Source organism: Periplaneta americana, chromosome 4 (genome assembly GCF_040183065.1).
Source record: "Periplaneta americana isolate PAMFEO1 chromosome 4, P.americana_PAMFEO1_priV1, whole genome shotgun sequence".
NCBI lineage: Eukaryota > Metazoa > Arthropoda > Insecta > Blattodea > Blattidae > Periplaneta > Periplaneta americana.
Genome location: NC_091120.1, coordinates 118468482 through 118579854, shown reverse-complemented (window position 1 = coordinate 118579854; position 111373 = coordinate 118468482). Strand labels below are relative to the sequence as shown.

At 35.7% G+C, this 111373-nt stretch overlaps 3 protein-coding genes and 1 long non-coding RNA gene across 6 annotated transcripts; 1 reads left to right on the top strand and 3 right to left on the bottom strand.

Moving 5' to 3' along the window:
- Positions 1–6603: 6603 nt before the first annotated feature.
- On the bottom strand, positions 6604–86002 carry RpS15 (ribosomal protein S15). Its single transcript, XM_069823876.1, has 4 exons — positions 85852–86002; positions 85520–85605; positions 12608–12842; positions 6604–6756 (listed from the first exon to the last, which is right to left on the bottom strand). Exons 1-4 carry the CDS (start codon positions 85858–85860, stop codon positions 6643–6645), a joined length of 444 nt encoding a protein of 147 aa, XP_069679977.1. The 5' UTR covers positions 85861–86002; the 3' UTR covers positions 6604–6642.
- LOC138698141 (uncharacterized) lies at positions 12769–25041 on the bottom strand. Its single transcript, XM_069823874.1, has 2 exons — positions 17454–25041; positions 12769–15900 (listed from the first exon to the last, which is right to left on the bottom strand). The coding sequence occupies exon 1, from the start codon at positions 23688–23690 to the stop codon at positions 22506–22508; it is 1185 nt and encodes a 394-aa protein (XP_069679975.1). The 5' UTR covers positions 23691–25041; the 3' UTR covers positions 12769–15900; positions 17454–22505.
- LOC138698142 (uncharacterized) lies at positions 55748–64438 on the bottom strand. The gene is made up of 3 exons (XM_069823875.1): positions 58967–64438; positions 58591–58753; positions 55748–56223 (listed from the first exon to the last, which is right to left on the bottom strand). Exons 1-3 carry the CDS (start codon positions 59013–59015, stop codon positions 55863–55865), a joined length of 573 nt encoding a protein of 190 aa, XP_069679976.1. The 5' UTR covers positions 59016–64438; the 3' UTR covers positions 55748–55862.
- Positions 86003–98341: 12339 nt separating the features above from the next.
- On the top strand, positions 98342–103256 carry LOC138698138 (uncharacterized). 3 transcript variants are annotated; one of them, XR_011331723.1, is made up of 4 exons: positions 98342–98603; positions 99044–99161; positions 99617–99746; positions 100835–103256. It is a non-coding gene; the product is annotated as an uncharacterized lncRNA (long non-coding RNA). The 3 variants fall into 3 exon arrangements; XR_011331724.1 differs by lacking the exon at positions 98342–98603 and adding an exon at positions 98622–98764; XR_011331722.1 differs by lacking the exon at positions 98342–98603 and having other exon boundaries at positions 98827–99161.
- The last annotated feature ends 8117 nt before the right edge of the window (positions 103257–111373 follow it).

Genomic DNA, 111373 nt, shown 5'->3' with positions numbered 1-111373 from the left:
TTAAAAATAAAATAATTAATAATTAAACATGTACATTCAATGAAGTAGAAGCTAGGTGCTTGGGTTCAATTAGTGGTTCACAATTAGCACTTTCATATAGCACATTTTTTAATCGGCACAGAGATTGAAAAATGTTCAGATGTAGAAAGTCTATGGTGATCATCACAAGATAATCATTTTATAATTCCGAAATGTCGCTGTAGAGGATCCAGGTTAAATTTTTTCTATCAGAATATATTTAAATCTGCTATCCCACAAGTAAGATTTAGTGGTTTGATTAGTAGCACTCAACACAATAAAGTGTTTTTACTTTTTTGGGGGTAAATAGGTCTACATTTTCTTCATTCCTGTCTGTTTTTATTGTCACTTTGTTCGTCACAATAACACTTGTATAGTATTTAATATGTGAATATCAGGTGGATTGTTAGTTTCGACAAAAATAATATAATTATAAAGTATATATTGTAGGCACTTTATTTCTTCAACTGCAGCAGGCAGGCCTTCGTATGAAACTTCATTGACGCAATGCAGTCTAGTTGTATTGGTTTTATAAATCGTATTGTGTAATCATTATTTTATTAGTAAGGATAAACAATAATTTCACAGTTTGTTATATTTTTATGTATTATTAAGAATCTGGATACTTATCAACATTCCCAATGCGCAAGAAACGACTGCAGAAGCATGTGATGTGGGATTGAGAATCGTGCAAAGAATATTGTTAGTGAAGGAAAGAGGGTTTGTTTGGTGTTATGATTACAGTAATCAACGGCTAAGGTCATTATTGTCTTTTGATAATTTAAATTCTCTCCTGCGCTATTTGTATTGCAGTATGATGCGGCAATGTTGTACGCTGCCTTGCTCTATCTTTCTCTCTCGACGCAAACGCTAGCAGACTACCACCTTCCGAATTGCCATAGACTCTAGTTGCTAGTTACTAGTGTATAGTATGGACTTGACCTTTAAGACATAGCTTTAGTCTTCTTTTTTATCTGAAGAATCCAAAACTAATTAATCATGATTTAGTTTACTATTATTGACTATAAACAAACTAACCTCACTAATAATCTGTAGTAATGGGTGAATGCAAACTTGTAGAACAAATATTAGTAAACACTAATAATTAGACTTCGTTGAATTGCCACATGCAGCATGCAATCAGGTTGCCGATGTACGGTAGCATAGAGGAGGTGAGCGACCGCCCGGTCTCGTAGTATAAGCAGTTCATGTTAAGAGATGTGACCGGTCCAAATAGATAGAGCAGCTACAGCTAATGTATACCTATGTAAGCACTTGTTTTTGCATTACTGTGGTTGGAATAGTCAAAGCTTAACATTGGTTCAGTCCAGACAAGAATTCAATCAAACATACTACAATGAGAATTCCAAATAATTGTCCCTGGAATATCCTTACCCCCACAGGCAGTCTTGACTTGTTGGGGAACGTGATTGGATGCTGTTAATTATTATGCAGAACATTACGGCAAAATAATGGAGGTAATTGATGCATTGGATAGCACAGACAGTTCCGCTGTTGCAGCTGTAAAATCATTGCCTTCTGAACAGCTATTGGAAGATATTCTATTCATTGATTCTAATTTTAAAATCGAGTCCAAAAGCATCATCCTGTTAGAATCGTCTAAACTACAACTCTCAGAAGCCCTTAATATAGTGGATAAAGTATCACAAACCGTTATCCAAAATAACAATTCACTAATTTCAGAAAAAGTGAAATGTAAGTTGCGAAACATTATTGCTAAAAATTCTGCCTATTCACAACTTCGTATTATAAATGATGTACTATCAGGTCACGACAAGACATCTGAAGTTGGTGTACTAAAAAGTAGTGACTTTCCGTTCTTCAAATATGTACGTATTACGACAAGACATCTGAAGTTGGTGTACTAAAAAGTAGTGACTTTCCGTTCTTCAAATATGTATGTATTACATAGTGTGATTGTTGAACGTACATTTTCCCAATATAAAAACTGTTTAAGTGACCATCAGAGGAGGTTACTTTGCAGTCGCTCAAAATGTATGTAACTCTTCACTGCAATGCACATATTCAAGAATGATGTATCTTACATTAAATTTTAAGAGTTAATATATCTCACTACAAAATAATTGTGTATTTACATGTTTAGACATTTCCTACTTCAATGATCATTCATTATATTTCTTGAATGCAGGATACAGGTTTTATTGTAACCGCAGTATACTGCTCAGTGTTTACATCAGAGGCATACTCCATCCTTTGCATGCTCCCTTGTCATACAGTCTATACCGCGTGCGTAGTAAACCTTGCGATTCTCGTGGCAATTCCACGAAGTCTACTAATAACTAATAATATTAGTTTCAATTATGCAACAAGAATTTTTAAAACTCACTAATAATATTGGTATTTTTATTAGTAAATTGTAAGTTTTTTCCTTGACATTTTGCAACAGAAATAGGTATTCTACAAATTACAAGCAAATTTATTAATATTATTAGTTTGCAAGTTATTATGCAATAGGGCCCATTTCTTTTGAGGAACAAGAGGGTTTGTTTTCTGTAAATATTCGCACAACACTGCTCCTACTGAAGGGGCAGAAGATTCATTTCTTTTGCGCTTGGTTGGGACTTCTGTTGTGGTTGCAATTAACACAGACTGTTTTTTTTTTTTTAATTTTTAGTAGGTTATTTTTCGACGCTTTATCAACAGCTTAGGTTATTTGCATCTGAATGAGATGGTGATAATGCCGATGAAATGAGTCTGGGGTCCAACACCGAAAGTGACATTTGCTCATATTGGGTTGAGGGAAAACCCCGGAAAAAACCTCACTCCTGGTTGAGTGTTAGAGAAGGCCGTATGGCCTTAACTCTGCCAGGTTAAATAAATCATTATTATTATTATTATTATAATTAGATAACTTGCCCCGACTGGGAATCGAACCCGGGCCACCTGGTTTCACGGCCAGACTCGCTAACCATTACTCCACAGGTGTGGACCAGACTCTGTTCCATTTCTGACGTGGTACCAGGTTCGAGCATTTGGCTGCAGATATGGAATCAGTGGATGCTGAAGGTGATGATGCCAGTAAGATTTCACTGGGTAGTCTCTCTTCCATAATGCTAGAAAAAGTGCCAGTCTTCTGCTGGAAGGTTGGATGACTGAAGGTTTTCCACTTTTCCTTACATCCAATAAATATTTGTTAGTTTATGCAGTGTTCTTTAAAAATATTGTGACCTATGCTCTAAAAAACAGTTTTCTGTTTCACATTTCTTGCCACTGGTGACAGTTTCAAAACAGTATCATTGAACTATAGGCTCTGACATTCTACTGTTGTCCGTATTGTTAATGAAACTTGCAGTGTGCTATGGACAATACTTCAGCCTTTATCAGTGCCTAAACCGACAGCTGAAAAATGGAATATAATTGAAAAGGGTTTTCAAAAACAAGGGCAATTTCCTAACTATATAGACTGTTTAAATGGAAAACATGTTGTCATAGAAGAGCCTGGAAGAGCAGTTCATTGTTCTACAATTACGGTATAAGGGGATATTCTCAATGATAATTGCTTTGGTAGATTAAAACTACAGATTTTTAGTTGTGAATGTAGGTAGGTGCCATTGGTTCCAATAGTGGTGGGGGAATTCTTCGTAACTATTTTGCGAAATAGAAAGAAACTACTTAAGACATCCCCCAAAATAAAACTTTACTTGGTACTGTTACTCCTTTGCCTCATGTTATAATAGAGGGCTAAGCTTTCCCGTTAAAAACATATTTAATGTGCCCTTATGAAAAAAATAAATTGGAAGATGAGAAAAAGTCTTTTTAACTATAGATAGAGCAGAGCTCGTAATGTTGAAAACTTTCGGAATATCACACAAAATTTTTATACAAGATTACATCAAACTCCAGAACATGTGAAAAGCATTGTTCTGGCAACATCCGTTCTTCACAATTTTCCGAAAGATGAGAATGTCACATTCGCCAATGAACCACCAGTTTTTCCTCAACATTCAACCTTTCAACAGCTGTATAATATTGGAGGCAATCAATATCTCTTCTGGTACACTGAATATTAGAGACAAATTTAAATATTTTAATTCAGTACATGCAGTCCAGTCCGTTGGCAGGCAGCAATCAATACATAGGGAACAACTAGCAGTTGGAAATTCATGTTTTGCAAATATAATCCTGTGCCACAGATCTATTACCATACTCATTAATTGAATAATTTCAAGGGAAAAATTGTTCTGGTGCCGGATATTGATCCCAGAACCTTTGGCTGAAAGCACCAATGCTCTTACCAACCAACCTACCCAGGAACTTCACCCAACACAGTTTTACTTTTTCCCTTTATGTCCACATAACTCGAGTGGGCTGACAAGATGCCAGAAACCCATATCAAGTGCACACAAAAACTGTGTGATTTGATATTGTGGCTTTCTGCTAATGTACCTACAGTAATGTAAATATTATGCAAATCTAGCTTTCAGGTAAACGTTGGTGCATTCAGCCAAAGGTCCCGTGATCGATACCCAGCCCTGGAACAATTTTTCCTTTGAAATTATTCAAGTCTGCTTCACAGGGACTTTACCTGAAAGCTAGATTTGCATAATATTTACGTTACTGTAGGTAGGTTAACAGAAAGCCACAATATCAAGTCACACAGAGTTTAGTGGACATAAAAGGAAAAATTGAGTGTGTGTTGGATGAAGTTCCCGGGTAGCTCAGTTGGTAAGAGCATTGGTACGTTCAGCCAAAGGTCCCGGGATCGATACCCCGCTGGAACAATTTTTCCCTTGAAATTATTCAAGTCTGCTTCATAGGGAGTTTTACCTGAAAGCTAGATTTGCATACTCGTTTGTTTTCATCAATTTGATTGTATTAATCAAAACTTTTCGAATAGCATATTGCAAAATAAAATTAAAACTATTTTCTCACCTATAGTGTTCCCCAAAGTGTTACTTATCTCCCTCCAGGTATTATCATGTATGCTATTACCGCAACAATATCTGTGGCTTTTGTCATCAAGACATGGATATTTCTCCACCAAATAAATTAGTTATTAGCAATCCATTTTAATTCGTAGCCTGTAAAACAATATCGTCTGTAAAAAAATATCATCTGTAATGATATGCACCAAATTACACGAATTCCGAAAGATAAAGTTCAGACCTACGCTATATAAAAAGACTATTGTACCAAGAATTCAGCTCCAAATGGATAATCCAAGTGTCTACCCAACAGCTTCAGATTCACCATTAAAAATTATTCTTCCTGTAGAATACTGGTCATGCTACACTGCATCGCTCTTCAGTCTCTCATTTAAATACATTAATATGTCGTAGCGTAAGCGGGCCATAATAGTAGCCAGATTTCAGGAGTCACCTTCATCAGAATTTTAAAAATATATAATTAATTCTATTTTCTTTTTTAAATAATCGTTCAAATAGGGTTCTTGAATCAATGACATCAATTAATTAGACACACATTGTTTTTTCTCCACTATAAGACTAACTTACTAAATTCCAAAGAATTTTCAACTATTTGAGTATAAATATAGCATTCATACACTATCTTTCAGGTTGAAATTCTTGGAATTTTTTTTATTGGGTTATTTTACGACGCTGTATCAACATCTAGGTTATTTAGCGTCTGAATGAAATGAAGGTGATAATGCCGGTGAAATGAGTCCGGGGTCCAGCACCGAAAGTTACCCAGCATTTGCTCGTATTGGGTTGAGGGAAAACCCTGGAAAAAACCTCAACCAGGTAACTTGCCCCAACCGGGATTCGAACCCGGGCCACCTGAATTCTTGGAATTCATCATACAATAATTCAATATCATTTTCCATGTTATAATTCTACCAGTTCATTTACGAACTACAGAATGATCCAAAGCTATGTCAATGGGGAAATGCAATCTGCTATTTGTAACAATTTTTCTTCTTCCCGTAGGTGAACCATGTTAACCTATGATGAGAGTGTGGAACCCATTCTTCTCTGTGGACACGAAGGCTACACCCAGAGACATTTACATACAAATTTGCTTCATAGGAGAGCATGACTATCAACAAGACTTTCTGATCATTCATCAGATGGTGCAGATTTGCATTCTATGGTCAGGATTGTCCTCCATCATGTAGTGCAACACTTGTATCTCATATGGATGAAATTTATGCTTCTCAAAGATGCACTGAATAGTTGTTCAAGAATGTTTAGTTTCAAGCTTGTTTGGTGTACGTATTTCGTAGAATTCATACACACTTTCGAACTGGATGTACTGGGCTGTCCTGATTGGGTCGCATCTGCTACCTTCCTTGTGGTCTTGAATTTTTGGAGAAACTGCTCACCGTGCTTTGTGCTACTGGATCTAGCTCCAGGTATCCTTGATTAAATTCTGCTGCAACACCTGTGGGTGTAGCCTTCACATCCACACAGAAGAATGAGTTCCATACACTTGTAACTGGTAAACATGGTTCACGAGAAAAAAAAATCTTTTTCAAATTGCAGGCTGCATTTCCCCATTTATACAGAACTTTTGGGCCACCCTATATACCTCATAATTATACATATTTCATTGTGCTTATAGAAGGTAAATGAAAATGACAAATTCTTATTATTATATTTTATTTTCTGAAATGATACATTTTTATTTCAAAGGTATGAATCTTGAGCTGTGTGTAGCACCAATACCGGGTCTACCGTGTTTCACAGGTTTGTAGGTAACACTAAATTCGCCCAAGTAGTGTCCAATCATCTCCGGCTGAAACAAATATTAAATGAACAATAAGAAACATGTTTGCACAAATCAAAGTGACTGAGCAAGATACCAGCTACCCATTATAAAGTACTGAAGATAAATATTTCTGTAGAACAATCACAGAATATTTCGTGGGTGCTCGTGTAAGGGGGTTAAGTCAAATTGTAAGGTATGTAAACTTCTCTCCTTTGGTACTAAACAAAACCGCTTTGTCACAAAATACGGAGCACTGTAGCTGCATCATGGATGGAAGAATGATTTGACACCTTTAACACAAGAAAAAAGTAATTGTGGAGAGTTGAAATCTGTACTTATCCCAGTTTAGCGAAATCATACTTAACCCCCTTTACACGAGCACCCGCGATTTGTCTACATAACAATGAACAGCAGCAGAAATACAAGATTTTGTATTTGATCAGTTTACTGTAAACTTTAATTACAAGATATTGTTAATGTCTGACATCCTGAAAAATAGCATCTAATAATCACCTTGTCAACAATCAACAACAGAGTTTCATGAACAGTACGACTTTTTCTACTATGAAAAAATATGCAGCAAAGGTACTGCTTAAAACAAAGGAAGAATACAGGACAAGGAACACAAACTAAGAGAGAAATCACTTTCCTATTGGGAATCAAATCCCAAATTCACTAGCTTTGTAGTCCAAAAACTAATCCAGTATTTTTTTTACTTGGTTATTTAACGACACTGTGTCAAATAAAAGGTTATTTAGTGTCAATGAATGTGGTGATAGCAAGATGGTATTTGGCGAGCTGGGGTCCAGGATTCAACATAGATTACCTGACATTCGCCTTACAGCTGGGGAACACATCGAAAAAAAAAACCCAACCAGGTAATCAGCCCAAGCGAGAATCAAACCCATGCCTCAGCACAACTCTAGATCGGCAGGCAAGCAATATTTTTTAATTAAGGGGAAAAGAAGAGGGGAGATGTATGTGATAAAAATACGTATGTTATATGATAAAAAGATAATGGAAATACTGTTCCTTAAAAATTACTTCATCAGGGTTTGACTCTTTGCTCTTTCAGACCATTTCAAATCTTGCATAACAGATATGACTCAATTCCCATGACACTGTATCAGCTGGTCAGCTTCTACATAAGATCATACAAGTCATCCCAACGACAAGTGATAAACATTTACACATTAAGTAGAATTCAAACTCACGATAGTTACTTCCACACATTGTTTTTCTATTAAAAATGGGTTGAGTGGAAAAAATGTTTGAATCACATTCTAATTAAAATCTACATCAAATGCTGTAAGTGACTCAACATTTCATTAGTAACATCACATCACACATCAATGTCGTTTTGCACAGGATTGTATTAATACATACAGATTTATATCGCCATGCTGTACCAATTATTAGTTTCATAGAAATTTACGAGTTAATATCAACTGCTCAAATTCTGACATTTGCTCATCAGCAAACTGCTAGCTGCCCAACGTGATAACTGTTGCATTACTGTGCAAATGTCAATTCCATTCTAATTTTAGATTATATTAATAACATATTTCAAAGGGCCTTCACCAGGATGTACTGAAGCATTTTCTTCCTAATAAACTAAAATTAATCCTTGTACAAACACTCGTGATGCCACATTTTGACTACTGCGGTGTTATATTAAGCAACCTAAATGCAAATTTGAGCAGCAGGTTACATGTGCATAATGCGTCCGTCCATTACATTGGCAATATTCTTAAGTATGATCACGTTTCCCCATCTTTCCAAGCCCTGTCTTGGTTAAGAATAAGCAATTGACGAGTCCTGCATTCTCTTATTTCAAATTCTGCGCACCGCTACCCCGATCTACTTGGCTTCTCGTTTTCAAAATTTATCAGCATATCATCAGCTAAGTACCAGGCCTCATCGCAACAATTTGCTGATTATACCTTATCACAAGACATCTTTATATCTTCATTCTATACAGTTTCAGTTGCTAGAAATTGGAACTCGCTTCTGAGTGATGTAAGGGGTTGTTGGACAGTAACTTCATTTAGGTCAAAATTACATAAATTCTTGCTTAACAAATTAATTTCTGATTAATACTATTTTGTTACTTATAATGAAACTAACATCTGTCCATTCCTATTATTACCATTAATTTCTTTAAATAGAATATAAAACCACTAATGGCAAAATCTCATTACATTAATATTATTCTCATTATATCACTATATTTTACATTTATATTTTTGCTCCCTATAACATAGTTCTATTAAACTACTATTAAATTAATTCTCATCATTTATCCAACTAGCTATTTCAACTTAATTATAATTCTTTACGTCTTGCATATAGACTGAATTGAATTACATTAGCTCATCAATTAAGTTATTACTTTTTCCTATAGGCTTTATCTCAAATTAAATAAATATGTACTAGTCCTTAAAATTTAACTGAAGAATACTGGTGGAGAATTTCCAGTGTATTGTAAATATTCATATGTACACTTAATGGCAAAAAGAATGAGCCGGCGACAATTTCAGATACATAACATTGCACATGCTCGTCTCATCAGAGCCGTAGTTCACCACGTAACACATAATTAAACCATTTAAATTTGCTGCATTTGTTTAAGAGTATAAAATATGTTATAATATGGAATGTAGGGTTGATTCTACATACTTCAGGGCCTCTGAAGATTGAAATAATAATAAAATTGATAAATACAAAATCAACCGAAGAAAATATTAAAAGGAAAACCACGTATTATGCCAAAATGATATTAACAGTCATAGTAGCATAAGCCGTTACGGCACTGGTGTTTTGAGTGAGACGATAGTAGTAGCTCAAGGTTCGAATCTCTTACAATCTTCTTTTTTTTTTTTTTTTAATTACAAATTTGCCATTATATATGTCTTGCAAAGCTATAATTATGTGACGATATTTTTTAGAATATACCCAAACTCTAATAAATAATAAACCTCCCTCTCTCTTCTAAGCAACACTTCTGTCTGTTAATAAAACATTCTGTCTCGTCATTACGCTTGAAGATGGCAGAGAGACAACTCATTGCCCTGATTTGCATAGGTTATTCTGTAGCCAGAGAGATTGGAGTCCCATTGTCAATTGCTAAGCGGTGGGCTAAATTGTTTATCGAGAATGGTGAAGTTGTGAATCGTCCCAATCCTGGTCGGTCGTGGATTTCTACAAGGGAAGAGGTCGCCATGTTATTGAGTGAAGATGAAGTTTAAAATTGCCTCTCAACTCAAGATGGCGTCCAACTTTCCTGGTTTCCCACACACCGTAAGGAGACGTTTTAGAGAGCATGGCATATGGTGTCATCGAGCTGTGAGGAGAGAACATTTGACGATGGAGAATGCCGTGGACCGTGTAGCGTATGCTACTCTCCGAAAGGACTTCGATTGGAGAAATTTCATTTTCTTCAATGAGGTAATTGTCTCCAGTAGCAACGATGGTCCTGAATGACCGATACGATATGATGAACGCTTCGTGAGACGATTTAACAGGTCGGGTCGCATGAGCGTCGCGTGTTGAGGGTGGATGTCATACGATGAGGCAGGACTTCTGGAACGCATCCACTGTCGGTTTATGGCAGAAGTCTACAAACACATTTTGGCAAATGTAATGATCCCTTCCGCCCGAAAATGATATCCAGAAGGAACACTTTTCTTCCAGCAGGATAATCACCCGGTACACGCCGCCAACCGGATTCAAAGATGGTTTATGAGGAGTGATGTCGACCCGGTCGACTGGCCTCCAAAATCACCAGATATGAATCCAACTGAAAATTTGTGGGCTAGAGTCAAACGGATCCTACGCTCTAATTGGGCAGAACAACCACCCGTTCGGACAGCTGATGAATTGTGGGACTGAGTTCTAGATGCGTGGTAGGAGGTGGCCATGAATTTAGACCTGTTCCATAATCTTGTGGACTCCATCCCGTGCAGAATGAAGGCAGATGTTGACGCAGGTGGTTTACGGAAGAGATACTAGTCCCCACCACAGGCCTTTTTTATTAATATATTAACAAATTGTTTGTTTTTGTTTATTTAACTATTTATTTATGTTTGATATGCATCTGGTTTTCTAGGATATGAAACAAGTATTTTTGTTTATACAGGCCAGGTCTCGCCTATTAATAGCCCACAAGTGATGGACAATAATATTTTTACAAGGCAGGCATAACGAAGTTTCTTAACAAATACCATTTCACATTTAAACTAATAAATTAATTAAAAACTAAAATTAAAAAAAAAAAAAATTACCGTAACGGGAGGCGAACTCACAACCTCTGCAACAAATGTCAGATATCTTACCACTGGGCCACACACAGCTCATAAGGTTGATTACATTGTAGACGGATGACTTTCAATGAAGAGACACCACAGCAATGCCTTGATGCGCAGTATGTTTACACGAGAGAACCACGCGATAAAACTTAGCATTTCTATTGACCAAGATTCGGCCCATTCTTTTTGCCAGTAAGTGTATGTCACTATTGTATTAAGGTTGGTTGAGTGGAAATAAAACATTCTATTCTAAACATCTGTCAAGTAAATTAGGAAACCTTAACACAAAACCACTAGAAAAATCACGTATACCATCTAGTACTGGTATTTAATTTCATAAATGAATATTAATCAATTTCCTTTATTCTCGACAAAATATCAACAAAGACTGATATTTGGATAAATTAATTCGTTATACTGAACATTTCTCAGAATTAAATTTACCCGATGTGGCGAGCTTACTAGGAGCCTTGCTTTATTCACACTTTAATGCTAAATTTAGATACGAGTACATTGGCTACTTTTTTTTTTTTAGTAAGAAGAATTCTCAAATTCTAGTACACTCAGCTTTATGTACACATGTAAATATAAACACAAAAATTAAAAAGTGTGGTACACATATTGAAGAATAACTTTAATAAATCGCAAAAAAGAAAACAGAAGTGATAACATTCTACTGTAAATATTCTATATGAAGGAACACCATATACTTTGCATACTTCCACTCGGTAATGAGTTTTGGAATAATATTCTGGGGAAATTTCACAGATAGTAACAGTATATTCCTATTACAAAAAAAGAGTACTGTATTTAGAATAATACTAGATGCCAAATCTAGGGAACTGTGTAGGACTATTTAAAAAAAACTACAAATAATGCCCATGGCTTGTCAGTATATCTTTTCATTAATAATTTTCCTCTTATGTAATTGTGAAAACTTAGTAATAAATTCAACAGTTCATAGCATAAATACACGTAAAAAAAATTGACTTTCATACTCCATCGGCAAGTCTATCATGCTATCAAAAAGGAGTGCGTTATATGGCAGTAAAAAATTTTTAATAGCCTCCCTATGGATATAAAAAATGAAACTCAAAACATAAGATTTAGGGCCAAATTAAAAAAAATACCTAATTTCTCACGCCTTCTATTCTGTAGGTGAATTCATTACATTCAGTAACGCTTCATGAAATTGATACTAAAACTATGTGTTGTATTAGTAGACTATATTGTAAATCTTGTTTGTATATATTTAATCTAGACTGTGACTATAAATTAAGACTTCATAATAGTATGAAGTTTTTTGACTTGTTCCATATTCTAGCTGTAAAGCAATGTATGAATACCATTGAATGTTAATAAATATAATACAATATCATCTTCCAACATTTCTGAAATGATAACCACATTTTAACTGTCTTGAATGCAATGTGATGTGAAACATTAAGATCAACCAAAAGGTAGTCTATTCTGTGATTGTGTGTGCACATAGGTGATGTTTCTCTTCTGGAATTTCAATTATATCTGCATGCATCACACTAATATTGTAACATAACTTGTTTTCCTTATACCTTGACTTCGACCTGATTGAAGGTTTTGCCATTGTAAACACCAACAATGCTTCCAACCATCTCAGGAACAATAATCATATTGCGTAGATGGGTTTTCACAATTTCTGGCTTCTCATTAGGAGGTGCTTCTTTCTTGGCTTTTCTCAGTTTTTTAACTAGAGCCATTGGCTTCCGTTTAAGTCCTCTACGAAAACGACGTCGAGCTCGAGAATGCATCAACTCCATCAATTGTTCCCTAAAACAAAAATGATAAAATGCTAATAAGATGTTATATCGATAAACTAAGTACTTTTGAAGATCATATTGAGGTTTGATGAAATAAAACATTCTATTCTAAACATCTGTCAAGTAAATTAGGAAACCTTAACACAAAACCATTTTATATTAAAATATTGTATTATATAATTTCAATCTACAACTTCTCATACTTTATACAAATACAGAATTAATTTTCTGCCATTTCATATTACAATATTATTACCACTGGTAATAAAATGAAATTATATAACACAATATTTTAATATTTACGTACTTTGATCAATATTAGATAATTTAAGTTGTTTAATGTTTTTAAACAGATTCACAAGTTAATGTTCGATCTAATATATGCAACAAGAATTAAATTAACATAAAAATTCGATGAAGTATGTCAATACACTTAAAATAATCGCCTGTATCAATTCCTTTCTTTACACCATTAAATGTGTTCATAGTAAAATAATGTTATCTTTCTCCTTACATATTCTACATTTTAAAATCTACTCTAAGGCAGCTCTCTCACCAGAGAAATATGCTGCAACTAGCAATATTTCTCTGACCTTTCACACTGAAGCAACATGTGATTAGCAATCTAGTCAATCGAGTTTGCTGTTCTGTAATAAAAGTTAAGAATGTCACCATCTCATCATCGTCAGATGATGAGGTTCTCATGCTCTCGTGACTATTTAAAATGAGAAGGAAAAGGCAAAGGTTCTGGGTAGAGAATTCGTAAATTGCTGTGCAAGAGTATTACAAAGTTAGTTGGTTCTTCATCTTCCTCTTTCTCACCTTCTTCGATAGTCCCGACCTTAGTTTCAAGATATGTATCACAAATACCAACATAATACTCGTACATGGGTATTTTCCTACCAATTCCACAAATTTGAAATTTTGATATTGTTGGCAGAACCATGAGATGTCTCGATTGTTGTAGCAATGTTTTCAGAATCTGAAGCTCAACGTTTCATAGGCCAATGTAACTAGAACAAATGTTGCTCTAACTGAGCAATACATAGGCGTATCACTTTTCAACAAGCAGGCTGTAATGTCGGCAACACGTATCGCTCAAAGACAGTAACCTTTCTGCAAAGCCGATATCACATTGTTCCAGTGTGAGACTCTACACCTATGAGGGTCATATCATAAGCCATGGCAACTAATAAATAATTTCCGGTATTACAGAGAAATGCAGCAATCATGTGGAATTATTTGTAGTGCTATTTATTTTTAATGTTAAGATACAGTTCCACACATTATTGGAAATTTGGAAAATACTGTATATACAGATAAAAATATTGAATCATTTATATTATTAACATTGTACTTAATACTACAGGTATACAACTAAATGAAACTTCAGAGGCTTCAGTTTCAGTGAACGTGATCTAGGAATTTTTATCTATACTTACTACTTACTTACTGGCTTTTAAGGAACCCAGAGGTTCATTGCCACTCTCACATAACCCCACCATTGGTCTCTATCCTGAGCAAGATTAATCCAGTGTCTCCATCATATCCCACCTCCCTCAAATCCATTTTAATATTATCTTCTCATCTACGTCTCGGCCTCCCCAAAGGTCTTTTCCTCTGGAATTTTTATCTATAGCTACAGTATCTCCTAACTCTACGTCAACAATGTCTCATTCTTCATCTGTATATAAGGACTCTTCAACTAGTTTCACGCGAGTAACAATAAGAATGTTTATGGATCAGAGAAATAATGATGGTAAGATTCATTTACTTGACCATTTGAACTCTTGATTTAAGGAGGAAATAGACTAATATAAATATAAAGAAAACAGAGTGGTATAAATATAATTAGTTTTCATTGTCATTAAAATAGGTAATACCAGTGCTTCATTATCAATTATTATTTTTTAATTTCAAGTTCAAGTTTATTATTCCTGGTTTCCTTTCTAGTTGGAGGAAGCAGAGAAACCTCAATTACTCAGGTCTTAATATATATGATCTGCAGAGACAATTTGCCATTGAGCTATAGCCTACTGAAAAGGAAGGCATGCAGAAATTTCTAAAGACTACTATTTCACTATAGAGTCATTCCACGTCAAATCCCACAAAATTGTACAAATTTTGACCTTCATATTTTTGATTGCGTTTATATTTTTTTTACCAACTCTATGGGTCTAATAAACTAACAAACGTATTTTTATTTCCATCGAAGTCCACGTTTTTAAAATATTGCATATTAAAATTCGTTAAAAATGTCGCACAATGCAACATTTCAAGCGTCATATTTCTGAGGATATTGATATTAAAATTTTACTGAAAAATGCATTTAAAAGCTTGAAATACTGTCTTTTATTAAGATAATACTAAAAATCCGCCTGTCATAACAGGTGATCATATAGGTCCGGAAAACAATTAAAAAAATGCATACATGGAATAAGAGAAAAATCAATACAGTAGATAGCAATCATAGTACAATATGCAATTTAGAAAGTTTAAAAGATTAAACGGTAATTTGCTAGGAGACGTCGTTGCATATAGACCACTTTTACACTAAACCTAATTTCAATTAAGAGACACGCCAAACGAATTATCTTTACACCAAAAACGGATGCTCCCTGGACCAAATTATCGTATTTTATAATTGTTTAGTATACGTTGTATACACTAAGGTTAGGTTTAGTGTAAAAGTGGTCTATATGCAATGACGTCTCCTAGCAAATTACCGATTAAACATTATATAAATATAAATAAATTTAATAATATTAATAAATTATATATGCATTTTTACTAACTGATTTTAAAATAATTATTACATATATTTTTTTTTGTGATTCAATTTTTAAACGTTAGATATCAAAGTGAAATAGCCGTATTAAAAAAAATCCTACTAAGTGCACTGAAGTATTCCCAATAATTCTAGAAAAAAATCACAATGGGATCTCTAATAGTTTAATGGAAATTTAATTATTTACAAAGCAATGTATAATAGACTGGTGCAGCAGCAGTGGACCAGAAGCGTTGACCTTGCGCTGGGAGATTTATCGGTACTGGATGATCCAGTGAAACTGCAACATTACACCCAATACGGATCAAGTCACTTGAGGAAACACTGCTACCTTAAACTTGTATTCATTTATTATGAAATCGTCATATATTTGTACATTTTGCATTTTAAACGTCTGTTTTCATTCACTACACTTTAAATTTTCACTCGCCTTCAGTTTTTGACAATGGAATGAAAGACTGTAATTTTAATGTAGGCGTACCAGTTACTGGTTTTAGATTGTGATATCTGGTCTGCAAATTTTCAGTGTGGTTTTTGTGCTTATTCAGGGGACAAAATATAAATGACAAGTTAGAAATGGTTTTTTTTTGGTGCCCAATCAAACAGTTTTTTGGTGTTGTTTATATAGGACCTTGTCTGGGTTGTAGGCTGACTCTCATAGCAAGTCTTTTAACAGTTTGGCTGTTATTACACTATCAAAGTTCTTTGACAAAGATCTTTTATAAAATATATATTATAAAACATATGACAGTGTAATATGGCGGAACACAAATATAACTGGACTGTTGCTACCGCAAGGAAATTAAATGTTGTAAATAAATAATTTGTATAATATAGAATTAATATTATATAATAATTTGTATGACTTTTCAAGTCCTCGCATTGTAGCTCTTCCAATAAGTTCTGATGGATACCTCTCTTATCACGTTTTGCAATCCACGGTTTAACCCACAGACGTTTCTTTTTTTTCTTTTTTTTTTTTTTCGGTAAAATGCTTCTGTAATAACTGAACTAATTGTAGCTAAACAATCATAATACTGTTCTTCATTCATGGTGTTATAAACTCAATGTGTAAATATTAGTATCAACAAATCATAAACGTAAGGTGTAAATATTAGTATCAACAAATCCTCCCAACACGTGTTAACTGTTGTGGAATAAATGTTAGGTGAGTTTTGTTCATAATTTTGGGTTATCTTTGATAAAATATTTTATAAAAGTTTTTATGTAGTGTAATATACCCCAAATCCTATCTTTTATCAAAGATCTTTGATAGTGTAATAGCAGCCTTCCATCAATGTCATCACATGGACATTTACCATGTGACGTAGTTTAAAGAAGTGCCAATCGGCGCTAATTCCATAATCGTCTTCATGTAAGCAGATATTTTTAATAGTACATTATGCAACGAGCCTATAATGATGGTAATTAAGACGCGAGTATGTTTGTTTATGAAACGAGCGCAAGCGAGTTTCATAATTTTCATACGAGTGTCTTAATTACCATTATAGGCAAGTTTCATACGACTTTTTATGCTCGACCATATTTCTAACTTGAAATTATTCAGAAGTATTCATTTTATTCGTATCTGACTGAAGAGCGGAAGTGACCTTGTGCATAGCTCGTAAATTGTGAGATGTGCGCAGACGCGAAAGTATTGATTTTTTCAGAGGAACAATAATGTCATTGACCTTGATATAATCTACAGAATAACATGGACTAATTTTGATATAACCTGGAAATTGATTTAGAATTGAAAAACGAGATGACAAATTGAATTTATTTGAATATTATTTGCAATTAACGCTAATTATTATAGTAACAGAACATAACCTTCTGCGACAGTATTGGATTTCCAGCCTCTGTGACGTTTCCCTCATTGTCTTTCGATTGCATATCCGAAAATAATCGAAAACCTGAACTTTAATGACATGCATTAAAGGACTGCTACCAGGTGTATAATTACTACATTTCAGCATGGTCGAGCATAAAATTATTTTTGTTTTTGTATAGTGAATTGTGATCCATCGGAAAAGTAGATAATTTTTTTTATTATCGTTGAATCCTTATTTAAGAAACTGATTGCTTCGGATTGAAAAAAGTGAAAGGAATCGATGTCATTTTTCATGCTTTCTGAGTTGACAATACCTTTGTGACGAATTTCTGTACCTTCTTTAAAATATACTACAAAAGGATGTATTGTGGCTTGGCAGTTGTTCCAATGCACACCTTGTATTGAATCTTGTATTACTAAAGAATAACTTTCAGAAAAGTGTGCAATAACTATGTAATTTTCAGGTTGTACATTTTCTTTGCATTCCGTAAAACTTTCCGTGCACAGCCTTCTAACACCATGTATGTGTAGGCCGGCCATGGCCGCAAATGGTTCATTAGCTGGGGATCATGAGTGCTTGCATGCTTCCGGAAAATAAATTGTTGTAAATGTATGTATGCAGATCACACATTTTTAAATGCATTAGTTTACAGATAATACATCAGGGAACAAGTCTATATTTTTTTCAGATTTTTAACTTGGCTATTTAATGTAGTAATTTTGCTTTGAAAAAGAAATGATAAAAAAATTAGACCAAATTTTAAATTTATTTGTGATAGGGCTAAAGTAATAAAAAGTGTTGTATTTAGTCTTTCAAATGCGCCAAACCCCAAATCTCAACTATATTCAGACACAGAGTTCCAAGTGAGCTTATGTAACAGTGCACACATAATTTGCGTAATTTCAAATAGTCATAACTACACAAATAATTAATAATTGTAGAAATAAAACAATATGTGTCTCCTTATTTGATGTCTGGAACTCATGAAAAAAAAATTCGACCATTTACGAGAATGGTCGTGTTTTGTTGTGCGATTTGACGTGGAATGACTCTATAATCAGTACCAAGTAGGAAAACGGTAAATTACATAAACTTTAAGCATTTACAAAAATATAACTAAGCTAATAAGCTTAATGCAATTATTAATATGTAGGCCTACTTTGTTTATTTCAGATTATAAATCTTATAGAGCAGAAATATACCTCCATGCAGACCCTCGTCTCCAATATACTATCCAATCTTAGCAGAAATGCCATTACTACTGACATTGTAACTGTGATGAATGCAACGAGGAGTTTCATCGTTCTGACTGTTCACTATTGGTAAGTTAACAAGTCATAAGATAAGTTCATATGTTATGGAGAAGAAGTCATTCGTTTGTATTGTTTTCTCTGCACAGTCTGATCAATTGTGCATGATCAAGTCTATATTCGTATTCTCTAGTCGTTCCAAATTTTTCTGTAAATACTTTCTGAATTTACCCAGAGTAGGTCTCATACTTTTCCAGAATGAATTCCAAGTCCCTTGGAGTAAAAAATCTTACGCCACACCACAATTAAAACACATTTGTGATGATCTGAATGAAATAACTACATGGAAGGTCTCAAAGAAAAGTATGTCAGTTACAACTGATAATGGAGTTAATATTGTTGCTGCAGTTAAAATACTGTTAGATCTATTGGAAGAAAATTCAGAAAATAATTTTCATGTCTGTTATTTTGCACATAATATTAATTTGATAGTATCAAAAGCACTTGGTAATGTTAAGAATAGTCACTATCTTGGAAGGGTGAAAAATATTGTTTCTTATTTTAAGCATAGCAATGTGGCTCAAGATGATTTGAGGGAAGAGCAAAGAAAAGAAGATTATAGTAATGGTTAGGGACCGGATTTTTATGTAATATCAAGGTGTTAAATATGTACATATTTATGTAAGAAAAATAAGCTGAATATGTGCCAAAATATGTAAAATCATGAAAAAATTTAATATCAATATCTGGCAGGTATAGGATAGGTACATAAGACTCTCCAGTTGTGATTTCATAAGCACCCGACTATTTTACTGCACACTTGACACATTACTATTTTTCCATCTGTAGTGAAAGCTTCGTCCATTGCAACCCATGATTTTATTTTTATCGTTAGGGTTGAAGATACAGGGGCCATTTTAGTTATTTAAAAGCAGTAGATAAACCCACTTGCACTTTATAGGTATTGTAAGTAGGCCTACTAAAACTAGAGAACTGAGTGAAATGAATGACACAACAGTACTGCAAGCACTGTTTCGCTTTACTGGTTTAGGAGATGTGGGACACATGCATTTTAGCTGATACCTGTAAGAAACAAGTACCTATTAACACCTCAAACTACAGGCACTTACAAACTGTTGTTTGAAAAGTGATATTCCTATCTCAATCAGAAGGGTAGGATTATTCCAGCCGAGAACCATAGTTTCTAATTGCTCGGAAAATCTCATTTCCGTATAGGTCTACTACATTTAAAATAAAGAGGTCAAGCAATAACCTGAAAGTCTGTCAGACTTAATACAGGTTTTCCCTGGAAGAATTAGGAAGAAGGTGGGTAAGGTTGCAAATTGCATGGGAACGACTTGTTAAGATGTGTGCAGAACAATAGTTATAGTTCAAGCAGAGCGGGTAGAAGAGAAAGTGACGATACTTCCACTAGTACAGTGGTTCGTCGCAGAGCAGCGCTCGCTCTGTTTTCTGTTCTCAGTTTCAGGAGCGCTATTCGAGTCAATACAGATGTTTTTAAAATACCCACTAGATAAAAGTATATTATAGTTTATCACAATATTTTACGTATTTAAAAAAATGTAATACTACTACTCTTGAGTTATACCATACACTCCTGAATCGTAAATAAGAGTATAATAATCAACAGTACACTGGGACATTCTGCCAGCTTCAGAGAGAAGAACGCAAAAAAAGTACAGCTTCGCAAAACTGAACATTTTTGTGTTGTTGTAAGTACATTTTGACACAAAATTATAGTTTTCGATGTACAAGAAAGTATAATATAATATATCAAATGGGACATTATATTTTCACCAATACTTTTTTACTACTGCTTACCTATTAGTTTCAGTTGTATCTGGTTTATTCGCAACCCAAGGGGAAAAATAAATATTACGTGAAACTCATACTTACAAATCAAGCTTCGATATTACATCCTTGCAAATGCAAGTTTTGAACTTTTGAGATACCGTATCTAAGTTCTTTTTTTAAATAAAAGTAATTTAATAGCATTACGTTAACTATGTAGTTTTATGCTACTTATTAGAGAATATTAAATTAACTATGTTTGCGTTATTACATCCTCATATGTTTGATTAGAAACATCTTGTATTGTGGAAGTGTAATAAACAAACTTAATATAATTACAAACCAAATTCAACTGTAGGACTACACATAAAGCAGAATTATACTTGTTCGGTTACTAAAATAAGTTCTACGTTAATTACAACTAAAGTGTTATTAAAAATAAAATACTAATTTTATTAAACATGTATCTTTAATGAATAGAAACTAGATGCTTGCGACTTTTGAGAGCTCGAGGGATGATTTCGCCATTGTTGATGCCTGAAGTTCCTTCTGAATTTCCTTGGCCCGGAAAAAGAAGTGACACTTCAAATAATGGAAAATAAGTTTAGGAACTATTTCCATGGCATGTTCTTCATTGCATCCTAACGTTGGCACATGAAGTTTGTACTCGATAAGGCTGTCCAGCGTATCATAAAAAATATCACCCCACAAACTATTATTTGACGCTATCTTGACACCAACTATTGTCTCAGTTTGCATTAAAACATTCATAACACCTTCAGAAGGATGCGTTAGAAAAGAGTTCGAGCTCCCATAATCTTTAATTTTAGTGAAAGCGGAGACATTGTTCTCTTAGTGATGCACTGCGAAGCTTATTTATGCAGAACACACAGTCAGTAAATCTGGTTGCTTTTTTGACGATATAATAATACACAAGGCACTCTTTTGCTAACTTGTCACTCTGTGTAAGAGAAGGCAGATTACTTTCCCAATCGTACATTTCAATTGGATTATCATCAACCACCAACTGATCACTGATTTTCTTCAAGGCGGCGGCTTTATGCTCCTTATTTGTTTCTTCTGTAGCTCTCGCAAGGGTGCACATTTGACTCATAAAGGAAGTAAGGGGAGGTTCAATTAGGGGTTCACAATTTGCACTTGAAGAGAGCACATTTTTAACTGGAACATACACAGATTGAAGCATGTGCAGATGTAGAATGTCTATGGTAGACGGATGATCATCACAAGATAATGATCTCATAATTCCGAAATGTCGCTCTAGAGAGTCTTGGTTAAATTTTTCTGTCAGAATGTATTTAAATCCGCAATTCCATAAGAAGTCGGATATTTCGAGAGTGCTCTGAATTGTTACTCTGATTCAAGGGTTCTTTCTGAGGCGAACGTGTTCTTTTTACTGTCAATTATGTGTAATATATTTCCTAAAATTTTATGATGGAATGATCCTTAGTACAGGGCAGAGGAGGGAGTCTTTGAGTTTAGTGCATCTGCGAGGTCATTCATTTGCCTTGTGAATTCTTCTGTACTTTCACTTTCCTCAAACCCATCACAATTTATGGCCCTAAAACATTGTATGGACTTTGCTATGCTCGCACTAAACAGCTGGAATGCTAGTCTTGCGTTCATTCGCTGGAAGGAAGTAGGGTCAATGTGACTAGATGTAATTTTGGGGCATGACCTAAGCCCTGAAAATTCAGGAGATGTGTCTTTAAAATATACCCGTCTATAAACATCAAAGTTTATGTCCTGGTTACTAAATATTGTACTACACCCTTATCATGAAAGTTATTTCTGATACATTTTAAAATATGTACCGCATCAGAAAATGCCCATAATTTCCTTTTCTGGTCTACGGGGTTAGGGAGAGAACAATTAACTTTTCCATTTTTTCCAGATATGCCAAGACATTTCCAAGCGGCTTTGTTTGTCTGGCTCCCATCAGATGTGAATCCAATCACCTTGACACCAGCTCATTCTAGCTGAATAATTACTTGCAAAATTATTTTTGACAATGTGTCTCCAAGTGTAGCATTTCTACTTGCGTATACTGCAACAGGTTGTACCCAGCTGTGGAGTAATGGCACATACATGCATACAAGCGGATGATTAGCTAAGGTGTTCTTCTGATTTTTGGGTGTCACGTCTCCCAAGTTAACAAACCCTTCCACCTTAAGTGAAATACTATTAAACGCTACCTTCTCGCGTAGCTTCACCGCATCAAAAATTAGGATTCCCATTTTTTTGTTTTCGTCAGTTTCATCAGCGAAATGCTTTTGTAATGCGATAACTGCCTGCCTATTTACACCATATGAGCATTTCATGCCTTTTAAGAGGCGCCTTAAATAATCTTCTGAAGGAAGTGGTAGGAGTTCGTGGTTCAAACAATGCCTATAACCTTTTGGGGACTTTGTTTTGAACAATAAACTTCCTAGAAGAAATTTACCGTCATAACACATGCCTCTTGCATCCTTGACCTGGCACTTCTTTACCATGGTATCAATTATTAATTTTTGTTTCTTGCTCAGGAACTTGCAATTGCATTTGCATTCTGCTTTACTTTTCTTAATTTCATTAACTTCCTTCTCCAAGAGAGATATTTTAGCCTTGGCTCCACTAAATTGATTTTTAATTCTAGTTAAATATCTATTGGCTGTTTTCAATTTTTTACTTAATACAATAATTTTCTGTTTTAAATGTTCGCAATTATTGTCGGAAACATGAATGTTTATAAGTTCATCAGGACTTGTCATTGTTGAAGTATGGGCATTATTGTTACTTACAGGTAAGGGCACATTTCTATGAGAAGGGATTGATGTCCTTTTGGTTGGGGTTTTCCTCTTCTTTTCGTTTTTTGTAAGATATTGAGGCAAGTTAGGGAAAATATGTGGTATTGCATCGGGTGTTAGTCGCCAGTTTTTCCGTGGAAGTTCTACTGCCTTGCCATCAATAATAAACTTGTCGGCTTTTACGATCAAATCCTCAAAAAAATGTATATCACAAACATAGGAACGAGCATGCAGTTTTCTGTCTTTTCGTGGAATTGCTTTACACCACTTCTGAAAAACAGCCTTGTCTTTGGGTGGAAAAAAGAAACGTCTTACCTCCTTACAGCTTCTATAACTGGATTTACACCCGGGAACAAAACAACAAGGCATATTTCTACTCCTTTACTCACTCACTCACTAATCACTCACATAAACGGCACAATAAAGATCACTTGAATACAAGAAATGTCTCTTTAACTTCGCAGCACAACGGGTTCTATCAGCTCTGTCCACAGTACGAAGAGAAAAACTGAGATCTTAAGCAGATCGTCACACCTAAGTTTCGCTCAGTTGCCGCGGCGACAGCAGAGGGTTTAAAAGTCCCATTAGACTCTAGCAGAGTTACCACACTTTCTCTTCTACCAGCTCTGGTTCAAGATAAATCATGTCAGCTTCGTCCCATCCACCACATGAAGGCAACAATACTTTCTGAGTGATTTTTACAATACAAGGTAGTTGTATAAGGTAGTTGTATGAGAAAGGTTGCCTTTTGTTCACTCATATTCGAATTTTTGATGGTCTTGATGTTTTTTGCATTTCAGCTGGCGACTGTGCCGAATCAGTGTTCCCACATTTCTGCTGCGAAAGTTAATGATTCCACAAGTTCGTAACTTCTTAGAGTTTCTGCTTTCCTTCGTTTTGTCTTCACACTATTCTCTTCAAAATCTGTGTCTGGTTTTCACTTCTTTGTAATTGAAGGAAAATTAACATCAATGTCAGAAATTAATTCACTGCTAAGCCAAGTTTGGATCTTGAAGAAATCTATCTCCTTTTGTACCAGCTCTGTCTTATTGGCCAAATAACTCGCTAGAAAATCGGGAAACAGTCCGTTTTAATATTTTCCATTTTTCGTTAAAGCTTTCTCTTCCCGCTTCTACTATTATATGATTCAACAAAATGTCTGTTCCTTTCTGGCAGCAGATTTTTGTTGCAATATCGGATGTTTCTTGTCTCCGTCTAAATGCCATCTTGCACCCTATCATTAAACAAAGAAATCCTAAATAAGATGGCTTTTTAAAGAATACAGTACTAATTTGTAGTGATATTTCATAATCGTAGATTGAAGTAATCATTATTTTTAGTATAAAACCACAGTTCGATTTTTCATTTAGCATAAACTTATAATTATAATTATCAAATTATCAGTATTTTTACATTCTAACACATTCCCTCAGTAGCAAGCATTTCTTGGTATATTATCAAAAGGCGCAAGAAGACGCGATTTTTTCTTTTAGAATCTAAAAATAGAAATATCAGACAATATCTTACAACATAAATCAGAATCGGGAATCTTCGGGAAACTTTTGCAGGTCTGCGTGAACATTTTTTCAATTAATGGCGGCAGAACATATTTACTACGATATTAACTACTTTAAAATATAACGACTAATGACATATGATTAAAACATCACTGTCAGAATAATATAGACATAAAGAAAGTAAGAAAATACATTACTCGCCATATAACAAAAGATTAAGTTGCCAGAAATGTGTCTTGAAATGCGCATCAGAAATAAGCTTAGCGGCAAGAGACCAAGCACACAAACTAACTCTCACTTTCAGCTCTCACCACTAACTGAGGAGTGTGGAAGTGCAGTCATCGTCTGCAGTTTTATGACCCACAGACATGATAGAATAATGATAGGCGGGTATATCCTGATATTCGCATTTTGAAAAATCGATTTTTGGCCGGGTTTTGAGGTGATCAGTACCACTGTGCAGTGGGCACATTCATTGCCGTGTTTCACATATATCTAAAATATTATTATTATTATTATTATTATTATTATTATCTTTACTGTTTCATATGCCAGTGTAAATATGCACAAGATTTTGTGTATATTCTAGAAGAGAAGGGTTACAGTAACTTGAGAAAATATTTCCATTATACGTATTTCCTCCTACTGATGATACTGGCCATGACTCATTGAAGACGGAATAAGTACTCTGATCATTTATGCCATAACTAACTAAATACAGTCAACTTCGGTTATAGTGAACCTCTGCGGACCAGCATATTTCGTTCACTATATCCGAGGTTCACTAAAACCGAAGTGTGTGTTTTTATACTATTGACGTTGCTATACATACAATATTAATGTCCACTTGGGACAGACCATGTTCAATATCAGTAATAATGTTCGCTTTATCTTCCAACTTAAACTCTTTACGCTTCGACATTTTGAAGGTTCACAGTTCGAAACTTGAATCTAATGTGACCATGTAGGTAGTAGACACTGACCGATTTCGCACCTCTTCCCACTAGAGATATGTCTACTGTGTACTTGACCTTGGAATTTCTCCGGATTCACTTTTACAAAGATGCGGGAAGGAGGGTTGATGACCATTATATTGTAATCCTCCTTGTATTTACCCTTTGGTCATCACTCTACTCCCTTTTACAAAAGAAAACACTTCCTCTTCCTGTTCTTCGAATAACTTCTTTTAAAGAAGTCAGAACTAATCCTACCTTTCTCCCTCACTGCATACACTATTCTCTTTAACATGTTTCAAGCTGTCCAGGCAGCTGAACAAATCCTTTGTCTTTCAATGCACATGACGTGTAGAAGGTTTGAGATTTTGTTCTGAACATATTCTTGGAAGTTCATAGGCGAAAGGGTTTCCTAAATTACCATTTTGGCTATTTTAAAATTACATTTTCTTGTGGAAGTTCTAGTTTTAGGTTCACTATAACCGAAGTGAGGGTTCGCTATAAACGGAAATATTAAAGTACTTTATAATGTATGCGGGTCGGAACCAACGATTTAGGTTCATTATAGCCAAATGTTCACTATATACAGAGTTTACTGTACAAGTGCTGAGCTTGGCATCCAGGATAACGAAGATGGGAAATCTATTCGTTTGGCTATAAAATTTGGGTTATGGCTCAACAACTAGGGTACTGTATATCTTTTGGTATTCATCAAGACCATACTGAAAATGCTAATAGTAATAAGCTTGAGCTCGGAGAATCTATCACTTATTACTTTGTGAGTCAACAAACAGAAATTCCCCAAATCAACTCTTCTCTTTGTATCGGGACTTTGACAATTTTTTTTACGTCTGATAAATTCGTCTCTGCCCTTGGGAATGACTTCAGTGCTATCGGCACTATAATGGAAAATAAGAGTGATAATTTCTAATCGACGATGTTTGCAATGGAGGGGGAAAGGAAATAGCCACCCTACCCCATTATTTAATCGCCAAGTTGCCTTGTAAGTGGTGCCTTGTTGGTATCACTTGTAAGGTTCAGATCTGTCTTCAGACAGTTGACTAAACAACAACAATTTCCCATTGACGGCATCCAACAGATGAAGAATATGGTTCGCAGAGTTTATGAATGTGTCGTATGCAAAGAGAATAACATTGCTGCAGTCAAATGGAAAGACAATGCTATGGTCACAGTGTTATTCAATCAAAGTGCAGTTGTACCTATTCGGAAGGCAAATATTTCCTTCAAAGAGAAAAAAAAGGATACAAACACCTCAGCCTAAAATTATTTGCAACTACAAACGAAATATTGGGGGAGCAGACATAACGAACAACATTTCAAATGAATTATAGAATTGAAATCCAGGGCAACAAATGGTACTGTACTTTCCAATATTTTGGAGAAGCTGTGTTCCAGCACCACAACACAAGTACGACAAAGCGCCCCTGCAAATAGGACCAATAGTACACAGACGAAATGAAATAACATGGTATTTCTCCATCTGTGAGAGGTAATTGTAGAGGATACATGAATGACTTGACAACTTTGTCACCAATGTACAGGATGTCGCAATAAAACAACCAAGGTATGCACTTGACGTGAAATACTCCTACATGAAATTGTTTTTCTGAACTCTACAGTTCGATTCCCGGTTGGGCTGATTACCTGGTTGGGTTTTTCCGAGGTTTTCCCAACCGTAAGGCAAATGTCATGTAATCTATGGCGAATCCTCGGCCTCATCTCGCCAAATATCATCTCACTATCTCCAATCTAATCCACGCTAAATAACTTCGTAGTTGATACAGCGTCGTTAAATAACCAAGTAAAAAAGTGAACTCCACGTGGTTAAGAAATAAGTTACACGCTCTTTTTCTTTTTATAGCATAAATGAAATATTGCATTACTCATTATATTGCATGAATTATACTGACTGCTTGAGGTTCTGAAAATAAATAAATAAATTTAGTATTACATGGCATTACTGTTACCTGATCTGCCCACTGGGTCGTTTTCGACCCACCCTGTATCTAAGTGCCCAGGCATTGAAAAAGTCTATAAACAGCATTTGGCATTAATTTTGGTATAAGAGCTTACAAATATTAGGTTTTCGTCAATTTTGTATAAAAAAAAAGTTTTGGGCATAAATGGGTTAAAACCATTTCCTTTACATGTGTATATGACTCACTGCCAGCTTTCTGAAATGAGGGCACTCAGAAAATCTGATGACTGTGAAATTATAGTGTATGAAGATTTTGCAGAAAACTACCAGTTGAAGTATCAGTCGGATGTAATGTCTGTTCATTGGAATTACACGCAAGTTACTATATTCACCCTACATTAAACAGAGTGATTCACGAGGAAAGGTAAAAAATTTAGGATGTGAATTCTGAAGGCATTCTGAGTCGGAAAGTTCTTATGAATATGGGTCCATTTTCGAACAGTTACGGAGATATGGCTCTTTGATTTCACAAAAAGTTCTGAGATTCCATTGTACTAACTCGCATTTAAAGACAGATAACAGACAAATTTAAAGTTTACATTCACGTATGCATACATACCTAATATTGTAGACATCGGGATCAATGTTTTCGTACATTTTCAAAGATACCTCCTCCTGCTTCAACGCACTGTTGCGCTCGGGCGTGAATCGCGCTCGTCGCTCGGCACAGTTGTTTGTGTCTGTTTTTTATGCGGGATGCAGCATCCAAAATACGGTCGATTAGCACCTCTCTCGTTTCCGCCTTTCTTTGTTATACCAAGTCTTTCATTCAACCCCATACATACTCTTCGATACCCTTCTGTTCGGAAAGCGTCGTTCATATTCAGCGACAGCATGCAAGGAACTTCCATTGCACAAACCATAAACATACACAATATCGGTGTATTCTGTAGTCGAAAATTTATAAGGCATCTTGAAAAACACAACTTAACACTTCCGATAACTGTATCTGTATAACTACTGTACTGTAGGTAGCTTACTGAACTGCTGCGAACTGATAAGTGATAGTGTATTTGTATTATGTGCGGGTTCTATGTCATTACATCAGACAAGGGAAGGCGACTGAACATTTGTAATGCCCCACCACCCAGTTTGTGAGGTGAATGAACTTCTCTTATCCACATCGCTCACAATGCAGATTCTCGGTGACCTTGTCTCATGTCTCACATCAGCAGCATATGGTAACGTCTGATTAACATTGGTGTGAGACTTTTACAAAAAAAATTCATCTAGATCCGCCATCGTTTGAAAAGGGACATATGTTTATATGAACTTTTTGACTCAGAATGACTTCAGAATTCACATCCTAAATTTTTTATCCTTCCTTGTGAATCACCCTATATATTATAGGAATGCAGAAAACAAGCCAAAGCCCATTAATAATCTTATTGTGTCTGATTCACTTGCACACTCAGAAGAAACTGTGTTTGTTTTTAATGTTATATTGAAACATGCTTGTAATGTATTGTCACCTGTAGGTATAAGGCTGACTGGAATTTTTTCGAAATTGCCCATGGTAAAGAGGCTAATGATGGACTGGGCGCCACTGTCAAGAGAAGTATGTATGTGCTTAATACTGCTCAGAAATTTTCAGAAGCTGTTGCAAAGGAAGTAGAAGGAGCGACTGTAGTTCAGATGAGATAGGAAGAACTATTGAAACAAAAAATTTTAAGAATGTTGGGGAAAAGCTTCTCTGATTCAAAACATCCATAAAATCTCATTTACTTTGCACCACTGTCCAATGGAAACCTTGGTACTGGTATGTGGTTACATTCATGCTTAAAAATTTCAGTAAAATGTAATTATGAGGTGTAGATGTCAACTAAAGATGTTATTACTTCACCTGTGAGGACCACGTTCTTCTTGTAAAAACCTAAACATTGGGAAATGAGTTGCTGTCCTGTATGGAAATGAATGGTGATCAGGTGTAACAGAAACTATTAATAACAATGTAACTATTTCGTTCATAAAACCTGTGAGTTTTAACAAGTTTGTGTGTTCTACAAAGTTAGAGAAAAATACCAGTACAATAAATGAAGTTGGAATTTTATTAAAACTTTAAGGTCCTGTAAATAGTCGTGGACAATTTGCACTTCCAGCTGATGAAATTAAGATGAATGAATCCAAAATTCAAAATCTGGGCATGTAAAGCCTCGTCTCCACTGATAAACATTTAACAACATCATGTTGAAGTTAATACTTTCAACATACTGACGTGTTTTCCAGCAGCAATGGAAAACGTCAAGTCAATTCATTTGATCGTGTGGCATCAGTACAGTTTGGCAAAGTTTGTACAATTTCCATAGCAACAACTAACTTCCGATTTTTTGGCATATAACTAGGAGCACCTCTTGATCATTTTTATAGGATCTTGGTGTCGGCTGTAAGTTGTTCAAAGTAATGGAGTTGACAGAATTGAACTGATTAATGCACTGATGGAAAGGCCTTGTCTGTGTGATGTGTCTGCAAAAGAACAGAGAAAAACAAAGAAGGCCGACTGTTTTAGAGAACTATAACTATTATTTGATTGTTCTCGAGAACACAATAGTGTTTTCGCACCCTCATTGTATGCTTAAAACTTTGGAAAGAACCATTATACGAAATTTCCTGCTCCTTTAACATTTATCATGTCGTAGATCCTAAGATAGTCAATCAATTGCACTCTAATTTTGTTAATTGATAGTCCAATATCTAAGAAAAGCACAAAAAAAAAAAAAAATATTAACTTGAATGTGATGTGTTCAGATTAGACATTTACACCTTCAAAAGTTGATATGCAGTAAACCTTTTGTTTTTCACGTTAGATGGGGAGTCAAAGCGAGAAAATGTTAAGAAAGAATGGAATTTACTTTTAAAAGTGGTCACTACTTTTTACTGGTTTCCGAGTTATGGTAAGTTAAACAAAGCAGTGTCTTCATTTGGCGGAGTACTTACGACTCAACCTTTCATCGGTTGGAATCTCAACAAAAAATACTTTCCTGGGCCTTCTTGTACTTCAGCAGGAATAATATATCCCTCCTGAGCTGTTCTAAGTAGATGAATATCATCCACAGTGGTAAATCTCAAACGCGATGCCATGTTTTAACACCAAATTAGGCCTATGGTAAATGTCCACATTATTCGCTTAGAGATAGCAGGTACCGCTATTTAAATAACGTGAGATGAATGGCTCTGATTGGCTCTTTCATCATAATGTCAACATAGGGTTAACATTTAGCGTAAGGCAAGGGTGCAGAAACTCTCTATTGAAAAAAAAAATCTCATCCCTATGTTCGCAGCACAGCCAGGATCTAAAAAAAATTTAAAAAGCTGAAAGTAGCATGGAGACATATAGACCCTAAACATTGAAATGATTTGCGATGAGGTGAACAGTTTCATAAAGAGAGAAAATTTTCCAAATAAAACAAGGACTAATCTTTCTTCATAAGTGATAAGTTTAATCATATTATGTCATACATAATCTAGAAATATTTTGTAGTTAATTACAGAAGTCAAGAAATGCAGAGTTATTAAAAGGTACAAGTCAGGTGAAATGGCTGCTCTTAATTGTGTACCATTTTTTATATATACATTATAATATTATATAACAGGAAGTATTTTTTGCAGCACTATATTAAAATCGTGTTCTGACATTCTCAGTAAGTTTTTGAATCCAAATCGATCTTCAACTTTAAGCTCGTTTAGAATGTCTTCTGCACTGCATCTTTTACTAAGATATTTCTGCACCCACATTCTCATTTTTTTTTCCCTTTGAAAGGCCTTGTAATAAGCACTAGAGGCAATTGCAAAACCCAAATCATCTTCATCGAGTCCATTGTCCAAAGTTTGAAAATTAATACCTATATTAAAATCTCGCACTACTACGCAAAGAAAGTCAAGTCTGACATGTTTAACAGTGTGGACAAAGTGTTAAATGAAATTAGCATTAACATGTTCAATCAACATGTTGGGATGTGTACAGTTAACAGTAAACAGTTTAACATGTTGTTGATGTATATCAGTGGAGAGGAGGATTAAGGCACACTTCAAAACAATCTTTTAATTATTATTAAGTTGAATAGAATGATTTAATAACAGTGTGTCCCATATGTGACCAAGCACTTGTCCCATACGGGCTGTTCCATGTGAAATCAGACAAAATTTCACAAAATCTGACCTCGCATAAAAAAAAAATGGTGCTTCTGTCATTGAAAGACCTTCACTGGACAAGCCTAATAGTGAATTAAAATATCCCCAACTAGTATTACTTTCCATTTTATAGAGCGTCAAATTTATCGTACTTTCATAAAATTCTTAGATTTGGAAGAGCATTGCTCAGAGACATTTAGTGGTAGAATTTTCAACGACATCTCTTTTTAAAGCAGACTCAGAGAGTAATATAATGACTTTGGAGGGATTTTTTTTTTAAAATTCTTATTCACTTGACTAGGCAGATTTATTTATTTTACTTTTTTTCTTTAAAAAATAGCTCAAACATAAAAATACGACAATATGGGCGACTTAATATAGAATGAAACACAGTTCACAGATCCAAAAATTTTCTATGGGTAAGGGTGGAAAAAAAAAAATAAAGAAAAGAATTCTCATCGTAGATTTCTTCGCCGTGCGGCTCCATCCCACAGCAAGCTGAGCGTGCGCGTAGTTGGCCAACGCTAGCAGCTCGTAAGTTTCGTCATGCGAGTAGTTCACGCATTTGAAAACAACTCGAAATGAAAGATGTATTTCTCTGAATACTAAAATAATTACATAATCCTACACTAACATGTTACTGTTTACTGATGGTTACTTCATCACTATCGGCAGCATGAGAGAAAAGTTTCATTTCCAGCTTCGATGTGGAGACAGGCAATGTTCTTGTTCCAGACACTGTTCGGGCGAGTTCGAATCTCTGTTCTAACTCTTTTAGTTCACTGGCACACTCTTCATTTGTGCAGTAAGAAATTGTAACTGCTTGCAAATTCGTGGAGTTGTCATTTGTTTATCGGCAGGCCTTTGCAGGCTAGCTCTTACAGCTAATCTCTTAACGGTACCTCCGACACCGTCACACGGTTCTTTGCAGTGTGAAGTTGCGAAAAAGTGCCACTGCGCCTCTACACCGAATTCTTCCTCATGATGGCATAAATTAATGAACTGTTTTCTGTTTTTGTATTGGGAGGCCGCACCGTCACTGAAATAATAAAGTTTTTTCACATTTGCAAATTTGTGTTTTAAAAAATTTACCAAACGTTTCTGAAAGAGGTGAACTGCGACAGAGTCGTGTTTTAGGCATTCAGATATTACAACAAAAGATACACACTGGAGACCATCGTAGTTTCTATGGTAAATGACGAAAGGGTATAATGTGGCCTGAAGGTTGTTCCAGTGAAATCCGTGCACCTCGTCCTGTACAATGAAAGCATAGTTTTCTGAAAAATCTAAAACTACTGCGTATTCCCCTGGATTTAACTTGGTTTTCACATCAGAGTAATAGTCATTCTGTTGTGCAGCTATGAATGAATGCGTTTTAAGCATGTTCAGTTTTTCGAGAAGCACGAGCATAAATTCATCGGTGTCCTTTTCCATTTGTTCGAGACTAGTTTTATCAACACAAATCCACAGCTTGTAGGCTACTTTGTCAATCAGAAACTTCTCAAAAATAATTCCCAACTGTTGTTTTAAATTTTCTGTTCCGGGACACTCTGTGCATTTGTTAAAATAACATGAGGGACGTGCAGGATTGCATATGATTCTAGCAACACAATCTTTATTGGATTTTATGGGCAAATTCTCTTCCTTTGTCAGTGCTGCCAAATTTGCTCCGTCGATCATCAGTTTAACATTTTGGTGGATTAGGCAGACACAAACCGTGTGTGTGTGCGCCAGAGGAACCCGCTAACACACAATTCTGAGGCCTCAACTGTGCAAGTTTGGAGAAGCCTACCTTAACAGAAGGATATTTATCTTTAAATTGCTGATACAATTCCATCAGATTGCACAGAACCAACTTCTTCTGAATATCTTCTTTTTTGCCGTCTTCTGTCCTCACTGTCACAAAATCCTTTTTTCCTGGCATTGTCCGACTTACTTCTTCTGAGTGGTAAAATTCATGAACCAAAGTTATTGTTTCTTCTGTCAGAGAATGTCCCTCCTTCTTGTCTGGGCTATACATTAAAATCCCCTCTTTGCTAAATTTTTAGCTACTCGAATCATGTTTTGTTGCTGCAGAATGTTGTTTAATCTTTGGAATGGGCATGACAAAGGGAGCAAAGTTAAAATTTCAATTTTTTTATTCCTACTGTCAGCAGATGTGAATGCTCTTTTAAGATTTTCTAATATTTCGTCTTCAGGTTCTTGCTGAGTGTCACTGCTTTCTGATTGCTGAAAAATGTTTGTATTTAAAGCTGTTGCAATTTTCTTGGCTTTAGTTTTCGCGTACTTCTTTTGTGTCATCCTTTTTTTTTAGTGGACTTTCCCCAATAGAAGCGAGCGATTGATTTAATTTTGGAATAGCAATTTCTTTCTGAAAGTCATTAGAAGTAGTAGTAGTTGTTGTTGTTGTACTAGTAGTAATAGTACCGTCACTTGTATTATCAGCACTATCCACTTCAATAATTTTCTCTCCTCTTCTTTCCCCTGTAACACTTGGGTTACCTGCGATTCCTCCTACATCAGTTTTATCACTGTGATTGGTATCAGAATTGGGATTTGTAATTTGTTCCACACAATATTTAGAAGTATCGGTAATATCCATAGGGGATGGTCTAGTCTTGTATAATTGCACGGAACAAGTTTTACACATTCTCACAGAGTTTTTTAAGTTAATGGGACTGTTAAACTTTTCCAATATGGCATTACCTTCAACTTTCCTGTAGTCCTTTTTCTATGAAATCGTTGGAAGGGGTTGAAGCAGTGATCTGTCCTAAAACGATTTTCCATTTTGGGCACCCTATAAAAAAGGATTTGACTTTTCAGTACCGATAATGTGCACATGTATTTTTGTAACGCGATTCTGTAATAGCATGATTGATAGCTATAATTCTTGCTTTTAAGGCAATACGTAACCATTATCTTAACTTAATAGAGTAGGTTTTGTTGAATTTTCTGCAACACAATAAAAGAAAACTTCCAAACACTGGAACTGAATATCCACTGTCACCCTGTAATAATTATACGCAGAAAATTGGCTGGTGGGTCACGTATTCGTCTCATTCCTTGTGTTGTGACAACACACCAGCTGTTTCAAGGCCAGCTGATAAGAATATTCTGGCTCCTCTCACATCGCCGCATGACGCTGCAGGGAGCGCGTATTTTTATAGCGAGATTTGAAATATTTATTTTAAGGCTTTCCATTTAAAATAGCTTTTTAAAAAAATTGTATGATTTTTGTCTCAACCATAACTAATATTATAGTATTTTATATCCATACTTTTTTGGTGGTAACAAGTTATAAATCACAAAAAATAGTACATCCATGATTTCCACAAACAATAAAATATATGTGTTACACCCCATTAATACACTTAAATGTGCACTACAAAATTAGCTATAGCTTAATTTTTTATGTTGAAGCCACGCATAGTAGTATGTGTTTAAAGTAAGAAGAAAATACAAAATACGCTAAATTTTAAGGAATTTTATCTGAACTACTGGGCTAAGGAAAGCCAAAATTTGTACATTTACTAGTTCCCATATACTAAACGTCTGTACGAATTTTCAGACAATTCTGACATGTCATGGTATTTCGTTGTCCGATTTTATATGGAATAGCCCATACGTAACTTACACTTCTCACAAATTATATTTTTGTGATTGGAACTTGTAAAGGAAAACCTCTGATCTGTTAGCACATGTTAAGTACCATATTGTTAAGTAATGCTGAGCACCAAAAGCATTTTTAACTATCAGTAGCTGACCAGCCTCATGGTCTAGTGACCAGAACATCTGGCTATAGTTCATGAGGTCCGGGGTTCGATTCCCAGTTAGAGCACAGGAATTTTTCCTTGAGGGGGATTATTCCTGTATTCGTCCATGGTCTGGAATTTAGGTTAAGTTTAGATTTAAGAACCTCTCCTGGTACCACATAATCATCCTATCATATTATAGGGGCAATGTAACTCCGCCTTGACACGGTTATTATCGTGTAGGTGTAGGTATTTTTTTATAGGATTGATTATTGTTTCTTATATGTATTGCGTTCAATACAGATATCGCGCATATAGATAGATCACAAGTATTATTTGATAGCATAGGTTTTTCCTTTACATGTTATGTAGATTATGTTTGTAGAGTGTTAGAAAGAGGACGCGGTAAGCCTTTTGTAAAGTAGACGTGGCAAGCGATTATAGAAACTATAGTTAACGGCATGTTGAGTGACTGTCAATTGTTTGTGTTATGATCACTGGTGCTACGCAACCATGCGTGTTAATTGGGTATAGCGGACAGTGAACTTAGGTGTACGTGTAGACGAAAAAGTTCGTAGCATCCATCCTTTGTAGTGTTTGGGGAATTTTGTGATTCTTAGAACAATTAGTAGGCTATTTGAAGGTATAGGGAAGTTCGATTAGCGACTATAAGTTGTGCAACGCGTCTGTTATGACGTAGGATTGTTTTAGCCAATCGGAGTTTGTGACCAGATCACACGAGGTAGAATTTAGAGGGGGTTAGTTTTCAGAGAGAGGTGTCGTCAGTTGATTGAGGTAGACATTCTGGTGTAATAGTTCGGGCGGAGAAGTCTAGTGTAATAGCTTGGGCGTAGACATTCTGGGGTGAGAACTCTGGCAAAGAGGTGTGAACGCAGGGGAGATAGATCCCAAAGAACGAGCAAGCCAGACACCTTCGTATTTTCGGACTTAGTCAATTTCAGTAACAGCAGACGAAACATTATTGGAATCGTGGAACTTACAGAATTTTTCAGTGACATCAGACGAGACGATATTAAGATTTTGTGGACTTAGTTAATTCTAGCAACGGCCGCCGCTAGTGAGATACCGCCGATAATTGTTTATAATTTTCAAGTCTATTCGTCGATATTATTATCAATATTTGGAAATAACACACGAGCCTGGATCAGCGTTCAACAAGCAGCAATCTACATACCAGAAATAAATCACAAGTTGAAGTTCATTTATTGAAAAACTCAAAACGTGTTGTTCTGTACATAATTACGCATATAAGTTCCATCTCCTAAACTCCACGTCCCGACCGACTTCAGCTTCCCTGGGATCTCAGCTCAATCGCAGTTAGGTAGAGGTGGCTGGCGTCCAATATCAACTTATTTACGGATCAACGACATCATTTTGCCACCTCAAACCACCTGTCCGATGTACCCGGAACTGACAGCCGGAGCTACGTAGAAGCGGAAATCAACTAGAGCTGGAAGGCGACCGCTAAAGTTGCATACCCTAGGGCTAAGCAGCTATAAACAACGACGACCCGCCTCAGCCTTCCAGGCACCCCAACCTCAGAAGTGGATTACAACTAAGCCACTGCCAGGAGAGACCAGAAATGTCGAAAAGACAATCTGGTGATAAAAAAATAACCATCAGTAGCTTGAGAAAAAATGAAGTAGAAATAAACCAATTAATAAATGCTGATTTTCTACTGTCCCATATGTAACATGTGTTTTTTTATCTTGCATTTAAATGAGATTTTCGATTCCTGACTTTGATATAATGTAAGGAGGAGCATTCTGCTGAGTTATATCTAAGTCTGTATCTTTAAAAACTGTAAATTATAATTCAATTCAATAAAAAGTATTTCAAAATGTCCTGTAACACACAAATACTGTGGCTTTACCCAAATGCGTTCTTCACCATTACATCTTTCGAACATAATTTACTACATTTTGGAACCCTTTTCGGCTCAATTGTAGACATATTAAGAAGTGCCAACATCCTTCTTGCGCTACAAACCTAAATTCCTATGCTCCTACCTTTCTCACAGTAGCCTCCATCGTGACGAAAGTTGTTACGTATGTCAATCTTCATCTAGTTCAGGTCACGCGAAGACTATAGGGACCGTTGTGTTTCATAGTAGCAACGGTTTCAACTACGGAATCATGAACATAGGAACCCATTAAAATCATTTCCCAGAGTTCGAGTCTGTAAATTTATAATTCTTTATTGCAGGTATAAAGGAAATGCTGGAAAAAATCTAAAAACTGTATACACAATGAATCTCTTCCATTAAAAATCACACTGTAATTTGTACTCAGTGTTGACATTAATTCCTGAGTTCCTAGACTTCATAAATGAAATCGTAAGCGCTACAACATAATTGCTGTCATTTATTATGTTTCGCTATTGTGAAAGTTACCTGCTAAAACGGTTTAGTACATGTTACTGTTGCTCACTAGCTTTATCTATGTCATGCTAGCTCCCTTGTCTGTGCCTTGCGCATACACAGTTCACATTGTTTAGACTTGGAAAGTTTTATGTGGGACACAAAGTGCAGTTTCTCCTTTCTTTAAATATATCCCTACCACTATTTTTGAGTGTTTAATCCATTAATACGGGAATATCTGAAAGAACAGAATAGAGAAGCTCCACCCACTATCCCTTCCACTAGAAATTAGAGGTTTATGGCGAGGTGACACCTAGCAGAAAAAAGTGGAACTGAAAACGCCATCTAGGAAGTAAAAATAGAATTACGTTGTCTCTCCCTTCTTCTCTCCCCCCCCTCTCTCTCTCTACCCCACTCCATCTCTCTCTTTATTTTTCCTCTTATTTCTTTGCTTAAGATAGGATTCGATCTGTCAAAGTTGCCTACCAAACACATGCTATGGGTAACAAGCAATGCCTTCTCGATCTAGACGAGGCCATAATGTAAGTTGTGTGACGTCACTCTAAGAGTCAGGCTTTTCTATTTGAGTGTATGAAGCTCAGTGAAATATATTACTTTATTATCAGTGCTAAGTTTTATTTAGTGTACAGTAATTGTGTCCATAAATTCCGTTTACTTCTTGTTGCATAATATGTTGCAGAAATAATTACAAAGCTGTGTTATTTTAATGTGAAGAGAGTTTTACAAGTTAGCATAACCTGTTTGCATCAACATTTTAAGTTTAGAATGGAAGCTACTTTGAGGTTTAATAAACAAGAATTTATATTGTGACTTCAATTTAGCACATATACTTTCCTTAATAAAGAAAATTTACCATCCATTCCTATGAAATTAGTGTATGTGCAATTGTGTTACTTCGTCTGGTAGGTAGTAGATAAATACCATTACAATTCAATACAACCCAGGGCTCAACTGTAGTATTAAAATAAGACAAATTGAACGTGGGGGTATCATATAAGACATTATGCTTAATTATAATGTATAATTGCGAATCTATACTAATAATAAATCTGTAATCGACATTTTTCTGGTAATTTTTGATTTACCAAAAATAATTGGTGTCAACATGTATAATTAATCATCCTGAAACCAAAAATCGCTTTTTTTTTTTTAATTTTTGTTTGTATGTCTGGATGTTTGTTACCTTTTCACGCGATAATGGCAGAACCGATTTATATGAAAATTGGAATATAAATTAAGTTAGTTGTAACTTAGATTATAGGCTATATGGCATTCAAAATATTTTGTTTAAAAGGGTTATAAGGGAGCCTTAATAAATCGAAATATCTCGCTTATTGATTTTTGTGAAAAATATTACATAATATTACAATTAAAAACGATTTCTGATAAGTTTTATTCTATGCAAAATTTTGATAGGACTAATATTACTATGATGTACCAAAGTACATATTTCTGTGTAGGAATTCTGCATTACCATATGGCGAGATACATCTGTTTTAAAATAACAATGCTTATAATAATAATAATAATAATATTAAACTGCTCCCCATTGAGGGTAGCCTTACGGACTCAGTATATCCTAAAAAAAAAATATTATACATATGTACACATAGATATTAAATTTTAAAGAAGGGAAACAAAGAAAAGGGCGTGAAAAATTACAATTGCTATTAATGTGGCACCATGTGATTAATTAGGATTTGGCAGGATTTTTTTAACACAATTATCACAATGTCATCCCTCAGAGATCGCAATTCTTCTCGAAAATTTCGAATTGTAGCTTTAGTAAAGTTTTCGGGAAAAGAAAGGCATAGGGAATCACACGACGATTTGAGTTCGACATCTGTTACAATGTTGAAGAAAAGCTTCCCACGAAGCACATATTAACTGAAGTCCTTTTAACTTTTTACTAGCGTACAGCATGCTATTTGGAATATCAGCCGGGAAGAAGGATCTTATCAACGTCTTCGAAAAAACTTCGAGATAATTTATGTAAGGGAGCCATTTGCAGGGGATATATGAGCTTGGGCCAGATATATTGATTAACAATATTAAGTTTTTGATCAGGCCGCAAGTTTTTATTAATTCGCAAAGGCGAGTAGGTAAAGCCTGCGTGTTAAGTGTTTGTTCTAGAGGTTCAAAACCCACGTTGTCAAAAGCCCGAGTCATATCCAACATGACGATATTAAGATCTTTATCTTGCTTAGCGTGTCGTAAACAACCGTCAACTAACGAAATATTGATGTATGTACCTGGTTGACTGACGAAACCCCTTTGGTTTTCATTCAAAAGGGCGAATTGTCTCATTTTTACATCAATAACTCTCTCAATTAATCGTCTAACAACAGAACATATAGAAATTGATCTCCAGTTGGAAGGATAGCATCGTTCTCCTTTCCCCTTATAGATTAAAATAGTTCTAGCATCTCTCATTCCATCAGGCACGACATTCCAGTCCATCATGATTTCCAAAATTTTATTAATTACTGAATCACAATCTATTAACTTCAAAGTCTGAATTAACACTCGATCTGGCCCAGCTGCGGAATCTGCTTTCATTCCATTTAATGCCCGTTGAATATCTTGAACTGAAATTTGAAACATCTGGTCAAGATCAGCTTGCTGCGTATTAGCATAGGTCATATTATAATTACCTAGTATAGTATTATTCGAAGTACCCCATTTTTTTTTTTCCATAGCTTCCTTTAAAGTTCCTATCGGTATTTTACAAGGATCATCACTCTCATTATTATTCAAAATTGACCGAACACATTTCTTCCGTTCATTATAATACTGATACTGCAAAAGATCATAATTATACTTTTCATATCTCTACTTTCTATCCCTTTTTGATAGTTTTTCCGGATTAGAGGTTTTAGCATATGTACAATCATTAGATTGAAAAATGCTTTTATGTTGTCGCACCTCAAAACACGGCGCGCAGGATGTTTAGGGCCTGGAAGTTTATTTCCGATTTCTTGCAGCACCATTATAAACTCATTATATAATAAATTAAAATCTTCTAGACAGGGCTGTTTACCCAATAGTTCGGCAAATTTTGACTCGAAAGGCCGAACCAGACTGCGCAATTTTTGTAAGTGCACTGAATTATCATCTGGAGAAGATTGCTGTTTTCATTGCCGATTTCATTAATAATCTGAGACTTACTAACATGGCGCTGAACAACTCTTTCTCTATGTTTATCAGGATGATATTTAGTGATATGCGTACTCACCCGAACATACAATTTCCCGCAATACGGGCAAGGTATTGAAGTAATTTCTGCAGCATCCCCAGATCTATTACGTAAACTACTAAATTCAGTGTCTTGATCAATTCCATCCTCTGGTGAATCCATTGTGAATTGTTCACTTAATAAGTAATTTGTTTAACAATTTCTTCTTAAGTATAATTCACTATAAAGTTTGTAGGAAGAATAAAATATGTCACAAAATTACACGTAGCAACCACAGTAAACAACTAAGCCAGGTCAGATTAAAATACGAGTAATAAAGATAAAACAAATCACTCTTGCATTTATTTAAGGCGGCCTTGGAGTCCTTGGACAACAATTGGGTTAATATAAGGATGATATGATGTGTTTATAATATACTAAATATTATTATATTATAAAGAGAGAGTATTTGTGTGTTCGCATGAGGCAATCTCAAGGAACTATTTAATAGATTTAAATAATTCTTTCATCATTGGAAAGTGTGGTTCCTTTAGATGTAAGTAGGCTTTATGTCATTACAGAAGCTCATGAGTGAATCGAGGACTGGGCACAAATGCATATAAGATAGGATTAAACAGAACCTTATGCACAGAAAACTTCAAATATATTGTCGAAACTAATAATTACCTATATAACCTGCAGTTAAATTTAATGCTATTTGGAGGTATTGTACTGAAATTTGATGTCTGATTTACGTTGCGTTTTTTATGAAAGAATGAAAGTCAGAGATGGAATAATTATACAAAATCACGCGGCACATATTATTCAGTAACATAACAGTACATATTATTTATTTATATTATTTGGGTGAGCTACGGTACTGTATACTTAATAGGTAACAGTTCTATGTAGTGCACAATACTCCAAATTGAATAATTAACAAACTAACATCTTTAGCATGACTTGTGGTTTGTAGGCCATCTCAAACCCCGAACTCTACCCCTCTGAGTGCGAGTCTTATATACTTACTCAGTCAGTTATGGCTGAATGTTACAATAAACACAATTAACAACATAGGTATTTCAGTCATAACGTCATACAGTACCAGATGAAACTATGAAGTAATTACATAATTGAAATACGACTATTTGGTCTAGGGAGCATCCATTTTCGTTGCAAGAATAATTTGCTTAACATGTTTATAAATTAGTCTTGAATACATTGCACTGCTGGAAAAGTTTTTCTTTCTGAGATTCAAGAGCCCTCACAACCAATTAAAAACTTAGGTAGGTACTTATAGTAGTACATCCGTTATCAATACATTTTAAAGAATATAGGGGTAGTTTCCTAGTACCCGGTACTCATTACGTAAGTCGTTTTTGTGTTTACACAGTGGTTCCTTTCTGAAAATAATTTTAATAGTTTGTTATTAGATGCGATTTTAGTCAGTTTTTAATATATTTTTGGTCCAGGGAAAATATATGTATTTTATGAATATACAATGGCTGACTTAACTGCTTATGTAACGAGTACTAGGAAACTTCCAATATAGGGCAGTACAACACCTTATATCAAATGGTATCGTTTGGTCACAAAGTCTTCTTCCAGCTGAGAGTAACAACCTTCAGTTCTTACAAATATATTCGATCAGACGCTGTTAGGTCTAACATAATACCAAGCTTAAAAGTAGAATTAATCGAACAACTCCATAACCTATTGCATGGTAATAACAGTTACGTTCATAGTTCTAAATACAACTTTGAAAGTAATTCAGGAGCAAACGATTTATAATTGGTAATAAATTAATTATTAACTAACAACAAAGTTGTATTTGGAAGTATAACAGATTTAAGTCAATGATATTTATTTATAACAAGTGCAGAGAAGCGCATGGGTATGGCTAGTATAGGAATATAAGGTAAATGCAGTAAACGTAACCTATAATTTCTATATGACATAGAGTAATGGCAGGACATTGGAGATCACTAAAATTAGACAGAAAGGGTTATATTATATAACTCCTCCTTAATTTAAACTGGGACCATGAAGCATTCTTGATCTTTAGCCGGAAATTTTATCAATGTCTATAACTAGTTTGTGTGAAGATTTCTCAATACAAATGCTTGCTTTCACTCTGAAATAATTATTCAGCAATATATTTAAACATTATATTAACGCAGTGGTCTGCAATTTGAATAATTGTGCTACCACATTCACATTCGACATAATAACATAAGCTTGTAAATCTAGTTGCTCTAGTAACAGCGCTGTGGAGTTATCGTATTTCAATACAGTGCAGTACAGCTGTTGTTCAGTAAAGTGTCTGAAAGTCAATAAGGCATCACTCATAAAGCAACTAAGCCAAGAGAAAATGGTGTAGGGTGGCCAGTTCCTTTCCCCCCTCCATTGCATACATTGCTGACTAGTTACAGGTGAACTAGCGCTGAGGTAGTTCCTGTGATTTCCAAAATCATTGAATTTATAAGAGATTTCTTGTGGAGCTGCAGTTGATCTTCTAAGTAAGGCATAATAAAAGGCCAAACTGACCAAACCTAACCTGTCACAGATCCGTATATGCAAAGTGTAATGAGTACAAAGGGAACTATCTCAGTGCTAGTTTAGACCTAGTAACATATCAAATTAATCAGACTTCAGATTGGAGTACCGTAAGAAACGAATAAATACAACTGAAATATAGACAAATTGCATTTACAAGTTATCATACGTAACTTTATCCAGTGAATATGACTCATGTCCCAGCGACTATAGGAACTTGATAAATTACCTTAAAAATGCCTTGGATTTATAGTATTGATTAGTAGAAATTGATGTGATCACTAGGAGAGCTGTAAGCCCACCCAACCCGCCCTAAATGCGTACCTTACTTATATACGAAAATCGTCGTGAGTAAATGAAGAATTCTTTAATATAACATCGGATTTCAGTGTCGCCAATGTAGTAGTACTACCACCTAATCTAACTTAACCTCTCATAATAATACACACCTAATCTAACCTAACCTGTCACACAATACACACCTAATCTAACCTAACCTGTCAAATAATACTACACACCTGTAGTAACATTCCTCACATTTAGTATAATTTCATTTGTATGTGTTGCCGGCCCTGCTTCTCGTGTCGGATCATAACTCGAGAAAGAAAATATAGTGATTTTCATAATAATTACATTTAGTTCATCCAGTGATAGGAATTTCAGAACACAGATTCCTTCCTTTCCCTCTTCCTCCAAAATTCCAACCTTGTGCACACAAAATAAATTATTGGCACTGAAAAGTGCCTTTTCGTAAGCATGATGGTGCACATTCGACAAACGCAGACAAATCTGCTCTTTTTAGTATTTTAAGATATAAATTGTCAGTGAGGAATCCATATACTGAAATTTTCCCCAGTGATATATTAAATGTGTTAATGTAGTAATAATTCTATATAACAATTCTATAAAACAAACACGGTAAACAATAATGGTCTGATTACACAACAGTAACATCAGTAATGCTACACTTAGGCCTAATCACAATTTACATGCCAATCAATGTATCCACTTTCACATGTATATTATTAGACATATTTACTGTTTATAACACCAAAAATACCTCTAAACAACATAAAAGGACGCAATATTTAATCTAAATAAATACAAATACGAACTTTACCTGCATCAACGTAATTTTCACACCAAAAGGATTATTACACCTTAATTCGCAAATGAAGTATGTTTGAAGTGTCTCATAACCAGTTTTAGATTTTATTAATGCAATTACACTACATTTTAGAGAAATATATGCTACATGCACATGCTGAAAAATCAATCTACTTATGTTCAGTGAGGAATAACATCTGCCAATGAGAGCATGAGAGGCCAGTTTGGGGCTCCAACAATGTTACTTTCACAGGTGAGTACTGTGTTATGCTAAATAGTCATGTTAAGTTCCCGAGGGTTGTCGAATGGGGAAAATTTCAGTATACGGATACCTCACTGACAATTAGCCTATGTCTTAAAATACTAAATACTCCAGTCTTGATGCTGAATTGCTAGCTATTGATGCTGCTCTTCAGTGTGTTACTCAAATTTCTGAAAAATCTATTTGCATACTTACCGACTCCAAGGGGGCTATATTTAATATAATTAAATATGTATCAAACCTATACGCACATAGAATTATTCCAATTCAGGAACAGCTAAGTAAATTAAAAAAACTCCAAAAGGAAATAACATTTCAATGAATACCTAATCATTGTGGTATACATGGAAATGAGAAAGTCGATAATATTGCAGAACAGGCAACATATTTGCAACCAAGACCTCTTCAAGTGATCTCTCTATCCAGTGCTTTTGCTTCAGTAAAGTCTCATTTTATAAACCTATGGATCAACATTTGGCTCTCTTCTGACAAAGGAAAAATTTTACAGTCTGTACAAAAGAAATCAAATGACCTGGAAATGTACAAAAACTTGCCCAGACATGTTCAAACATTCTTAACAAGAGCCAGAACAGGTCATATTGTCACACAATTGTACCTACACCGATTTCACATTTCTGATAATCCTATTTGTCTGTGGTGCAATAATCATGATGAAGATCTGGAACACATTCTTCTATACTGTCCATCCATAAACCACAAAAGAAGTAAATGAAAGTCATCAGTACCAGTTGCAAAGACACAGCCCTGCAGTATATATTGACTACACCCCAACTCTGGCTACTAGCAACAGGCACCTATAATGAACCCATCAAAATACCTCTCATTTCTCGTGAAAAACAACTGAATAGACTACAGTGGGACTATAGTGGATTTTATGTTCTCAGCAAACAGCTGGATACATTAAGAAGATTGATTGATTAAAATACTAAAAAGAGTAAATTTGTCTGCGTTTGTCAAATGCACATCATCATGCTTACGAAAAGGCATTTTTCAATGTCAATAATTTATTTTGTGTGCACAAGGTTGGAATTTTGAAGTAAGAGGGAAAGGAAGGATTCCGTGTTCTGAAATTTATCCCAAATGAGAACAAGTTCTAAAAACCTTAACAAACCAAACCTAACATTCGTTATATTAACCAATGTTTCCTATCGAATTTAGTATTTAGAGCAGCGTTTCTCAAACTATGGTCTGCGGACCACCTGTGGTCCTTGAGGTTTGCCCTTGTGGTCCTTCAAAAAAGACAGAAGAAAAAATAAAATTCAAACAAATTGCATATCTCACTATAGCTGAATATCTCAGAGTTTCGAAATGATACATGACCACCCGAATTCATAACAGAGGACCAAAGTACCGAACCTTTTCATGTATTTATTACTTTTTTAATAGTTTTGCCGACAGTCTGCACAATGAAATGGTCATGTACTTTACATCGTACACCAATAATACAACTCTGAGGTCACAATTTGAAAGTTATTTTCCAAGTAAATATGACGAATTTTCATGGATTCGTGATCCCTTTCATTGCGATACTGAAATAATAAACTTTCATAGAGTCAAAGAGAACAGTTAATTGAAGTCTGGAATGACACTGGACTTAAAATGAAATTCGAAGCGGAAGGTGTGGTTAATTTCTGGACCTCATCACAAGTGAAAAGAGAATATAGTTAACTGTACAATTGTGCTTTAGAAATTATAATTCAGTTTGCTGCTACGTATCTGTGTGAGAAAGGGATTTAATCAGTAACTCTAATAAAAACAACAAAATACCGAAATCGACTCGATGTATGTGACGATCTCAGACTTAAGCTTGTCAGCATACATCCAAGTATAGAACAACTGTGCAAGAATCTCATTAATGTACCAACATTTATTTATTTTTTTTAGTTAATTAGTTAAAGATTATCTAAACTCTAATACTTTGAATTATTAAAAAAAAACGAAAATGAATTTCCTTCTATTAACATTAACTTAATTAGTTAATACTAATATAAAATTAATTATATTCTATTTTAAAATATGAGTATACTGGTATTAAAATCGGACTGGAAGGTCCGGGGTTCGATCCCAAGTGGTGACAGGATTTTTTCTCTTTGCCAAACTTTCAGAACGGCCCCGAGGTTCACTCAGCCTCCTATAAAATTGAGTACTGGGTCTTTCCCGGGGGTAAAAGGCAGTCAGAGCGTGGTGCCGACCACACCACCTCAGAAGTGCTGAGGTCATGGAAAGCATGGGGCTCTACCTCCATGCCCCAAGTGCCTTCATGGCATGTTAAGGGGATACCTTTACTGGTATTAAAATATGCTACAAAAATGATAAATTTGCTTTCGAAGGGAGCAAGAGTAAGGTGGTCCACGGAACTGTTCTGACTTAAAAAAGTGGTCCCCACTTCAAAAAAGCTTGAGAAACGCTGATTTAGAGGATTATTACATATTAGCATTACTTTTGATGAGTTGTTTCTTATGTTGGCGACATTATGTTCAATTGTGTGCAAAAGCGACATAACATCAGTAGTGGGAAATGGTCTAAAGAATACCCATGAGTTCCCCTACTCCTGTTCTGTTCTTTCAGAACCAGCCAAATTGAGATCAAAATTTCATATGAATGCAAAAGTTTCCAGGGGCCCATTTCACAATGTTATTAAATTACAAATTAACAATTTACAAATGACACGTAAAAGATTACAAATGTTTGTAAACTGTGTTTCACAATGCTATCTTATCAATTTGTAAAGTTTGACGAACTTTACAAAATCAGCTAAAAAAATTTACAAATAAGCATTATTGGTTATACAATATCGCCAACGACAGTTTACAAAAATTGCTAAGGAGGAGAGCTAAAGTCGCTATATTTTGACCACTATCGATACATATGTTTATATTTTGTTTGCTCATTCATATTTAACCAACAGAAAATATAAAGTATTGTTAAAAAATTAAAAGTAGCCTATTTAGATTTTTATATATTGGCGACAATGGAGTTTCGTGTGATGTGATTGGTCCAATATACCAATATGTTAATTGGTTGGTCTATTACTTAAATGACCAAAGTTAGCACCAAATTCAGTCAAATAAGTAAATAACAGATTGGGTCCACATACAAATATGCAACTGATAAAATAATTACAATGTCCAACTACAAAATCAGGTTCATTTTTTGTGTTGATTCATCAGTATATATTAATGTTGCATCCATAACCTCACAAACATTAGCGAACCCAGCAGCAGCATAAAAATCCTGTGCTACAGTAAATAACATGTTGTGATCAAAAACCTGCCTCGAATTTAACTCTTTTAACAACATCAACTACCCTGTGGCAACTTTTGCACACTGATATCTTAGAAATTCCGCACTTATCTGCTAACGCATGGAACTGACAGTTAGTATGCATTTACTTACTTACTTACAAATGGCTTTTAAGGAACCCGAAGGTTCATTGCCGCCCTCACATAAGCCCACCATCGGTCCCTATCCTGTGCAAGATTAATCCAGTCTCTATCATCATACCCCACCTCCCTCAAATCCATTTTAATATTATCCTCCCATCTATGTCTCGGCCTCCCCAAAGGTCTTTTTCCCTCCAGTCTCCCAACTAACACTCTATATGCATTTCTGGATTCGCCCATACGTGCTACATGCCCTGCCCATCTCAAACGTCTGGATTTAATGTTCCTAATTATGTCAGGTGAAGAATACAATGCGTGCAGTTCTGCGTTGTGTAACTTTCTCCATTCTCCTGTAACTTCATCCCGCTTAGCCCCAAATATTTTCCTAAGCACCTTATTCTCAAACATCCTTAACCTATGTTCCTCTCTCAGAGTGCTAGTATGCAACCAATGCAAAACAATAGTTCTGGCTTTGAGGTTAGGGCACCACTTTTCCCTTTTTGATGTTGGATGTTATGTCCTGTATCTTGTAGGAGAGATTCCAGCGAAACTGGACTCGAAATGACCTCAGAATATCGCGTAAGTAATGTTATTGCATTATTTATTTTTGGTGCAGGGAACTTCTTTTTTTAAGTCAGCAAGTATTTATTAAATACTGTCTTTGTATATAAATACTTGCGGTATTCTGAAGTATAGCGTGGGACTCATTCGAAACCTTTCATTAAATTCATACAATGATACAAACGTTATTAATTCTTGGCCAGGGTAAAGGTTACTTATGTCCCGACCACTATAGGAAACATAGGCCAGTTTTACACTAATGCCAAACATCTTTAGTATAACCTGTTGCTTATGGACCGTCCTGAACCCCAACCACCATCCTTAAGAGCGCGTCCTTATATAGTCGTCAGTCAAGGCCTACTGACATAAATAAAAGCAATTAACAATAGATATCTCAGTCATGACCTCATAAAATATCCTATCAATTGAATAATCGATCTTGCTAGGTACAACATAATTATATTACAACTGATTTTCTTTGTGTTTTTTTAACTCATACTAAACAGAGAAATGGAATAAATTCAGAAAAGTACACATGGCACAAATTAATAAATATATGACACCTAATAAATTTAATTTACACAATTTTACTCAGTAAACAATTCGGATACAAAAAAAGTCTGTGGTTCCAAAGCAAAAAAATGAATGTCAGTTTTTGGAGACAATGAGATATTGCGATGTGTGTTTAGGGTTGCCAACTCTGGTAAATAAAATTATCGGCGATTTTACACTTGCAGCAAATTTGCATGAATAAAAATAAATAACTGAAAGTGCCTTTGAATTATACTATGGAGTAGTAGAAATTAGATGTGATCACTGGGAGAGCTGTAACCCTATCCAACCCGCCCAACACATGTACCTTATTTATATACCAAAATCCTAGTCCGTAAATAAAGAAGGCAGCCATATTTCATTACTGTGACATACATGAGGAAGAGAGTCAATTGTTTCAGTGTGCCAAGAGACGCGCGCAGTTTGTGATTGGAAACTGTAAAGGCGGATTCACAATTGACCGGGAACCAGTGGCGTATACTGGTTAAAGGGTTTGGGCTACCACTGTCCCTATTATTACACAAAATATATTTTAAAATCCCTATAATAAAATTCCTTAAATATTTATGTGAATTCCAGACATCTTGATTGGGACGAAAATACGTTGATGACTTCGTCCTTGAAATTACAGTTGGGCCACTTGCAAAGTTTCTGTAGAAATGACTTTTCAATGGATATTAGTGCCAAGCCGGATAAATGTTCTTGTGTATGAGTTGATCTACAGTAGGATTTTATTCTCTTCAACGCAGAAAATGTTCTTTCTACCGATGCTGACGTAGCTGGTATTGTCACAATTAATGTTGCCAATTTAAGGACTTCAGGAATAACTTGGTTCAGCTGGTTTTCATATATGGCAGATAATATTTCATGGATAGGTTTGTTCGAAAAATCAAAGACTTCTGCTGAATATATTACACTTAATTCATTTTTCAAAAGTACTTGATCAAAGTGACTGTTATAAGACTGAAGTTTTCTCTATAAGCAGAAAATTTTTGAGATTCTAGAAGATGTGTGAACTGAAGCTTTCCATAATCAGAAAATCTGTCAGTAATTTCCATGTGCATACGATCTAGTATGCTGTAGTACAGCTGCCTGTATTTCAATTCATCATCTCCTTTTCTTCGCTTTAATGGTGGTTCCATTGTATTGGCTGAAGAACTTTCATTTTCCATATTACTCCATATGGACGGAAACCCACTACGTCTGAACTCGGATATAGTAATTTTTTTTAACGTTGATACCTCTTGCAAGTAGTATGCTATGTCTAGACTTTTTGTCTGAAGAATATTGTAGAGCACATCTGTATGTGCGAACACTCTAGCATAGACTTCAAGAAGAAATATATTCTGAAACTGTGTGAAAAAATTCAAATATCCTTGAGCCTGCACATTTACAGCATCATCCCAGTTTTCTTCAGAGTCATTACAAATGATATTTTTAAAGAAAGCAGTCCGTTTTTCTCTGTATTCCTTTACTGTATTTACAAGCCGAGATGTAAAATTCAATCTAGTTGGTGCTATTTTGGGAGTTTCTTGTTCATAAATTCCTCGAGTTTTCTGATCTTTTAGGAGATGATGAGAAAAATGCAGCTAAACCTGACAGTGTTTTGAAAAAAATGCGGCATTCTGGAATGGATGAAGTAGTTTGTTGCAAAACTAAATTGAGAACATGGCTGTAACAATGGACAAATAGTGCTTGAGGATACTTTTCTTGAACTTTTGTTTTTAAGCTATTAATATTTCCCGCCATAACTGAAGCACCATCGTATGTCTGTGCAATTAACTTATTGCCGACATTGTATTCTGCTATAACACCTTCCACATGCTGAAACAAAGCAGCAGCAGTTTTGTCCGAACTGACATTTGTGAATCCTATAAACCGTTCTTGAACATTGGCAGTACTGTCGACATATCTTAAAACAGTGGACAATTGACTCTGATTAGAGCAGTAACTTGTTTCATCAACAACAATGGCCACAAAAGGTTTTATGTTCTTTATCATAACCCCACTTATAGCAAATATTAAGTCATTCTGAATTGCGAGAGAAGTACCACGAAATACTGTTGAACTCTCAAGATGATTGGCCAGTAAATGGTCAAATTCACTTAAGGAACTTAAATATTGAATATAATTTCCTATATTGTCTGATTCCACACTCTCGTTATGACCCCGAAAAGCCAATTCTTGTTTTCCTAGAAAGCAGACTGCATTAATAAGATGCAGTAAAATCTCCCGATTTTTTTTTTTCACAAGAGCATTGTGTTGGTTGATGTGTAGAGCTTTTCGCTTATCTAGCTGTAAATCAATTCTTGTCTTCCCAAAGTTTGCAAAGTTCATGCTACTACAAATATGAGCTTTTGATTTGTTGTATTCTAGGACTGCCGTTCGAAGGGAGTTCATATTAGAAAACCCCTCTTTTGACCACATATTAGTTTTGCGGCTAAATAACAAACATGGCCAGCAAAATAGTTTAGACAGTTTAGAACTACCACACAACCAATTCCACTTACCATATGATGTTGAAGTGAAATGGCGTGTGTACTCTCGCTGTTTTTCTTTTACGTCCATGGACAAATGTAACTCAGGAGTTGGTCTTTCCATTTTCACAATTTCAACTTCCTCGTTGTTATGTACGACGGTTAAAAGGCACTTTTAATAAACCTTCTATTACACAGTCATTTTCAACACAAACCTCTCCAGAAACTTGTTCTGCCATATTTTTCACAATATCACTTAATTGGGAAATTAAAAACTTAATAATTCACAATTAATATAACTCTTAGACACTCGAACAAATCACAGATTTAAAATAATGCACTGCAAGAACACAATCACATTCAATTGCTAGCGTACTAAGCGTATTGCTGCTTCGCGCCTGCGAAGAAACCGATCATGAGAGCGGCAACTCGCCCGCCTACAGTGCACGATGGAAACAGGAGGGAGCGGGGGGGGGACGGGCAGTTGTGCGAAGGACAGCGTGAGAGAAACGGTCACAGGCTACCTCACGTAGCAAGCAGTTTCTCCAGCGATGCCGCCTTGACAACTTGTTTCTTTTCGAGAGCAGAGAGCGCATATAAATCTAACAATTACTTTAATTTTAATTACTATGGTAAAACTAATAATACAAAATTATTACATTATGTTATATTATAAACTTTTTCTCTTGTAATTTCCTTGGGCTACCGCCGGTAGCCCTGCTAGTCCGCAAAATACGCCCATGCCGGGAATGGCAACTAGAACGAGAAGGAAAAGCCGAGAAACGAGAACAGGAATACTAATATTCACAACTGAACGGAAAGCTGAAGCATCTGTGTTATTGTATTGTTTCAAGATGGACGACGACGAATTAGTCACATATTTTGTACTTATTTTTATGTGTGTTTTAGTCTCTCAGAGCACTAAAAGAAGGGAAATATTACTCCCTATAATAAATGTCTTACACAAATTTAATACGTATAAAAGTGGACAATGAGAACTTCATTGTACTTCATTTCTTAATAAGGTTACTAGGCCTGTCTAAAATGTATCCGACCTTAAATTTTCCCGCGCAAAGTAGTGATTCTAAGGCGGCACCACTGTGCACGGTGGAAGGAGGAACCATAATGCGCATGCTTGAATTTTTTCACCGCATTCGCTTGTGCCAGTCACTGGCTGATGGTCGCCAAGTAAGGTGCTGTTCTAAGTGTTTGTCGGATTTAGTTTTCTCGCAAGATGACTGAACGAATTGAGCAAAGATACTGCATCAAATTTTGTCAAAAGCTTGGTGATTTTCAAAGTCAAACAATTAGTAAGATTCAGCAGGTGTTTGGGGAAGATACGATGGGTGTAACACAAATTAAGGAGTGGTTCAACCGATTCAAAGATGGCCGCACATCAGCGGAGAGTGAGCAGCATTGTGGCAGGCCCCAAACTGCTCGGAGTGCAGCTGTTGTTGAGAGGGTGCGAAATTTGGTGATGGCAGATCGTCGTTTGACTGTGCGGGAGATTGCCGAAGAGGTTGGAGTGAGTGAAGAGTCTGCACATGCAATTTTGCGTGATGATTTGAACATGAACCGAGTGGCTGCGAAATTCGTGCCCAAGTTGTTGTCCCCGGAACAAAAAGACCTCCATCGTGACGTTGCACAGGACCTTCTGGACACCGCCAACACTGATCCTGGGTTTCTGTACACCGTGATAACTGGAGATGAGTCATGGGTGTACGGGTACGACCCAGAAACAAAAAGACAGTCGTCGCAATGGAAGCATCCCAAGTCTCCAAGGCCGAAGAAAGTGCGGCAGGTGCAAAGCAAAATCAAGGTGATGCTGACTGTTTTCTTTGATGTCCGTGGAATTGTGCATCACGAATACGCACCGGAAGGACAAACGGTGACAAAGGAGTACTATCACTATGTTCTCCGGCGACTCCGTGATGCAGTTCGGCGCAAAAGACCAGACATGTGGACGGCGAACAATTGGCACTTGCATCACAACAACGCCCCCGCACATTCATCCCAATTGATCCACACTTTCTTGGCCAAACATGGAATTACAACCGTTCGCCAACCTCCCTACTCTCCAGACCTGGCTCCTTGCGACTTTGGTTGTTTCCAAAATTGAAGACACCACTGAAAGGATCCCGTTTTGAGAGTAGAGAAGAGATAATGCGGAACGCGACGACGGAACTGAACACCATTCCAAAAGAAGACTTCCAGAGGTGTTTCCGGCAGTGGAAGGATCGGTGGGCTAAGTGTGTGCAAGCACAAGGGGCCTACTTTGAAGGGGATTAGGGTCCCAACCCCGTCAGGTATTTGAAATATTTTTTCTGGCTAAAGGTCGGATACTTTTTAGACGAGCCTCGTATGTGCTACTATCTAGTCGACATCATGATTTTCGTTACATTGTATTCCTTATTTTCAGATGGTGGGTTCGACCAATGAACCAACAAAGAAATGAGCGTGGAGCATTTGTGAACATGTTCAAATATATAAAGGTTTTATAAATATACAAGAAGGGAACCCCAGCATTTCGAAAAAATATTATCATTAGTGAAACACAAGCTACTCAAAGGGAGTAGGCGAGAATGTTTGAGCCCAGAATTTCGATTGGCGATGACTCTGAAGTATGTGGCTCATAGTGGTTCATTTTTAAATCTGAATTGGGAATTCAGGGTTGGGCATTCTACCATTTCGAAAGTGATCGCTGAAACCTGTGATGTGTTATGGGATGTACTTTATGCTTTATATTTTTCATTTCCCACCAAAGAAGAGTGGTATAATATAAGCGAACATTTCCTAGAGAGGTGGGACTTTCCCAATACTCTAGGTGCCATTGATGGAAAACCTGTCCAAATCCAGTGCCCTTTAAGATCCGGTAGTATATATTACAATTATTAGCACACTTTCAGTTTAATATTAATGGCATGTTGCGATGCAGACCATAAGTTTATCTGGGCTGACATTGGAGCATTGGCTGAAAGCGATGGTGGTGTATTTAGAAGAAGTAAAATTGGAAAAAAATTGGAGAATGGATCTGCAGAACTACCCGAACCTCACACTCTACCAGGCAGTAATATTTGAATGCCATATTTCTTTGTAGCAGATGAGGCTTTTCCTCTAAAGCAATATATTATGCGACCTTATCCTGGTAAATATTTAGGAGAGAAAAAAAAAATTTAATTTTAGACTGTATAGGCCTAGGAGAAATATCGAAAACAGTTTCGGTATACTCGCAAGCAGATGGAGAGTTTACAGACAACCATTGTTATGTTCAGTGAAGACTGCAGAATTAATAATTAAAGCCACATTATGTTTACATAACTATTTGAGAACAGAAGCTTGCAGCCAGCACCCATCTCAAAATTTGGGAGACTGGAGAGAAATCACAAGAAATGACACAAATTTCAGATCAGTTGGTCGAATGGGATCTAATATTGCTATTCAGGCAATTTATAAATTACGGGATAATTTAGCGGATTATTTGGTTTCAGATGCTGAAGCAATATCCTACCAACATAGATATGTAAACAATGGGAGATAGAAGTATGTCAATGTTACTTTATATCAATTGCATTATGGAAAGTATTTAATGAACACAGAATATTTATTTATAAGTATCCAATAAAATATTACAGAAAACTGTTATTTTTTAAAATTTGTGAATACTTTCATACCAACATCTAATATAACTTGTCTCAGTTTATGGAACATATTTTTCTAACAGGTCCAACACCTCCTTCTTAAATTTAAATTTATCTTTGTGTTGGATCATTTTCATGTCTTCAAGTACAGATTTCATGAAATTGAGGTCACTTGGTACTGAAGATTCCCTCGTTGCCACAAAAGACGTAAAGGAATCAACAACTGTAGAGAGGGTACTGTGCAGGTTGGCTCTCTTAGGGCGAAATTCCTCTTGCAAACTTCCACGTAAGAAACTATCCTGCATGGGAGCTGGTGATTCTGTACTCGTACTGGCATCATCGGAAAGGTGTATTACTTCTGATGTAGCCTCAACACTTGTACTCAGGGTGGCATCTACTGAGCTTACAGTTGAAGTCATTCTAAGCAAACAACAATGTCATAAGTTACAGACACATTATCAGTAAAATATACATAAGATTATAAAAATTTCAGTGAATTTCTTGAGCACAAAAATAATGTAATCCAACTTGTGTTGGGCAAATTTTAATAGAATTATCAGTTAACAATGAAAATTAATTAATTGTAATTTGAGTGGCATTTAATAATTTAGATTTTCAATTGTAATAAATTGTAAACTGTTTAACAGACACTTAAAACAGATTGTTAATTGTTCATTGTAATTTATAATGAATTCAGCAATTAATAATAAATAGAAACCAGATTGTATATTAGGAAAACATTTTAAAACTAAAATCAGAATCAACACATGTTTAAGCCAACTTATCTTTTCAGATAGTAATAAAAGTATTATCTGCTTCAAATTAGAATTTCCCTATAGATCGTAAAGATACTGTCAATAATATTTCCAACATTGTTTAGATCATATAGGCTTCAATGCAGCTCAGAAGTCAGAAATCTAAAAATGTGGAGAAATAGCATTCTTTTTTATTTCTTTTGTGCATTGAACATTTTTTTCTCCTTTATTGTGATTATCTTTTAAGTATCTTGATATTTTTAAATTACAGTCCTTCCTTGTTGTTGTTGTGAATTTGGTTACATCCTCTCTGATCTATCAAATCTGTCTGGAAATGAACAAATGCCAGAATCGGAAATACCTCCTAAAGTGAAAGATGTAGATTATAGATGTTACTACAGGCTATGTCCGTACACTCAAAATCAAATCAATAACTAACACTTGAAATTAATGACATTACTTACTGACGGTTCACTCTGTATGTATGAGTGTACATTTATAGACACACACACACACAATCTATTACAAACTATAGTTATATACAGAATGAACCGTAAGTAATGTCATTAATTTCAAGGGGTTATTTTTTTTTAGATATTTCAAAGTTTAATACATTTTTGCTCCATTTTTAGCTTCCTTTTGGAGAAAAAAATTATTTTATATGAATCATTTCATAGCATATTTTGTAAAAGCTACTGAATTAATTCCCAATATGCTCAGCCAATTTAAGAGAGCAGTGTATTATGGTCATAAATGACTGAAATAATTTTGCCTTTGTCCTCTGAATGTGCAGAAATTTGATCCGAACAAATGTATGTTTTCATTCTGCAAAGTAATTTTAATACGCAGTGCAGTGTGAGAACGTTGTTAAGGTTATTACTGCCTGCAGAGAGGCAAATATATGTTGTTGTAGGCCAGGTACCCTGAACAGCTGGCGTGTTCGAGACGACAGTTGAGAAAACGAAAAATGTAAACATATCACATACGATTGATTTTAAAGACGTCTCGGGAAATTTGATTTGTTGTATAAGTTCACCGGTTAGCACTTTAAAATGAAAGTGGGAGGGAACTATAATTTCTAATTGCCGGAAGAAAATGTTTGCATAGAACAAATGGAGTATTTTTTTAAGTAAGTTGATTTGTGTAACGTAAAAATAAGCTTTTTGTATTGCCTGTGTTCACTGATAGTATAATTAAAATTAAATTGAAAGAGTTTACAAATTATTATTATTTTTACTTTATTTTCGTTTAACATAAAATAGCATAATATCGTATTTTTATCTTTGCCAGTAGAGTTTTAAATGTTTTAAAATCTAGTTTTTATAATGAGAACTAAGCATCATTATTGTTTTAGTTCTTTAGCTTATTCAATTGAAATGGGAGTGTAGAAATATTTCTTATAACGTTTTAAATTTATTTTGAAATAAGTGTATCTTATTGACTATGTTCTCTGAATATTTCGTTAAAATTAGGTTGTAGAATTTATTATCAATTTTCAAGATTTTGTTTAACATGATGTGAGCAGTGTTCATTCTCCGTTCTCTAATACAGTAGGTATATCGTCATCTGTATTTTTTATGAGTTAAAAACAAGGTACGTGATAGTGATCTTCAACTTCAGAACAAGCCAGGTGAAGGGGTTGTTCAGAGCAACAGAGACTTATGTGCACTCCCCACTGATTACACAGCGTTGCACAATCTCGTAAAATCATGAACCATGTATTTTGAAATGCACATTTTCTGGAAAACTATTCAAAACACAGCAAAATGGTATTTGACTTTTTTGTTGCTCTTTACTAAAGAAATCATCCACTAGAATTAATGACATTACTTACGGTCCACAAACTATAGTACATAGGAAATTAACAATGCCATAAGAAATGCATGTATAAAAAATTTTAAGTGGAATTTAATGTAGCTGGCCATGTGTAATAAATTAGGCCTTGTAGAAAAGAAGATTATCTACATGATCCTTTGATAACATAAGTTTTAGGTTAGGTTTTATTGATCGTGCAAAAAATATTCATACTTACTTCCTCTTCCTAATGTAAGGTGCCAACCACAACATAGAATTATAAAGGGAGAAATTATTTTTTTTCTGTTGAGCCCCAGAACTAGAAGGGGGGATAGCTGTAGAATCCCTCAAGGCTCTCACAAATCTGTCCCTGAGGTTGTCCCACTTCTTAACAGTTTCGGCTAAAAATAATGCAATATATTAATATTTTTTCGCCTTTCTGAAAGTAAAATACATAACTAGAATTAATTTATCATCAAATTAACATTAAACGTTGAGTGTATGCATTTTATATGAACATAGATAATAAATAATATAAACATATAAAATGAAATGAAAGGAAATGTACAGTTACACAAAATCAGAAGAAAAATGTTGCTATATTGCCAACTTACCATCACTATTCAGGATCTCTGCGATTGTTGACCAAGCGTTTTCTTTCATTCTTACATTTTTGTATTAAACATTTGTCTTGTCGTACAAGAATTCTTTGTCTTGCAATTAGCAATTCTTCAAACTCCGTAGCTGCCATGATAATTTCGACCAACAATCGACAACCGAAATTGAATAAATGACTGATTTGACATGCGCAGAAGAATCCCGGGAATGGAAATGTTAAAACTTAGTGAAGTTTTGTTTCTCATTCCAGGGCCTACCATTCCCAGAAATCAATTGTGTATCCATACATTAAAAAATAAAGCTTCCAAGATTTTTCTCAATTCCGTTCTCGTTCTAGTTGTCATTCCCGGGCAATTGTCAAGCCACCTTAAGGCCAGGAATACACGGACTCACTGCTGCAGTAATGCGGCATTACATGCAATGCGCGGAGTAAATTGTGCACTCTCGAACAACAGGTGCGCACGATACGAACCATCTGAGCAGTGCGCAAGACTCGAACACCTTTCTAGTTCCGTTCTATCTCGCACAATGCACGAACATGGAAAACGAGGAAGCTTTGGTAACTGCTATTTGCGCTTTGGTAGTAATAGGATACATTCTCAACAGAAAGAAATGTAGGCCTATGGAGCTGTACAAGCGACTAGGGAGTAATCTGTTAAGTGCTAAGTGCTACAAACTTTCAAGACATCAGCGGCCAGGACTACTTGGATGATATCCACCAATTCTGAAAAATTATTGATGAAAACTGGATCAAACTTTAAAAAAATCAGCCACCAACATGCAAGAACCAATCTCAAGTCAAGATAGGACAGTATTTATTGTACTAAACTCAATTTATCCTTTGAAGAATGTTATTCTGTAATTAACAAAGCATGTAAAACACTATTTTTGGTTGATTGTATATGTCAATATTCCAGGTTCGCACTGACTTTACGATTCTTGGTTACAGGAGATTCGTTTACAAGCCTTCAATACCTTTTGCGAATTTCAAAACAGGCTATCGGAGAAATAATCCCAGAAGTTCACCCAGAAATTGTCAGTGCATTAAAGGAAAATATCTAGATTAATTAAATCATAGTACTAACATAATGTGTTTCTTTAATGGGGATATTTTAATTGCAATACAAACAATGAAACATTGAGAGAATTGCTGTTAAAACATTCGAAATATCACACGGAGAAAAATCAATAATATTTCGAAGTCGCATTGTGATAAAGAAACACGTATAATAAAACTACAAACATTTTCTTTTTCGAGTAATCAAAATTTGATTGCCAAGTGTACAGTCAAAACGAGAATTTTAAATCAGCAAAAGAAAATTATTTTAAAATAAAATATAGGAATGCAAAATATATACAACAAATACTACAAAATTTGTTATTCAGATCATTAAAAATAATCATAAGAAAAAGACAGACGATATTAAACGTACTGGTTTTGATTATCGGAGTAGCCTATGTGATGAACATTCTGGGGACGGAGTTTTGGCTGGAAAATGTTCAAGAGAGCCAAGAGAGTTTGATTCAAATCAGGAAGTGACAGGGTGTAGTGTAGTAAGAATGGGATTGAAGATTTTGTCATTGAAAGGTCAGCTTGAGAAGACTCTTGAGTCGGAGGACGTTGTGGTGGTTCGGGAGCTGAACCATAGGAAGTTGAGGGAGTAATTGGTTGAGTAGGTTGTCTAGGATAACCCATTTGGGAAGAAGAAATCAAATGTAGATGCAGATGAATGAAAATGTTCTTATCCATAGTAAGTTGGCATTTCAAAGAAGTTTCGTTTTGTTTTCACCTGAATGTCATAAATAGCTTGCTGAATCCCTTTCCTATTAGTCGCACGATAAGCTATCATTTTCGATGAAAGGAAAACACAAAATGATTTGACTTCACATTGTTCAATAGTGATCTTCAACCTCCCAAAAGCCATCGGCGTGGTTCAGGCTGTAGCGCGTTTGCCTGATGATCCGGAATTGCGCTCAAGCATGGGTTCGAGTCTCACTTGGGCTGTTTACCTGATTGTGTTTTCCGATTTTTCCTCAATGGTAAGACGAATGTCAGGTAATCTATGGCGAATCCTCGGCCTCATCTCGTCAATTGCCAACTCGCTATCACAAATTCCATCCACGATAAATAACCTAGTAGTTGATAGGGAGTCGTAAAAATAACCAATTAAAAAAATTAATGTCCCAGCAGCGGCTTGCATAATTCCAACGGCGGTTGGCAGTAGTTCTGTACTATCATCCTGCTTTTCGCTTGCTTTGGAGCCCTGTCTCATCTTGCATGTTAACTGGCAGGTTCCGTTATTATAATAGTCAATATCACCAGGATTCCACAAGACTGGACATAATTTCTGAGGTCCAGTCTACTTCAGACCACTCCATGTTTGAGGTGTGCGTGCTTCAGGAGACAAACGGCAACGAACCCGTCCACACTGCGGCAATGAATCCCTTTGTGTTCACGAGAAAAACCGACAGGGAACAGATCGCTGCGCGGCATTTAGGGTGTGCGCGTTCTTGCAGCAGCGTGTGCTTGAAATCGCGTACAAACGAGCGAACGAAGCCTCGAATTCTGTTCGACCCTTGTTGCATTACTGCCGCAGCGCGCCTGTGTATTCCCGGCCTAATGGCATGCCCAGGATGTGATATGAAATTAATGGATTTCGCAGCTGTACTGCAAAATACAGTAGAATAGAAAGATTATCTGGTTTCACACGGTATTTTCCGGCAATCAGTAGCGTGTCCAACATGTGGCGACATCAAACATTTGATAATAGCCAGAAACAGATGTTATTACAGGTGCAACAAACACCATGGAAACGTACCGAGATGTAATTTTGAACGTAGTGCTAGACAAGGTTCTTTTGTGGGTGGAAGCAAGTTATCCGTTGAGCAAATTCTGAAGTTCTGCGCTCTATAGTGCCTGCTACCTAATCCTAGGTACAGAGTATTGACCAAGGAAACCAGTATTTCGAAGAAAACGGCTACAGACTGGTCTAGCTTCTGTTGGGAGGTGTGCCTGGACTGGGTTTACAATAAGCGACAGACAGGAGGCCCCGGAAGTGTAGTCGAAATTGATGAGAGTAAATTTGGACGCCGAAAATACAACAGGGGCAGACACGTTGAGGGCCAATGGGTTTTTGGGGGAATAGAATGCGGAAATGCAGGTAACTTCTTCCTGGTTCCTGTACAGAACCCCAACGCTGAAACTTTGGTAGATATAATCAGGCAGTGAATTCTTCCTGGAACGACTGTAGTATCTGACTGCTGGAAGGCTTGCAAAAGTAAGGCTTCGTGCATCTTCGTGTTACCCATTCCATAGAGTTACTTAACACGGCCGCCAGTGGCGAGATTCACATCGAGACCTTAATGCTCCTAGTGGGACAAACCTTGCCCGTTCACACCCAGAACATCGAAAGGAAGTGGCTCTCCGTCAAGTACTCGATGCCTGTGTTCAGCCGAAGGAAGGAGCATTTCGAGGGATACTTTGCCGAGCACATATTCCCGTCTATTGTACGAGTTTTAAAAAAGGGCGGCACTCGTCTATCCACAACCATAAAACGTAAGTAGGCCTAATACTGTAAACCTAACCCAACTTAACCTCTCAAATAACACTGCACACCTAATCTAACCTAACCTTTGATAATACTACACACATAATCTAACCTAACATAACCTAACATTTGAGAATACTACACACATAATCTACCTAACATAACCTCATATAATACTATACACCTAATCTAATATAATGCTACATAGCTAATCTAACCTCTGAGAATAGTACACACCTAACCTAACCTGACCTGTCACAATACTACACAGGATAAACACAGGAACGCCATAGCGTAGCACTTTGTCAAATTACTCGGATAACGGAGAAAATTAAATGGAGCATCTCCAATGAAATCGATGGTAAAATGCTAATTTTCACACCAATTTTTATTTAACTTTTTGGTCCAGGGAAAATACTGGTAAAAAAGTGTTTTTGTGAAAGACTAGTATTTTCCCTGGACCAAAAATGCAGTATAAATGGAGCAAAATTAGTATTCTACGTGGACTATATTAAATTTGTGATAAAACGGAGATTTCATTTTCTACATTATCAGAGTGATTTTGCACAGTACACACGTAATGCAACTTACTATAACCTGCTACAATATACTACACACCTGTTGTAACATTCCTCACATTTAGCACAGCTGTTGTAACATTCCTCACATTTAGTTTCATTTCGTTTGCTGATATTGGCATCCCTGCTACACACATCGGGATTCATCTAGTGCAAGTGGAGAGTTACCTATTGAAAGTCAAGTAATGGAGATACTTGGGTGAATGACGCAAGTCAAGTGCAAGCCATTAGTTAAAATATTATTATTATTATTATTATTATTATTATTATTATTACTATTATTATTATTATTATTATTATTGCAGTACAGAGAATTGTGATTTTCCCTACTTTGGCAATATGTTGTTGTTGTTTTCTAATGTCAGGCGTTTGACAATAAAGTCATTTGACCTCTTGCACTCCAATATTTTTCAAAGACATTATCATGGCCAGCCACTGAAGCACAGATTTTGAGGTGTTCCGAATCCATTTCTTGGTTTGAGTTGCACAATGGGCAGTTAGGGGACTGATATATTCCAATTCTATGCAGGTGTTTGGCCAAACAATCATGGCCTGTTGCCAATCTAAATGCAGCTACAGACGATTTTCGTGGTAAATCGGGAATTAACTGTGGATTTTGATGCAGAGAGTTCCATTTTTTCCCTTGAGATTGTGTTATCAAATTTTGTTTGTTGAAGTCTAAGTATGTAGATTTAATAAATCTTTTCACAGAGTAATACGTAGATTTAGTAACAGGTCTGTAAGTAGCAGTGCTGCCCTTCTTTGCTAAAGCATCCGCATTCTCGTTTCACAGGATTCCACAATGGGATGGTATCCATTGGAATACAATTCTTTTATTGAGTGATATTAATTGAGAGAGCATTTTAGTTATTTCTGCTGTTTGAGATGAAAGTGTGTGTTTAGAGACTATTGGGTCATTCCATATCAAATCAACAAGGCACTCAACCTGACCGACTCAGATGTCTTTCAAATTTTGAGGGTTTGTTTTACCTGCCGCGCTAACTAAAACTGCCGAGTTTCATATGTCCTGTGCTTTTCGTTTTCTGCCAGTGGCGTTTCAAACATGAAGAAAAATCATATTTTTGTAAGCACGCCGCTTCAATTAAAATTATATATCTCAACGTCTCCAGATAAATTTACAAAAATTGGGTGATACATTCTTAATATGTGACAGTTTTTATTGCTTATATTGTTTTCTGCATGTATTCAATTACACTAAAAAAACATGGTGAAACAATTTTCATATATTCATATTTAAAAATGCAGGGGTTCTATTTTAATGAAAAAAATATATAGTACACCTCAATTAGTGATATAATGAACTGATAAGTTTCAACTTGGAATCATCATGGGTTACAAAGATAAAAATTATTATGTCACAGCAAGCGTAAGCTAACCGTATAAGTCGCGATAATTATGTCCCACACATTCGTTGTATTTAATTATATTTGATCATATTCTTGAATGGCACTATGTAATTTAACATGTAGTACATAATTCGAATTTTTTAAATTATTACCTGAAATAAATTATTGTCACATGGATTTTGTTAAACCTGAAGTTCTGTAAGAAATGCTTACCTTTCATTGCTGAGATGAAATAGCCTGATCATCTTTCCAGACAGGATGCTGCGTTGTTTCAGCTGCATTTTAAAACTGCTTAGCAAGTATAATACCCATCCTAAACAGCAGGACTGTATGAAACTTGTGTTCCAGGCACTGCGGTGGATTTTGCAAATCGAAGAGCAAGCATTTTTTCCTCTTCAGTATATCCTTTTTTAGTCGCATAAACGGTATTAATGTTTGGGAGATGATCCCTTGTCCAGTCGTACAATTCCCTAGGTGTAGTTATTTGTTTATCGGATGGTCTCTGCAAACTAGCACAAGCCGCAAACCTTTTAAGTGTCCCGCCTACAACGTCGTAGGTCTTTTGCCATGCGATATGCAAAAATAATGCAATTCTGTTGGAAATCCAAAATCTTCTCCATGTAATGTGAGGTTCAGGAAATTTTTTCCTATTTTTATACTGTGCAGAGAATCCATCGGAGAAATATATAATTTTTGTGGTGAATTACAGATGTTTGTTTTAATGACTCCATTAGATATTTTTGAAACAGATGTACAGCTGTAGTGTCATATTTCAGGCAGTGTGAAATTATTACCAGATTTTTAATAGAGACTGTATCGGATGACGATTCGTTATAATATATTACGAAAGTATGAATGGTTGTCTGCACATTAGTCCTGTGATACGACTGAATTTCATCTTGGATTACGAAATAATAGTTTTCAGCGAAGTCGCATAACACAATATGCAGGCATGGCTGTAGAAATGATTTCATATCACGTAGAAACTTACTTTGTCCAGATGATATAAATGAGTGAGTCAGTAAATCACCAAGTTTCCCCAAGAGACAGTCGAAAAATTTGTCTGTGGGTTTTATTATAGTCTCAAGCGTTGATCGGTCAGTCGCCATCCACTGCTTGTAGGTCACTGATTCACTGAAGTTTTATACGAAACATTTCTCTAAACCCTCTCTTATTTTGAATGGTTCAGGACATCCTGTACATTTCCTGAACAAGCAATTTATATGAGGAGGATTGCACACCATAGTAGCCAAGAAATGTTAAGTTGGAAAGTATAAAGAAAAATTTTCTTGAAATCCACGTAGACCTGAAACTTTAATAAATTGCTTCCGGCATAAGTTTTACATTCTGATAAGGACACAAACACAGACAGTATAGTCCACTAACTCCAGCTAGAATACAATTTCTTGGTCAGGGTTAGAATTTTTAAACACTGCATATAATTAATTTCTGCTCATGTGATTTACTCCCTGATTCTTTAATCACAACAAATATTTCTTACCAGGCATCATTCTGCTTATCTCGTCAGAACAACAGAATTCTTTAACTTTACCGGCAACAGCCGCGAGCAAGGGTTTTCCAGGTTTCGGATTTGGTGAACACAAAATCCCCTTTCCCTTTGCCAGGACTTTGGCTTTCCGAATTATGTATTCGAAAGCTGAAAGAAACTCTTTTTTATATTATTTACGCTCCAGCTTTTAGGTAGTAGTGTTAAAATGGTGATTTTCTCACTTTTACCTGAATTTTGAAAATTTTCCTGCAACTGAGACAAAATTTCAGAATCAGAAAGGTCCTGGTTCCTCGGCATCTTTAATATCGAAGACTTTGTCTTTTACAATATTTTCAAATTTCTGTCTCTTATATTTCTCTTGTTGTAGCCTTTCTTGTTTAATAAGGAACACACCTTGGTCAAAAAGACTTGTATTTAATGAACTTACATTTGCTGTAGAGTCGACGTATTCTTCATTACTAGAGTCATTATGAGGATTGTGCGTAATAGCATTATATTATATTTTTATTTCTTTGTGATACATAGCGCACACCTTTTGTTCCTGTTTTAAATCAGGAAATACATTAAGCATCCACGATATAACACTTATTAAATTTTTCCTCTAATTACAATGCCTTGATTTCTCGAAGGGATTGCAGCAAACATAGACCTATAACTTAAAACGCGACTCCCAATACATCGCACAAAACTACCGCATACTACGAAAACTAACGACACTGCACTTGAAACAGATTGCACGTTTTGTATAAATTGAAGACTGTATAAACTGCCACTCATGACGGCCTGACAGATCGATGACGCAGCTTATCAGACAAGTACGAACTCGCGCGCATGCAGTGTTGGTGTAAGACGGGTTTAAGCGCTACAAACCAATACATTGATATATTTTTTTACTGATATTCCTGAAACGTTTCCAAAATGAAACTTACACCAAGGGGAGAATACTCTTACCTCTATAACATACATTTTTCGCGAAATAATTTATATCCCGCATTTATAGATATTTAATGTTAAAATGTGTTTCACGTGACAATTCAATAAAGAATTCATTACTTTGATGCAAATCTATTTTTATTGAAATGTATGATCCCTTAACTTTAAAATAAGCCCAAGTTTAAGATTCTACCTCAATTAGAAGAGAAGTTATGAATTATTTTTATTGACATAGTATGCGACATTTTTAAACTTTTTCTCGTATTGACAGAATTGCTGTACAAATATCGTGCATTATTGAGGGCTAAAATTTTACATAATTACTTAACTTAAGGTTCTTTACCATCCCACCAAATTTAATGAAAATCTGAGGTGGTCGGGTTGAAAAGTCCACTTTTTTGTGTTGATTTGACATGGAATGCCCCTATTGATAGAATAGCTGCTTTGCAGTCTGACAATATAACTGCATTTTTAAATTTATTGATGTGGCATAGAAGATTCCCGAGACTTTCACTTATTGCAATGATTTCTCCATCAAAACTTGTTGTTCCATACCCTAGAGATCTATAAAATGAGAAGAGACAGCACGTAACACCTGCACCGGCACCTTGTTCTCTGGAGATCAAGGATCCATCAGTGTATAAATGAAGCCAGTTTTGTGGAGGGTACCTAATATTAATTGTCTCTAAAGACAATTGTTTTAGTATTTCAGTGTTTACTTCTGATTTTAGTATTTCTTCTGTTAAATTTAGATTATATTCTATATTTAAAAGAGTTAAAAGGTTTGGTTTAATTTGTAGGTTTTCTTTTAAATTCGGGATATTGATTTTCTGTTTTAATTCTTGAACAATGGATATGAAACTTTTTTGAGTTTTCAATCTACAGAGAGGACTGTATGAATGCCAATTGTTTCCTGGTAATGTAATAAGCAGGGAAAGGATTTATATGTAAATACATATTTACTTATAAAGCTAATATAATTTATATTTTGCATTATCTTTATGTTTCACAATGTGTAGGGTTGAAAAATCCTACTTTTATTTTCCATATTTTTCCATATTTTAGAGTTTAGTACATATTTTCGTTAATTTCCATATATTTTCCATATTTCATATAAAACAGTCCATATTATATTAGGTTTAACAATAAAACAAAACAAAATTCCATTAACTTTTAAAAATACATTTCAACAATAGAGATTTAAACACATGTTCAGTAATCCCTTTAACATCAGAGTTATTTGAAAATTAGCAGTCCTATCAACAATGGGAAAGTAAGTTACAAAACTGTATTAATTTAATTTAAAATTTTTAACAGACTTCAGTTGTGCAGCTCAACAGTTAAATGCCAGTCAGAGTACACATAGGTTCAGTTTTGTAAATCATACTATAAAGACGGTAAATATGCCAAAAGTACGTCATTCAGTCAATTTAAAATCAAAACTAACAAGTTACATTTCAGAATTTAAAGAAGATGGTTTATCAACTGACAATAAAATATTATTTTGTAATTTGTGTCAGTGTGCAGTATCATCTACACAAAAGTTCCTGGTGCAACAACACATTACAACTAGTAAACATCAGGCCAACAAACAACTAAATTCCAAGCAGAGACAATTGTTTTTAACACAACCAACAACATCGAATGTAAGATCTGAGTTTAACATCGACCTGTGCCGTTCTCTCATCTCTGCTGATATTCCTCTCTACAAACTAAAGAATAAGGTCTTCAGGGAATTCCTTGAAAAATATACTCAACATACAATCCCGGATGAGTCAACACTTAGGAAGACGTATGCTCCATCCATCTACGATGAGACAATACAGAAGATAAGAGATGAAATTAAAGATAGTTCAATTTGGGTTTCCATTGATGAGACTCCCGACAAAGAAGGTAGACTTGTTGGTAATGTAGTTATCGGTTTGTTAAGTGAACAATATTCTGAACGAATTCTTTTACATTGTGATGTTCTAGAAAAGTGCAATAACAAAACTATAGTTAAACTGTTCAACGAAGCTATGGGTATCCTGTGGCCAAAGGGTATTATGTACGATAATGTGTTATTCTTTATTAGCGATGCTGCCCCTTATATGGTCAATGCTGGACAAGCATTATCTGTTGTATATCCTAAATTGACTCATTTTACTTGTGTGGCGCATGCATTTCATCGTGTGGCAGAAGTGGTCAGAGACAATTTCCCTAAAGTAGATTTGTTGATTTCATCAGTGAAAAAAGTATTTCTCAAAGCTCCCAGTAGAGTTAACGTGTTGAAAGAAATGTACCCTGAAATTCCATTGCCACCAAAGCCAATTTTAACTAGATGGGGTACATGGCTAGAAGCAGTTGAATATTATGCCGAACATATAGACTCTATTAACAATGTTCTCCTTGCATTGGACTCTGAAGATGCAGTCTCAATTGATACTGCGAAAACAGTTACCTGTGACATAAGTGTGAAGAATGACTTAGCTCACATTCAGCATACATTTTCATGCATCATAAAAACGCTCAAAAGTCTCCAAAATAGGCACCTTTCACTATCTGAAAGTTTTGAAATTATAAATAGTACTGTGGAACAACTGAATCGTGGTAGAGGTAAAGTTGCAGATGCAGTAAGAGCTAAGGTGGACACTGTACTTTCAAAAAACCCTGGATATGAAGAACTACAAAAGGTTGTTGCTGTGATGAGTGGTGAATCAACAGTGAAGATTAACTTGGACTTATCCCCAGCAGACATTGTGAAATTGAATTATGTACCAGTTACTTCTTGTGACGTCGAACGCTCTTTTAGTCAGTATAAATCTATCCTCAGAGACAATAGAAGAAGATTCACTTTTCAGCACTTGAAAGAAATGTTTGTAACCTATTGTTATGGTAACAGACAATAAAAATTGTGTTTTGTTGAAACTACATTGGAAGATAAGGTACGTCCATTATATTTTTTGTTTAGTTTGATTAAAATGTACCAATATTTAACGTACATAGTCATTTTTTTATAATTTTAAGTCCATATTTAATTCCATATTTTGGTAAAAATCCATATTTAATTCCATATTTTGGTAAAAATAACTACATATATATTTACATATTTCATATATTTTTAGTCCATATAAATCCGTTCCCTGGTAATAAGTTTTTCATATTGAATCAGTGCTTTTTCTTCTATTGTCATTTTGATGCTGTTAATATTAGTGAGTAATCTCATAGAATCTATTGGAGTTGTTTTGATTCCACCAGTAATGAGTCTGAGAGCTTGGTTTTTGAACATATTCTATTTCGTTTATGAAAGATGAAGTAATTAAAATTTCTCCGCAGTATGTCAGCACTGGCTGTATAAACATTTTGTATGTAGTGTTCAAAGTATTCCTAGAGCACCCCCATTTCTTTCCTGCTGTCTTTTTAGAAGGGAGAATCTTTTACGAGCTTTTTCAGAAATGTATTTCAAATGGTTGCTCCATGTTAACTTACTATCGAAAATAACTCCAAGATATTTGGATTCATAAGTCCTAGGAAGGTGTTGGCCATTGTATTGGATATTGAATTCTCTTTCTTTTTTACCAAGTGAAAATATTTGGTAGTTACTTTTGCTTAAATTGAGTGTCATCAAATTTGACAATATCTGGTAATAAATTGGCAACACTGAAAGGACGGCCATATTAGTCTTTTTAGGAAATAATCTTACATGGTTCTACATCAGATAGATGAACATTTTGTAAAGTACGACAATCACATAGAAGAGAAATGGGAGAAAAGGATATTTAAAAATGAAAGAAAAGTAGGAAAGAAGACAAGAAAAGAAAAACCTGAAGTAGAAGAACTTGTGTGAAAATAAATGGACGACAAAAGGACAAGTTCAGAGAAAAATGAGATGGAAAAGAGAAGAGGAGGAAAGAGTGAAATGTTGAAAAGGGGAAAATAACAAAAAGAGAAAAAATAATAGAAAATGGGAATGAAATGAATAAGAAGAGAGCTACGATAATGTTTAGACCTACTTAAGTTATTCTCCAGACGCACCCTGATACCCTTGTGTTCCATCTTTTATTTAGAAGCTGCGTGACTGTTCTTCCACACATTTCCTTTATTATTTCGCGTACCAGACAGTCTAATTAATATTCTGAAGGGTCGTTATCTGTCAGCACTGCAGTTGGACTGCATACTCAGGATATCTGAAACTTTGGACTCTGCTATTATATTCAGGTGTCTGGAAACCTGTGCATATTACAGGCTATAATTAATGTCAGTCTTGTCTCCGCGCAGCAATTAATATCATCATTATAATTAAGAACTAGTTCACACTCTTGTACCATCCTTAACATTATTATTATTTCATTCGACTTCGCTGTCATCTCCGTACTTCTGCAGTTTCGTGAAATAAACCACATGAATATGTTTTATTATCAATTCTGTATTGGTAACCAACTGTTATTTGGTCTCATGGCATCATAATGCGGAGATTTGTTGGGTGATGTAACAGTTAAGCAATCACTAGAGCAGCGGTTCCCAAACTTTTTCAGCCACGGAGCCCTTTTTGAAGCAAAAGTTTCTTGTGGAGCCCCAAGAAATATTTACTTTTTAGTTTTATCTGTCTACGTTCTATGAAGCATATTTCACACGATACATAAACGGAAATATGAATATATATATATATATATCAGGGGCGTGCATTTAGGGCAAGCGGGGTAAGCACCGCATACCCTAATAGAATTACACTTCAAATTAATGTATCATTTTATCTCATTCAGCTTATAAATAAACATTTTTTAATAAAGTGTATTCTGCACTTCAAATTTAAATGTTCTGCATTAACTACACTTCTGCAGTAAGGCAGCTCTTCGTTCACAGCTTGCCCGAAGTCTCATTTTACAGTGCTGGCGCATGCGCGGACAGTAGACACGGATGGAAAATTTCCTCGTAAAGCACTGTATTGCCTATACGCTCGTACTCAGCAAGAATAAGCGTTGGGATTATCGCTTGTCCAGGCCACGGCCGACTTGATGTTCCCTTCGCTTTTTTGTATAAGGAGAAGCGAAGCGAGCACATAAAGTCGGCCGTGTCCAGGCTTGTTAAGTTCCTGCACAAGAATACCAGTGTTGAATTTGGCAGTGTATGTGTGAAACATGCGATTTGTTTGTCAATTGAGATAGTGTTCAGAATCTCTCAGTTATTTGAAGATTTGTTTCTTTGTGAGTGACAATTTATGTCGTAGTTTTCTGTGTATAAACTAAATACGGTATTGATTAAGAATGGGTGATTCATTATGTCCTATCGAACAATTATTGAAACACCCATTTCGACTACATTCTTTGCAAGAAAAATTAAACATAATACAAAGTGATCGACCATGTCCTGAAATGCCAACGCTTTTTGCAGTTCATAAAGATAAAGGAAAAGAATATACTCGACATTTTCAAGCGTCCCAATATCAGAAAACTCAGTGGATTGCAGGAAGTGCGAAATTAAATAAACTCTTTTGCTGGCCCTGTCTTATGTTTTCTAAAGAAGAAACAGTTTGGTCTAAAAATGGTTATGATAATCTGAACAATCTGCACAATGCCATTAATAAACATGAAAAGTCACAGGCACATATTTTTAGTGTTTTACAATTTAAGTCATTTGGATCATCTCGAATAGACGTACAGTTAGATTCACAACTTCGTGTCAGTGTCGAGCAACACAATGAAATGGTGCGAAAGAACAGGGAAATATTGAAGAGGTTAATTGATACAGTCTGTTTTCTAGCCATGCATGAATTGTCATTTCGTGGTCATTGTGAGTCAGAAGAGGCAGTTAACAAAGGAGTATATTTAGGTGCGCTCAATTACCTTGCAAAATATGACTTAACCCTCAGTCATCATCTGGAAACTTCTACCACATTCCGCGAAACTTCAAATCGAATACAGAATGATTTGATTCTCGCTGTAAGTGATGTTGTTATGGATAACATAAAACAAGAACTTTCAAAAACGTCATTTGTTGCAATCATGCTAGACGAAACTTCAGACATTATGAATGCATCCCAGCTTTCAACCACTCTTAGGTATGTTGATTCAGAGACTGGTGAGATTAATGAAAGATTCATATGTTTTACTGATGTAGGCAATGACAGATCTGCCAATGGTTTATTCGAACATGTCCAAAATATAGCCACTGAGTATGACATAAGTAACAAGCTCGTTGCTCAAACGTTCGATGGAGCTGCTGTCATGTCTGGTCACACAAATGGTCTGAGAGCTAAAGTTCTTGAAAAATATCCTAAGGCAATATTTGTGCACTGTTTCAGTCATAAATTAAATTTAATCTTGTCGCAGTCACTTACGTGTTTGAAAGAGTGCAGAATATTTTTACAGACTTTAACTGGTTTGGGTTCTTTCTTCAGTAAATTGTCCAAAAGAACACAACGACTTAAGGAATACACCTCAAAGAAAATGCCTAGACATGCTCCAACTAGATGGAATTTTACATCGCGTCTTGTTCAGACTGTAAAGGAACATAGGGATGAATTTATTGGATTTTTTCAAGACATATTAGACGACAGTTCTACCTGGGACAGTGAAACAGTTGTTACTGCACAAGGCTTCCTTACATTTCTGACCAGTTTTGAGACACCACTGTTATTAGTTATTTTCAGTAAGATATTCAGCTACACTGACATACTTTTCAATATACTTCAGTCCAAATCTTTAGATATCCAGTATTGCTGTGAAAAAGTTACAGAAACAAAGAGACATATCCAAAATCTCAGAAAATGTTGGGATTCTATAAGGACAGAAACTGTAGTTTACCACCACGAAGATGATGAAACTGCAAGTAAACGTCGCCGCACAGAACAAGACCCTGAATTGCAAGAAAGGCCCTTTACATTGAGATAATCGATACAGAAGTTTTTCAGATTGATGAAAGATTTAATTCTATGCATAACTTAAACTTTGTGGCTTTGTTAGATCCTCAGAAGTACAAAGAATATAGGGTGAACTTTCCTGCTACAATATTTAACATTTTGAAAGAAAATCACTCCGACACATTTGATTTTATCAGGCTGAAAAATGAACTCATTGTGCTCTACTCTTATGATGAATTTTCTGGACAACATCCGTACCAGCTGGTTAATACACTCAAGAAAAAACAACTTGACACAGCATTACCAGAAGTCTATAAACTTGGATTACTTATTGTCACTATCCCTAGCACTACAGCTTCCATAGAGCGAACATTCTCTGCACTTAGAAGAATAAAATCATACCAGCGATCAACACAAAGCCAAGAATGTCTTAATGGGTTAGCACTTCTATCCATTGAAAAGGGACTTCTTCATACAGTGATACGATCTGCCACATTTTATGAAGATGTAATCAAAAAGTTCACAAAACAAGAAAGACTTTACTTTTAAGTAATACATTTCTACAGCTATTGTCGTTGCTGTTCATCGCCATATTACATGCAAGTAAGCCTAATGAAAGAATGCTGTAATATTATTTATTAACATTTTGTAGTACTGTAGCTAAAATAGTCTATACACACACACAGGGTGATTTACCGTCTCTTACGGAGCTTATTTCCGAAGACATTTTGAGCAAAAAATGTCATATGAACATTTGCCCTAATCGAAATATTTTCAGAGTGACATTAATTTGAAGTTATTAGTAAAATACCTTTTTTCTTTAGTTTTACGGGTAAACAATATTATAAATGGAGAATGAACTATTCAGAAGTGCCATTTCTTTAACTGGCTAGTTTTCTAAAGCTAAAAATAGGCTCCGTAAGGGACGGTAAATCCTCGTGAATCATCCTGAAAGTTTTATAAGTCATGATTAATGTGTAATTATAAAAGAAATGTGAATAAGTAAACTTCAGAGCATACCCACACAAAAAAAATACACCACACGCCCCTGATATATATATATATAAATAATAGTAAAAAAGTACTGGATATAATTTATTTAAATCTACAAAATTATATTAACAAGAAGTTATATATTTTAAAAATGTTACAATGTTACATGTACACCCGAAGTTAATGTGAAGAATGTGCCTGTTTCTTGCGACAGAATTTGTCAATGTCCGGTGTCATAGAAGTCAGTTGAAGACGCATATCGTCTTCTGTGTCCAAACAAGTTCGATATTTTGTTTTTGTAGCCGTGTATCTCGAAAAGGTCGTTTCACTGAGGTACACTGTACCAAAAGGCAGTGAGAGAAATTTAGCTTTTGAACTTAATATCTAAAGATCCTCCCCTAACTTAGCCCAAAATTCGAAAAATGGTTTGCTTTTAAATGATGCCTGACAGTGGCTGTCCGAAACCATGTCTATAAGGACCTCATATCTGAAACAGTGAGGGCTGCTGGTTTTGACATCACTGGAAATGGATCTACAATCCACTCATATTTCTTTAGAATCGATTCCTGAGTGTTCCTTGGAAAGTATGAATTCATATTTTGAAGCAAATTGTTAAGGTGTTCTTTCATTATTGCTATGAATGAGATATTCAATGTTATGTTATTTTCTTCTATAAAGTTTGAAGTCAATGAGAAAAGTAAGATCCTTATTGTCGACGCTTTCTATGTAGAACGCTATCTTTTTCTTCAGTGCGACAATTTCGTCATCAGCATCGAATATAGTCTTCCGTTTACCTTGTATGTATGTGCTGAATTCATTTTTGAAAAAGTCTGCCAATAATATAATTTGTACAACCAATCCTGATCATCCAAATAATCTGCTAGCAAACTGTTCTGGTAATTTAAAAGTGAATAAACTTCCGTTCGAAGTTCATGTAATCGGGACAACGCTTTACCGCGCAACACCATCGCACTTCTGTATGTAATATTACTAACAATGACTTGTGTATGCTACCCATATCTTCACACAGGATTTTGAGTAGCCTACACTGCGAAGGTCGTGCCCTAACAAATTTGATAATTTTGACGGCGTTGTCTAGTACCTGCTTTAATAACGCTTGCATTTTTTCGTTGCAAGGACGTGTTGGTGTAATACACAGTGACTACTTGTTCAGTTTTTAAAACTTTCTTGATCCTTGTAACAGCGCCAGCAACAGGACCTACCATGGCCTTTGCGCCATCTGTGCACACGTCAATGCAATTGTCCCACGGTATCGAGTTTTCAATGAAGAAGAAAAAATTTCAGTACCGCTTGTAGAGGATGGCAATGGTTGCAGAACAAAGTATTTCATGAAAGAACCTGAAAATTCATACCGCACAAACATCATTAACATAGCTAATCTGGCAAAGGCTGTGGATTTTTCAAGTTGTAACGAAAATTTCGTTTAACTGATATGGGAAATCATGATATTTTTTACGTCTTTTCATAGATTCTGGATTCGATTATGCACAGTGTTATTTGATATGAGCACACGGAAATCAAGTTTGCAGTTTTCTCATCCACCATGCACTTCACTACCTTCACTAATGGTGGTTTCATAAGAGTTTCAGGAAGGTGAGGTTTACCAGCAAGAGCCTGGTTATGACTAACTAAGTACGATGTTTTCAGTGCTTTCTCGATGTTTGTTTTTACATGAGGTGAAATTTTGTCTGAACTACATGGAGTTCTTCACTTTTTCTTTCGAAGTAGTCTGCAGTTTTGTTCATGAATTTTTTAAATTGAGAAATACCGTCTAAGCTTGGCAGGGAACATAGAACTATTGGGAAAAACTTTGTTACATATCACACACTGTGGATGTTCATCAGCAAACTCAGTGAATCCGCTGTCCAAATATAAATCACAATATTTTCGCTTGTTACTTTCAATACCTCTACACTAGCCATCGTAGACTCTGAGACAGGATCATGTTCAACATATTCCGAACTCAATTCCTAGGAATTCGCACTATCTTCTTTGAAAATAAGGTTGTAGCTGTTGTTATCCCTCTTTGACTGAGCACTAGTTGATGGCCAATGACTCTTAGGTCTTAGGGAGCCCGTCTTAAGCCACAGTTCCGGTTCAACGAAAGTTTAGCTAACACATATGCTATCAAATTAACGTGCAGGTATAGCCTACAGTATATACAGTAGAGATGGGTAAAAAATAACACAACAGTTATTTTGGAACTGTTCCGGTCTCGGAACTGTTGCAAAAATGAACAGTAGGTCGGAACCTCCTGTTCCGAAATAACAGTGTTCTGACTCCGAGCTGCTCACTTGCCCAGCTGTTGCGGGCTCGCAGTACCGCGTTGCACAAGGTATGTTCCGACTCTCTCGGAACTGTTGCAAAAATGAACAGTTATAACGTCTTTGGTCGCAGTACCGCGTTGCACAAGGTATGTTCCGACCTCCGACTCTCTCGGAACTGTTGCAAAAATGAACAGTTATAACGTCTTTGGTCAGAACCTCCTGTTCCGAAATAACAGTGTTCCGACTCCGAGCCCAGCTATTGCGGGCTCGCAGTACCGCGTTGCACAAGGTATGTTCCGACTCCGAGATAACAGTCGGAACGTCGGAGCTTGTTCCGATGAACCAACGACAGCTGCAGTTACACTGTTCTCGTTGTTCTTTATGTTGTACTTGGAACTTCGTTGGATGAAGTTGGTACTTGAAACTCTCACGTGGTTGGAGGGGGGCGCATGGAAATTGAAATCCTTGCGGTGGCGCGAACTTTAATATCAACATTTGTAAGACTGGCCAATCATCTGTAATGTTATAGTAAGTATTTAATAATCTGTAATATTCATTCCCGCTTTATGGTTTATTTCACCATTAGTTGACTAATTCTGTTTTATAAACATTCTACAAAGTCATAAAGTACGCATACTATTATTAATTCATTGATCAGCTGATTCTATACAAAGGTTAAAGTCGTAAATGGTAATGAGTGGTTTAGTTACAATGTCTGCATGTCGTTTGTTGAGGTGAAGTCTGACAAGCAAAAGTTTTTGTGCTATCTTCTCTGTTATCAAAGAACGACAAAAATGTTGTAGCATTATTTGTTGGAAACTACCCATATAAGTACTGATTTGGAGAGCGAGGTTTAATGCGAAGTTTAAATTACACTTTGGTAAAGATGCGATTCCAACATTTTACTAACCCACTGCGGGGTTTCCAGGTTTCAGTACTGCCAATATATATCTTTTTTATTAATGAAATTGTAATATTTATTATTATTATTATTATTATTATTATTATTATTATTATTATAACTGTGCATTAAGAAAAGTAAAAATAAAAATTAATGATTTGTTTTTTTTTTATTATGTAATAGAGAGAACAGAAATTACATACCATATGTTTTAAATGTTATGTTATTTTTTTTTTTAGTTGGCTACCATGTCTTTATAGCTTTATGTACGAAAACAAAGTATTGTATTCTGTCCTTGTAGTCAACAGCTGTGTAATTACTAACATTAAGCTTTTGAGTTCTGTCCGCATGCACAGCAATTTTTGCAAAATTGATTCGAATGTGAATTGCAGTGCCATCTATAGATAAGAATGTGTACTATGTCATGCCTATGAGTGCTCCAGTGTGAGCTGCATGGTGAAGAGGGAGGGTACTGTACCGTTCGTTTGAACGACTCAACGACTCCGACTCATCACCATTGGTGACTGTTATTTCGGAACTGTTACTTGGAACATAGTATTTTTTCGGAACCGGAACCGTCAGAACTGTTCCGGGAAAAGAACAACTTCGCCCATCACTAATATACAGGGCATATCAAAAGTCCGGTAACATTTTCAATATTTTATTACACAAAAACTACAAATGATAGCACTTTCAAACACACGTCAGTTTAAAGTCAAACTCTGAAAGTTCTGTTTACACTTTACAGAGATTCAATGTGTGAACCACGAGTGACTCGGCAGATGTCCAAACGATAATAAAACTCTTCCCATACCCTTATCAACATATCCTCTGTGACCGTGGTGGCAGCTTCTCGAATTCTGGTTTTTAGTTCCTCTAAATCACATGGCAAAGGTGGTACAAACACATGGTCCTTTAGATACCCCCATAGAAAAAAGTCACATGCAGTCATATCGGGTGACCTTGATGGCCATGTCATGGAACATCTGTCCCTTACTCAAGCACGTCCTATCCAACGATCAGACATCTCCGTATTCAGGTAAGCACGGACTGCATTGTGGAAATGTGGCGGAGCCCCATCTTGCTGAAAGATGAAATCGTCATCGAGATCTTGTCTAAGTTGAGGCACTAACCACTGCTCCAACATGTCCAGATATGAATGTCCAGTCACAGTAGCCTCAATGAAGAAGAAAAGTCCATACAGTTTTCGTTGTGACAACGTGCAGAAAACATTTATCTTTGGGGAATCATGCTCATGTTCATTATTCTGTGTGGTTTCTGTGTACCCCAAACACGGCAGTTGTGCTTGTTAATTTTCCAAGTCACTCGTGGTTCACACATTGAATCTCTGTAAGGTGTAAACAAAACTTTGAGAGTTTGACTTTAAACTGACGTGTGTTTGAAAGTGCTATCATTTGTAGTTTTTGTGTAATAAAATATTGAAAGTGTTACCGGACTTTTGATATGCCCTGTATATTTTTTGAGGTAACGTAACAGTCAATAGATTGTAGATTTCACATACCACGAATAACAAACGCTGCCTGCCCAGTATATAAAAAATAAAATAAATTTCGAGAATCATTGAGTACTTGGCAAGCAAGAAGAACGCAAACTACTTTCTCAGAAAGTATTTTTCGCTTGATGGAAGTAGTTTCCGTTTTCCCCGCTAGAGACTAGATGGAATTAGCAATTTTTGCCATCTTCATAATTTCCGCAAACGGAGCCCCTGAGAATCATTCGCGGAGCCCTTAGGGCTCCACGGAGCACACTTTGGGAACCACTGCACTAGAGATGTACTTTATTGGGTGATTGCTTGGTTGATTCGCTGATGGTCTTGTTGTGAATGGTTGGCTTTACTAGTTATTTTTTGTTTCGATTGTTGATTGGTTACTTTTCCCGGAAGGGTTTTTTTTATTGTTTACTGATTGCTAATTTATTTCACTAGGCAATTATTTATTTAGATGTGTAAGTGAAAGTGGGTGGACTGTGATGGCGAGGATAAAATATGTATATAATATGTATATTTATGAATAATTAAACTATGATCATTTGGTCCAGAGAACTTCATTTTTCATTCCATGATAATCGTTTAACATGCAACTGTATTTAAGTAATTTTATTAAAACACGATCATTTTTGTTCAGGTAGCATAGGCTACATTTTACTGCAAGGATAATTCCTTTAATATGCTTCTTAAAATTGGTCATCAGCACAACGCACCCTCAGGCTAGTGGATAAGAGATGCACAAGCGTGCATCCGTGGCTGCTGGCAAGTATGCTTTCTCACTCTCCCTTCTGCACGACAGTGCATATTCCGATACACTTCTTACCCATTTCAACAAGTGCTGACGGTCACTGCAATATACAATAATTTTGTCCAGGAGAGCATTCTCTTTTGGTAAAAGAATGATTTATGTAACATGTTTCTAAATTAGTATTTTAAATACCGGAAAACAAAAATGTGAATATAGGACATAGATTGAGTATGAAATTATTATTTTTTATTTTTTGGCGCATCATTTTTACGTAAAAAACGACAAATAAAAACTAACATGCCACATAACATCATTTTAAGAAATACAGGAAACAAGCATGAATAATATTCACCATTCTTAATGATCTTGGGACAGAAAGAAGAACGTATAGAATAGAAATCACATACAAATGTGCGTGTAATAAACAATAAGCAAAGCATCTTCGATTAATAACTTCAAAACAACGTGAATATAGCGTGGATTGTGTAGGAAAATAATTTCTTATATGTTGTACCCAGTGTGCATCATTGTTAACTTACAAAAACAAATGAAAATTAACATGGCACATAAGAAAGATGGGAGACATTAAGTAATATTCATCGTTCTTAATTATCTTTGGATGGAAAATAACAAATATGTATAAAATAGAAATTGCATACAGGTGAGCATATAAAGAACAGTAAGTACAATCATATTTGATTAATAAGCTTAAATTATTCCTGGTTTAGTGTAAGAGTGGCCTATATCAAACTACGTCTCCCAGCAAATTACCCAATTTAAAAACAAAAAAATCATGTTAGAAAATTGAATTTGCATACAGGTGAGCATATAAAGAACAGTAAGTACAATCATATTTGATTAATAAGCTTAAATTATTCCTGGTTTAGTGTAAGAGTGGCCTATATCAAACTAAGTCTCCCAGCAAATTACCCAATTTAAAAACAAAAAAAAATCATGTTAGAAAATTGAATTTATGTATTTTCTATCAAACTTTCCAATCGTTGGTCAATGTTAAGTTTCCTATGACCATTTCCAACAGACCCCTAACGAATATCCACACATTTATCACTGGTATTGTGGCGCTGGAAATCAATTTAGAACACTTTTATTTCAGCCACGACATTTCAATTTTTATTGTACATTATAAATGCAATTATCACTACAATGACACAATAATTCTTGCAGATAACACAGAATCAACTTAGGAAACGTAATTAACAGAGTCGCATTTTCACTTCACTTCCAATAGATGACTCTTGACTTCCAGCAGACAATACGCTATAGGTGTGGCAGGGATGCCAATATCGGCAAACAAAATGAAACTGTGAGGAATGTTACAACAGGTGTGCTAAACGTGAGGAATGTTACAATAGGTGTGTAGTATGTTAGGTTTGGTTAGGTGTGTAAGATTATATGGTTACCACTGTTGGCGATACTGCAGTCTCCCACTCCACCTCAAATTACGTCACAACGACGAAATATGGAACCTATTTAGGGCTTTCTTTTTCGCAGAGACAGGCAACAGAAGGAAGGCGTATCATTTTTGTAACATTGCAGGGGCTGGAAGAGGATGTTCACAAGAACCAAAGAAGAAGGCCCCCCTTGAGAATGTAAAGCGGAATACAAATGATGACTCGGCACCCCAGACCAGAACATTTGACATTACTTCTGTGGAATATGGAAGGACTCAAGAACGTACTACACATGGACTCAGGAAATGAACTAATGAAATACTATCTACTTATACTGACAGAAACAATGACCACTGAACCAATAGCTCTACAGGGAAGATACTCAACACACTCGCTGGCGCAGCAGGAAAACAAAGGAAGACCAAGCGGAGGACTATCGTGCTTTTTCAGCCCAAATCTAGGACAGACAGACCAAACTGTTGAAGACAACTTCATACTTCTGGAAACTAAGATGATAACCATTCTAGGCATGTATCTCAAACCACACACAGATATAGATCTGATAGTAGAAACTATAATGCGTGCCTTATCTCAAACAGACCCCAGAGACCCCACAATAATTGCAGGAGATTTCAACTGCAAGATAGACAAAGATGGACAGAGAGGAAAAATGCTAGTGGAAGCCCTTGAGAAAGAAGAATTCAAACTACTAAACAAGACTAATCAGAAGACATATTTCGCGCCCAACGGTAGCAGCACAATTGATCTCATATTCTGCAGAGGGAACAATCTGCAAGTAAGAGGGCACTCAGTGGCACACGCTTCTGCGCTAGCGCCGCTCAGGAAACATATCCCAGTAACAGCCACTTTCAGCATAGGCAATAAAGCTCCTAGGGGCAGAGAGAATACGCCCAGAATATCGAGGAAACTCAACCCACAAATACTGATGGCAGCCAGCGAAGAAATAAGCTCAATTCAAGAAATCATAAAGTGTGATACAACAGAAGCTTTCCACAAAATTCAGCGATTACTCCAGTCCACCACTACCCCAGCCAGACACAGAAGAGCGAAACCGTGGTTTGACATCCAGTGTTAAAGAGAGAGGAAGGTTACGTTGCAAACCCTGGGATAAATTCCAGAACACGGACTGCACCCTTTCCCTCTTACTTCAAAATTCCAACCTTGTGCACACAAAATAAATTATTGGCACCGAAAAGTGCCTTTTCGTAAATATAATGATGCGCATTCGACAAACGCAGACAAATCTGCTCTTTTTAGTATTTTAAGACATAATTTGGTAGGTGCAATCCGTGTTCTAAAATTTTCCCCAAACCCTGCATCAAGCAAAACATACAGGGTTCCCACAAGATCTGGAGAGGTACGCGAGAGCTAGAAAGGGATACAAAACCCTCCTCAAAGAAAAAAAGGAACACCCACACTGAAAACGAGGGACAAAAACTAGCAGAAGAGGCCAAAACAGACCCCTTCGTAGCATTGAGGCAAAGGAAAATACCAGTACCACCAAACATTCAGATGAAAACGTTGCAAGCACATTTCACAAACATCTTGAACCCAGATGGGGACAGCTACACTTTTCCCAAACGGCCCCCACCGTAAGAAGGGACGTACAAACGCATCTCCACAAACGAAATCGCGGAAGCTATACTAAACCTTAAAAGGAAGCAAGCAGCTGGACCAGACAGGATTGTTAACAAACACATTATAGACTCCTATCATGTACTAGCCGGAGCATGGGAATCCCTCTTCAACCGGTGCTTGGAAACGGGAGACATACCAGACCCTTGGAGGCTATCACACATCAAGATGCTATATAAAGGCAAAGGAGCCACTGACAACCCCAACTCCTATAGAGGAATAGCCCTACAGATCAACACTTTCAAACTATTGACGACCATACTAACAAAGAGAATCACGGAGATAGCGGATGCGCAAATACCTGAGCAACAGTTTGGATTTAGGAGAGTTCGCTCATATTTACAAGCAGTAGAATGCCTGTTAACGGATATCCACGATGCACTTAGAATGCCAAAGCAGAAGTACTACACCATTTTCATCGACTATACAAAACCGTTCAACAGCATAAGCAGACCCAGACTTTCGCAAAAACTGATGAAAATAGCAGAACTAGATGAGCATACAGTGACCTTGGTCCACAACATCCTAGCCCACATCATTAAGGTAAATAACACTGTCACAATATCAGACGGAATTACCCAAACCAGAGGGATACTACAGGGAGACCCGCTGAGTCCATTGCTTTTTAACAGCGCTACGGCTGATGTAACTCAAGTATGCCCGCCCACAACCTCCTTGTTTATATACGCCGATGACATGGCCCTAGGCTCGACAATGAAAGAAGACGTGCAAGAAACTTTTAACTGGATTGTAAACTGGGCAGACAAAAACCAGCTCCAGATCAACAAAGACAAAACAATACAAATGACGTCCAGGAGGGGAGGTAGAAAGACAGACGACACGCTCTACTACAAAAATGAACCACTAGAAGTCACCAATGCATTTAAATATTTGGGAGTAACACTGCAAACAAGGACAAAGTCCTTCCGGATCCATGTCAAAGAAAGGGCAACATCAGCAATCAAGGCAATATTTGATATTAAAAATATAAGGGAGCTTAGCCTGGACACTGCTATTAGGCTCGAGGCAAAAATTGTCCCAATATTAACCTATGGCATTGACATCATATGGGCCAACCTAAGTCTAAGAGATCTCAGAACTATGGAAAACATCAAAGTGCAGTTCTTGAAAGCAGCCCTTGGGATCTCAAAACACGCGCCATCGAGAATAGCCTACGAGTTGAGAAGACCTATGGTATGAACTGCCATCTACCGAGAGTTCGACCAGACTGCTGGAGGAAAGGAGACAAAAAAGAGACGAGTATGGTTTGATTCCTATAGAACGAACACGATGACCGATAGAACTTGGGCAGGACCCAATCAAGAACTACGACATACAAGTCTGGCGACCCACGGCTACCACCACAAACTCTGCAAAACCCAACACTACCACTCTCCTTGTCCGGAATGTGTGTGCGAACTCTGTGATCACCTCTGCGAAAGATATCACATAATAAAATGCCAGAACAGAATCAACTCAATTAGCGAATACAGCAAAGAATAACAACAAATCAACTCTAGCACACTTGTGCGCATTTCTTATTATTTAGAGTGGGTTGGGTGGGACCACAGCTCTCCCAGTGAACACATCGAGTTTCTAATACTCCACACTACAAAATTAAGGTATTTCCAGTGTTTGTTTTTAATTCCCTATACTGGCAATACCAAAATCAACATTCACACAATCTTTTACACTGGACTACCGAAAATTGGTTTACAGCGACACATTGGCAGTGATAAAAGTGTGAAATATTCGTTCACTGGCCGGTGGATCATATATATTTATTGTATTTATGCACAATTTGTTGCAATATCAAACTTTACACATCTCAGAACTGTTGTAGAAAATGTGCTTACTTTACAAGTTGGGCATCCGTAAAGTTTACATGTTTGTAAAATTACCCTTTATTGTGAAACAAAATACTTGTAAAGTGCTCAAAATTTAATTTTTAAAGATATGATTTCCTTTGTAAAGTTCAACATTTACAAAGATTGTAAACATTGTGAAACAGGCTCCAGTTCTGAAATCACCAGAACTGTGCGCTAGTTTCACCAAATGCACTTACTCTCAAATTTTAATAATCGTTAATTTAATGTGCCAGTGGTCTTATTAATTTCGTCAATGTAACAGCAATATGCAACTATTAGCAATATGCGAGATCAACCAACTACACATAGACCATTATTGAAAATGCAGCTATGCCGAACTCATGATTAGAACTTTACTTACTAGAACTGTGTAGGAATAACATTGATGAAAATGTCACTTACGCTGGCATATCCAGTAACTGATCCAGATCCACTCCACGGAATGTAAACTTCCTGAAGGTCCTCTTCTTCTTTTGTGTTTCTTCTTGCTGAAAACACAAAATAGTATACTCTAACAGAAAACATAAAATAGTAACACTTTAACAGATTTGTGAACAATCTTAACCACATGCTTATCTACATGCGCTTCTATGTTCATATGCCTACAATTATATTCCACCATGTATAAATCTTAACATATCAATCATATGAATATTAGTTCATATGCATTTAGTGTAAATTCAACTAGATGGATAGGATAATTATGGAATACATTTCTCAATAATTCCGCATACCTCCGCCATTTTTATGTCCTATTGCAAAAGGAAACCCAAGTCCAACTCTAAGAGGATATAGGTTAAGATCCAACAGTATGAAAACAACCCAAAATTCTGGTTCCGGCGCTAGTATTCTCCAACGATCTATAGAAGAGAGCTACCAAAGAGTTTGTAATATATAAGTAAGTATTACAAACTCTTTGAGAGCTACGAGTAGAAGCTGGCTACGGCGATCATCGCTGGAATTCTGTCCCGTTGATTTGAATGTGCATGGTTTCTTTCACAGTCTAATATATACAGTCGCGCAACTTCAACATTTTTTTTGCCAACATTCACGACACTAGCGCTCAACCGGCAGGCAAGGCACTGGTCGTAGGGTTGATACAGCCAGCACGTGCTTTAAAGGTATGCGAGATGTTATAATAACGTTTTATTCATGCGTCTGAATAAAGGCAATGTGTGCAATGACGAAAATTGCAGTAAGAACAAGTTTAAATCTCCGAATTTGTCGTTCTTCAGATTCCCTAAAGACCAAGAGAAAATCATAACTCAATCATATCCTATAATCCACGCTGTAGGTAGCCCAAGAGGACTAATAATATATATATGCCTCTTGAGGTAGCCTACGTATTGTGTTCTATAAAACATTTATTGTACCTATTTGTATGTCCGGAAGGAGAGTTTAAATAAAAACAAAGTAAATACCTGTTACAGTATATTATTGTTTTGCAGAGATCATGTATAAATGTATAACCATTCCGATTTTGGATAATGTATCTACAGTTTTTAATGCGAGTAATTCATAATTTTTGTATTCGTGTTTTTTGCTTTATATTTTTCAAAAGTTGAAATTGCATTCAAGTAGGAATTATGGTGTTAATTTTTCAAGAATTCATGGTGTATTATAATCCTTTTGCAATATATTTACTTCTTGAGTAAATCCAGAATGTGTCGATAAATTTCTGATGTACTGGTGTAGATTCATGTGGCAGACGTATTAGGTTCTCAAGAAATAAAAGAGCCTTTTTAAATTTAATATAAAAAGCAATCTCTTCTGTAATAATTTGCATGACTGTTATTGGTGTTGATTTCACATTGCCAGTGATTATTTGAGCCATTCAGAGCAGAAGTGGTATAAGTCAAAATTAGGTAATGAGGTTTAAAGTAAAAATTCTGTAAAATACAGTGCAAACTAGCAATTAATATATCCTTCGTGCAATTCACTGACTATTAATAGTTTAAATACATTCAATATTAACTGCCACTTTGCGCTGTATTTTACAGAATGTTTACTTTAACCCCTCATTGCCCATTTTTTCCTTACACCACTTCTGCTCTGAAAATAAAATTAGGCCTACATTTTCTGAGTTAATTGACGTTATAATTTTTTCAACAAAATTGTGTGTTCATTTATTTGTTCTCACCTAAGTCATATTAACAGTAAGTGCATATAAATTACGTATTAGGCCTATATAGGTAGGATAAGTTAAAATTAGGCATTATGTGTGATAACTGGAAATGTAATGTAAAATGCGGTAAACTTGCCATAACATTTTAAACCATAACATCAGCACTATTTGTGACTCAAAATAATAAAGAAAATACCGGTTCTTAAGAAATGGAAAAATAATTAACTTCATATTAATGTTTAAATCCTCCCCTTTTCTTTATTTTCAAGTTTACCTCAGCGGCCGAGTTTACCCCAATTTGCGGTATGCAAAATCGTTAATTTCTCAGGGAATAGGGAGAGGAGTTCACCACGCGATGTACCCTACGAGATATGGCCTAGAATTTTGAAGCTACTAATTTTCACTCTTCTCACAGGAAATACAAAGTTCCAATGATTCATAAATATATTTAGGAATGATTTGAATTATCCGACCACGCACGAACAATTATATTATTTCAAACCGTGATACGTGATCAGGGCCATGATTCAGTTGTAAGGAGCAGAGAGAATTACGTTTATTCCCAGCTTCTGAAACTTGTAGATTAACTGCGTGTGAAATTCTTCCAGGATTCTAAAGTAGAATTAATAAGAACCATATACATTTATTTTATAGGATAAAAATATAAAGTAAATTACGCTAAACCCGTTTTCTGATGTGTTATCATATGTCGTGTGCACACTTTTAACTTGCCTGCCGCTAGAGGGCTACTGTCGCGCCTGCTGTCAAATGTTGGCATATTTTATACGTATGAGTTGCGTGACTGTATCTATTAGACTGTGGTTTCTTTACGGCGATGAACGTCAACGAACGTCGCTGGGCTCGACGAAAATCAAAAACCTGGCGATCATAGCCGAGAAACCAACTGTAAAATTACAGTAGGTCATGAATTAAATCATTTAATAACATGTGGTTTATACATCATACATACCATAATGGCGGTAAAACCGAAATCTTTCTGCAATTTCTCCACTAATGAAGACGAGATATTAATTGATTAAACACAAACCCCTGTTCGACATGAGCCAAAAAGAAGAACCAACGTAAACAATAACAAATCTATACTTTGCAACAACCAGAACTGTTAATACAATTGAGTAAAGTGATTCATAATTGAAGGATACACACATGATGCGGCAGATTTAGCTACTGAAGGAAAAGTTTGAGTGTAAAATAGTAAGTGAAGTGGAATTCCGAGCAAAGGAGAGAAGTGCAACAACCTCCTTACAGTATTTCTTTTATTTGTAACATTATGCCCTAAATAAATGCTCCTAAATGAAAAAAATAACATTGTAAAAAGTAACAATAAAGTGTTTATATAATTGGTTTTTATCTTGTTATGCTTATCTTTCAGCTGGGCTTATTGTTTGTGAATAAATTTTGTGGATAATTTTACAATATCATTTTCAATTGAACTTAAGACAAAATTAAATTGTTCGGAAGAAAGTCTGAAATATTCCTTAAAATTGGTGGGTTAATTTTCAAGATGTCTTCATCAGTGAATTAATAGACCCCTCTGTATATCTATTTCTAAACACGACATTAACTGCCGGTACTTTAAAGACCCGTACTTGTTTTTCAAAGCAAAACTTATATTAGAACGTTATCATATTGTCATCCACATATATTATCAGCTGATCAGACATGGTCAACTATATAAAACAATTCACTATCGATCTACGGAGTTCGCCGGTAAATAAACCACTCTCGATCATCGCTGGCGAACTTCGCTGGAATTCTGTCCCGTTGATTTGAATGTGCATGGTTTCTTTACGGCGATGAACGTCAACGAACGTCGCTGGGCTCGACGAACATTTTTCGGCGTTTGCCTTGGAGGCAAAAACCTGGCGATCATCGCCGAGAATCCAATTGTAAAATTACAGTAGGTCATGAATTAAATCATTTAATAACATGCGATTTATACATCATACATACCATAATGGAAGTAAAGCAGACCTCTTTCTGAATTTCTCCACTAATGAAGACGAGATATTAATTATGCAAATCTAGTCTTTCAGGTGAAGCTCCCTGTAAAGCAGATTTGAATAATTTCAAGGGAAAAATTGTTCCGGGGCCGGGTATCGATCCCGGGACCTCTGGTTGAACGTACCAGCGCTCTACCACTGAGCTACCCGGGAACTCCACCCGACACCGTCTCAACTTTTCCCTTTATATCCACACAACTCGCGTGGGCTGACGAAACGCCAGAGACCCACAACGAGTGCACACAATCTCTGTGTGACTTGGAATTGTGGTTTTCTGTTAACGTACACGGTAACGTATATATTATGCAAATCTAGTCTTTCAGGTGAAGCTCCTGTAAAGCAGATTTGAATAATTTCAAGGGAAAAATTGTTAGCTCAGTGGTAGAGTGCTGGTACGTTCAACCAGAGGTCCCGGGATCGATACCCGGCCCCGGAACAATTTTTCCCTTGAAATTATTCAGAGATATTAATTGATTAAACACAAACCCCTGTTCGACATGAGCCAAAAAGAAGAATCAACGTAAACAATAACAAATCTATATTTTGCAACAACCAGAACTGTTAATACAATTGAGTAAAGTGATTCATAATTGAAGGACACACACACGATGCGGCAGATTTAGCTACTGAAGCAAAAGTTTCAGTGTGAAATAGTCAGCAAAGTGGAATTCCGAGCAAATGAGAGAAGTGCAGCAACCTTCTTCTCACATTTTTTTATTTGTAACATTATTTCCTAAATAAATGCTCCTAAATGAAAAAAAAATAACATTGTAAAAAGTAAAAATAAAGTGTTTATATAATTGGTTTTTACCTTAAAGTTATGCTTATCTTTCAGCAGGGCTTATTGGTTTGTGAATAAATTTTGTGGATAATTTAACAATATCATTTTCATTTGAACTTGAAACAAAATGAAATTGTTCGGGAGAAAGCCTGAAATATTCCTTAAAATTGATGGGTTCATTTTCAAGATGTCTTAATATCAAGTAATTAAAAGACTCTTCTGTATATCTATTTCTAAACATTACATTAACTACTTTAAAGACCCGTACTTGTTTTTCAAGGCTAAACTTATAACGTTATGATATTGTCATCCACTTATCAGCTGATCAGACATGGTCAACTATATAAAACAATTTACTATCGATCTACGAAGTTCGCCGGTAAAGAAACCATTCTGTCGATGACCGCTGGCGATTTGAATCGTTAGCGATGTTCGTTCGACGAAGATCGACGTAGCTAAACAGTAGCTTTAAGGTTAAGTACATGTTGAAGCAACGAGGAAAGAAACTAGAGTGGAACGCAGCCGGGAAGGCGGCGTGAAGACGGTTGCGCGATAACATTCGCGCGCTTTGTGGTATGACGTGTTTTCCGTTGAGCCAATAGAATCATTTCAGTAACAGACGATTGAGTGTGCGGTTCACGAGTGGATGTTTTAAGAGTTTCATTGAAAGTATTACGATAAACAAATTTAGATTATTATTTGTGTGTGTACCATAGAAACATGGATTCAGGAAGAGAAAAACGGCAAGTATTACATCGGCAGGCGAGAGAAATAGTGTTTAAAGTGTATTTGTACTTCGTAATCATCGAGCAGCAGACGGCGAGATGTGGTGAATGTAAGGAACGCGACGTTGCCACACCTCAAAAGAAGACAGCAGAAGCATGTGGTATCGGCACAGTCTAAGACATACAGTCATGCAACTCATACGTATAAAATATGCCAACATTTGACAGCTGGCGCGACAGTAGCCCTCTAGCGGCAGGCAAGTTAAAAGTGTGCACACGACATATGATAACATATCAGAAAACGGGTTTTGCGTAATTTGTTTTATATTTTTATGCTATACAGTAAGTGTATATGATTCTTATTAATTTTAATTTAGAATCCTAGAAGAATTTCACACGCAGTTAATCTACAAGTTTCAGAAGCTGAGAATAAACGTAATTCTTTCTGCTCCTTACAACTGAATCATGGAACTGTTCACGTATCATGGTTTGAAATAATATAATTGTTCGTACGTGGATGGTTAATTAAATTCATTCCTGAATATATTTATGAATCATTAGAACTCTATATTTCCTGTGAGAAGAGTCAAAATTAGTAGCTTCAAAATTGTAGGTTACATTGCGTGGTGAATTCCTCTCCCTATTTCCTGAGAAATTAACTATTTTCCATACCGCAAATTGGGGTAAACTCGGCCGCTGAGGTAAACTTGAAAATAAAAAAGGGGAAGATTTAAACCTTAATATGACAGACATTGATTTATGAAGTTTATTATTTTTCATTTCTTAACAACCGGTATTTCCTTTATTATTTTGAGTCACAAATAGTGCTGATATTATGGTTTAAATGTTTATGGCAAGTTTACCGCATTTTACATTACATTTCCAATTTTCACACATAATGCCTAATTTTAACTTATCCTACCTATATAATACGTAATTTACATGCCCTTGCCTTTAATATGACGTAGGTGAAAACAAATAAATGAACACACAATTTTGTTGAAAAAATTGTGACTTCAATTAACTCAGAAAATGTAGGCCTAATTTTATTTTCAGAGCAGAAGTAGTGTAAGTCAAAATGGGTAATGAGGGTTAAAGTAAACATTCTTTAAAATACAGCGCAAAGTAGCAGTTAATATTGAATTTATTTAAACTATTAGTAGTCAGTGAATAGCACGAAGGATATATTAATTGCTACTTTGCGCTGTATTTTACAGAATATTTACTTTAAATCTCATTACCTAATTTTGACTTACACCACTTCTGCTCTGAACAGCTCAAATAATCACTGGGAATGTAAAATCAACACCAATAGCAGTCATAAAAATTATTACAGAAAAGATTGCTTTTTATATTAAATTTAAAAAGGCTCTTGAGAACTTAATACGTCTGCCACATGAATCTACACCAACACATCAGAAATCTACCGACACAGTCTGGATTTATTCAAGAAGTGAATATTTTGCAAAAGGATTACAATACTCCATGAAATCTTGAAAAATTAACACCATGATCCCAACTTGAATGCAATATAACGTTCAACTTTTGAAAAATATATAGAAAAAAAACACGAATACAAAAAGTATGGAATTACTTGCATTAAAAACTGTAGATACATTATCCAAAATCGGAATGGTTACACATTTACACATATGATTTCTACAAAAAATAATATACTGTAACAGGTATTTACTTTGTTTTTATTTAAACTCTCCTTCCTGACATACAAATAGGTAACTGATAAGTAATAATAATGTTTTATAGAACACAATACGTAGGCTACCTAAACGTGGATTATTGGTTATTCCTGAGTTATGATTTTCTCATGGTCTTTAGGGAATCTGAAGAACGACAAATTCGGAGATTTAAACTTGTTGTTACTGCAATTTTCGTCATTGCACACATTGCCTTTATTCCGATGCATGATTAAAACGTTATTATAACATCTCGCACCCCTATAAAGCACGTGCTGGCTGAACGAGACTATGGCCAGTGCCTTGCCTGCCGCTTGGGCGCTAGTATCGCGAATGTTGGCAGAAAAAGTGTTGAAGTTTCGTGACTGTATGTCTTAGACTGTGGTATCGGTTTACGAACAGTGCAAAGAATAACAAGCTACGGAAATAAAAATAATGCAGTGTTCAAATCGCCAGGGAAAAATCCTAAGAGAAAAAAACCAGTCACGGACTTGGATAACTTCGATAAACATGTACTGCGTACAACAATATTTGACATGTATAAGAATGGGGAATATCCCACTGCATTAAAATTGGTTCGAAAAATGAAAGAAGCAGTGGGATTTAATGGCAGTAGGGATTCGATACTGCGGATTTTGAAACAAATGGGCTTCTTTTTTAAAAAATGCAATGACGGGAGGAAATGTCTTTTGGAAAGGATTGACATTGTTACAGCTATAATAGCCTTCTTAAGAACAATTCATAAGATAAGAGAAGCCGGGAAGTCTTTGATATTCTACTTAGACGAGACCTGGATAAATCAGAATCATAGCAGGAGTGCCTGTTGGCAAATGAGTGATGGTTCTGAAGGACTACGGGTACCAATTGGTAAGGGGGGCCGCTTCATTGTGTTGCATGTTGGTTCATCTGCTACTAGCTTCATCCCGCAGTGCAAATTTATATTCCGCTCAAAATCCAAGACATCAAATTCAGATTACCATAAAGATATGGACTATTCACTTTTTAAGAAATGGTTTGTGGAGAAATTATTGCCTAACATTCCACCCAATTCTACAATAGTAATGGACAACGCCAGTATTCATTCAGTTCAACTAGACCGAGCTCCATCCACCAATACCCGCAAAGCAGATATAATGTCTTGGCTTTCGAGGCACAATATTCCTCACACATCTTCCCAGAAAAGAGAAGAACTCCTCATGTTGGTAAAACTATTCAAGTCGAAGACAGTATCGTATGAAATAGACAGCATTGCCAAACAACATGGCCATCAAGTGGTTCGCCTCCCTCCCTACCACTGCCATTACAATCCTATTGAATTAATTTGGGTGCAAATGAAATCGTATGTTGCCGAGAAAAACAATACTTTTAAAATCGCCAACGTCGAGACATTGACACATGAGGCTGTTGAAACCATATCAATTGAGGCTTGGAAAAACTGTGTACGGCACGCGGAAAAATTGCAAGAGGAAGATTATGCACGAGAGATTCGTAGGGATGATATAATGGAGCCCTTCATCATCAATCTTGAAGATAGTGACGAAGAAAGTGAAGACGATGATGCAGACGACGATGATACGGAAAACGATCTCAGAGATATTTCCGATTAATGTTCAGGTAATTGTCTACGTATTAATTTATTATAGTTTTTAATTTTGTGTTTATTATTCCATGGTTTTTGTTTTGATTCTGTGTCTATTGTTAATTTAATTTATTTTTTTTCTTGGTTGCATTATGAAATGAACACGTTTACGGATTCTCAATTTTAATATAAAGATAGCATACATACAACTGCAAAAAGTACTTTAGTTTCGCAATTTAACACAGCTTTTGGTGTCGCGCTTCGTGCTGTTATGAGTAAGCAACTTGGCATCTCCGCATCTCATTGTTCTGTCCACGAGACGATAAAAGTCACCCTCGGCTCCCTTTATTGCGCATGCGCTATCGGTGAAGAAATTCCGCTTCCGGTGTGACGCTGAGCCCCGTTGTAAGCATAAAAATGTTTTATTTACCGCATTAATTGTGAACTGGATTTCTTTTACTTTCATTCGAGATTGATGGATTAGTTTTCAAACTTCTGTAATAATGCCTGTGGTATGCAAACATTGCAGTACCATATTTAGTAAACAGTCGAATTTAAACAGACATTTAAGACATGTACATAAAATAGAGCACGTGAACATGATATCGTATCAGTAATATTATATCTTTCTCTTGTAAAATTTCCAGTTTTGGAATTACAAGGTTTTGATCGCCACCCGACGATGAGCCATTAGTTTCACTATCATTAATATAACCCAATTTATCATTGTATTCCCGTTCACTGCACTTTCAGTGGGGACAATTTTCTTTATTAAGCATTTATTCATTATCAGTAGTTATATAGCCGTTGCTAATCAATTAACGAGCACACACCTACGACGACGATCATAACAAAAAAAAGCAACCTAAAAACGAGTGTTGATAATGATTAGTTTTAAATTTTGGGTAATTAAGTAGTAATCATCAGCCAGGCCATCTTCCCGTAATAGAGATCTAGGATAGATACATTACCAAGTATATACATATATTTTAATAATTGTGTAGAAACAAATCATCGACAGGTCATATCGGCCAGGCCATCATCTTACTACAACAGAGATCCAGGGTGTAAAGTGGATACTGGATGACAAGTTAATCATATACAAACGAAATTTAATAAAAGAAAATACATATGATAACGAAGGTGCCCTGGACCTCTATTGCGGGAATATGGAGGCCTGGCCGATTATTACTACATAATTACCATACACTGTTAATTAACTGTTAGCTCTGTGTTATTTCCGCTTGGTAAGACTTAGGACCATTACTGTTCGATCCCAATAGTTCATAGATTTGAACTGAACTACAAAAATGTGGATCATGGATAGAGAAGTGGAGTCACTCTGTTGCATGTGTGAAGATTCACCGATCTCAAATTCAGGAAAGATAGCGGCACTGTGAATTGCTTTACTAACATGTTCGACAGCTGACCTCCTCTATCAGTGATTTAGATGGATAAAAACATTTAGGGCCTACAGGAACTCATAAAGTTAGTGGTATGTTTTCTAATTTACCATGATATTTAAAATGCTATTGTTCTAAGGGTGTCCCGATTTGTTCTTTTGGATGGTTCCTTGTCCATTTTGTTACTCAACTGTGGAATAATAAATAATAATGAATATAGGTCTATACCGGTAATAACAAAAAAATATATATATCTTCTTTTTTCCGATATGTTCCAGTCGAACCAAGCCACTACTCTCTATAGAGCTCAAATAATAATCTTTGGCCTATAACCTACTTCATCTTTCAAACAAATTAATTCAATTTTTGGCTAAACTAGTGCTGAAGTAGTTCCCCGCTTATATACATGTTGCATATACGAATCTGTGACAGGTTAGATTTGGTTAGTTTAGGGTTTTGTTACGCCATGCATATATTTGTCTATCATGCATATACGATCAACTGTATCTACATAAAAAGAAACCCTTATAAATTCAACAATTTTCACTTCCGAAATCACCAGAACTACTTCAGCGCTAGTTTCGCCGCTTTCGAATTTTTAACAAGGCTGAGATCACTCTTAATTTTACTGGATGTGATGCCCCTGGTTTTATAAATTTGGACACAAAGTGTCTTGCAGCCCCTCTGAATTTGGCACCTACGTTTGGTGATATTTATTTGCATATCACGAGATTCGTAAGTTGGTTTACAGTTGAAATATCCAGAACTACCTCAGCGCTAGTTCTTGCCGCCCCTCTGAAGTTGTAGATGGAATATTGTGTTAGCCAAGTTTAATATCAATACTACCACCAGAAATTAACTCTTAATACATATAGCCTATCAAGACTTATGAGGAAATATTCTGGAATACAATTATACGAAAATAACGTTTGACTTGGATAACAGGGTCTGGAGTAATAATTGTGAAATCTATCAGTGCACTATTATTATAATTGCGTAACTTGTATCACCGAAATGTAAATAATATATGATCGTGACGAAGGTGAATCTAGAATGCGGTGAATAAAACAATTTTTATGCTTACAACAACGAGTTAGATACTATAGAGAGGCTAAAGACCTCTGATAAGCGCTCCCTGCGGAGGCCAACAGTACTATGGATCGTTCCCTAAAAAACATGGCGTCTATAGTACCGCCAGCCTCCGCAAGAAGTGCTTATCAAAGGCACACTGTAACGAGTTGGTACATGTATTATATTTTTCAGATACATCAATATTTAATTTAAACATTTCGCTATAGGTTTTGTAAAAAGCTGATTTATAAATGAAAAAGTAATAATTAAGACTTTAAAATTTCCAAAAATGTCTCATTCTCTCGGATTTAAATGAAATGTACCGTAAATCATAATATTCGTTGCTGGATAATTAAACCCTCTCAATACAGGTACCATTGCCGCAGAGAATTATAAGATAAGACAGACAGCATAAGCGAAATATCTGTATTAATAAGTTTGTACCATGAAGAGTTTAGTATTTATTGTGTTTATAGGGCCTACTCCAACTTTCTTTTTATTAATGCGTTAGGGCTCTTTTTGTTATCAAAGAGGAAAGATAGCACTTGCATCACACACAATTTGTCATTATTGTTCAAAATAATGTAAGAACAGTTTTATTCTGCAAAAGCCTCTGCTTAGTTGCGAGACACGTATGAGATCAATGCTTGTTTCAAATTATATTAGACTACACGATGTCTCCATCACGCGACAATATTTGTTTCAAACTATATTAGACTACATGATGTCTTCATCACGCGAAAAGAAGTGTACCTAGCTGTGGGTCCTGTTGTTTCTGATAACAATGTTAATCGTAAGTATCTTATCGTTTCAATAAATGTGGTGAGATATGATCGTGAGTAACTTTCTATTAGTGTCATTCTTTAATTATTATGTTGCATGCTAAGAGATTATTTGTAGTTTTAATAATTTCAGTTTTCAAAAGTTCTCTGTGTTAATTCCAATTTCAAATGAATTTTTCTCAATAACTTAATTACTGGATATTTTTTTTTAATTTTCGCCACTACCTTTACTATATTTTACTCCTATTAGTTACATACGTCGTCTCTCTTGAAATCACCTGGTGAGCACTGAATTACATGATTTCATATTAGGTTAGACTAGCTGTAAGGTAATTAAATTTGTGACGAAGTCAAAAAATTATTTATTTTTCTTCTGCCGATTAAATTCATCCGTCTTTAGGTGCTTTGCTTTGGTTGCATCGAGTATAGCTTGTCATTTAATATCTGGGCTATATTTAGTGAAAGTAATAAAACATAGGCCTACAGCTGTTATAAAACGTAAAGTTTTGTGTGTATTTTACTTTTTACTTATTAACATAGTCTTAATATGTAACTCAATTCACAATAATACTAACTTCAGCACAGTCATTTCCTACAACATCCGAGCCACGCCCCTTTATTTTGACTAACCGAAACATGGCGGACCAATGTTCAATTATCTTCAACTTTCTGAGATCTTTGTCCTCTCTATAGTATCTAACTCGTTGGCTTACAACGAGGCCCAGCATCACACCGGAAGCGGAAATACTACATCGATGGCGCATGCGCAAAAAGAGAGCCGAGGGTGACTTTTATCGTCTCGTGACACGGGGGGTTTAACTCAAATGATAGATGTTGGATACTCATAGATGTTCCATAGTTTGCCGCATGTGGTCAGGACAGCGCTGGCTGTATTTCGATCACAGAGTTTGTAAAATTAGCAGTACAAAACTCTTTGGTTTCGAAAGTTCTTTGGTTATAAGTTTTGCCAATATGACAGTTTTAAACAGATATTATTAATATCCATTATTTACAGAATGTGTCAATTTTATAATATTCGGATTATTATTACTATTACTATATAGCTAATTTGCATTTTCATTCGAGGACAAAGTAGCCATATTAGTGTACTGTGTATGACCTATTAACCTCATTTGTTCAGTTGATCAATTGTTGGATGTTGGCATTCCTATTCTGTTTAAATCTTGTGTAAATTATGGAATGGACGAACATGGCTGCTTAAGGAAGAAATTTGAACAGATCGAGTTAATTGAGAAGTTACTGGTGCTTTCCTGCAACGAGAAATAATTCGCAACGTAAAAGGTAAGAAAGAAATATGTTTGAGATTACATCTACACGGTTCAACTTTTCTTTCAACTTCACACATTCAAGCAATGCCTGCAAGATTGGTATTTAATAATAACGGAAGTGCACACAATGTGCAGGCTAATATATTATTTTAGCTTTCGCTGCTGCAGAACTTGGTCAGTGAAACTATAATCGGTTTTTACACTCCATCACATGGTATTTTAATATTAATACGGCGTACCTTGTAGATAGAAAATCTTAATGTACCTATCTTAATTCAACATGCGCTTTAAACTTGATTCTTTCAATATTCTTCCCAGACTGCGTGCGTACGAGCATGAAAAATTGAACCGTGTAGATGCAGCTTAACTGCACCGTCATGTTTTCTAATTTAAACTGAATTCTTCCATCATATCTTAAACGTTTATTAAACTGAGATCTGTAATTGTTTTCAGGGATAAACTTCAGAACGCGATTACCTTCCTTCTACCACTACCACATGATGAACTGACTTCTGTGTTGAATTACAACAGTGTATTAGGCCTAACTGCAATTACGCCAAGAGCTTTAAAGGTAAGCTAACAGAGTTAATATACACTTTGGGTATGAACGAACATCTTATTTTTGTATATAGCTAAGTTAAGTTGGTCAGACATCTTAAAATTCGTGGGACAGAATCTGATATGACTAAATATGTTGTTCCCGGTGTAATTCTTTACAGTTGCGTTACCAAAGGATGGCGGGATACCTTAGCTTGGTAACGCAATAGTAAAGAAGTGTTGTTCCTGAAAAGATATATTTTAGAAATTTGACTTTACAGTTAACAGTAGTACCTTTACTGGAATAATTTTGATAAAATAAAAAGAGTTAAATTGCCGGAGATATTTATTATTTTTATAGACTCGTGGATAGAATTCTTCCAGGAATATTTCACAAACTTTGATTATACTGCAATCCTTCAATTGTTCTATGAAATGTAGTGTTATTAATGCATTATATGATACTAGGCTACTGCTGGTTTGTTTCAGTTAATAGAAAGACAAATGGCGGAGTTTTACACTGTGAATGTGCTGCAGTGTACTGTCAGAAATCGGATAGTAATGAAAAGACCTGGTTATTCCTGTTTCCTGCGCCAAGTAATGCAGCACAGCTTAAAAGGTAAGCAATGGCATTGGCATAAGCTCAATGCAAAGATATCCTTATATATCATCAGTAAATAGTCAGGGTTGGTAAACTGTAGTGGTTTTTAAATTTAAGTGGGAATTATTTGTCAAATTCATATTAATTTATTAAAATGAGTTTTTGCCTTCTTTTGTAATTCATTTAAACTTAATTTGTGCATTAGTTCCTACATAATTGTGTATTTTGTTAATGTGTTATTTTAAGTAATTAACAACATCGCTTCAAAAATAATTTACTATGTTTACACATAGGCCTCATTATTAATACATGAAGAGTTACAGCACTAATAACCTACACTTAATGATAATAATAATTAGCTTAGACTTAGGCAAGATATTATGCTCAGTTTATTATTCATTAGAAAAGAATTCAACTATTTAGGGAGATTAATATTTACAAATAAATTTATCAGAAGAGCTTAGCGTTGTGTGTTTTCAGAATAAATACGTAGTCCATTTGGCATTGTGAAACTTTTACTTTGAATATTGTTATGAGCTACAACTATTCATTTCAATCCTCAACATCATACTGTGCTTTAATTAGGTGGTGATTCCGAAAGTAGGCTCTACTTGACTACCTGTACCATGTGTTCTGTTGCTCTTTAATTAGGAGTTGGGAAAAGACATATGAGAAGCAAACTTTCAAAACCTGTCCATTTCTTCAGAAAATGCTAGAATTATATGTCTGTAATAAACAAAGATTTTTCTGTGGTGAAATTTTATATGAATTCATAGGAAGAAAAATATATTTCACCATAGAAAATATTTTCTTCATTGCAGAGATGCAAGTTTGCTACTCATATATATCGCTAATAGTTTTAAGAAGCAGCAGAACAGTCATATGTAAAAACGTTTATATATATTTTTTTTCAGGAAGTTAATTTCTCATCTTAATCATGTTAGGTGCATTTAAGTTTAATCTGTGATTTATGTAGTAACAATTATTTGATGTAAATAAAATGAAAATTATTTTATTTACATCATGATTAAATCATTAATTTAAATTAATACCAACCCTGGTTTGTGTATTTTTTTAAGATAATAATAGAATTTTGATTGTAACAGGTACCACATGTGGGCTGCTGTGGCAGAAAATCCTCATCCTTACAGAAGGGCCTATATATGTGCAAGCCATTTTCGCAGTAATCAGTATAACGGTGACTTCAGATATAACTTACAAAGAGGGGCCATTCCATCAAGGGATGCTTGGTATCCCACTCAAGAACTACGACCCACTTCATCACCAGCCTACTTACATTAACCTTTTTCACCACCTAACATAATTGCTTCATTCATTGCACTTCACTGTGGCATCATTTTGAACCTGTATTCTCTTTCATTGAGTGATTCATTCATTGTCTTTTTAACAAAATTGTGTTTAATTTTGTTGACAAGTGTATGGTAATGGACTTCATTTATTATTATTATTATTATTATTATTATTATTATTATTATTATTATTATTATTAAAGATAAAAGGCGAAGGTATCCACGTAACATGCCAAGAAGGCATTTGGGGAGCATGGAGGTAGAGCCCCATGCTTTCCATGACCTCGGTACTAGAATAAATTATTATTATTATTATTATTATTATTATTATTATTATTATTATTATTATTATTATTATTATTATTGTTATCTCATTTCGTTTAATGTGTTGATTTCTTCAGTTAATTGAAGGAAAATAAGGGGAATTCATTCATTCATCTGAAAAAAAAAGTAGAGTACTTGACTTCTACATTATAAGCAATATAATTTTTGTAATATATAGGGCAATGATAAATCTAACGATCTTTAAGACCCTAAGTTAACATTACATAGTAATATAAATACAAATAATAATTACTAGTACAATGAGCATTTCAGTTGTGTCATCTATAGGGCATAGGAGAGAGTCCAGTGGCAGCGATACGAATCTGCAGCTTCTACAACTGGTGAGATTTGGGTGCATTATTTGGAATTTTTAGAGAGTAAATATGTTGTTGTTTTCTAATGTCAGGCGTTTGACAATAAAGTCATTTGACTTCTTCCACTACAATATTTTTCAAAGATATTATCATTACCAGAGTAAATATGTTGATGTTTTCTAATGCCAGGCATTTGACAATAAAGTCATTTGACCTCTTGCACTCCAGTATTTTTCAAAATTATTGTCATGGTCAGCCACTGAAGCACAGATTTTGAGGTGTTCCGAATCCATTTCTTAGTTTGAGTAGCACAATGGACAATTAGGAGACTGATATTTTCCAATTCTATGCAGCAAAATAATCCCCCAATCTGATTTCTGGGCGGGACTACTTTAATGGTACAGAAGCAACTAAATTTTTTATAATGGAATGCTTGTCGTATAACATCAGCTAAGAAGAGAGTAAATATGGTACAATATTTTGTCTCATCTCACTTTATAGATCTCTTGGATATGGAACAACAAGTTTTGACGGAAAAATCATTGTAATAAGTGAATGTCTTAGGAATCTTCTATGCCACATCAATAATTTTAAGAATACAGTTATATCCAAAGCAGCTATTCTATCAATAGTCTCTAAATACATACTTTCATCTTAAACAGCAGAAATAACTAAAATGCTCTCTCAATTAATATCACTCAATAAAAGAATTGTATTCCAGTGGATACCATTCCATTGTTGAATCCTGGGAAACGAGAATGCTGATGCTTTAGCGAAGAAGGGCAGCACTGCTACTTACAGACCTGTTACTAAATCTACGTATTACTCTGTGAAGAGATTTATTAAATCTACATACTTAGACTTCAACAAACAAAATTTGATAACACAAATCTCGAGGGAAAAAATGGAACTCTCTGCATCATAATCCACAGTTAATTCCCGATTTACCACGAAAATCGTCTGTAGCTGCATTTAGATTGACAACAGGCCATGACTGTTTGGCCAAACAAACACCTGCATAGAATTTGAATATATCAGTCCCCTAACTACCCACTGTGCAACTCAAACCTAGAAATGGATTCGGAACACCTTAAAATCTGTGCTTCAGTGGCTGGCCATGATAATATCTTCGAAAAATATTGGAGTGCAAGAGGTCAAATGACTTTGTCAAACCCCTGGCATTAGAATACAACAACAACATATTTTGAGCAATGGGGCCACAACCAAATCAAACACTCAGTATCAAAGCTCAAAATTAGGAAATGTTGCGAAGTATAGACTTATCTCTAATAAATTGTATTGCACTTTTTCTAATATGTTGAGTGTTTTGAATCAACTATACATCAGAGAATGAAAAATAATTTTTTTTACTTGTATTTCTTAATGGTGTTTTTATTAAAAGTCTAAGTTAATTTTATGTCTGTTGTAGACAAATAGTTTTCTTTGTATTCTTTATCAGTGGTGATTATTGATTACTTAGATTTTTAATATCCATATATTAAACTAATGGCAGTTACTTTTAAAAATAGATGTTCAGCTCTGACAGTGTAAAACAAATAAAGTGGTGTTTTATAAATGTTTATGAACGTGCGTTGTACTATGTCACAGCAAAACATCTTATGACTATTTTCAAGCTAATGTTTGACATAAAAAAATTAAGAGCGAATTATAATTATATAACTGACCAATAATAACTTCGTAGTCAATATTCCAAAGTCAACCTTTGTTTTTATCTTCCAATTCATGATACATAACATTATTTAAAAATAGTGCTTAAGGTGTTTTGGAGAGAAGTATCCTATCCTATTCGCATCCTGTATCTCAATTACATATTTGATCTAGAAGATGCAAAAACTTTTATTAGTCAAATTTGATAAACTAATTTAATAAAAGGGTTAAATGACGGTGTTAAAAGAGGGAGTGTGTTAATGGTTTTCAGTCTCATGTTCAACCATTATATTTATATTCACATGTTAGAACAAAAATGTGATATAATTATTGTGGTTAAACATGTTATTTAAACTGATAAACCATTACACACTCCTTTGGCGATATGAAAAATGCCAGTATGTGTTGGTATAATAGGTATCTGCAGTACCGATCGTGCTCTAATGTTGGCATAACGGATACCTGTAATACCGATCGGGCCGTGTAACAAGGGATGTAGTTCCGCATTCTGCCGCTATGTGTAACGAGATGTAGTTCCGATGTTTTGCCGCCAAGTGTCTTGACGTCGCGTCAATAGCGTGTCGAAGGTAATGCATTGAGTTGGGGGTCTTTCTATTTATTTGTCTATGGTTCTGTCTCTCTCTGCGCTGGCGAAATTTCGAAACCGCCTTCCCGGCTGCGTTCCACTCTAGTGAAGACCAACGACATAGAAAGAGAAGACTATAGAGTGGCCATGTTGTCCTGTACAGCGCTCTTTGCGGTGCCACCGCGAAACACGGCAGATCTCAGCTAAGCGCCCACCTTTGTAAAAATTCGTCTGCTTACAATGTTGTTTAACGCAGGTAAGGAGTACAAAAAAACGAAGAAAAAACATGCCTATTGTGTGTGCTGCATATAACTGTAATGTCAAAAGGAAAAAGACAACTGATATATCATATTTCATGTAAATTTTATGAAGTTAAGTCAATAGTTTTGATAATTAGCAGAATTTTTTTCATGCATATATGTGTAACAACGCCCGGCATAAACAAAATAAATGGTTCACTGGTAATGTACTTAAACTAAATACGGATAAAACCAATACAATTCCGTTTCAGACCCAGTGAAAAACAAATAGCAATACAATATTAAAACTGTATTTCGTCACCGGCATCCTTTATTTCTGCTCCTTCTGTCCTTACTGCTTATAGAAGAAGACGACGAGCTGTAGCTTATAAGAAGTAGGCCTATTTCGAAGACAAACGATTAATGAAATAAATGGTTCACTAGTAACAAAGTTAAACTAAATGCGGATAAAACCGCTACAATTCCGTTTTAAACCTAGTAATAGCAATCAAATATTAAAATTGTATTTCGACACTCGCATCCAAAATAACGCAAAACTCTGGAGTAGGTCGTATTGTTGTTAGTATTTTGACTGGAAGGACATGAAAGAACATAATTGAGCACCCACGTGCAATATTGGGGTAAGTATGAATATATTTCGTAACTACTTACCCCATTATTGTACGTGGGTGCTCAATTATACACTACTGTAATAATTATCTGTGGGGCCACAGCCCTTTAAAGGCTCAGACAGACCAGCCGGCTGTTGGCCTCACGTTCACATTTCGATAATAATTATACTTTACTGTAACAAAAAACTGAAAGGGTGTTTTGTCATGTTTCACCCACGTTACAAGCTTGGGGATAAAGGTTGTTTACTACAGATAGGGCCTACTTTCATTCTATATCTTATGGTATAGTAAATAGTTTTGCAACGTGTAGAGACTGGGAAAACAATTTAATAAAATCATCCGAATCATACTCGTTCATTTTATAGGCAATCTTGCAGGTCGCATTTAAAAGAACCTAGGAATATTAACATTTTCTTCAGTATATTTGCTAGGACTTCTTGTCATACTACATGACAATTTTGCTTAGGTTATTCTTTTAAGCATTCCTTCTATTAATAGCTCAAGTGTTTTAAATTTAGCGTACATAAGTTTAGATTAAGTTCCTAGCGCGTATTTGACGAAATACTAGGTTTTTCCACTTCAGTTTAACTGATTTATGCAAACGAAATTAAGACAGCTGACGATTCTAATGTCAGTTAGCGCCACGCCCACTTGGTTTTGGGCGCATAAGTTCATTACCGACGGTCGTTCAATTTTCTTCAAAGATGGCGGCGCAATGACCACTCTATATCTTTCTCTTTCTAACTCGTTGGTGAAGACCAACGAGTTAAAAAAGAGAAAGATATAGAGTGGTCATTGCGCCTCCATGTTTGAAGAAAATTGAACGACCGTCCGCCATGTACTTATGCGCCCAAAACAAAGTGGGCGTGGCATTAGAATCGTCAGCTGTCAAAATTTCGTTTGCATAAACCAGTTAAACTGAGCGGGAAAAACCTAGTATTTCGTCAAATACGCGCTAGGAACTTAATCTAAACTTATGCACGCTAAATTTAAAACACTTCAGCTATTCCTAGAAGGAATGCTTAAAAGAATAACCTAAGCAAAATTGCCATGTAGTATGACAAGAAGTCCTAGAAAATATACTGAAGAAAATGTTAATATTCCTAGGTTCTTTTAAATGCAACCTGCAAGATTGCCTATAAAATAAACGAGTATGATTAGGATGCTTTTATAAAATTGTTTTCCCAGTCTTTTCACGTTGCGAAACTATTTATTATACAACAATATATAGAATGAAAGTAGGCCCTAACTGTAATAAACAACCTTTACCTCGAAGCTTGTAACTTGGATAAAACATGACCAAACACGCTTTCAGTTTTTTTATAGTAGAGTATAATTATTATCGAAATGTGAACGTGAGGCCAACAGCCGTCTGTTCTGTCTGAGCCTTTAAAGGGCTGTGGCACCACAGTTTATTATTAGTGTATAATTGAGCACCCACGTACAATAATGGGGTAAGTAGTTACGAAATATATTCATACTTACCCCATTAGTGCACGTGGGTGATCAATAATGTTCTTTGATGTCGTTCCAGTCAAAATACTAACAACAATACGACCTACCCTAGAGTTTTGCGTTATTTTGGATGCGAGTATCGAAATACAATTTTAATATTTGATTGCTATAATTTATGCAAGGAAAAAATGCTGCTAATTAACAAAACTATGGACTTAACTTCATAAAATTTACATGAAATATCATATATCAGTTGTCTTTTTCCTTTTGACATTGCAGTTATATGCAGCACACACAACAGGCATATTTTTTCTTCGTTTTTTTGTAGTTCTTACCTCCGTTCACGGCCGACTTGATGCTCGTTTTGCATCTTCCTTACCGGCCTTGACAATTCATGTTGATCCCTGTGTTAAAGCTGTAATCGAGAAAATGTGAAATTTCCGCCAGGTGGCATTAGCTGCCAAGGTTCGCTGAGGAATGTGTGCATTGTTTCTTGTGCTATTATACTAAAATATTGTGCTTCTTTCTACTGGTAAGTGAGTTTATTGTGATGTGATTCAAAATGACGAATTGTTGTGTACGATTGTGCACTTCGAATAGAAAAAAGAGTGGAGGAACAATATCATTCCACGAATTTCCGAGTGATAGAGAAAGCTGCGAAAAATGGCTTAAAGCTATTTTACGCCAAGACTTCGTTCCAAACAGCAACTGCCCATCTTCAGTCGTTTGTAGTATACATTTCAAGGAAGAAGATTATTCTAATAATGGAAAATTTAGACGATTAAAACCAAATGCTGTGCCAACAATATTCCATCATTACCCTAAGAATGAAGTGACAAATATCAAAATACCAAGGCGAACGATTACTAAAACTGATCTCCCTTCACCAAAGAAACGCAAATCTTTTAGTAATATTGGTTTTTCACTATTTGAACAAGATGTCCCTAGTGGCTCAACATCAGTTAGTGACATTTCCTTCTTGCCAGTTGAAAATGACCATAAAGCCACGCAAACAGACTCTGTCAACATTGACGAGCTAAAAAGAAATATTAACAGATTGCGTGTGAAAATTACACGACTTAATCGGGTGTTACAAGAGAAGCAAGATGAGATAAAGAAAACAACCGAAAAACTCCAACTAATTGAAAGAGTTCCGTTACATAAGGAACTGGAAAATGTAAAGAAAGATGCAGATGAAGGCAGTATTCATGCAAAATTTATCCTAGATCAGCTGCTTAATCATCGAAGGAGAATACCAAGGTGGAATAGTAAGACAATCAGAGAATGCATAATACTGCAATACATATCTCCTAAAGGTTATTCCCATATACGATCAAGAGGCTTTTCTTAACTGCCTTCTAAGAGAACACTCACGAGATATTCTGGCCCTACTGATTGCTCGTCTGGTGTCACTGCTTTGATTAAAGAAAGGTTGATCTTAGAGGCAAAAAACCTCACTGTAGTGGAGCGGTTTTCAACACTTATTGTAGACGAGGCTGCAATCAACCCCAAGATAATATACGATCGCAAGCTTGATACTTTTTTTGGCTATAAGGAAACAACAGAAGCACAAAGAAATGAGGATGAAATACTTGATATTCCCAAGAAAGAAGTAGTGGCTAATCGAGTCTTGTGTTTTGTTCTAAGGGGGCTCTCAACCAGCTACCGTATACCATATGCATTTTTCTTCACAAAACAATTATCAGGACAAGAGTTACATATACTAACATTGCAAGTGATTAGTGAAGTCGAGAAATGTGGTTTTATAGTTATTAGAATTGTTTCTGATAGCCATAAATGCAATCCTATAATGACGAAGCATCTTTCAGGTGGTTCATTGAAACCCGTGACCACACACCCTTGTGATTGAAACAGAAAGTTATTTCTAAGTTTTGACCAGTGCCACATATTTAAAACCATCAGAACCCAATTCCTGGAACGAGAAATGTCTGATGGTACTGGAACAATCTCAGGAAATATGTGAAATTGTTACACAAACTCCAAAACTCAGCGAATGAACTACAAAATTACACCTATGTCATCATGTTACTTAAACTGAAAATGTTACTATGTGTTATTTTCCCTCCTTTTAAACTCACGCTTTTACCATAATTAATAGAACTAAACATAAGAACACTTATTATTTATAAGTGTTATTATTATTCTTTAAACATTTATTTTAATTCATATTGAGTATTTCTTCTGTGGACACCAGAGCTTGGCAGACAGCGCCTCGAGGTGTAATTGAGACATTATACAATTTCAAGAAAACATTACTATTGTCAAGGCCGTATACAAAAAAGCGAAGGAATATCAAGTCGGCCGTGCTCCGTTATACAACATTGTAAGCAGACGAATTTTTACAAAGGTGGGCACTTAGTTCAGATCTGCCGTGTTTCGCGGTGGTACCGCAAAGAGCGCTGTACAGGACAACATGGCCACTCTATAGTCTTCTCTTTCTAACTCGTTGATGAAGACACTAGCGAAGCATTGATTCCATGATAGAATCAGGTTTTCATGTTGGAGCAACGACAACAGCGAAACCAGACCAAAGAATATATACCAGAGAGTGCATTTCTCAAAATTTCGACGTTGTCCATTAATAATAGAAGAATTTTTTTTAATGTTTAATATTGGCCGACCAGCAAACTTGCTATACAGACCACTGTTAAATTATGGAATATCACATGCAGAATATCATGCTGAGGTTGGCTCTAAAGGCTCCTCAAATCAATTTAAATTAATTAATTGAACATTGTTGTGGATTATGTGAACAAAAATATGATGATTTTCTGTGTTAAATTATGAAGAATCGTCAGTATCACTAAGAAGGATGTCTTGAGGGAGTTTCCTTTTAAGTCGAGATGGCTGACAAGATCTTGCTCCAATGTTATATGTCACAGCTCCAGGAACATCAGGAAGTTTGTTGAAGAAAGATTTTGACATTGAATGGATGTACTGTTCTAGTGGAAGAATTCCCAATTCTTGATGCAGTTGTTGATTTCTTACAAACCATGGGGCATTTGTTGCAGTACGCAGGAACTAGTTGTTTGCAGAACTTGTAGGCGATGCATGTGTGTCTTATTTGCAGTCCCCCACATTGGCGCTACATAAGTTAAAAAAGGTCGTACAAGCGAGGTGTAGAGTAGCATTGAACAGTCCAATCCAATTTGTGAACGTCTATTAACCAAAGGCTATAATTTTCGAATTCTAGAAGAGGTTAGTGTAAGAATGCGAGTTATATGGGCATTCCATGTAAGTTTCGTGTCTAATAATATTCCCAAATATTTGACAGCTTCTTGACTGGAGAGCCATGTAACTTGTTCATTTAGAAGAACCAAAGGAGGTGGATTATGAATAGACCTTAAAGATAAGATTTTAGCTTCTGTCTTGGTAATGTTGAGTAGTAATCTCCAGTCAGAGAACCATTTAGACAGCTCCTGTAAGGATGTCTGAAGAGTGCTGATTGCAGTATTTAGGTTACTATGAGAATAAAAGAGAACTGTATCGTCAGCATACATGCTATGTGTGACGGTTGTAAACATGGAAAGTCATATGTGAAGATATTGAAGAGAAGTGGTGACAGTATAGATCCTTGTGGTACTCCGGCTAAAACTGGACGAAGCGTTAATTTAATGCCATCTATACGTACTGAGAACTGGCGCTCAGATAAAAAAAAAGAACTTTTCACGATGCGTGTGAGATAGTCAGAAAAACCAAATCTATATAATTTTAGCATTAAGCCATCATGCCAAACAGTATCAAATGCTTGGGCAATATCCAGAAACACAGTGGCAGTATACTGTTTTTCTTCAAAGCCTTTTATAATGGATTCAGTGACTCTTTGCTGTTGGTGTGTTGTAAAATGTTTTGGACGATAGCCAAACTGAAACTCTGGTATTATCTTGTTTTGGAATGTAAATTTACAAATGCGATGATGAATAACCTTCTCAAACAATTTCGATAGCGTGGGCAGTAAGCTAATAGGTCGATAACTTGATGGCAAGTGCTTAGGTTTGTTAGGCTTATGAAAAACAATGATTTCAGCAAGCTTCCAGGCTCGAGGAAAGTACCCAATTAAAAGGGCAGCATTGAAAATTATCGTCAAGTAAGTAAGAGCTTTGTTGGTGAGCTTCTTTAGTACAATGTTGGGTATAAGATCATGGCCTGGAGATTTTTTATTTGGAAGCCTTTGAATGAAGTGAGACAATTCTTGTGGAGTAGTATAGGAAATTTTCTCTGGCACATTCGATTTAATAATAGAAGAAATGCGCACAAGTGTGCAAGAGTTGATTTGTTATTATTCTTTGCTGTATTCGCTAATCGACTTGATTCTGTTCTTGCATTTTATTATGTGATATCTTTCGCAGAACTGATCACAGAGTTCGCACACGCATTCCAGACGAGGAGAGTAATAGTGTTGGGTCTTGCAGAGTTTGTGGTGATAGCCGTGGGTCGCCAGACTTGTTATTATAAGTCGTAGTTCTTGAAAATTAATCTGGAAACCGGGACATAAAGGCATACAAGGTAATGAGATTGCAGACTCTCTTGCGAAAGCAGCCATAACAACCAACCTCGCCTCATCAATAAACATACAGATCACCGACTTAATAAAATAAAATATAAGACAAATAAACACAGAAGCCATACAAGCAGACAAACCATGATATCTACACAAAAAACTAACACGATCTTTCATTTCAGTAATTAACAAACTAAAACATATTGCAGCAGTAACCCCAAAATATCTGCATGTCATAGGAAGGGGAGAATCTCCATTGTGTGAGTGCCAACAACAGTTGGGAGAAATAAACCATATGTTCTTTCAATGTCAACTCCATAAACAATCCATAGACGAACTAATACGCGACATCAGCCAAAAACTAGGATTGGGACCCTGGAAGATTCCAGAGATATTAGTCGAAAATGAAATCCAGATAGGAAAACTGTTATATACCCACATTAAAATTTGTAAAATGAAAATTAAAAGAAAAAAAAAACAAATTCAGACTCTCAATATACTTTGATATTACAGTGAAAATTGTGTTCACAAAACACGACGCCAAAATCGAACGAAAGAGGATCGATATAGCGTCAGGAAATAAAGGAAGAAGAAG

Bases quoted from the DNA above. Each gene is read 5' to 3' on its own strand.
- LOC138698141 (XM_069823874.1), bottom strand. From the start codon at position 23,690: ATGCCTTGTTGTTTTGTTCCCGGGTGTAAATCCAGTTATAGAAGCTGT.
- LOC138698142 (XM_069823875.1), bottom strand. From the start codon at position 59,015: ATGAAAGAAAACGCTTGGTCAACAATCGCAGAGATCCTGAATAGTGAT. The intron at 58,754-58,966 runs GTAAGTTGGCAA...CATTATTTTTAG, and splicing joins AGAGATCCTGAATAGTGATG to CCGAAACTGTTAAGAAGTGG. The intron at 56,224-58,590 runs GTAAGTATGAAT...TTGTTTGCTTAG, and splicing joins CCTTACATTAGGAAGAGGAA to AATGACTTCAACTGTAAGCT.
- RpS15 (XM_069823876.1), bottom strand. The intron at 12,843-85,519 runs GTAAGTGACATT...TTTTTGTTTTAG, and splicing joins CAGTTACTGGATATGCCAGC to GGAACAATTGATGGAGTTGA. The intron at 6,757-12,607 runs GTATAAGGAAAA...TATTTGTTTCAG, and splicing joins TCAATCAGGTCGAAGTCAAG to CCGGAGATGATTGGACACTA.